General features: G+C 47.1%; 2 protein-coding genes across 5 annotated transcripts; one reads left to right on the top strand and one right to left on the bottom strand.

Moving 5' to 3' along the window:
* Positions 1-20,606: 20,606 nt before the first annotated feature.
* Positions 20,607-29,272, top strand: VSIG10L2 (V-set and immunoglobulin domain containing 10 like 2). The gene is given in 12 exon segments (XM_037038248.1): positions 20,607-20,714; positions 21,219-21,543; positions 21,797-22,072; positions 23,550-23,825; positions 24,373-24,621; positions 25,266-25,526; positions 26,775-27,065; positions 27,478-27,774; positions 28,366-28,488; positions 28,742-28,766; positions 28,879-28,931; positions 29,078-29,272. Coding segments are annotated over 12 exon segments (2,382 nt in total). The 3' UTR covers positions 29,176-29,272.
* A 2,041-nt stretch (positions 29,273-31,313) lies between these two features.
* CDON (cell adhesion associated, oncogene regulated) lies at positions 31,314-123,643 on the bottom strand. Of its 4 annotated transcripts, XM_037038295.1 has the most exons (21): positions 107,730-107,741; positions 90,340-90,344; positions 85,829-85,964; positions 83,763-84,035; positions 82,385-82,531; positions 81,405-81,548; positions 80,262-80,549; positions 78,786-79,055; positions 77,665-78,021; positions 72,328-72,617; positions 70,823-70,997; positions 68,943-69,071; positions 65,810-66,013; positions 62,400-62,581; positions 61,809-61,914; positions 57,262-57,384; positions 53,549-53,770; positions 51,265-51,545; positions 48,278-48,357; positions 34,618-34,892; positions 31,314-34,057 (listed from the first exon to the last, which is right to left on the bottom strand). In XM_037038295.1, the coding sequence occupies exons 3-21, from the start codon at positions 85,902-85,904 to the stop codon at positions 33,894-33,896; spliced, it is 3,786 nt and encodes a 1,261-aa protein (XP_036894190.1). In that variant the 5' UTR covers positions 85,905-85,964; positions 90,340-90,344; positions 107,730-107,741; the 3' UTR covers positions 31,314-33,893. The 4 variants fall into 4 exon arrangements, with proteins under 4 accessions (XP_036894190.1, XP_036894189.1, XP_036894192.1 ...); XM_037038294.1 differs by lacking the exons at positions 90,340-90,344; positions 107,730-107,741 and adding an exon at positions 123,411-123,643; XM_037038297.1 differs by lacking the exons at positions 90,340-90,344; positions 107,730-107,741 and adding an exon at positions 123,411-123,643 and having other exon boundaries at positions 77,665-78,018.
* Positions 123,644-124,827: the final 1,184 nt, after the last annotated feature.

The raw sequence follows: 124,827 nt of genomic DNA, 5'->3' as shown, positions 1-124,827 counted from the left end.
GCGCGTGCAAGTCCACACACTGATACCTTTGCAAAGTAAAACAGTTCAGAAGAGAGGGCGTTATGCTTTTACTGATGTTTCTGCCGACATAGAGAATTTTTAAAAGTTTTTTCTCTTTTGTTTCTTAATGTCTTCAGTTAGAGATTTACTCCATCGTGAGTTATGTAACAGGCTCTAAAAATACGGCTTTATCATGGTCATGTCTTAGAAACAGGCAGTGGGGGGATTTTTATTTAAGAAGCAACATTTCAGGGAGGCAGCGGTTTTGCTTTTAAGAACTTAAAGTTGCATCTGAGAATCCTGGACATTTCCCTGCAAGTACCAGTGAGATGCTGTTTATTGCTCACATTTACTGCTACAAAAATGAGCCCGTGCACCTGGGAAAACAGGGAGATCGGTGCTCTCCCAGGAGGCTTGAGCAGGTTCTGCTGCCCACGGCCAGAGCCTGCGCCCCAGCCTGTCACTTGGGCACCCCCAGCAGCCCAGCGAGCACCCGCCGTCCTGGATGGAAGGGTGTTCCTGCCATAGCTCTGTTGATACATTCCACATGCCCATCTTCCCACCTGTGTTTTAGCTCCACGAGCGGGGCTCAGGAATACATGGAAGTCACCCCGCACTCCCACAGCAGTGTTCATGGTGTCCCCACTGTGCCAAACCCCAGGGGAAGGGACACGGAGAGCTGCCCTCAAAATCCGAGTCCAACAGTGGAGGCTCCAACAAGCCAGTGTTCTAAAAGTCTGGGCTCCCGGAGGGCGTGTGGCCACCGGGGAGCACAGAGGGGCTCCTCCCACCCTCTGGGCCAGCTTCCCAGAGGACAAGGTCCTTTGCATCGCCTCTCACAAGAGAGAGAGGGGCTGAGTGGTGCCCAGTAGCTCCGTGCAGTCGTCCAGCATAGTCCACGGGGTCAGTGACCAGGTCCAGCTTGTGACTGGGTTTACCTGGACACCTTGGGGCAAAACAGACTCCTGACCCCATGCAGGAAAAGAACAGACTCCTGCGGGCAGAGCCCAGAAACACACCACTGTACCGGAGCTGCGGGCACAGGTAAAGCGGGGGTGATGGAGGGGGCACCAGGCAGAGGAGTCCCGGGGCTGTCTGCAAACGCAAGCTCCCGCCTCCGAACGTCCTCTTAGCCTGGAGTTACCCTGTGCCTGCCTTCCTCTCTGGTCTGTGCCCAGTCTCCTTGTCCACTCAGGACTCACCTCCAACCCAGTGCCCCACACGTAACAGGTTCAGCACTCAGTTCCGGGAACGTTTGTTCTTGTTGAGTAAGTATTCCTCTGCCATTTCGTCATCCACCAACCTTCTTCCCTGAGGTTTTCCGTCCTAGTTTTGAACTCCTAGGTGGGGCAGGATGAACAAAAGGGAGTGTGTCGAGATTTCCTGCCGTCTTAACCATAAGAGAATTAAGTTGGACTTTTCCTCCACACTCAGCACTGGGGGATGTGAGGGGAGTCTGAACAGAACTCTACCCCTTCCTTTCCACTCTACTGGTTCCCCTCACAGATGTCCCCAGCAGCTCCTGTGCGGCCGCTGCTCCCACGGGGTCTGCAGACAGTGGGTGTTCTCCCGCCTTGTCCTTTGCCCCCTCCTCCCGTCCCTTGGTCCCCACAGAGCCCTGTGCTCCGTGAGCCACAGCGGTCTGAGCACGGACCGCCCAGCTTGGCAAGTCCACACCCGAAGACCATGCTGCAGGGTGCAGCTTCCCCGTGGAGCTGCCAATGATCCTCAAAGTGTGTCCGTGGCCTGGCCACAGACCTCTCTCGGTGGGTGCCTGCCTCAGGAAAAAGGAGACCAGGCCGTGAACCGCTCGACGACCTCAGCGTGTCTGTGCGGCGGATTCGTCAGCTGTGCGCAACTTGGCACCCGACACTGCACCAAGCGAGCGAGGTTGGTCTTGGCCAGCGTGGCTCTGTCCGTATGCGGGCGTTCACAGCTACGTAGGGCAGGGCCGAGACTTGGAGTGGAAGTGGGCACCTTGCTGGGGCATGACCCAGGGTGATGTCAGGTGCTGGACCGGGCAGTAACTGCGAACTCTGGGAAAGGCCTCGCTGCCGGACGTCCCACGGCCCTTCCCAAGAGGCACTGCTGCTCTTGGTGGTGAGACGGTGTCGCTCCCCCTCTGCAAAGCTCCAGCCCCATGAAAGCCATGCAGTCTCCACATGTGGGCTGGACAGCAGGAAATCTTAGAGGGCCGGGGCTGGGGACACAGTGCTTCTCCAGACTCTTCGGGGAGAGGCCAGCTGTGGCCAGTCTTGGTTTTGCTGCCTCTCCTTCCCTTTGATTCAAGGAGGGGCCCAGATGGAAAGAGGACCCAGGTGGACGCAGCACGGCCGTGGGAATCGGAGCTGAAATGTGAGTCCGGAGCAGGGACCGCTCGCTCCACGGGCCTGCGCTTTGCCCTCTGAGACCAGGGCCTCTGTCCCCTCCCTCCTGAAGCTGTATAGACAGCCCACGCCTTTGGACCCAGAGGGCACTTGGGCCTCGGCAGGTGGGCACAACCAGTGTCACCAAGGGACTAGGGAGAGTGGGGTCCTCTTGGATTGCACTCACCTCAATCCACTTCTCCGGCACTTGGAGGGAACCACCAGGTGTACGTGCATTAAAGACCCTCCTGGCGCCAGATAGCCCCTGGCCTTGAGAAGCCACAGCCTTGCTACCTGCCGCAGGGAACACCGGCTTCTGCACTAGGAAGGGCCCGAAAAGAACGAACCCCTGCGTGCTCTGCCTGCTGTTGCTCCTGTGGCTGAGAGCGGCACAGCCGACTCCCTCTTCGACCGCGGGGTTGCTGCTCACTTCCCCAGCTGCCCCATGCCACCCCACCCCACCCCACACTGCCCACACCAGTGCCTTCATGTCTAGGTTCTGGGGGCTCTCCTGGGCCCCCTCTGTCTCAGGAGGGGTGGACAGACCAGACTCTGGCCTGTCCAGACATAACCCTCATCCCAAGTAGCTTTCCTTGCTGCTCCATGTCTCGGGCAGCTCCGGTCGAGGGGACAAAATCCCCCAGATCGGGCAGCTTCAACAACAAAGTTACTTCCTCATAGGTCTGGAGGCTGGAAAGTCTAAGATGAAAGTTTGTCAGGGTTCAGTTTCCGGTGAGGACTCTTCTTCCTGCCCACAGTGCCTTCAGCAGGCAGGGAGACGCACTGCCATCCGACACCGTAATCCCAGTGCCAACACACACCCCTGACAGCCTCCCCAAAGCCTCACCTTCGAACTCCTGCCCAGTGTGGGGTCAGGGCTTCAACATGTGCATTTAAGGTGGGTGGCCAACACTCTGCCCCACCCGCCAAACAGTACTTTGCAAACTGTCATTTTAACATGTGGGAGGGGGTTGAAGCACCAGTGTGCATTTTTAAGGTGGTTTTCTGCCCCACCTTTAAACGTGGCACTTTTAGACTCTTCTGTGTGAGGGACTACAGGAAGCAAGCTGACGCTGGGCGAGTCTCGGGTGTGAGGCCTGGTGGCGTGTCCTGACCTTGTCCTGACCGCCCGTGGAGGTGCCACGGCCCAGACTGAACCGCCAGCCCACCTTCACCCGCCCAGCAGCCTCTTGCTTCTGCTGAGGTCTGAGACCACCAGAAGCTCTAATGTGATAAGAAGGAGGAGCCCTGAAAAGATGGCTCTCTCCTCTTGTATTCAGAAAAACCGAAAGAATTTTCTAAATGAGAATCTTTACAGATCGGAAGTCTCTAGTCTTCAGAGAGAAGCGTGGGTGACTGTCTACGGCATTTCTCTTTGGGAATTCATATTTGCCTATAATATTTTTATCCTCACCAAAGGAAACTTTTCCATTACTTTGAGAGAGAGGAGAAGGGAAAGAGAAACATCGATGTGAGAGAGAAGATGCAAGAGAGAATCATCAATTGGTTGCCTCCTGTATGTGCCCAGACAGGGGATCAAACCCGAAACCTGGGTATGTGCCCTGACCAGGAATCGAACCCACAACGTTTTGATTCAGGTTGATGCTCCAACCAATGAGCCACACCAGCCAGGCCTGCCCATTGTTTTTTCAGTTCAGTATAATAGCCTACATAAAAATGAGTTTCTATATTCCTGTTTCTAGAATATTTTTTATGAATGGGGGCAGTCTCTTATTTTCAGCTTAATTATTATTTTTTTGTTAGGAAGAATAATGTGACCGCACTCCAGTCCCCTGCTTTGTGATCTGTTGCTTGGAAGGCAGGGCTCGGCCGGAAGCCCTCTCCGTGTGCACTGCAGAGGCTGGCTCAGGACGGGCTGCTCTGTGAGGCGCTGAGCTCCCGGGCTCCCGTCTGTGGGAATGTTCAGTTGTTGGAAGCATCCCGCACTTGGACTTGCAATGCATGCTGTAGCTCTTGGTCTTGAGTTAGCTGGGGGTTTGGAATGAAATGACCTAGGAGACTCAGCCCATTTGAAAGCACCATGTTTCCAAGACCCCGCACAGCGGAGCTGCACACACGGACGACACGGGCCGCAAGTGCTGTGCACACAGGAAGTTCATTGTCCGCAAGTGAGAAGAAAATGGAGCGATGAGCTCCTGACTGCACCATCCTAACTTTCAGATTCTCTGGCTTCTTCCCCCGCGTGACCCTCTCTTTACAAGTGTCTTCATCAGCTTATGCAGAATAGGCATTGTTTTTAATTTACTATGTATGTTATAAAAGTAATAGAACAACAAACGAATAACGTAGGGGGAAATTATCAGAAATCTCACTTCATTACAATTGTTTTCTTGACGTGGCCTTTTCATGGTAACAGGACAGGAACAGCCATTTGCATTGACGGCTGATGGACGATATTATGCCCTTTCATCCGAAACATTCCAGCGTTTTACGTGCTGCTGCGTAGTCTTTGGAATTATTACAATTGGAACCGATCAGATCACCCTACCCGGGTAAGTGTAACACAGTGCATCTCACTGTCTGTTGAACATTCATGGGGCGTTCAGCTTTCCAACATTACAAATATAAATAATTCTATAACAACTCTTCTTGCCCATTATTTTGAGTTATTTCTTAGAATTACAGACGTATAGTTTGAGTACTGGGTCCAAAAAAGTAGCGCCTTTGTGGGTTTTGATGGCTGCGCCGATGGCTTCGAAGGCTCTGACCGCACCGGTGCACGCTGCCCGCCAGTTTCGCCTCACCTGACCGCCAAGGGGTGTTTTTATTTTAAAGCTGCTGGGTAACTTTTTCTGGTTTACTTTTGTTTTGATATGAATAAGATTGAATTCTTTTTTTGTATATGGTTCATTTTTTGAATATGCCTATTTATCTTATGAGATCTTAATGTTGTCCTTATCAAGTTGTGTGAAACACATCTGTGAATTTATTTTTCCAAATAAAATAGATATATTAACTTTTTTTCCTGAAAGTGTCCGGTTTGCCTTTTTTATTTGTACTGTGGCTTTAACACACAAAGTTATCTAATTTTTGTAGCGAAATACGTTGATGTTGTGCGGGTTCTGTCCGCGTGTTCTAGAATGTTGGTACTGCCCTGCAACACGTTTAATTTTATTTCAAGTGATATGATTTTGTCTTTAAAAGGCTTTTTGATTTGGATCAATCTGAAATTTATTCTGGTGCGAGGTATATAAAATTGTTCATAGTTTTCTTTTTAAAAAGATTTTATTTATTTATCTTTAGAGGGGAAGGGAAGGAGAGAGGGAGAGAAACAACAATGTGTGGTTGCCTTTGGTGCGTCCCCTGCTGGGAACTGGCCTGCAACCCAGGCATGTGCCCTGACTGGGAATCGAACCGCGATCCTCTGGTTCGCAGCCCCGCGCTCAATCCACTGAGCTACACCAGCCAGGGCTCATAGTTTTCCTTTTAAATAGTGTTAATAGTTATAACACTATTTATTGAAAAATGTTTTCATTGTCTTCTAGTATCTCCTTCATCGTACTAAATCTCTACGCCCCTATACACAGATAACAGGATTCTGGGTATCTCCTTAATTCCAGAGCCACAGTTATAAGTACTTCTGTCGTGTGTATTGCGAGCTTGTTCCTCGTCTTGGCTACTTTAATTCTCTCTTGTTTTTTAAAACTATTATTACTAGTTTTCTTTTTCAGAGATTAATTTTAGATCCAGTTTGTCAACGTCCAAAAAACCCTCGGGATTTTTATTTGCATCCACTTGGCAGCAAGAAGTTACCCAGTCCGTGCAGTAATTGGTGGGGAACTGGTTTCTGGGCTGTGATCAGTCACGTGGCCGGTCTCTCCTGACTCGCAGAAGCCGCGAGGGGGGTGGGGGCAGAGATGCCGGAGTAGGCGCAGCTGGGCCAGGGGCTGCGGTTGCTGAGGGGGAGGTTCTGTGGTTGGGGGGTGGTCTCAGCTGCCGTATCGGGTGGGGCCCTGCAGGCCCAAGCGCTGACTCAGCTGCCGGAAGGAGGGCCGTGCTGTGTCTCGGAGGAGTCAGGAGACCAGGGTTCCAGCCCCACCTTGAGTGTAATTACTCTGCGCCAGGACAAAGTCAAGTCACCTGCCAGGGTCTTGTCCTCCTAGATCCCTTCTGGCTCTAAAATTCTCTCTTCTCTGCTTCATCTGGTAGAAGACACAGAATTCCACCTCTGGTGGACCTGGAGGCGGGAGGCAGAGACCTCTTCTGAGGGATCCTGCTCTCTGCCCGTCCCAGCACCCAGCCCCTGCCTAGGGCCTCAGGAAGGTGTTCCATGCCTTGGCTTGGCTGGGGGGCTCAGTTGGTTGGAGTGGCGTCACATACACCAAAAGGTTGTGGGTTCGATTCCTGATTAGGGTACACACCTATGTTGTGGGTTCAATCCCCAGTCAGGGTGTATACAGGAGGCAAACAATCAATGTTTCTCTTTCACAGTGATGTTTTTTTCTCTTTCTCTGTCTAAAATCAATAAAAATGTATCCTCAGGTGAAGATATTTTTTTAAAAAGGTCTCCTGTGCGCACGGGAAGAGGGAAGGAAGGAAGACATCGTGTACCCCAGGTTACGAAGGACGTGGGTCTCCGACTTCAGGGGAACAGAAACCACCTGGTGTTGAGTTACCTCGAAGCTTCGAGGGGCAGGTCTGTGAGGCCAGGAGGCTGGTGCCCCGCAGCCCGCCCTGGGTGTAGCGCAGTGTTCGGGGAGCCTTCCCAGCTGAAAAAAGGGAGGGGCAAAGGAGTCCTGGTCACAATGACAGATGAGACACTTGGAAGCACAAAGCCATTTGCTACCCTAGGGCAAGGTGGTGGGTGACTTGCTTCTACACGTTTGCTGCTTTACAGTGTTTGCAAAGAATAAACACTCTAAAAATCTCTTAGTGAAGGAAAACTGACACTGGTCTTCGTCTGGCGGCCACACTGGCCATGTTACCTGCTCACTGTCCCTTCTGAGTGACTCTGTAGTCTTTTGTTTTTAACCTCCCTTGAGGACCTGTGTATTGATTATAGGGAGAAGGGAAGGGAGAGAGAAGATCATTGATCGGTTGTCTCTGGCATGCACCCCAACTGTGGCTGAGTCTACAACCCAGGCTTGTGCCCTGATCTGGAATCAAACCTGCAACCTTTTGGTTTACAGGACAATGCTCCAACCAATGGAGTCACACTGGCCAGGGCAACTCTGCAGGCTTAGGCAAAGTTTTTCCCTGGCTGGGAAGTTTTCAAACAGCCTGCTGGGTTTGCTCTGGTTTAGAAGCATCTGAGGCTGTGTCCACAGCTCAGAGGGTGAAATGGGACCTGGGGCCCTGGCCTTTGGAGATGGGAGAAAACCCCTCGTTCCTCGTCCAGGGTCACCCACAGCCAGACCAGGTGATCAGGACGCCCTCTGCACCCCCTAAAAGCGCTAAGGAAAATCTCTGAGGTAAAGAGTTTGCCTTTCTTTACTGGAAGAATTTTTATTAGGCCAAAGCGTTGACAAGTTTGTCATTCTCAGAATCTGCGAACGCCCTCCCCCACTCACTTGGATTTTGAGTTCTTTTCCCCTCCTCATTTGCAGAGGGGGAGGGAAGACCGTCTTCAGCAGGCAGAAAGCTCTCTCCGAGATGTTTGGCAGCGACGCTGCGTGCTGGGAGAGATTTATGTCTCTGTTCTCTGGCACTGCCTAGCGTGAGCTCACTTAAAACAACCGAGTAAATGAGTTCACTTTATCCCGTCAGAACGGAGCCGAGGGCGGCACGGTACCCAGCTGGGCCCCACGGGGACCCTGAGGCAGAGTGCATGTCTCCGTCACTTGTGCCGAGCTCAGCCGATTTTATGTCTGTCTGAGGTCATTGAGACAGGAGGGCAGGGGGGCAGAGAAACTTGGGGTGAATGGTGCGGTGGGAGCTACCCTTGAGCCTGCAGGGCTCGGCTGAGAGTGTGGGTTTAGGGGCTCACCGAGAGGCAGCCCGTCCCCCAGGACCGGTCAGCCATGTGGACAAGAGCACAACCAGCTGATCCGACTTGGCCTCCATGGAGGGACTCTTCCAGACAGGTTTCTGCAAGCTCCTGGCCATGGAATATTTACCTTCCTCTCTCGTTAGTTACACTTTGTGTTCCCTGCTGCCCCATTACCCTAAAGACCAGGCCCCTGAAGACAGGGCCTTGCCCTGGCCAGGTAGCTCCACTGAGCTTCGTCCTGTGCACCAGAGTGGGCTGTGGGTCTGATGCCCCGTCAGGGCACGCACTTAGGTTTCGGGTTCGATTCCCGGTTGGGACACAGGCAGGAAGCAGTTGATTGCTGTTTCTCTCACATAGATGTGTCTCTCTCTCTCTCAAATCAATAAACATTTTTTTTTTCAAGGAAGAAGGGGAAAAGGGAAGAAAGAAAAGGCAGGAAGGCGATGCTCACAAGTCCTGGGAAAATCCCATGGAAACAAACCGTGAGGCCCGGTCACTGTGGGAGGGGCCCGGAGGAGGTGGTCCGTGGGTGCAGCAGAGCAGGGGCGGGGCTCTGGGTGTGCCTGCCAAGTCCTCCCTTCAGCAAAGACGGGGGAGCTGTTCACAGAGGAGCTGAAGTGTGGGCAGGACTGACGAAGGGGAAGGATGATCTTTGTCCTACGAATCCGTGTAAATACATCCTTAAGTCAGTTTGATTAAGAATGGAACTAGTTCGATGTGCTGGTTGTATTTCTTCAACATGCCCCAAAGCATAAACATCAGTAAGATACACAGGGTCATCTATGTATCACCCAAATGCGCCCACAGTGCTGCTGTCACCAGCGGTGTCACAGTGAGGTCCCCATGTCGGCAGTGTTCGCCTCTGCTGAGGTCACAGGGCTGTGAACTCTCGGGTCCTGCCACAGGCCTCCCAAACCAGAAACTCTGCAAATGGGGCTCAGGGAACTCTCTTCTCACCCCTCCAGGGGATTCTGATGCCTGCTGGGGTTTGGGTGCCCACGCACTGGGAGGTTGGGCCGTTCCACAGTGTCCTGCTGCTGTGTCACCTTTGCCCGGCGCGAGCCCTCGGCGTCCTCGTGAGCCCGGAGCAGATGAAAGCCGAGGGTGGAGCACCCCACGGAGGTTAGGGCAGACCCAGCTTTCACAGCTCAGCCAAGAACAACAAGGCGTGGGAAGCGAGTGAACATCCAGGAAAACACCTGAACTGTGCGTGTCCGCATGTGGGTGGGAGTCACCCCCAGCCGGAGCGCAGGCTCACTTCCGTGACTCCCCAGGTCTGAGTGCAGACTTGCAGCGAGGGCCTAGTGAGATGGCCAGTCCCCATGGCTTAGAGCAGCACCGTCTGACAGAACTTTCTGGAGCGATGGGAAAGTCCAGCAACTGCACTGTGCTAGGAGACCATTCTCTGTGGGTCTCTTGCATTTCTGCACATTTTTGAAGCAGAGGCACTGAACACCTTTTTTCTGGACACTTTTCCAGGATGCGTGTCTATCCAACAGCCTTGGGGGGTAAAGGCAGTGTCTTCCTCTAGAGCGTTCAGCAGCGGGCCTCCTGCCCATCACAAAGGAGCTGCACTCCCTAAACTCAGGGTTCCTCTCTTGTCCTGCAGCCCACTCCCTGGGCAGGTATCGTCCGGCCCTCTTCACATCGCCCTGTGGGTATTGGAGCTCGGGAAACTGGAGCAAGAAAATGCTGAGCCTCTGGCTGCTGATGCTGCCACACATAGTAGTGCCCTTTATTTCAGACCTGGGGGTTTTGGGTCTTTGGTCAGCATCCGTGAAACTGGCAGGCTAGTCCTTAGCTTACCACCAGGGTGACGTGTGAGGTCCTTTGCATTTCTTACACACACGTGGTTACTGAGCACTTGGTACGTGGCTACTATGACTCAGAACTGAATTTTTGCTTTAGTTAATTTTCCCCCAAGCTTCATTGAAGTATAATTGACAAATAAAATTGCATGTATTTGAAGTGTACAGTGTAGTGATCTGATATACGCCTACACAGTGAAGTTAACTAACATGCCCATCACTTTACATAGTTACCATTTTTTTAGTGAAGACTTCTAGTAGCTACTGGCAGCACACTTCAAGTGTACCGCACAGGATTATCACCGACCATCATTACCTACCCCCGCCTAACAGCATGACCACCGCCGTGCCGTGCATTTGATCCCCAGAGCTTGCTCCGCGTACAAGGGGAAGTGTCTACCCTTTGGCCACCAGCGCCCACTTCCTCCCCCCACCCAGCTCCCAGCAACCACAGTCCTGCTCTCTGTTCCTGGGAGTTTGATTTTCTTTATGTTTAAAAAAGTTTCGCTTATAGGTGATACCACGCGGTATTTGCATTTCAGGTAGCACGATGCCCTCTGGGTTCCTCCATGTTGTCCCAGTGGCCGGATCTCCTTGCACGGCCACGCAAGGTCCCACTGTCTGTTTATGCCACATCTTCCCTCTCCACTCATCCACTGTGGGTGCTTAGGTTGCTTCTATGTCTTGGCTGCTGTGAATAAAGGCCAGAGGATCACACATAGGCGTGTGGCTATATCTTCAAGGTACCAAGTTCATTTCTTCTGGATACACGGTCGACCCTCGAACAATGGAGTTTCACTGCATGGTCCCCATACGTGGGGGTGGTTTTCCACGGACCCTCACAGTCCAAACCCGCGTTGCTCAGTTGTCAACTGGCTGGTGGGAATCTGTGCAGGCAGAGGCCTGGCCAGTTATATGTGGGGTTTTGCCTGTGCAGGCGGTCAGCACCCCTGACCCATGTGCCATTCAAGGGCCAGCCGTATACCCAGATACAGTGGATTCACTTTCAAATAGCCCCATGTGGCCACGGGCTGCCATACTGGACCTCGTAGCTTAGAAGGTTACAGCATCCACCGTGCGCCTATTGGTCGGGGTGCTGTTGAGCGAGATTGTAGGCCGAGCATAAGTTGAGATTGAAGAGATCTCAGGTTTTCAGTATTTGAGTTTTCATGATTCTGTAACTCTAGGAACAGTGGAGTTGTGAAGATATATATATGTGTGTGTGTATATATATATATATATATATAATTATGTCCAGAGGGGTTTCCTGGTACAGCTGAGAAATTGAGGCTGAGTTTGGAGCTTGGGGGGAAGGTGTCCCCACCAGAGGGTATGCCTTAGGAAGAGCCTTGGAGACTGGAGAGAGAAGGTGTGGCCTGAGAAGAGGAGCAGACCCGTGGCCCTTTCTTTAAGAATTTGCTCAGCCCTGCCCTTCCCTTCCCCCCTCAGCTTGAGAATGCCCCCCATCTCCCCAGGCTTGATGAAGACTCCTCTGGGCCCTTCTCAGGCCCCCCAGGTTCCTGCTCCCCTCACTTTCCAGCTCAGAACAGCCTCTTCTTTCATATGTTTATTGATTTTAGAGAGAGGGGAAGGGAGAGAGAGAAACACTGATCGGCTGCCTCTCATATGCGCCCTGACCGGGAGCCCAACCAGGGACCTTTCAGTTTATGTGACGATACTCCAACTGAGCCACCCTGGCCGGGGCCAGAACGGTCTCTTCTTTGATTTCTTGTTCAGGCCCTGCTGACAGGTCAGCTCATACATGTCTGATGAGGAGGTGCTAGGGCCGGGGGTGATGAACAGGGCTTCTCACCAATGGTTTGTACAGAGTATTGGAAGGGGCTGGGGTTTGGCAGTGCCAGCGCCGGGGCCTGGTGTTTGGGGGAGGGGTGAGATGGGGGGCACCAGGGCAGGCGTCCGAAGGTGCTTTGCCACCCGAAGGCTGGGAAAGCCAGAGAGCTCAGTGCAGCGCCAGCTCCCACCTAAAACCCTGGGCCCTGAGGAGGTGGGGGTGGGGGACGCCCTGAAGTCCAAGGACTCGGGCCCTGGGCCGGAGAGGCCTGGACCAGCCAACAGGCCACTTATTTACATTTATTGTCATTGCTCCATGAACACCACACAGATTCCTTTGCAAGTTGCTTTCTCACTTTACGAGACAAGCCCCTGAATCTCTTCTTTGTCCTAAACAGAGGTAAAATACATACAGTGTAAAATTTGCCATCGTAACCTAAGTGTGCGGTTCAGGAGTGTTGCGCGTGTTCCCGTCACTGTGCACCCTGGCGCCGGAGCTCCCTGCATCTCGCCAGGTGGAGACCCGGCTCCCAGGGAGCAGCTCCGGGGTCCCTGCGGCCACAGCCCCAGGTGACCAGCGTCCTTTCTGTTTCGGTGGGTTTGGCGACTGTAGAGGTAGCCCCAGTGGAGTCCTGTAGCATTTGTCTTGTGGTAGTTCATTCTTGTTTACACTGTGTAACGTATCAGTGTATGGATACATGTCTACGAGGCAGCCATCGCTAGTATTTTTGCCACCACAAAAAAGGCTGTGCAATTTTTGGTATGCATATGTTTGCCCACTGGAGTTTGCTGCTGGGTTTGTTTGTTTGTTTTGTAGAATAAATGCCCAGGAATGACATAGCTGGGTTAAAGAGAGGACTATTCTTCATTTGTATTTATGTTTTTGGATCCCTTTCTCAAAAATCAGTGGCACCTTGTATTTCCACCAGTCGTGATAAAAAGTACTGTTTCCCCCTCCCGTTCTCCAGCCCTAGCTATTATTACTGTTTTAAAAAAAGATTTTATTCATCTGTTTATTTTTTAGAGAGGGGAAGGGAGGGAGGAAGAGGGACATCGATGAGTGGTTGCCTCTCGCAAGCCCCCTACTAGGGAGGGCCCAGGCCCACAACCCGAGCATGTGCCCTGGCCGGGAATCGAACTGGCGACCCTTTGGTTCACAGACTGGCACTCAATCCACTGAGCCACACCAGCCAGGGCTCGTCACTCTTTTTAAGTTTTGCTGTTCTGATCAATAAAAAGGGGCATTGCACTTAAAATTTACATTTCCTTGACAAATACTGAAGTCTGTCTTTCGGACAGAGTGTTGGCCATTCAGACTTTCTCCTGCGTGAGTCACCGATTCACAGGCTCGTCCATGTCCGACTCGATGACTTCAGGCCGTGGCGGCACCGAGCGGCTCTCCGTACGACAGGTGCTTACTCTTCATCAGCCGTGCGCACTGAAACGTGTTCTCCTGTCTACCGGTTTTCTTCCGACTTTGTAGATGCTGTCTTTCATCTTTCTCAAATTTAAACATTTTATGCCTAGCTTTTCCTCCAGAGCTTCTGGATTTTCTATTTTGTTTAGAAAAATCTCTTCAAACCTAGGTTGGAGGAGAATATTTTATAAATATTCTCCTAATTTTTTCATTAAATTATTTTAAATATTTAAATTGTTTTAAATATTGTTTAGAATGGTTTTAAATATTTTCTTATGAAATTGTTTAAATATAAAAACAATATTTAAATGGTCTCAAATATTTAAATGTAAATACATTAAATCTTTCATCTATTTGGAATGTGGTTTCCAGAACCTGTGAGGTTAGAGAGCTCACCCGAGTTTTCTCCGAGACAGAGCCAGTCGCTCCTATAGTTTGTTAGATAAACTGCCGGTTCCCGGCCGGCCTGAGACGCCACGTTTCGCGCGTGCGCACTGCCGTCCAACGTACTGGGGCGCGTTTCTGGGCTCGGTTCTTACTCTGTTCCATAAATGTATTCCTCTCGTCCTTTATCCTTAACGTATGATTTGATCGCAGTGATGTACAGTTCGCTCTCCTGAGGCCGCTCTTACCTAAACATGTCTTGGCTGCGGTTGTTTTCCTCTGCACCGTGATGCGAATTCCTTCCAGCTGTCAGATCCCAGGCATGTCAGGAATTCTGCCATTAAAGCCAGAGCAAGTTCCAGAAGGCCTGCCCACGCGCCCTTTCAGGAACCAACCAAGGCAGACAAGGTTATTAGACGAGCACCTACTGTGTGCTCAGCACTGCGCTTTCTACTGGAGCTGGGCTGGAAGATAGGGAGCAGTATTTTAAGGTTCTTGCTTCTCGGCTCCAGGCCTGTCCCCTCTGCACGGCCTAGTGATGCCGTGACCCCCATTTCTGCTCTGTCATCTGTTCCTTATTAGGTTTCCCAACTGGGGCCGCTGGAGGAGGCTGCAGGCTGGAGGAGGAAGGCTGGACGTGCTTTCTCCTGTTTGTCCTTGTGTTCCCTGTAGGCGACCGGCCCCCCCAGCGGGAGCAGGGCCACTCTAAAGCTGAATTCAATTTGCAGTTTTTTCAGCACCTCCCCACACCCCTGCCCTGGAGATTCCAGCTCTAGCTGCCAGGTACCGTGTCCTCAAAGGTCTGGGTGCCAGACTCTGGGTCCCCTCCTGGGAATGCCTACCTTTGAGTCCGTCCCTCCTCTGCAGCCCTGGGAGGGGGGCTGTGGCCTCCATTGCACCTAAGCATGGTGCACCTTTCGTCACCTAGTTATCAGCTCTTCATCATAAACTCTCCCTTTGCAAATGCCTGGTGTGGTGGCTGCCTCCGGATCAGCCTGGACTGACCCAGGTAATGAGGAACTGTGGGGGCTGTAGGCTGCTTCTCTTGGCCGCCCTGCCTGCAGCTCCCCTCCTGCCTCCATTCCCAGAATTATTTGGCTGCTAGTCGCCAAGGAGACGGCTGACAGTTTCCATTTGCCAAGCCTCCCCCTGGAGCCCTACAGAGACATTCCGGAAACTCCCTACTCCCTCCTGCTCCCCAGCCAGGGAACTTGGAGGATCTAGCCAGGTTGGGAGGGGGGAGGAGGGGGGAAACACTGGGAGTGGGGAGAGGGAAGCAGACCAGGATCGAGGGCAGAGAGAGAGAGAGAGACAAGAGGTTTCCTTGGGTCTGGCTTCCTCTGCAGCTCTCAAGGGCCTGGCCCGGTCCCGTCAGACCCGTGCAGACAGACAACCACTGGGCCCAGACCAGGGCTCAGTTCTCGGCCAGACCCTCCGCCCCAGAAAACCGTCCTGGCCCCGTCCCTGTGCACACGGCAGGAGCCCCACTGCCAGCGGGGAGCCGGGAGGAGCCTGGGACCTGTCCAGAGGGAGGGACCTGGGCCCGTGCCCAGCAGTCCGCTCACCCGAAGCAGCGTTCTGCACACACAGAGACCTGGTGCGGTGGCCCAAGCGCCAGCCCAACTCCCGATAGGAGTGAGAGCAATGCTAACGAAAATAACGGCACTGAGACTGGGGTGACTCTTACTCTGCTGACGGAAGCGCGTGCACCTATTCCTTTGCCTCCGTTACAAGTCGACGTTATGACCGGGGCCCCTGCCCTCCCAGGGTCCCACCAGAATCCAGGAGGCTTGCGAGGTGCCAGGCCCAGGGAGAAGCTCTGACCAGGCGTCCATCACGGCTGCTGCTGGCCTTCAGGCATCTCTGCCTCTCCGCACCTCGGGTGTGGGCCTGGTTGCTTGAGGGTCATCCTCTCCCAGGGACCCGGGGACCTCTAACTGTCCCCACGCTCAGGGAGCCTCTTCCTCTCCACTCTAGCCGCCCCCAAAGGCACCCTCCTTTGTCCTTCTCGCTCCTTCCACTGAGGACACCTCACACAACGGTTTCAGTGAATTCAGGCTTTTGACAAAAATAGGACATGGTGACGTGACTTGGGTTTTTCTTCTGTCCTGCATGATCGCGAGGCAGGTAAAACTAAGATCTGTCTAAAGCTCCATCAGTTTTATTTTTGAAGAAGTATTTTAAAGTAAACTAAAGACACTGTTACATGAGATGAGTTACATCTCATCCCTGAACATTGTCAAATACACTTTAAGAAAAAAATAGAAGCATTGTCTTACATAATCCCAAAACTATTGTCACACATAAAATGAACAGTTTCTAATATTGTCTGACAAACAGTGCCTCAGTTCAGAGGGAAAACACCGAGACTTGGGTGGGCAAGTCGCTTGCTTGGTGTTGCTCCTACTGAGCAGCAGAGCCAGGACCTGAGCCGATCTGGTCCTGAGGTGGGCGCCCCGGGCCCCCCACTTTTGTGCCCTGTCCTTGCCCTGGTCCACTGATGCAGCTCCCACAGGCACGTGGAGGAACGGCTGGGCAGGTTATTACCATCACGTTTTTAACCGATTGGGAAACAGAGACCCGGTGGGGTGTCCTGCCCACGGTGGCCCTGGCAGGACCGGCTGTGAAGGGACTCTCAGGACTGCAGAGGGCAGTTACCAGGCAGTGCTGATGCAGAAGCCGGGCCTCCTGAGGCCCTTTGGGGGGCTCTAGCTTGCCCCTTCGCCACAGCCTCCCCAGCCTCCCCTGCCCTTCCTTCCTCTCCTGATCTTTGGCCTCTCTTTCCTCACCTTCATTCTAGGGCCTCATTCATCCCCTCACTTCCTCCAAGGGACAGTTCACAAAGTGACTGAGCAGTGACCCCTGCCGGGCCCTCTGGCCTTCTGGCCCTCCTCCCTCCTCCTCTTAGCCACAAAGGCAGCAGGTGCTGTGTCACCTGGGCTGCTGAGCCTCTGGCCCATTTCCTCTCCAGCTCTGGGCTCATCTCCTGCTGGAGTTCGGGAGGGCCTATGGTTGGCCTCCAAAAAGGCACACGTGGACACACGTGGAAAAGCCATCTACTTCCAGGAGCATCTGTTTCCTCTGCTTCCTCCCTATCCTTTTGTGCTCTGCTCCTCCCTAAGCCCCGGGTTTCAGGACTCCACACTGTCACAGCAGGCTAGGTTGCAGCTGTGTTAAGCCCCACAGCCCAAATGGAGGGCCCTGTGGGTCAGCTCAGAGTGGCAGGGGTATGAGCGGCAGGGATGTGAGTGCAAGGCAGGAGGGGGCCAGGGACCAGTCATCTGGCCCTGAATCTGATACAGTCGGATGCACTGCTGCCCAAAGCCAAGCTGAAGGTTCGCAGAAACCTGGGCGCTTGTTGCAGCCACACCAACACCTGGTCAAAAGACCGGGGCTACCGTGGGGCCACCTTCCCGTCAGAACAGTAAGGTCTGCCCAGCCTCCTCGGGGGCCAAGTGAGGGCCCCAGAAAACCACAGAGAGGACACAGCCAGTGGCCAGGAAATACACGTTAGCCAGCTGGATACATAAAACCCTAACACTGAATGTGAGTGAGAAAGATGTGAGCCCCCTTGGCAGAGAGAAGGGGCCTGGCAGTCCCATAGGCTCCTGGCCAGCCCAGAGTGGACACAGCCTCAGGCGCATGGGGACAAGCTGGAGAGTGCCCGAAGGTGGGGGGCAACGCGGGGCCCAGGGAGTCAAGCCGTCAGGGGAGAGTGCAGAGACTCGGAGTCTACCCATGAGCTGCGGAGAGCTGTGCTGTCTCACCGAGGGTCGAAAACACCAGCACGCCCAGCACGTGGCTGTCAGCACACAGTCCATCACGATTATTTTGGTGGAGCAAAGAAGGGCTGTTCGAAATATGGGGTGACGTTTTTATTAAAGACTTGACTTACTGATTTTGGAGAGAGGAAGTGGAAGGGAGAGGGAGAGAAACACTGAGGTGAGAGAGAGACATGGAGTGACCAGTCAGGGTCAGAACCCACAACCCGGGCACGTGTCCTGACTGGGAATCGGACCGGCGGCCTTGCCCTTCGCAGGACGACACCCCGCCAGCTGAGCCACAGTGGTCGGGGCTGGGGTGACTCCCACTTGGAGGCGAGAGACGAAGAGTTTTGCAAAGTTTCAGTAGAATTCAACTGCAGGGGTAGGAGTGTTAGGGAAGCCGGTTCCAGTCCCACCAAACAGAGAGAGATCGCGCACCGTGTGCTAGGTGCCTGCAAGGCGCTTGACGCGTGTGGTCGCCCCCGCCTCTCCAGCAGCCTGACTGGGTGGCTGCTTTGCCCAGGTTCACCGATGTCGGTTGGAGAAAAGGCCGAAGGGCCCTCTTTCCGAAGGCCGCAGAGGGGCCTCCTGAAATTTCCCCACAAGGGGAATTCTGCAGACCCACTGAGATTCCTTAGCCTGGTTTTCCAAAATTTCACCTCATGCCACTCAAGACACTAGTTCCCCAAGTCCAGCCTTATAACCTCCTCTTTTCTGAGGTCAGCTGAGAGGCCACTCACCTCTGCGCTGGTTAATTTACGTGTCAACTTCACCAGGCCACAGTGCCGAATATTGGGCCAAACACGGTTCTGGGTGTGTCTTTGAAGGTATTTCTGGGGGAGATTAACATTCGATTCTGTGGACCGAGTAAAAGCAGAGGGCCCCCACCCCCTGGGGGTGGGCCTCATCCAATCAGTGGGAGGCGCGGATAGAACCCAAAGGTTGACCTTCCCCCCAACGAGAGGGAACTCCTTCGGCCTGGCTGCTTTGAGTGAGGACTAGGTGTCCTCCTGTCCCACATGCCCTGCCCCCCCCCACCCCCCTCTGGGCCAGAACTGAGATACCAGCTTTCCCAGAGTCTCAGGCTTGCCAGCTTTCACCAGGGAACTTCCCCCATTGCCCTCTTGGGGCGCCAGCGAGCTGACTGCAGCCCGTGGAAGTGCCGCTGCTACAGTCCAGTGAGTCGTTCCTCTGTTTTAATCCTCACCCAAGGGTGTGTTTACTGATTTTAGAGAAGGAGGAAGGGATTGAGAGAGAGAGACATCAGTGTGCGAGAGAAAGGTCTATCAGTTGCTTCCTGTGCATGCCCTGACCAGGGATTGAACTCACAACATTTTGGTGTGTGGGACGAGGCTCCAACTAAACAAGCCACCCAGCCAGGGTGATGGTTTCTTATATGTCTCTTTTTATGTATACACACATCCTATCAATTTTGTCTATGCAGAGAATCCTTTGGAATACACCTCCTTCCCAACTCTTCTTCCGGAGGTCTACCTTGCTAAGGAGGCACAGAGCGGGCTGAGAGCACCTCCCATCTGCCGTTGCCCTGGGGTCCTGGGGAAGAAGGGGCCCAGCCGCGCAAGCAGAACAGATGAGGGGCAGGACCAGCACCAACGCTCGCTGCAAGCTGGAGACCTCTTCAAGGGTTTCCTGAGTGACCCTCCTGGATTCTAACATCTGCCCTACGGTAGGGCTGCTGCCCACGCTGTGGCAGACGTCAGGGTCAAGTTCCCATTCTTTGCTCCCAAAGGAGCATCCAATGGAGTCCTGAAGATATTCCCAGTTTAGGGCAGAGGCAAAGTGCGTGGGCCCTCTGGCCTGGACAATAGGGTCAGTCAGACATGTGTCAGCCCCGCTTCGTGAAAGCCTGACTCCCAAGGACCCTCTGCCATTCTGCTTGAAGCCAAGCGGGGGCTCCAGACCCTAAGGAGGGCATGGAGGGTCCTCGGCCATGGGTTAAGGGGAGTGAGGCAGGGCTCTGTCCATGGTCTCAGGGCAAGTACGAGGCCAACAGGCCACAGTGAGCACCTCTGGACGAGGTGGGTTGGTGGGGGGGCGGGGGGTGCTGCCTGGTGCTCAGCTCTGAAATCTCCTGTCCCTGCTCAGCCCTCATGAACTTGACACCAGACATCAGATCCCCAGTGTTGCTGGGGTCGAGGTTTCTCACCCTCTCAACCTGTCACCAGGGGATGGAAACTCTGACCTCATGGGAAGACAGCCATAGGGCTACAGGACATGGAGAGAGAGAGGGAGGGAGAGAGAGGGAGGGAGAGAGCGGGCCCCCTGGGATTTAGACCACCCTGGTCAGGAGGGTCCCAACTCCAGGGCCCAGAACTTCGCAGGTCGATCCAGACAGGAGTGTGCCTGATGGTGCACCAGCTACGTGCCGGTGCTGTTCACACGTGTGTGTATTTTATCACTCACATACAAAAGTATGTAAAAAGGAAGGTACAGCTTGATGAACTGAACTGTAATTTCTACTCACGTCAGGAAACAGGACGTCACTGCGCCCAAGAACCCCCACACGCTAGTGCGAGTGTTTTCATTTGATGTTCACATCAGGCTTCTCCAGAAAGAAGAGGCTCAGAAATGTCCCCAAGCGTCACAGTTCCTCCTTCAAACCCACACCGGGGCTTTCTAATTCCAGAGCCCCTGCCACAGCTCCAGCTGCTTGTCCGAACAAACCGGGAAGACACAGCGGGCGCGGGGCCCTTCACAGGCCTGTCTGAGCCTCAGGGACCTTGTGGCCTGCGGGCTGCCCGCTGGGGTCCAGCATGGGGCGTGCATTGGACTCCGTGAGATGGGGGCCTTTTTCAACTCTGTCTCAGTAACATGTCATGAAATAAAAATGCAGGGAGCTGGGGGCCTCCCCCAGGTGCGCCCCAGCCGGGTCCTGCCTTCCTCAACTCTGCATTATGGATGGAGTGAATCATCTGGTAAATAATTCACTCATAATCAGGGCAGCGCAGGTAACAGGAGAGCAGGGTCAAAGGTGTTGGAAGGGTTGAGGTGGGCAACCTGAGCCGGAACCCCATCCTTCTAAGGCTGGGCTTTGCTCTGGGGAGATCGAGCCCGAGAGCCAGGCAGGTTCCATCTCGGACTCGAGGCCACCCAGGGGGTGGGGCCATGGTGAGCCCACGGGCCCTGGGTAGCCCACCCAGACTGCTGCTGCTGCTGTCCTTCTGCCTTCTGTATTTGGGGGCCTCCGGTGAGTGATACTCAACCCCTACCGCTGCCATGTAGCTCTTTCCCACTCATATTCCATTATCTCTTTCCTGTCTTCCTTTGGCACGCACATAGCCATTCAGTGAAGGCCGTGAACTTCAATGATCTGCTAGAAGTTAGCCAGCACACACTGAACAACCGCGACTTGCCAGGGTGGGGAGGCAGGGCCCGCACACAGCCCTCCGCATTACCGTAAACCTGGGGGTTGTCCCGAGCATGGACGTGATGCGGTCAGACCTGGTTCCATCGAGTTCCCTCCATGCCAGGTGGGCTTCATGCATCAGCAGCTGCTGGCATTGGAAGGAATCAGTTTCTGGGTTCTTGCCCTTCTCAATTCATTGAACATCCAAATTTTGCCTTTGGTCCCTCCTTCCACCCGTCCTTTCTTCTCTGTCTTACCAAACCTTGCCCTGTAGGCCCCAACTGCAGAACAGAACCTGAGGTTTTGGGAAAGGGGGGATAGAGAACCCAGGGCAGCTCAGGTGCCCTGTGCTGTCTCTGTCCCCAGGGCAGCCTGATGAGGAGGTGACGTCCATCCAGGGAGTGAGGGGTGGCTCTGTGGAGCTGACCTGTGGCTCCCCAGCTGCCCCCTTGGCGGTCTTCTGGAGCTTCACCCCCCTGGGATCGCTGATCCCCCGGCCTGTGGCCGTCACCAATGGAGCAGAGGTTAAGGTGGAGGCCGGGGCCTTGGTTCTGGGGACCGTGAGCCTGCGAAACAGCAACCTGGTGCTGGGGGAGCTGCGGGAGGAGGCCCGAGGCCACTTCCTGTGCCAGGCCCTGCAGGCGGCAGGCGGCCAACTGCACGCCGCCTACTCCCACTTCAGTCTGGCGGTGCTCGGTGAGCGGTCCAGCTCAGGACCCTGGCTTGAGCTGCCTTGCTTGCTGCGGTGCATCCCTTTGCATGTGCTTCCAGCTGTATTCTTCAGGGCTCCGGTTCTGCAAGGCCTGCCCCGAGGGGAGGGGGAGGCCTGGGGTGTTCAGGAACCCAGCGGGCAGGCCAGCCCCCAACTGTCAGGGGCCACGCCAGTGGATGCAGCGGGGCCCTGCCTGAACCTGCAATAACCAACACAGCCTCTTCCTTCTCTGGCCAGTGCCCGTATCGAAGCCTCAGGTAAGGCTGAGTGAGCCGTCCCCTGTGGAGGGGGCATCCGTGGCGGCCATGTGCGCAGTGCAGGAGGGCACGGAGCCCGTGATCTTTGCCTGGAAGCATCAGGCGCCCCGAAGCCCTGGGGAGGTCCTGCTGGGGGTCACGGAGCAGCTGCTACAGCTGGACCCAGTCAATCGGACGCACTTGGGCTGGTACATGTGCAGTGCCCGCAACGCAGTCAACCAGATGAGCAGTGACGAAACCTTCTTGGATGTCATCTGTGAGTCAGATTGGGGGTAAGGGGAGGTCTCCAGGGCTGGCACCACCCCCGGCCCACACTTGGCCCCCTGGCACACCTAAGACCCTCCAGGAGGGTCCCAGCCTGGGGCCCTGTGCCCACCAGGCCAGATGCGGCTCCAGTACAAGGGGTTTTAACCTGGTCGAAATCTCGGGCCCCTCTTCCCAGGAAAATGTGCATAGATGCCTGTCACAATTTACCCACAGGTCTTTGGGTTAGTCCTGAAGGACTCTCAGGGACCACCCGCACCTAGGAAAACAGGGAGCAGGCCTGTGGGAAGAGAGGGCCGCAAGTTGGTCCCAAGAGGGACTTCTGAGAGCAACAGAGGGTTATTTTCAGAACATGCAAAGAAACCCCAGACGGCCAGTGAGGAGGAAGCACAGGCCACACAGGAGTGGACAAAAGGCCAGAGCAGTTGTTTCCGTAAAAGGAGAACAGAGGATGCCGGTGAACTTCTGGACGAGATCAGAAGCTGTGTGAAGGGTGAAGACCAGCGTGGTCTAGAGCAGCCCTGGGTGGGACGGCAGCCCCTTGTGGGGCTTCGAGGGGCTGAGCCCGGTGGAGACATGCTCAGGGTGACTGACGTTCACACTGGACTTTGAGGCAGCAGTCTGAGGAAAGATTACAAAATAGCTCATCAGTAGTTTTTATATTGCTTGTAAGCTGAAAGGATAATATGTTGAATATATTTGGTTAAGTAAAAATTAGAAAGTTATTAAGACCCATTGACGGGTTGTGCTTGGTTGAGCAGGGTATTTTTTCTTTCGGGGATCTGGCTACTGGACTTTTCAACCACCCGTGGTTCGCCTGTATTTGTGGGGCAGGGGGGCCAGAGGAGTCAGGGAGCAGGGACTGACCGTGTCCTGTCGGCCTCGGAGGTGGCCAGTGGGCACTGTAAATCCAGGCGGTGGAGGAGACGGATGAGCAGTTCTCAGAAAAATGTGGGAGCAGAACGGAGGCAGGCAAAACAATTTGGTGCTCTCCAGGGGTCAGGGGGGAAGAGGACACGAGAGTGGGGAGGCGGGGACCCTGAGAAAGTGGACGGGGCTGGCTGCGGGGATTGCCCTGGGGGCATCGTCCCACCCTGCTCTCTCCCCTCTCCAGTTGAGAGGGACCAACCGAACCAAGAAAGCCCCCCATGCTAGGCAGTGGGAAAGGGCTGAGCGCCCCACTCCCCCTTCTCCTGGCCAACTCTGCCTGTGCTCCTGCCTCAGCCCAGTGCACTGGTCCCCCGGGGAAGCCTCGCAGTTCCCCTCTGGACTCCCACAGCCTGGGGGCTCACCTCCCAGGCCCTGATCTCCTGGACTCTGGGTTCCTTAGGGGCTTCACAGAGTGGCTGCCACAGCTGGTGACTAGTTCGCAGCTGCCTAGTGGAGAGCAAATTCAGTGATCATTACATGAGCGAGTAAAGGAACGAGGACTGGCCAGGGAGGCGTGACGAGCCTTCCTTGCCCTCCAGATGGTCCAGATGCCCCTGTGATCACCGTGGAGCCACCGGGCTTCACGGACGAGGGCTTCTGGGCGGGCGAGAAGGAGGAAGTAACTCTGAGCTGCCTGGCTGCGTCCAATCCGCCCAGTGGCTACGTGTGGCTGCGTGAGCATGCCCAGGTCCACGCTGGGTCCACCTACACCATCGTCAGCGCCAGCCGTGCCCACACCGGCCTGTACACCTGCCTGGCCCACAACAGCCGCTTGGACACCCGCACGCAGGCTGCCATCCGGCTGACCATCTACTGTGAGTGTGGGGGGAGGGGCCTCCCTCGGGAGCCTCTGCTTGTCAGAGCCACCGATGCCCCGTGGGAACCTGGTGGGAGTTGGGGGGAGGCAGGGCTGGGGGACCAAATGGAGATGCAGAGCAGGGGGAGAGGCTGAAAAACTAGGGAAGGGGCAGGCAGAGGGGCAGCCCCCGATCCCATACAGTCAGCCCCCTTCGAAGTGATCACCCCCACGGTCCCCGGACTGAGCTGAGGCACAGAGACCGGTAGAGTTTGAGGACAGTGAGGCAAAGTGCCCAGGGCAAGGGCGAGAATGGGGCACAGGACACTTCCCTGCTGGGGGCTTCCGTGGGAGCCTCTGGGGTTGCCCAGTGATTCTGCCCTCCTGCCCAACCCCCCAAACACTGCCCCTGCCCTGAGAACTAACTTCACCTTCTGCTCACCAGCCCCTCAGAGGCATCAGTCTCTCCCTGCTCCCCCACCTCTCCCGATGCCCCTACGTTGGCCCCTCTGGGTCACTGGCCTTGCAGCCTGGGCCAGCCCCATCCGAACCCCCTTCTTCCCCAGACCCCCCTGAGGGGCAGCCCTCCTGTACAGCGCTCCCCACCTCTGGGGCTGTGACTTTGGTCTGCGCCTGGCCTGGGGGGCTTCCGACTGCCCAGCTGCAGTGGGAAGGGCCCCAGGGGACTGGCCCAACCGCCCTTGGCAATGTCACCTGGAGGCACGCAGCGGCCCAGCTGCGGAACGGCAGCACCTTCACCTGCACTGGCCAGCACCCCGCCCGGGCACCACTCGCCCTCTGCAGGATCACACTCTGTGAGTGGACACAGCAGCACTTGGACATTCCAGGCCCAGGAGTGGGTAGGGTCAGGGGAGAGGAGGGAGGGGCCCTGGGGTCTCGGGGGAGCTCCAGGCCCCGCACTCCGGGACCTGCCATGTGACGAGGAGGTGGCAGCGCTCCGCTCAGGCCTGCCTCTCAGTGTCTGTCCACCAGCCCAGGTCTCCGTCTGCATGGTGGACCGTCCTCCTCATTCAGGCTTGGAGCCTGGGGACCCTCCTAACTGTCCCCCAGCCTCTAGGGTCCACAGGCTCTCGGCCCCTGCTGCTCTGCTTCTATTGTTCCCTGCGTGCTGGCCTAGGGCTGGGCCCGCACCTTACTCTCCACCTTGAAAACTCCTGTCTACAGGACCAAGTTCAAATGTCATCCTGTGTTCCAAGTTCGTCCTTCACTCTGCAGCCCCAGAGGGCTGTCTTTCTACCTGTAGTCCGGCACTCATCACACTGTGTTGTAACCATTAGCTCAGCGTTTGCTTCATTCTTTCTCTGGCACATGGCCAGCCTTCCGTAGGTGATGATTGAGAAAGTCCATGAGCTGACGGAGTAAATGCAGGAACGTGTGAGTGAGGCAGTAAGTGAAGGACGGAGGGACGGGGTGAGCTGCTGCCTTGTTCCCTATTCAGGGGAGCCCCTCCAGAGCCTTGCTTGCTGGACCACGGCCACAGCAGGGGACCAGTTCATCATGCTGAGCTGTGAGTGGGCTGGCGGCGAGCCCCCGGCCCTGCTGAGCTGGCTGGACGAACAGCGGCAGCCCCTGGGCAGCAACGGCTCCTCGCGGGCCATCCACCCCCTGAGGGCCCGGGAAGATCTGGCTGGCAGAGAGTTCATCTGCCAGGGCTCTCACCCACTCAGGGTCCCGGGCCCCCGCTGCCGGCTCCAGCTGGGTGAGTGGGGGCTAGTGGCTGCGTTGTGGGGCCGGGGTGGGAGGAGCAGCCCTTCAGAACCAGGATGAGGGGCTCTGGGGGGCGACCGGAATGCAAAGTGAGTCAAGAGACTGAGTCACCTCACCTCCCAGGGCCTCGAGTGTTTCTGATCCATAAAATCAGGAGGTTTAGTCTAGGTCTGCGTTGTCCAATGAAAATATAATGTAAGCCATGTGTTTAATTTTAAGTTTTCTTGTAGCCACATTTTAAAAAGCAAAAAGAAATAAGCAAAACACTTTCTTCAACTCAATGTATCCAGTATATGACCATTTCAAGGTGTAATAGAAAATTAGTAATGAGATACATTACATTGTTTTTTTCTTTCCCCATTGCCTTCAAAATCTGGTGTATTCACAAGGCACAGCCCATCTCCGGGCAGACAGGCCACATTTCAAGTGCTTAGTAGTCACAAGTGGCTGGGCAGGGCCCATCTAGCCAAAGAGGGTCTCTGACTGTCGGCCTCGTTTGCATCAATTTGCATGAGAAGGGCCTGATTATCTTCTTGACTTGAATTAATGCTCCAGGTGTCCGAGGCCTTTACCTCTCTCACTCCCTCTAGTCGTCTTTGGTCAGGTTTCTTCCAGCTGGTCCCACCTACTGTTGAGTCAAGGAAAAGAATTAAACGTGGAGGGAAAAAGGGGGGACGACCTAGCAGACGAGCCCTTGCGGGGGACGCTTCTCCAGCCCTGGTGACCAGCCTGTGCCCAGGGGCTCTGAGGAACTGCTCAGCCCAAAATGTTTTCCTCCCTTCTTAGTCTCAGGGCTGGACATTCCCTTAGAAGATCCCTGATGCCTGCAAGGGGGTCTTCAGGAGTCAGCCATAAACACCGGGCCCCGGTTGCGGGCCCAGCCCTGTGCCAGGCGAGAGGTGGTGGCTGCTGGGGGCAAGGAGGTGCTGTGCCAGGTGCTGAGGGGGAGGCGGTTAATGCCCAGGTGAATGCGGCAGGGCCCCGCTTGCAGGAGCCGAGCAGGGACCCCTCTGCCCGGCTTGCAGGGAAGAACACTGCTGTCAGCACTGTGCTTGGGGCAGACTGGGACAGGAACAGGGCAGGGAATGGAAGCCCGAGCGAGGGCAGGCTGGCCTAAGACAAGCTTCACTGCCCACTCCACAGCCCAGGGGTCCTCTCTCCACTCCTCACTCACCCCCAGGCCTTCCTGCTAGCCCAGATGCAGGGGCATCTCTCAGCCTCCTTCTCTCTGTCCCCTCAGAAGCCCCCCAGCTGGCAGTAGCTAAGCCCCAGGTGTCAGTCCTGGAGGGGGAAGAGGCCTGGCTGAGATGTACCCTCCAGGGGGGCACACCGCCTGCCCGCCTCCTCTGGCTGGGGCCCCAGGGAGAGCCACTGGAACAGGGCACCTCTGGATTCACGCTGCACCCGGAGGACGCCCAGCTCCACCTTAGCATCCGAGGCGCCAACCCAGGGCGACACAGGGGCACCTACCAGTGTGTGGCCCACAACGCCCTGGGCAGCTGCCGCCGCAGCACCCTGTTGGAGGTCCTGAGTGAGTGGGGGCGGTGTGTGTCTGTGTGGCAGCGGGGATGGGGACCCTCCGGCCCACAGGGCCCTGTAGGTGGAAAGCGCTGGGATCCCTACTACAGGATTTGGACCCGGAGCCCCCTCGAGCACAGGAGCCTGGCTGGGTGGTGCAAGGCGAAGCTCACACACTCTGGAGCATGGGCAGACAGAGCTCTGTCTCCTTGTGCTCAGTGTGGAGATGGGGAAACTGAGGCCTAGAAATGGAAGTCCAGGGTCACACAGACCCAAACCACGCAGAACTGATCCAGTCTGCACATCCCAGCTTAGGGCCTCTCCCAGCTCTCAACAAAGCTGCACAAATGTGGGCGCCCAAGCACCTCTGCACCCATGCCTGGCTGTGGGGGTGTGTGTGGCAGCACGGGTTCCCCTCCCCCCAGGGTACCCAGCTCCCCCCAACGTCACCATCAGCCGCCTGACCTATGAGCGGCACCGCAGGGAGGTGCAGCTGCAGTGGGCAACGGAGGGCCCTGGGAACCTGACCGGCTTCCTGGTCCAGTGGAGGTCCAGTGCTGCAGGCCTGGGTGCCGGAGCCTGGGAGACAGCAGCTGGCGACATCGGGCCTGAGAGCAGAACCTGGCGGCTGGGGGGCTTGGACCCAGGGGTGCTGTACGCCTTCCGCATGCTGGCGCTGAACCACCACACAGCTGGGCACCCCTCTGAGGTGAAGATACCAGGTGCCAGGGCGAGCGCCACAGCGAGGCTCAGCTTTCCCCGACAAAACCAACCCCTGGCTCCTCTTCCTCCATCCCTGCCTCTGTCCTCTCCTCCACCTTCTCCCCAGGAGCCCTCTCCACCGCCATCACCCACCCCTCCCCGGGAGGCCCTAGGCTGGGGGTGGCAGCCATAGTTCAGCTTGAGTCAGAAGAGGGAGGGGAGATTGAAGGACGGGACCCAACTCTGTGCCTCAGTCTCACCCTGGGGGCACACAGGTGGGCTCTCGGTTCCTGCTGCTTACTCTCCGTCCTGGAAACGCCCTCATTTTATGGTTCCCTTCCCTTCAGTCCCACTGCCTTCTGTGCCCAATTGAGACTTAGATGAGGATGCAAACCCCAGGAGCAGCAGGTGCACGGAGCACCTCCTCCCTGGGGAGAGACCTGGTCTCCAGAGGTCCTGGGTGCAGCCTTGCTCTTGATCTCCTGCCTCAGGGGGTGGGGTGGGAACTAGGTGAGCAGGGCACCGCCTGCTCCGGAGCCTGTAAGCCACTGTTGCCAAGGGCAGCCGAGGCTCTAAACCTGCCCCGTGTGACCAGCGCTCTCCCCTCCTAGCGGACCCCCCGCTCAGCACCTACCCAGCCATGCTGGGAGCCGCGGGCACAGGGATGGTGGTGGCAACAGTGGCCTCTTTGCTGGTGTTCCAGTACGCTGCCCGGCACCCAGAGACTTGCCCCCGTGAGTGGGAAACTGCAGGGGGCAGTTGCGTGGCCCTAGAAGGTGGCCAGACCTGCACCTGTCCTGGGGAGAGGCGGGACCCCCTGGAAAGGAAGTCTGGGCTCTCCTGTATGTGACATGTCCTCATGCACGTTGTCGGCTGGGGCTGCCCCGGTCCCTGGTCCCAGCACAGAGCCTGTGGGGAAGGGGGGTTGCCCGCTGCGATTTTGGCTGCATTGCTGGAGTAACGCACCTTTTCCTTTCCTTTCCGCAGGCCTGGGCCAGTTGCTTGTTCCCATGTGAGTGCGGAACCCGCAGGGCTGGGGGCCAGGCCTCTCCTCTCACTGGGAAGGAGCAGTGGGGAAGTGTGGATGTCACTAACTTCATCCTCCCCCTTCAACCTGTCTTCAGGGAGCAAAGTCAGCCACCCAGGGGCTCAACGGAAGACCCAGAGGCACAGGCAGGCAAGCACCCTCTGTCCCCAAGGTCACTCCCGTGTAAGGGAAGCAGTCCTGACTTGCACACGTGATGCTAGGTCTCTGTCGTCCTCCAAGAACGACCTGGGACACCCCCGAGGCATCTGTCTCCTCTGCTCATGTCTGTTCTTCAGGCACAGACACGCCCTGCGCTACACCCGGTTTGGACCCTGCTCCAGAACCCTCGGACGCTCCAGTCAATGTCACCATCACCGTGACCGCCACGCCCTGAGGCCCTGAGGATGGTGCTCAGGGGCACAGGTGGGGGAGGAAAGAGCCCCTCTGTCACACTTGGTCTTCAAAGCCAGAGAGCTGAGGCACAGCCTCCTCTTCCCCACTTCCACACCCATGCGTGGCCCAGCCGCATGGCATCCAAGAGGCTTGGTTAAAAGCAGAACCCTGGTCCAGCCGGACAAAGACAGAGGCGGAAGGACAAGGAAGACACAGCTGGAGAGCAGCCCAGCCCACTGTGCGAACGCCCATGCGAGCGTCGGTGCTGGAAGAAGTGCCTGGTGGGCAGCTGGCTGCTTCCAGAGCAATTCCTCAATAAACCACCCTCGGCGCCCTCACGAGTACGGGGTTATTTTAGCGGCAGCTCCCACAGGGCAAAGCTAACCCAGGCTCAGGCAGGTCCCAGGTTTTCCTACCGGGAGGAAGCTGGGACATGGGTAGGAATGTATTACCTTCATTCAGCTTACTGAGATGTGACCCTCTAGTTCTTTCCTTTCATCTCAAATCGCTTCCCTAGGACACAAGCTTCTACCATGGGGCCCGTTTACGGGTGCAGAATCATCACCATGTCTGCAGGGGTCAAAGGGTTGCAGCCACTAGACCCCAGGAGTCTGCGGTACCCACCCAGGGCAGAGGTGCTGCAGATGCAGCTTCCTGCTTCTAGGCCTGGGGAGCTGGCTGAGAGGGGACCCTGGCTGTTCCAAAGTCTCAGCCTGCTGGCTGCCAGCATGACTCACTGGCTCCGAGTGTGTGTGCCTGCAATGTGGGGGAGACACAAACGAATGCTTGTTCCCCTGGCCAGGAGGGAAGATGGCTCCGTGGGGGGGAAATGGAACCTAGCAGAGTCCCGCCAGGAACGAGGAAAGTGGCGCCTGAGAGGAGGGAAAAGTGACGGAAGCTGGAGTTGCTGCTTGGGTTCTCGCAGACTTAGACTTTATTAGAAAAGGGGTTTGGGCCCCTTGGTGCTCTCAGGGCTGGGGCTCAGGCTTAGGGACACCTTATTTAAACACAGAAAATAAGATACCACAAGACCTCACCCCATGCAAAAGGCCCTGTGGCTTTATGGTCAAAGCAGCCCAGACACTTTTTAATTTTTTTTAGGACAATAAAACAAAGCTGCTCCTTGAGGGTCAAAATTTTACCCTGGAGATCACAGAGATGTTGCTCCAGGTGACAGTAAAACACAGCCCATGTGGCCCTAGCCAGGTGGCTCAGCCGTTCGGAGCATTGTCCTGTACACCAGAAGGTTGGGAGTTCAATTCCTGGCCAGGGAATTGAACAGGAGGCAGCTGATCGGTTTCCCTCTCACATTGACATCTCTCTCTCAAATCAATACACATGTCCTCGGGCGAGGATTAAACAAAAGCCGAGATGGGTGAGGAGAGACCGCTCCTTCCCACTTTCCTCATTGTCCTCTCCCACTCCCCTCTTCCTTCCAAAGAAATACTGAGTCCCCCTGAGGGGGGCGTCTGCCTGCTCTGACACAGCTCCATGGTGCAGGTGTTTTCCTCCCCCCAAAAACCCGTGCTAGACCCTGTTGCCTCAGGGCCTGGCTCTCCGCAGTCAGAACAGTGGGACTGACTCACTGGGCTGGTGGAGTGGGTTTCCAGGGGGTGGGCGGCGGGCGGAGGCTCCAGTTTCTGAGGGAGATCCACGCCCATCCCAGCCACCAGCCACACGCAGCTTTTCACCAACAGGGGGCGTCTGAGAGCCCGTCTTCGTGGCCGCTCTCCAGGACAGCGGCATTCTCTTTTACTATAAAACTGTACCCACCAAATAAAATACGTACAATGTCCAACACACTATTACAACTTTAAGGAAAACAAAACAGACTTTTCAATATGATACAAAAACATGCATCTCATCATCACTGCTTTGAAAGAGAACAACGCAGGTGAAACCCAATCACAGAGTGAACTTCAGGGCAGTGCAGTAGCTGGAAAGAGAGTTGGGGCGCCGGCCCCCGAATGGGGACGCACCTGTCCTCAGACTCATAGGACAGAAATGAAACTGGGAGAAATGTTCTGAAAAACCACTTCAAAAGGCTTAAAACACTGCAATCTAACCGCATGCCACTGGATGGTCACCCATCGCCAGACTACCAGTGTGTAAAGGGAAAAAGAAGATAGTGGAATGATCCAATAGAAATGGGGAAGTAAATGTGAAAACAGAATCACAGAGAACTCTAAGGCAAAAGGGAACATGAAGGGGCCTGTCCAACTAGAGTATCACTAAGCCAAGTGAAGATCAGGTTCGGGTGGGGGTCGGGGTGTAGGAGCTTCAAAGGGAGAGATGGAACTCCGAGAGGACGACGAGCGAGCAGAGACGCCCACGCGCCCAGGGGCCGCCTCCCTCGTCGCAGAGTTGGAGCGTCAGAGGAGTCTCGCAGCAGGGGCGGGCGGAGCGCGCAGAGCTGGCCTGGTCCCATTCAACGAGGGAACCACATGCTTTTGGAGGGCAGCATGGAAAAACGGAAGGAGCTCAGATTACGGCTCCCCATCTGCTGAGTTCCAATCCCGGCTCTGCAGCTCACTGTGAGACTTGCAGACTTCAACACCTACTCTGTGGGTTTGTTAGATAGCTGTGACAAGCTCTGAGCCCGCTGCCTGGGACACAGCAGTCACCGCACCCACATTAGTGCCATCTCCCCCAGGGCACCACGGCCCTCGACTCCCCAGTGAAGTGACATCAGGCAGGACTAGTTCCGATGACTGGGCAGGGCGTGGAAGTTCAGAACAACTCATGATTAGGGGGAACTCATAACTCCTAAACATGAAGGCAATTATACATATATTTATACTTATATTTATATTTATATATCTCAATATATAAAGGCATTTTTATAAATAAAATATAATAAAAGGGATAACACTTAAAACAGCGTTACTAACAATATAAATAAAGCAGTCCACAATGAGACTGCCCCAAAGGTAGAGTCGTTTTCTCTGCCTGGTGGACAGATCCCACGTTCAAACTCATCTTTACAAGCAGTTTAGGACCCAGGCTCACACCGACACACCTGTTTCCTGAATTAGAACAGTGGCGACCAGCGTTCATGCCCCGGTTTTCTAAGACTTGCTTCGTGACCGCATTGTGGTCATGTGATTGGCCAATCCGGGGCATGCTTTGTGTTCTGTGTCCTAAGACTACGTCCTTTGCTAGTCACAAATGTCAGGGATGCAGCCACCCCCACTCCAAAGCTAACTGAATCTACGCAGCATGAAGAAATCCTGCACAGCACAGGCACGGACACCTGGGACGGAGAACTTGACCCTATAACATCCCTAATCCCTGCCCATGAAACCGCGCTCACGGCATTCTACCGCAAGGAGTTCTTGCATAGCGACTCAGCTTCAACAGCACACTTTGCTAACAGTTCTAGCTATAAAATATATAAACGTATGTAAGGGAATACTGATGCACTTATATAGAAAGATGAGTAACATAGTATTCTAGTCTATTTCACTGTCATTTCTGGGAAACTGTAAAATTTTTTCATCTATGCTGAAACTGCTGACTCTGAAGAGAGTCATTTTCAGTTTCTCTCCCCAAAGGGACACACCGCCCAAAAAGGAGCAATGATCCATTAAAGCTGGGCTCGAGCTATTCAACACACAGTGTTTTTGTGTTTTGCGGTTTTTTGTTTTTTTTTTAGAATCCAAGAAGAAAAGTCTTCCAAAGGCAGCTGCAAATACCCTGTCACTCCGAGGCAGCGTAACTGTGACTGATGGGCTCTGCTAACCAAAGCTTTTGGTGCCTGTTTACAATGACAACCTTCTGCAAAAAAAGCCAGGGAATTTCAAACCGCACCGTCCTCACCCTCCAAATGAATCTTTTCTGCCGTCCCATCCCCACATTGGAAGCTGGGCAAGGACGGTTTTGCGGGGGCAGGGGGGCGCCATCAGCACAGGCCCGTGATAATGAGAGCACTTCTGCCAGGCTGGGCTTCCTGCAAACCCCCCCCCACCCTTCTCCAAATGTAAATCCTTCTCTTCAAGGCATCAGTTTAAAGTCTTATCTCATCCCTACTCTTGGGAAGGGTTAAAAAGGGGCCCAAGTGACCACTGCATAAACACGTACAATTTCAAAGCCATAGGACTGGACGGCATTCTTCTTCCCTCTGGCCTTGGTTACCTTCCTGGGACCACACTGCCCGGACCCCACCTCCCGCCTGCGCCCAGCTGATGCCTGGAGAACAGATGGAACCGGGGCCCCCGTGGACAGTGAGTCGACGGGTCTGCTGCACTTCTGTGGAAGGCCGGATAAAATTCCTAAGGCCTGCTGTTAGAAACGGCAGGCTACAACTGTTTCAGAACGTCCTCAGCAAGCCGGGAGCATGAGACAGAAAGGCAGCCCTCCATCCGAAAACTCCGAATGGCCTGCACAGCGCCCTCCTGGCTGGACCGGCCACAGGCTGGTCTGCCACTGAGGTTCTTGGAAGACACGCAATGCTCTTGGATGATGTAAAACTATGCACAACTATGCAAAAACTAGGTTGTTACCTACTGTTGGGGGGAAGGGAAAGGGAAGAACAATTTTAAGGCATAAATAATATAAAAGGGCACACATTTTAAGATACATTCATATGACATTACTACTACAAAAATAAATAATGACTTTTCTCTGATTTGAATTAACGTCCTTCACGCAGTCCACCCCCAGGCCCGGTCTGTGCAGTGACTGGCTTGAAGCGGGAAGTGACTTGTCCTGTGCTTGTCTTCAGGTTTCCTGCGGCTGTTGAAGGACCCCTGAAGGGCTGTCTAAAGGAACGCCAGGAGGAGACCGTGTTGTCTTTCCAGCACGGTCATCTATATCAGGTGGCAAAATAAGAGGATCCCAACTTAAAATGTTGGTCTCTGTTTCTGAATGGATGTAGCTGTCTCCTGCAAAACACAGAGATTTGGGAGCATTACAAAGTCATAAAGGCTGATTTTCACAAAGCAGTCAAAACACATGACTTCGAGCAATAAAGACGGGGGTAATGAGTAGAAGTAGAGCCCAGTGATGCTTACTCTGAATTTGAAGGAGACAAAGGTATAAAAGGTTTAGAAGGAGGTTGAGCTCTCATGAAGTTATACAACTCCTCTGAGGGTTAAGGCAAACCCACGAAAGGCCCCAAACTAACCACCTTGAAGAAACAGGGGTCCGTGACCACATGAGACATTCTTCAAGCAGGTCTATGGATGGTCTAGGCGCAAACTGAATCAGGGCCTATTTGGATTTATTTTCTGAAGTGTGATGGGATTAACAGCCTGAGATGAAGGAGGTGAAGAATAACAGCACTTCAAATTTACCTAGTCACTTTTGAGTGAAGTATCCACCCCCCGCCGGTCTCTCGAGAAATGTGTGCCCTGATCACAGAGCAAACCCATCTGCCCCTTGCTCTCATGTCAGCTAAGTGAAGACTGTCTAGAAACTGGGGTTTCACCACATTTCCCAGTACCTCTGTCGGACTCGGCTGCACCTGCTGTGGTGTCAGAGTCGACCCCACGCCTGCTGTCGGGACAGCAGGCACGGTGAGCGGGTCCTGGCACCGCTTCGTCCTTGCTGCTCTCCTCCGGTGACGGGCCACAGGCCGGGGCTGGTGAAGCTGGACGCACAGGTGTCGTCGTGTGACTGAGGGGCTTCATTTCCAAGCCATCCTGGGGACAAGGTGTGGCCAGAGGCACCACAGAAAGGGGGTTGCTGCTGAAAGTGCCGTTCGTTTTGGTGAAACACCTACAAAGTGCCGACCAAAAGAAACAGGTTTGTCAGAGGGGTCAATAACTAAAAGACTTACTTTGAACTATCACCTGGTATTTTGTATCACAGATTTTTAACAGCGTCAGGTGCTTAAAAATAAACGCTCCACTATGATCTGATATATCAAGAACTCCAACACTACGGTTAAAGTGGAATACGACAGGAAAATAAATCAAAAGGCAAACCGCCTAAGAATACCACCTTACATGACACCCTATGCCCTTATACGATGCCTTAGGCCACTGTCAAAAGTTGTCTCCTAGTTCGCAATCAGCTGGCTCCTGAGCACAGCACACAGAAGGAAAAGGCCATTAGACACTGGGAGAAATGCAGGAAAAAAACAGAACATGAAGCTAAGACACAGATGTCCACGTTCAGAGAAATGACCTTATAAAAACCAAGGAAAATAAACTACTTTGAGATCCGATACAAAGGTCCCTCTCACCCTTGGAAGAAACCAGGATTAGACATTTGAAATTTAGGTCTGGGTTCTTTCACAAATTTTTTATTTCAAGAATGAACTGCTGATACTAGTACTGAGCATTCACTTCAACTCTGCCATACTTTTATTTCTTGTCTTCACACAAGATACATGTTTTGTTTTTCTTCCCATTCTTCAGACAGCACAATTTCTACTGATCTTCCAGTTCACTGGCGCTTTCCTCTGCTGTCTCCAGTCTGGGGTCACACCCATCCAGTATATTTTCCATTCCAGTTATTGTAGTTTCCAGCTTCGGAATTTCCATTTGGTCCTTTTTCCCCCAGTTTTTATTTCTCAGCTGAAATTCCCCATATGTGAATTCACTGTGTGTTTATCTTCCTTCAAATCCTTGGACACATTTTTAAGAGCAGCTTTGAAGTCATGGTCTGCTAATTGTGACATCTGAGTTACCTCGGGGTCTGTTTCTACTGACTTTTTTTTCCCCTCAAGGAAGTATCTCATTTTTCCTGTTTCTTTAGGTGTAATATTTTTTACTGGATTTTTTGCCTTTAATTTTCTAGTTCCTCTGTTGGCCTTGAACTCCATCTTCTGACACCTTCTGCTTGGGTTTATGACCCGAGACTGAAAAATACACTCAGAAAAAAGCCGTAAATAACTGTCATCCATCATCTTTCAAGGTTAGGCTTATTCTGTTCCTGCCTGCTTTTGGCTACTATCCAGTACTTTGATATTGCCCAGACTCATCATTACTGCCTGTAGGTAACCAAGCTATTCCGCCATTAACAGAAACTGAAATTTCAGAAACATATTTTTTATTGGTAAGATTGGGAGTAAGGAAAAGTTTGGAGAAGTCATTGTATTTGGCTTTGAGCTGGGCATGCGGGGTAGGAAACACAGAGGTGAGCGGTAGTGAAGTGAGCTGCAGGGGACAGTGTCAGGGGATGACCATAACAACTCTTTGGATTTCCACCCTTTCACCATGGGGTGGTGTGACCCTGGGGCACAGGAGGATCTGTAAAAGGAAGTTAAGGTGACTATTACTAACAGCTCTGTTGGTGCAAGTTCCTGCAAATATCAAATGTGAAGCATGAAGAAAGATCTGAACCTGGAAGAGAGTGAGGTATCTGTCAGTTAAGTCATTAATTTAAAGAAGTCCAACTGTAATCACACAGAGAAATACACTCACTCCACATTTAGTGGAGTTCAGATACCAGTCATCTGGAATGAAAGCATTGGAGGTCAGGCATTCGTTTGTACGGAATAATTTGACTACATTATTATCTAACAGAAGTATATCTTAACCTTTAATAATAGAACAAAAATACTTGTATGTACCGGATTTAAATAAAACCTAAGTTTTCCATGCATGTCTTTTTAAAAGAACATTTTTAAAACATTTTATTTGTCTTTAGAGGGGAAGGGAAGGAGAGAGAGAGAGAAATATCAATGTACAGTTGCCTCTCGTGAGTCCCCTGCTGGGAACTGGCCTGCAACCCAGGCATGTGCTCTGACTGGGAATTGAACCGCAATCCTTTGGTTTGCAGGCCCATGCTCAATCCACTGAGCTACACCAGCCAGTGCTCCATACATGTCTTAAGCCCATAAAATAAAGGAAGCACTGGTATGGAAGGAAGTTTGTTGGAGGCAGATCCAGAGCCCTGGGCTAGATGCAGCATGATTCCAGGAGAGTACGGCATTCCATTTGTTTTTTGTCCCACCATTTCACTCAACTCTGAGCTTTAAATTCAGAGATCTGGGGTACTGGCAAGGCTGAGTACCAGTCTCCTGACAGCCATTTTTAAATGTCCACGTCACCCTTCTGACACTTTACCAACAGTCTCTTCCACTATCTCAATAACCAGAGAACCTCCAACCCCTCTGTATGCACTCCATGCATGGGAATCCACAGACTAAATATGGTACTCCTCCAAAATGTGGGCAGAGTCAGGGTGGGAGAAAACCTTTTTGAATTCAAACTACTGCTAAAGAGAATTTAAAGGATATTATCCATCTACCTAACAGCAACCTTACCTGGAAGAGGTCTTTATTCCACAAACTTTTGCTAAGTACCTTCTAAATGCTAGACACTGATCATATGATGGTGAACAGGTCAGAGGTCCAGGCCCCAGCCCAGCAGAGGAGATGGGGAGGTAAAGCAGCGGCCACAATATAACGCAGTGTGTGTTACAGGAGAAGCTAAGAAGGGCACTGGGCGCCCTCAGCATGAACTGCAGACGTGCAGCTTCCCACAGCACTGACTAGAGAGCAGGGCATATTCTTCTATTTCAGACTCAATTGTCTTAATCTAGGAAGTTACTCTAGCTAGCAATTATGGAATTAGAGAACAAGAAGGATTCTGATTTTTAAAAACCAGAAACCTCTCTCTGGTCAGGGGAATCTATATGGCTACTCTGATTTCCTGGAAGTAAAGCTTAAAAATTAAATTCCTAGCTTCTGTTTATGACTGATTAGTTTGTGTCAGAATAACTCTCCTACCAAAAACAACTAAAACAGAGAAATTTCATTTTAAATCTGTCGAACTCATCAAAGAGCTACCAAAACACTCGAGTGGCTGAGATTCCAGAGAGAAGAAAAATGTAACTCTGAGTTTTGGCACCATTTTCTTTCCTGAGGCATTTGCCCAATTCCACCCAGGAGAGATGAAAGCAGAAAGTGGTAGGAAAGAGGCTGAGCAACATTTTTGGCAGTTTTGTGGGGCTGGGAAGGGAGAAACTGGAATTCGGAGCCCCCAAGGAGAGAAGGCCCAGCACACACCCAGCACTTTTAACTGGGACCCTTACAGGGTTACAGCTGTAAAGGTAATGGTGAAACAAGGAAGACTGAACCGGCATTTAATCACCTCAATTCCCGACTGGACTATCTGCCCCTTACCTAACTGCCTGCCAAAAGCAAAAGTCAATTCTTTCTGTAGGAAGAAAACATCTTCCAGAGCCCGTATCGGTTTGTATACAATGTCCAGAATATAATAAAAATTACCAGACAGGAACAAGAGGAAAACCTAGTGATATAGTAATTGAGTTAGGAGAATCACACTAGAAAAGAACAGCATGAATATCCTCAAGAAAACAGATGGAAAGATAAAGAATTTTAACAGAGAACAAGAATCTGATAATAATAACTTTTAATTTCTGCACTAAAAACAGAATAACTGAAATTAAGAACTCGTTACATGGTGTTAAGAGCAAGGTGGGCACAATGGAAGAGAGGTTTAGCCAACAAACACGAAGCAGGACACTGCCACATACTATGAGGCTCAGAGTCGACAGGATGGAAAATGCATTTTAAAAGCTAAGAGACATATGAAACACAGTGAAAAGTTCACAAATATGTGTAACTAGAGTCTCCCTGAAGGAGGGAAAGGAGAATGGGACAGAACCACGCGGGGAGAGAAAAAGGCTGAGAATTTTATAAAAATGACAATAACTGAAGCCACAGATTCAAGAAGTTTGATGAACCCCAGAAAGAATAAATACAAAAAAATCACACTTTTGAATGTGAATAATTAATCCACTGGAAAGAAAATACAAAGTGAAAATCATTAACAACCAGCAGATGATTTGTGAACAGAAACAATGGAAGCAATAAAACAATGGAACAACATTCTTAAAGTATAAAAAGAAAGTAAATGCCAACCTAGAATTCCATAAACAGTAATAAATATCCTTCAAAAAGGAAGCTAAATTAAAGAGATTTTCAGACTGAAGCCTGGGAGAATTTGCCATCCTACGAACTGCGCTAGACGGAATACTAAAGAGAAGTCAAATTGAAGAAAAATGAATGGCAGACGGGAGAAAGCACAGAAAGAAGCTGCAACAAAAAGGTAATGCCAGGAATTCTGAATAAATGCTGAGCAGCAGTAAGTGTCATTGAGGGTCTCGAATATCTGTAGGTTAAAACATATGACAAAGACAACACAAAACAACGGAGAAGAAAATGGAGGTAACCTGTTCTAAAGTATGTTATTGTCTAGGAAGTCGTAAAAGCACTAATGTACACTGGACTCTAACTAAAGGCAGAACACCCAGCACTAAGTGCATAGTCAAAGGCATAAATGTTAAGTAAGCAATAAATGTCAGAACATCAGACATTTTTATAGCCTTTGTTATAAGCGAGTACATTTACTACTAGAGAGCAGCAATTAAGCTAATTATTGAAAATGCCTTCTAACAGACATGTCTATTAAAGTGAGAATGAACAACTTAACCTTTTAGATTTTTGCATTACAATACACGATAGTAAGTATCTCTGTTCTGATTCAATACGAGCTCTGGTGTCTACTTTTCCCTCCACCTGCTGCCTTCCGCATTATCTGACGTGACCTTCAATCTCCCAGAGGACAGGCAGTGACTGTCCTCAGTGTCACAGAACCAAGGCAGGCACTTAATAAAATCCCCATGGTGATGTTGTAAAACAAATGAAGGGAGCTTCTGGCTTCATGTCCCGTTTCTCTGTAAGAATCTGGAGTGATACAAAGGTGTACAAAACCTAAAAGCAAAGAGTATCAGGTCAGAAAGAGGCGTTTTCATTTAAAAGAAGTGAATTTAATCTGTAGGAAAAAAAACATACTTGCTGCAATTTGAAAAATCAGGGCAGTTCCCCCAAAAGAAAATATTATAAATTAATAATTTGTTCATATAAGTCTCGCGTGAATGAATTGGCATAATGTTGACATGAAACAACGAAGACTCACCAGATACTAAGATGCTTTAAATTCTTCTTTTTCTTTCCTTTAGGTTTCTTTTTCCCTGCTTACTTCCTCCATTGAAAGCACAGATGAGCGTTTTAAATGAAGTCTCAGGGTGCTCTCACAGGTTGAGTGCAAGGCGCCTTTGTGCTAGGAACAGGGAGGGAGCGCGACCTGGTTGGGGAGGACTGAGGAGTGGTCGGGGCAGAGGGTCAGCGACACTGACGCTGACCAAGTGCTGATGGGGTCACCTGGCTTCAGGGCTGGGAGTAACTGAGTAGAGTGACTACAAACGAATGTGCTTCAAAAGAAATTAAAGGTATTGAGCAAGAGAAAAGCACAATTTCCTACTACCTGTCCATTAGCTTCTATTTTTCTGATTAGTGAAACATAAAATCACAGCAGATTTAAAAAAAATTTTTTTTTATTTTTTCTTGGAGGGGGAGGGAGGGACAAAGAGAGAAACATTGATCAGTTGCCTCTTGTATGCATCTCATCTGGAGATCGAACCCACAACCCAAGCACGTATGTGCCCTGACTGGGAATCAAACTGGTGACCTTTCACTCCACAGGAAGATGATGCTCAACCCTCAGAGCCAAACCGGTTGGGGCTCACAGCACTTACTGACGCTCCGACTCTGACTCTCACCTAACAGAGTGGTGCTGGTAGTGAGATCGTAATCTGAGTTAGATTGCTGAAGTAGTTAGAAACCGAATTTCAACATACTAAACCAAACTAATTAAAAAATGTCTACTACTCCAAATCCTAACTCATAATCAACAGTAATTAACCACTTAGATAACCAAATATAAATAATTAGGCCACACGACTCTTAGTTCAGTTCAGAGGTCTACTTGTGTCGGCAGAAAAATGACTGTGACTTGAGGGTCACACGCTAAGAAACAAGCAGAGAGAAAGAGTCTATACAGGAGGAATATAATACCTGTCCAGCATATAGTTAGGTATATAGCACGTAAAATAATTTTACTGATGATGCTTTACCTGAAATTTCTGAAGCAATCAGATAATCACAAAAACACCTGTACCTATGTGAACTTCAGAGACACACATCTGCAAGTAGAGACAACAAGAGGATGGCGTCTTTGTCAGCAAATATGTAAAATTCATTAAGATGCTCTTGTGATGCACATTACACAGTTTATTCACCACAGAGTCGATCGTTTCACCAGCTCAGGCTTTTCAAAGAATGTCCCAAGTGCAGCTATTGTTGACTTCGGCTGGAGTGAAAGCGTTCACTGTGCTGTCTCTGGCTCAATGGAACTACTTTTCTTTCTTTTTTAAAAAAGATTTTTATGTATTTATCTTTAGAGGGGAAGGAAAGGAGAGAAGGAGAGAAATATCAATGTATGGTTGCCTCTGGTGTGTCCCCTGCTGGGAACTGGCCTGCAACCCAGGCATGTGCCCTGACTGGGAATCGAACTGTGATACTCTGGTTCACAGTCCCACACTCAATCCACTGAGCTACACCAGCCAGGGTGGAACTACTTTTCTTAATCCTAAGTTTAAAAAACATCAAGTGAATAGAACTCTGTGCATCTTGCCACAGACAAATATCGTAGTGTTCTGCAAGAATTCAGGGTGTCTGGGGCCTACTGGTCTACCAAGGTCTTATGCTATGCAGGAGGGACTTGCCTGACCAACCTGTGAGACAGGAAAATGACGACGACAGTGCCGTGGAGTTTTCAAAAGATTCTTTAGCCAACACCCTGAATCGCACAGACTAGGAAACAGATTGGCACAGCAGCACAGGATTAAGTTTGGAAGAACATGCTGCTTTAGTATTTGACTAAACATGTTTTGGATTTTCCGGTGAAACTAGGCAGCACCTCTGAAATATTTTCTGGAGAAGTGTTCCATTTATGATCACACAGTTGAACATGCATTATGCAGGAGTATATATGGAATTCCTCTGATGAGACGATCATAGGAATTCTGCATTATCTCCTCTTTCGATTATCCCTGGAGGACAAGGACTAACTGTCCACAGATTGCTTGGGCGTCAGATACTCAGATTCACGAGTATGTTGAGACTTCGGAAGCCGTCACATCTTGGTAGTCGTCTATTTTTCTTCAGCAGCTCTCAGTAAGAGGTTCCTCTTACTGCTACATCTGAGTTTGGCCGACTTGTCCTTTCTCTGGGAGAGTTCATCAGTTACTATGCGCTAAGGGCACATACTCCTCCAGGGCCAGGCTGCCCGCCACTGTCCTTGTCCGCTCTTTGTCGGGGGCTGCAATGACCCCAGCCTCAGAGTGGGAACTTCCTATGGGCAGCTGGTTGACTGGTGACAGTAAGCGACTAAGCACGTTACTGAACATGGCACGCTCACACAGCACACTTGGGCACGACCTTACAGATAAAAGACTAAAAGCACCATCCGAACCCTGGCCCCCTGATGACAGGCCCTCGCTCTCCCTGTCAGGAAGAGGAGAAACAGAACAGCCCCAAAGGAAGGTACTGATCAGTCTACAAAACTAGACACAGTGCTTGAATTTTGTTCCTGGGGAATTACAGAGACCACCATACGTGGAAGAGAAACCAAATCTTAGGTTTTGTGTGTTTTGTTCCTTTGTTCCAAAGTAGTTAGCAATCAGGGATAGGAGAGGGACCGAATCTTAACAAATCAGCTCGCCAGAGCAAAGAACTCAGGTGTGTGCCAGACACGGAACTGTTTTCACCCTCAGCAAACCAACCGGAAGGTCAAAGCCCAGGCCTGAGAGAACGGCTACTATCATAAAATGTTTCACACTCATCTCTGCATGCCACTGTTACCTGAGTGGAGCTGACATCGGTGGAAGGTTCCTGCTGGTGACAGTGCATCCCCAACCCGACGATACCGTTTTTACATGGTGATGATGATCATCTGTAATAGCCGGTTTCCTAAAGCACTGTTCCCAAAAGCCACACCTCCCCTTGACTACCGACCAGCTGTGCGCAGCTGGTACCTTTTCCCAGACGAATTACACACATTTTTCCAAGACGATTTTTACTTGGCTGCTCCCTCCCCAGTTGCAACCTCTCTTGGACCCTTGAAGTTAATTTCTCGTTCCTTCTGATGGGACCTCTCAGTTCATCCATCTGCAAACTCCATCAGCGTCCTCTCTACTCTTTGCAAATTACCGGTGAGTGTCCAGATTCAACGTCAATCCCTTCCGGCTGAACTTGCCAAGCAACTGACAAGACCCCCTTGATCACATATCCAGAACTGCACTCCGCCTTCTGAATTAAGCAGAGGAGAAAAGGGTAGAAAGCAGTCGATTTATTTGATTACATCCATTTAACTCTTGAAATGCCCACACTGCACAAGGTTTTCTCAACTAAGTCTTTCATGTCGGGGACTGGACACATGAAAAGATGATTAGGTATGCTTCTCTCTAGCTGTTCACAGTGAGCTATCATATATTACTGTTAAAACCCGAAAGGGGTTCAAATTTACTGAACAGAGTGGGGCGGTCGACGACAATGGGCCAGGAGGCCCCAGCATCAGATGAAACTCTACTGATTGCCCCAGGGTACTTTCCCTCTTCCTGTTCTGAAATTTTCACGTCAATACCCCAGTGGAGACAATAAAGGCAACGCTTTCTCTCCAGATACTTCATTATTAAAACAGAGGGACGATAAGGGGGTGGAAGGCTGGCAACGTCTTATTTCTTGAAAGTCCACTCTAAGAAGTCCTCTTTAGGTATTTAAGCCTAAACCGAAGAAGGCAGAGAAGAGTGTGGAGGGCCAGACACAGGGCACGTAAGGTCCACGTGGAAAAGGCCGCAGCAAGACTCCACCAGTCCTCAGGCATCTGCAGACTAGGGGCTGCTCTGGACAAAGGCGAGTGTGATGAGCGTGACGGGATCTAAGAGGATGATCCCAAAGGCACGCTGAGGGGTAAGTCTCCCCTAGCTCAGTGACCGCATCATCATTACCCGGGCACCATCTTGACACTCTCTCAGCCTGCCTCACCAATCAGTTAGTCCTGTGTGTTTGTAATGCACCTCCTAAATCTCTCAAACCCATCGACCTCCCTCCACATCTACTACAGCTGTCCTAGCGGCCCCCTTCTCGCCCGGACGGCAGCAGCCGCCACCCCACTGGTCCCCTGAATCCTCGCTCGCTCCATCCAATGTATCCTCCTAACTCTATCCATGGGGTTTTATCACAATGTTGTCCTGCTCCAAACCTCTCACTGGCTCGCCATGGTTCTGTGTTATCTGATTCCCCTTCTACCTCTGGCCCCTTTGCTTACTACCTTCCTGCTACATCATCCTTCCCGAGGTTCTGTGAGGATCCTGGCACCCAGGTCCCGAGATTCTGCACAGGTGGTCCCTTAGCTTTGCCCGGAGAGCTTCTGAACTATAACCTCTTTGACCTGGATTTTAAATTCTTCAGGGCTCCAGAGCAAAATGCTACCTGCTTAGGAGCAGTTCTTTCCTTTCTAAGGCAGTCTTTACTTTTCTTCTAAAGCACCCAGTTTTAATGAGATATTCATTTTGTGATTTTAAAAAAGACCCGCTTCTCACACACAAGCTCGGTGAAGCGGGGGCCGCACCTGCGCCACCCACCCTGTATCTGCACCACCCGGCCGTGTGCTGGGCCCACTGAGAACCTCAGTAAGCATTTGCCGAGCAGATAAATGAATTGAATTCTTTTTCCTTCTCACTCCCTTTATTTTATCACACATCTTTCCTCATCTCTCTGAAGATATATCAAGGCAGTAAACAGAGAAATAATAAAAAAACAGACTGTGCTGTGAAAATGTCTAATCACTGTAAATACTTAAGAAATAAAGCAAGCAAACACCTTAAATAATTAAATATAGAAAAATATTCAGCCAAGCCTACTGGGTCCCTTCTGTCTGGCTTGGCGACTCCACCCACTTCTAAGCTCTATCGCTTTGATACAAATGCCTCTTAAACAGGTATTGGACGTCCAGCCTCCCCCCTGAACCCGTGGCCAGCGTTTCCACCTGCCTCCTTGGCCTGGCTATCCCAATGACACTTGAAACTCTAGGTGCCCCAAACCAAATTCATCATCTCTCCTCAATATAGCATCGTATCAAGTTTCTTATTTCTATGACAACCACCATGGCAATTACCAGGTCGTCCATGTTTGACGCTCTCTGAGCCTTCTTTTCTAGGTCCCTATCAGTCAGTGGCCGAACTCGAAAGATTTCAGCTCTAGAACCACTTCTCTCCTGCCTTCTCCCTCCACCCCTTGCACGGAGACTGAGGTCTTCATTCCGGAAATGCCAGTCTCCTCCACTGGCCCCACCCGTGTGCCCTCCCGCCATTCATGGAGCCTCAGCGCATCTCTGAGTGGGTCACTCCCCTCCTGAAAAGCCTTGGAAAGAATTAGGATGCCACTAGCCCAGTGCTTCTCAACATTTAACTCATATCCCCCGCCCGTTTTGATTCAAGTAAAAATCTCATATCCCTCTGTACTTTATATTACAGAAACAACAAGGTTTATTCCCATTCCTTAAATATAAAGCCGTGTAAGACTCAATGAGCTTCTTCAAACTCTACTCACTAGACTTCAAGCTCACTAATAGATTACCGGCTTTCTGGAGTAGCTGGGAGGCACTCAATAAACGTGTATTAAATAAGCTGCCACACCCTGACATTCAGGGTTGCTCAGCCGGTTTTCTGGTTTTGTATCCTTCACCAGCCAAATTATTTCAGTGGTTTCCAAAGCCTGGTCCCAGGACCAGCAGCAGCGGGGATCACTGGGAACTCATTAGAAATGCAAATTCTCAGGCCCCGCCCTAGACCAACTGAATCAGAAACTCCAGGTGTAGAGCCTTGTAATTGTGTTTTTTACAAGTGCTCCAAGTGACCTGAGAGCACGCTCAAGTTTGAGAACCACGGACTTAGACTAGTTGCTGTAGTGTAAACATTATCCTTCCTACCCACACGACTCGCAATTCCTTCTTCCAGGGAAACACCTCAGACCCCATCCCAGTGCCCGGCAAGTGCTCAGTGTCTTTTTATGACCCAACAGCCAAATGCTCTTCTTGTGCACACACCATTTTGTTATCATTAGAAAATGCAAATTTATTCTTAGCAATAACGTTGATATTCCAAAATAGTAAACTGATTAACATTGAGCATATTTTGGGAGTAAATCATGTATCATCTACCTCTCCCCATTTGAAACTCAGTACAAGTTTTTCTATTTTGGGGGCTCTTAAGCGGAGATCATTTGTTTCAAATGCAAAGTTGAAAGAGTTAGAAGCTTTGAATTTAATGGTTTCAATTTTCCAGAGCTGAAGGGAAGTATTTATTAATATTTATCTGGCCAGTTACTTAGTGTCCATATCACATGTGGCTCCTGGGAGCCAAATGGGACCCTGGCTCACCTTCGAAGCAACTCGGGCAAGCAGGGTCATGCCCCAGCAGGTGCGCCCTCACAGGGGAGGAGGATTTAAGCCAGGAAGAAACAGAATTGCTTTTTTCAGGCTGAAGAGAATTCATCTTGTTCCCCCCCAAAACAAATGTAAAACCCCAAAACATGAAATGCAGTAAGTCATTGATTTCAAAATGGAAATACAATTGAGCAATGTCTAGAGGAAAAAACTACGTAAAACCCCCAAATACAACACACACACACTCACACACACTCATACACAAACAGCCATGAATGCAAGATAACAGAAGTTATTCCTAAGTTCTTTCAAGGATGTGGGATGTACTGTTGGTACTAGCATGACAGCTCATCACAGATGCGTGTTGGGCAGCAAACCGCCCAAATCCACAGCCAGAGCACGTGTCAGGCAGCTGTGCATTACCGAGGCCAAGCTTCCATTTTTCAGAGAAGAAACAGTCCCGATGGACTGCATACCTTGCCCAAGACCACAGACTGAAGCAGCAGCAAAGCCTACACCTGCTCATTCTTAGACGGGAGGTCCCCTCATAACATCACTCTGTGGCCTGCCCAGAGCCGAGACTGCTGGCCGGTCACGGGAGCCACGGAGGAAAACGGTGTGTGTGCCGGCGACACCATTTGTTCTCATCGATCCATCTCATTAGCTACCAGGTATACGAAATACCGTTACTGGCTCTCTGGCACATCACTAACAAACTGTGAGAAAGCCTACGGCAAGCTCAGGGCAAAAACACAGCTTCGAAGTCACGGTCATCTTCCCACTGAGCTAGGGGCAGAGAGAACTTAAAAATGTAACGAGCAGAACTTAGTACACAAAATAGAAGGGTGGTTCCTATAACACACAGGCCCTAAGAGGGGTTAAGTGAAAGATAAAGAAAAATCTCCAGGAAGCTTTATTGCTTTCGCTTTGCAACTCTTAAAACACATGTTGAAGCAATAAACGTTTAACTCTATGGTCAGCAGGATCCTCCTTTCAGTTCTGGTTTTGGTAACTCCCAGACACAACACTTAACCTTACAATTTGTTTTTAAAATATGAGTCAAGTGCCATTTTAATGAAGTATCCAAAACCCCAGTGAGATAATTTTTAAACTGTAGAGTTTTAGAGATTGGAAAACCTTCTGAAACCACGTAAACCAATGCTATCATTATATAAAAGAAAGAACTAAGATTTCTGACAGATACAACTTTAACACAACAAAAAAATTAATATTCCTTGAATTTCACAGGCAGCACAAAAGCTTTCTGAATACTGTTACAATTTAAACACATGACCTATTTCTGTCTTGCTTGAAATACTGTTATACATTCTACTTTTAATATTTTTTGAACAGCAAATTAAAACAAAGCAAGATTTCATTGCTTAATTATCTTAAGGGTTCAAGAATTTTAAAAAATTGAATAATTGGGCAAGAAAGTTTCAGTAATATAACTATGAAAAAACATTACTGTGCACACAGGGGCGCCCCCTAATATTCCAGCACGCCCTCCTCCATAACACAGAGTAGAAAGCATGCCATAACATAGAGGAGACAGTAACAGGCGAGAAAAGATAAGTCCGTACAGAGAATGACCCTAATTTAAGGATTTCAAAAACATCGACCCTTTGATAGCTTAGAAACAAAGTCTCTAATATTGTCAATATCGCCAAAGAAACCAAAGCACAGAAAGATAAAAATTGTAAAGCAGGGGCCTCCTTTATTCGGATCTCTATTTCTTTCTCCGGTAAAATTTGAGGAACTCCCTTTACTGAAGGGGAGAAAAATAAAAGGGGTCACACACCTGTTCACAACAACCTGTGTGAAGACAGGCGAACATACCTGTTGTTGTTCCAACAGTTCCGACAGGCGGCGCACTCGGTGGGGTCCGTCTGCGGGACTGCGGTGTACCTGCCGCCGCCCTGGTCAGAGGGAAGCACAGGAGAAAAGAGGAGAAGAGAGAGGGCTGAAGGTGCCGTGGACCACTAACCTGACTCTCCACAACACAGAAGCCATCCCGCAATAAAAGGGTACACGGTGTGTTGTAACCCGCCCCCTGAGCAATGCTACACTTCTCATGATTCGCCTATGTTCACAACGGGGTTCGCACACTGTTACAGCTGTACTCCAAAGAGGCAACCGCCATGTTGCCCGTGTATTTTTGTAGTGTCAGGAGGCAAAGAAACGGAGAAGGTTAGTCATTTCCCTTCAGGGTTCCAAGCCTGATGGGCCCGGCATGCGCTGTATATCATAACTGCCTATTCGTCTTTGCTTTCCTAGCAGTCACGGAAGAATTTTATGCGATGCCAGTTGGAGAAACAGGGTGGAAATGTCTGGATGATGTCATAAGTTAAACCCATCTTCATCTTCCTGTAATTACTTCGAATGGGTCTGTTCGCTTGACTATACTAAGTTTTAAAACACGTTATATTTTTCCAGATGGAGTAGGTTCTCAGCCAGCAATGACTGGGAGGGAGTATTAATATTTTGGTGTTGCTTTTGGCGGAAACTGCCCAGCAATTAAGAAAAATGCCCAGATTAACACATACCTCACTGTAAAATGTTCACATGACATTGCAACGGCAAGAGTTCTTACAAACTGAAGGTAACACTGGACCCAGCCGTAAGGTCAGGGCTGAAATTCTGCTCTCAGGTGAAGAACAGTAGAAGTGAACTTGATAAGGCTGGGCGGGGTGGCGGGGGTGGGGGCTGTCACACTGCACCCAAATTCAGGGCAGGCCCTCAAGGTTAGGAAAAGTTCAGGCAATTGTTTTTTCCAAAATACTTTCCATTGCCATTCATCTCAGACCAACAGCCAGAATCTAAGCAAACCAAAAACACTGCAAATTTCTCTCAACATTCTTAATCCAACTAGCAGCAGGAATTTTTAAGAAAACACTGAGAGAAAGAATATTCTTAAGGCTATATTTGGCCCATGGCGGGTAAACTCGAGAGCTTCAGAAAATCACATTAACAGCTACAGGGTAATAAGCTTATTTGAATCATTAACCATATTAAAGTTAATTAATGATTTTTATGATGACCATCATTTTTTAAATTTCCAGATTTCCTCCCACCCAGAAGAGTAGAGTAAGAAAACTAATGAGTTAATTTAGAGGTGATAGCCTCTAAAATTTTACACCTCATGGGTGACTATTACTTAAATAGCAATTCATTGTTCGCAGAACCAAAGCACCATGTTCAAACACTGGAGCAAACGTCAGGCTTATTTTTTCCTTCTCATGGAAACATAATGTGCTATTCAGACTCGAATGCCCTCCCCTCCAGTTTCTTGGACAATGTTAGCAGTTTGGACTAGGAACGGTGACAAAAAAGTTCAGGGGGCCTGAACATAAGCCTCGTCTTTCCACACAAAAATGATGAAATCATCATTCTCTTTTGGTAATGAGATGCAGTAAAGCAAACTAAATATTTTTTATGTAACATACTAAAGCTAGGCCATACTAAAGCCATTAGATTTCTAGCTTTAAGATGCAAATGCATATATTATCATTTTGTTCTCCAAATATCTAATAAATCTTCATTAAAGTCAAAGATAAAAAGAAAACTAAACTTCTTCAAATTTTAGCACATTGTGGGTTATGGCAAATTTATCTGTAATCAGAACAATGACAAAAAATAACATTGGATCAACTAAAATGATCTATTTGGTTAAAAAAGAATGCGGATGTGTCTCCAAACCATGTCATAAGTCAAACTCCCTGGTGCAGAGAACCTCTTAAAGCAAAATAAATTTAAAATAATGCTTCTCATTCTGTTACACTGTGCCAGTGAGTGATTCTTGAATTAGAACGGCTTTAAAGGCTTCTCACCTCTTGCGGCAAAGATATTTTTTTAAAGATTTTATTTATTTATCTTTAGAATGGAAGGAGAGAAGTATCAATGTATGATTGCCTCTTGTGAGTCCCCTGCTGGGAACTGGCCTGCAACCCAGGCATGTGCCCTGACTGGGAATCGAACCGTGATCGTGTGGTTCGCAGACCTGCGCTCAATCCACTGAGCTACGCCAGCCAGGGCCGAAGATACTAATACTGTAAAACACAAAAGCCTTCCAGGCAAGCACGACAGCACACGCTGGGAAAACGAACTGAAGCAACTCACAGTGTGTTAGGAGTTGGTCTGGCGGCCTGCAGACGCTGTCTGCGTGGTGTACGCAGTGATATCAAGAACCGGCATGAGTTTCCAAAACTCACGAGTTGTAAAAAACCTGGCAGTTTCATCTACATTTACAGATGTTTTGGAAGAGCGGGTAGTCCGGACAAACTGGGCCCCACATGCCCACATCAGGAGCTGAACCACGGAGGCTGCTCTCGCACCGCGCACCTGCTCTCTGGGGGGGGGGGGGGGGGGGGGGGGGGGGNCGGGGGGGGGGGGGGAGCTGGTGCCTCCACGGCTCCTGCCTCCTTCCCGCCTGCTTCTCTCAGGGTCACGATCTGCCTGACTCCTCTAGCAACAGGAGTGTTCAGACCTTGTTCTAAATAAATCGAATTTTAAGTATCTGGTCCAGGCTTCACCCAATGGTATTTCCATTTCACTTTAAGAATAAGTTCCAGTGTGTTTGCTACATGTTCTACTTGCAGTGCTTAATAATTTAAAAATATATACCAAATTGAAGAATGTATCTGTTATCAGCTAACGGAAATCTTACAAAGATTACTGTGGGTCAAGGGGTTGCCAGGGACACAGACCTACCCCATTCCAGTGAACCAGAGAGGTTCCCGTACCGATAAAGCCCAGCCTGCCCACCTGCTCTCGTGCCTTGGCACCGTGAGGCACAGGGATGGTTTCATTTAAAAGGGGTCTCTTACATTCACCAGATGACGAGGGTGTTCAAAGTCCGCATGTGTCCTGGTTAGAGAGCTCGAGTGCCCAGGGTAAAGCCCTCCATTGAGGCTCCCATTCCCAATCCCAGTGACTCCGTTCGGGACCTTATGGTAGAGATGGGAGCAGCCGTTGCTGAGCCCACCATTGCTCAGGAAGCTGCCGTGCACACTGCCGTTCATCCGCTTCGAGCCAGGCAGAGCCGCGCACTCCACCACCTGCCCAGTGATATCCGGGCCTTGGCAGAGGTACCCTGGGGGGTCGTATTCTGTTCAGAGAGAACAACAACAACAAAAAGATACTAAAAAGGACAGTCTTCTTGCTTAGGAACTTTTATTAATAGAACCACTAAGAAAATACAAACACACTAAAATCAAACATTCTAAAAGTGTTCAAAGGTGAAAGCCTGCTCGTGAGCGATGCTTTAATAAAGTTACGGCTGTTGTTTCCTTTACCGTGTGGAGGTATCTAGGAACTATGAGTTAATTATGACCCTGTTAATGAGAAGAGAAATTAACCAGAGAGCAATTACTCAAAAGAGAATTAATAAATTGTGCAAGCTGAAACTATTGAAGCACTGGCAACACAAAGTGTTTCAACTGCCACACACTTCAAAGTAATGAAAGAAATGGTATAAAACACTGAAACACTAACTATAGGCAGGATATTTCAAATGGCAGTAAGTAACGCTTACAAGGAAAAGGATGGAGCTGCACATACGTCGACTGACTATTCACGGCTCCTTGGTTACCAGAGCCCCTTTGGAAGTTGGGAGGGACTAAAGCCAAAGGGCTAATTCTTCCGTTTTCTCATATTAAAACCCCTTAAACAACTGCCTCAAAATTCTGATTTCCAGAGGTATATTTAGAAAAAGTAAAATGTCCCTTAGAAAGGGCAGTGTCTAAGTTGTACAGGATTAGTCATCGGAGTTCTGACAAATTCTTCCACTGTAGCAGAGTGTACCCAGACTGGACTCAGGCGCCCCGCCCCCCCCTCCCCGAGGCTGCACCTCCGGGCGGGCCATCAGTCCGCCTGCTCATCTCCTCCCTGGTCTACACACTGAGAGGGCAGGGGCCACGTTGACCTCGTTTACCTTCATGTTGCCACTGCTGACCCTGTGCCAGGCACACACAAGATGGGCAATGCAGACCTTCTGAATGAATGGCTGAATGAACATTGCTAGTTTAAATTTCCACCTTTCAACATATTATTAGGTCAACAAATGACGACTTTAACCAGATTGATCATGCTCAGGCAACCAAATCATTACTTCCCTTTTGATAATTCAGCACACATTCACCCAATTAAAGCCAATGACATTAAAAACATTTAGAAAAAGCCCCAATAAAATGACCCCCAGCCCGTGCAGCCTCGCACCCAGAGGCTCTCCCCACCACCACATTGCCTCTCCCCCTACTGCCTCCTGGATGGCACCACGTCAACAAGATCACTCGATTTATAAACTACAAAGAGGCCGTGTGTGAGAACTGGCTGACAGATGCTGAAGCGCCCGGTATTGCTGGTGTCTTCCTTTGCTTTGCTTTCGTTCTCTTATTCTGGGCCAAAGGGAACCCCCAAAACTTCCTTCCATCGAAGACAAAAGCCTCTGGTTGATCCGTGGACCCTACTGTGTAACAGCTGGGGGAACAGGACGGTAGGAAGGTGGGAGGAAGAGAGCTGGGCAAAGAAAGGGCGAAAATGCCGACATGGTTTTAGCACAGAGCTGGCTCCAACCCCAGCTCTCTGGTCACTACGTGCATTTAGGGGGAGGGATGGCCACAGGGATAGCTTGTGTCCATTTCAGTACCACAATGGAACCGTGCTACCTAATTTGTGTCATTTGGGGACAGTGACTTCACTTAGAAAGCCTTCTCTGCCTTCCTTTCCAGCCTGCCTGGCCTGTTCCCCGCTGACAAGCTGTGTACAGTGTGAAGGTGTCCCTGCGGCGACAGCGGAGCCCGCCATGCAGGGATCATCCCCTTTGGGGGTCTGACGGAGCCAGAGTTTCCCAGCACGAAGCCAGCTATTCACTCAGAGGCCGGCTTCGCTTTGGCTTTGTTGTTTATTCCCACTGGGCCATTGACTCCAATGTTCCACTTTGGTTGACAGCAGAAACGGTTTTAAAGTCACCTCCTCTGAATGAAGAGCAGCTCATGTGTTTAATGCCATGACACTACTACACAGAGTGACTGGAAATCAATATTTACTCCGACAAGATCTGCCTAGGCATCATTTTGAAAGAAGAGAAGGAAATGTTTAGGAACGCCTTACTCTGGATGGTACTCTGCTGGCGGTTCTTCCACAGGCACATGGCAATGAAGACCATGAGAATGAGCACCATCACCCCCAGCACGCAGCCCACTATCAGGTACAGCATGTCACTGCTTCTGGTGGGGCTGGTCGCAGGCCCCACATGGCCCCCACCTCCAGAAGAACTGGGCGGGGTGCTCAGGTCTTTGACAGGATACTCGGAAGCTCCGGGGACACGTTTCACTAGTTGAAATATAAAGGAAAATATGATGTCAGAGTGCACACAGACTCCGTGAAATGGTTTACTCTCTGAAGGAGGTCTGGTTGGGGATGTAAGCCAGTCTGTTTATGCTTGTTACTGAGACGATCTGACCACCAATGAGTCACAAGGAGGGCTCAGAAGTTTCAAAATCTGACGTGCCAAAGTTGTAGCCGACAAATTCTGGAGAAAGCGCAACATCAGAAAAACACGTGCACTTGGCTAGCCCTCACTGCTGACGGTCTGCTCAACTGTACTTGTGGGACACGGCCAGGGAACTGAAACAAAAGCGTTTTGACTTTCGAGTGGGACAAACGCTGCTTTCTATCTGACACACTTGGAGCTGAAGAAGATTCAGAATGACAAGTTTTATGCCTTCACCGTGTGACTAATATTAGTAGATGTGACTTTGGACTATTAGAACCATTATATACAATCCCCCAAAACCTCACACAAAAATACTAAGCATTCCAACACCAACAAGTTTCGGAGTTCGCGGAAATGCGGTGCTTTGCCCCATTTCACTGATTCAGAGTGATGACAAAAGCTAACAACAGGGGAACTCAAACCCCCTTTTGCTCTGTCCCCAAACAAGATGCTCTTTGTGCCTTAAGTGTCGTAAAAAAGCAGCAGGGCAGAGGGGAGACAGCCTGGCCTCTGGGAGCAGACCGCCCAGGCCTTTGCCCGGCCCCACCACGTATCCACGGCTGTCTGACTTCCACCTCCACGCACAGTCTCTGCATGTGGAAAATGGGGTAATGAGAGCAGCCCCATCACAAGGTTGTAACGAAGAGGAAACGAGTTCATCCGTGTAAAGCACCGAGACTAGAGCCCCACACAAGGCAGTGTTCCGCTCTGTTAGGACGGTGACTCATTACACTGTATTTCACGTTACGGCACCTAAGGACCCACATGAGTGGAGTGGGCTTTTAAAGAATTGCCTCCAACATCATACCCGAGTTCCATTTTCTAGCAACTGGAACCAGACAGAGCAGAGCTGGGACCTGCACAGGAGAGGCCGCCTTTCCGAGCAAAGAGCTCTGCGGCCCTGAGAGCTGCACGAGGACTTGGCCGAGCCTCTAAAGGAAATTATGGTATGTTGGATTAAACAATCCTCAGGTCCCTGCCAATGCTAAAGAAAACAAACACGTTTCTGAGGCAAAATGGATGTGAGAGATTATGCATTAGAGACCATGATGACTCATAGGCAAGTCCTTCGATTTCTTCACTCTTTATTTACCCTTAATTTGTTCAAAAATTCTACCAAGCTTGACGATCTGGTTGCTAACCTCCGGCTAAAGTTAAAAACTTTTGCAGTGATGAGGCAGACATGCCCATTAGCATCAGTAAAAGACAGCTCGGAGTGTGAGATAAGAAAGGTGTCACGAGCCCTGGCTGGTGTAGCTCAGTGGATTGAGCGTGGGCCTTCGAACCACATGATCGAGGTTCGATTCCCAGTCAGGGCACACGCCTGGGTTGCAGGCCAGTTCCCGGCGGGGGACACATGAGAGGCAACCATACATTGATGTTTCTCTCTCTCTCTCTCTCCTTCCCTTCCCCTCTAAAGATAAATAAATAAAATCTTTAAAAAAAAAAGAAAGATGTCATGAGAAACATAAAGGTAGAGGAACGCAGTCTCACATACACATGGACTGACACCGAAAAACTTGGAGAGAAGTAAAGAAAATCTTGACAGTCTATGATCTTTGGGGTGGGGGAGGCAAGGATGGGCCTTCAGCACCTCGGGCATCCCCCAAACCTTCCTGAATTACTGAAGATGAGACAATCATTGTTCATGAGAACCTCAAGTCACTTCTTTCAAAGGTGTATTTCTATCTAATATGATCTATTTAAACATGCTAGGAGCTGTGTAAAGTCATTAGACACACTAAAAAGTCATTCAACACAAACGGTTAACATTTACAGAAGGTTTTCATGTTGCACTGATCTGAGCATCTGTGGGTATGACCTCTGAGTCCCCAGCAAGGTCAATGTGTGAAGCAGGCTATGACAGACCCGGCTCTGCTGTAATATTATTTAAACACAGCTATTTATTTCACTGTTATCTGTATTTTATGTTTTGCATGGCTAGATTCTTAAATGTTTGGTGGACAGAAATGATAAATTTCAGGAAAATAAGAAATCCCCATTAACACAGCAAAGTGTCTGATACAAGAAGGCACTTCAAAATGTGCTAACCAAATACAGTACAAAGTAAGTCTAGAGGTCTACGTGTATGTATAGGCTTAAATGTTGATGTAATGTGTGGGTCTACAGCAAGAAGACCCATAATTTAGAACCAAAAGACAGAACTAAGTCTTGGCTTAATAGTTCAACCTTTTGGACCCTCAGTTTCCTCATTTTTAATCAGGATACTAAAGTCACCTGTGGCAGATGCCAAAGGCTGTCCAATCTGTCCAACAGCCTCATTCTCCCACGCTCTCAGGCCCCCCAATTTTGTTTAGGTGTCCACTGAACCCCACGGAATCTGGAGTAGTTCCTGATCCGTCATCCACACCGGGAATAGGCTGGGAGGCACGTGACTGAGTTTTGGCCAATGAGACACTGGGGGAGCTGGGGCATCTACTAGAGGACTCTGGGAAATTTACCCTGGTTCTTAAAAATAGACATAAAGGAAAATGTCTCTTCTTCGGTCAGATTAATTGAGATTGATCACAAGTGCCTCTGATTTGTATCCACGTTGGCCATTTCTAGCATATCTTCCATTTTTTTTTATACATTAATTTCTTTTCTTTTTTTTAAATATTTTATTTATTTATTTATTTTTAGAGGGGAAGGAGAGAGGGAGAGAAACATCAATGTACGGTTGCCTTTTGTGCGTCTCCTGCTGGTAGTTAGCCTGCAAGGAACCGGCCTGCAACCCAGGCATGTGCCCTGACTGGGAATCGAACCGCGATCCTCTGGTTCGCAGGCCCGCGCTCAATCCACTGAGCTACGCCAGCCAGGGCTAGCATATCTTCCATTTTTAAAGATGGTAGTATATCAGCTCATCTGTGTGTATAGGCAGGTTGAGAATTTCAACTGAGAATTAGCGACTGCTGATTCTGAACTTCAGGACTACCCTGAATTACACGAGCTGTGTTATATGTATCTGCCACTCCAGAAACCACTTTAAACATAATGTTGCACTATCCTTAAAACTCTTACAGATTTTGTGTAGCATCCTAATTCTCACGGCAGTCTCAGGCACAGTCAGCAGACATCTCTGGTCTCCCGATGGGGAAAAGTGGAAGGGAAGCGGCTCACTCAGAGTGACAATTTAAATAAAGTGATCGATGCCTCTGCAAACTCCTTTTTGGACACGTGCTTTGGCCAACAGGTCCTACTTTTGTTTGGACAGTCTACACGTACACAGTGGGGAAAAGGCCCAGCATCACGGTTCCTGAGGAGTGATCCAGGGCTTGGAATCCCAGCCCTGTCCAGGGGGAGGGCACTAATCCCTGCCCCCGCTTACCTTTCGTCTCACAGATCATCACGTTACTAAAGTCGCTTTCGCCCCCTTCGTTGAAGCACTGCATTTTAATGTCATAGGAGGTCTCCGGCTGCAGGTGTCCGATCATGTGCCACTGCTTCGAGCCTAGACAGGAAAATACAAGATGAGCTGCACGTATCACGCAGCCTAAATGAGGCCGTCAGTATAATGAATGGCTTGATGATTTCAAACTGCGGTTGGAGCAGCGCCCACGACCAGAGTCAGTGTGTGTATACAAACATACTTAATGCAAGTATTTCAGTAACGCACCGCAGATACACCGTATTTCTATTACGTGGCATGAAAAAGAATGATAAAGAGATACACTGAATTAAAGCTACACCTGTGTGTTGAAAGTAAAACTTTGTTTCCTTACAAATAATTACTGGGGAGCCTTTTGCAAAATACATATTAACATTTTACAAAGGTAAAAAGAACCCCCAGGTACCCCGATCCTCTATTTCGGCCCTCTATCCATTCTGTCCACCTAGTGGGAAGCACTGTGATATGTGAGATCGGCCCATGGTGCCTTTCCCAGAACATGTGACCATTTACAAGACAGGCCTTAGCCACACTCTCCATTCCACTGTAGTGAACTCGACATGAACTGACATACAAACAAAGGCCTGAATGGTTCAGAATAACCAAAAAGCAAAATCCACCACGGAAGCTCTTGGCTCCTGCTCCTGCTGCTTCTTTTCTCTCGGGTCCCCAAACCACACGAGTCTCTCTAACAGAGCGATTCTGTGATTCACGGCGCTCGGCCAGCGTTTCATTTAGAAACGCCCCTCAGCTGAATGCTCGGTACAAATCACTCTCCATTTTACTTCCATGGGCCCGTGACAAACTTTAATAAATAGGACACTACTGCCAAATTTAATGAACTCTTCAAGCACCTTCCACCCCCCTTAGAAAATACCTCTTCAAACTGTTTCCACTATGCCTTGGAAACTCAACTATACCACCAACTGACTTTTTTTATTTTTTTAGATTTTATTTATTTATCTTTAGAGGGGAAGGAAAGGAGAGAAGGGGAGAAAGATCAATGTATGGTTGTCTGTCATGAGTCCCCTACTAGGAACTGGCCTGCAACCCAGGCATGTGCCTTCACTGGGAATCGAACCGCGATCGTGTGGTTCGCAGGCCCATGCTCAACCCACTGAGCTACACCAACCAGGGCTCTACCAAGTGATTTAAGAATTAATTAAAGGGGCAGAAAAAAAATCCCCACATTCATAGGCCAGATCTATTTGGCTGATGGGACGATAGCACCAGGCTCCTTTCCAATTCAACACAGACAAAAATATTCCTATCTGGAAACACAGCCCCTGCCCCAGGCCACCGACACAAACCCCCTCCCTCATGAAAACCCACATTTTATAAGATAAGCACCTGTTTGTTGGAGGATCAAGGGACTCCACAACAGGTTTCCAAGTGAGGACATCTGTGCCCCATTTATAAATGTAAAGAGAACCTTAAAAGAAATTTGACTCAAAATCTGCTTGTGACTAGAACAGACCTATTTCTAAATTCCAGAATCTTTCTTAAAAACTTCTATTTTTTTCTTTACCCTTAGGTCTTACCTAGTTCAGCCCTACACTTACCTAATTATAAACATTCTCTTAAACATTTACTACACTAGATTTAACATTTTCCTTTCACAGCAGTTGTAAAAATGGAATTATACTAAGCTTCTGGTATGTTACTAATAAGAGAAATGTTAAAATAATAGATTAATATTCCATTGCATTATTAGGTTGAAAATCAAAAGGCAATTTTCTCCTCAAAGGACATTTTACAAAAGTCGAAAAACCAAAAGCACACACTTACAGATCAACCAGCTGATTACTCTGATTTATTTGGAACTCCACTTTGTAAGATAAAAATATCCAGAAATAAAGCATTAGGATGTTACAAACATTTACAGTTGGTTTAAATGTGGAACTTAATTCAGAAATAGGATAACTTGATATAATTGTCCTCTTACTGTATTCTTTAACAATGTGAGTTCCACTTTTTTTTCAAAAGCTTAAACAATTTTGAGTGAGTACACATAAGTAATCTAAACCTTTCCTTTAAAGACAGCTTTACATTCAAAGGATAAACACTTTTGTTCCTTGGTTTGGGAGAACAGGCCGATAGTTGCTCACTGCCACAAAAAGAATTCCAAACGCATAAACTTGAAAATAAGAAATAAGCAAATTACACAGCACAGCGAAGCCCACTTAAACATCTGACTGCTCCATCTATTCCGTTTGTAAACAAGCTCTCGGGGAACCGCCAGGCTGAACGCACATTCACAGACTTGACTACTGGGCACAAAAGCTCCTCTGAAGTCAATTCCCAGTTCCACACTCAATACTCACGTCACACCGGCTTGTAAAAGTTCACAGGTCTAACTGCAGAATAGAGCTGAAAACTGTTCATCAGTGGCTCTAGAGAGAACCAGGAGGGGTGGGGAGACAGCGGGAGACAGAGAGGGGTTTACATTTGCCTTGTTTAAAACTATTCGAGCAAATGTTTAATCTCTGTCCAAAGATTTTAAAAGTAAAAACCGGAGACAGCCCTGCTCTCCCACTCCAGCTAAACTAAAATGAGGGCTTCACTAGAACTAAACTGAATGAACAATTCTTTCCATTTGTCTTTTGAAATAGCTTTTTGGGGAAGTCAAATATGTAAGGAGAAGTGCCCAGCACTGTACAGCTCACTGGATGGCCACAAACTGGTCGCGCTGCCTGTGTCGTCAGCACCTGAGGAGGGCCCTTCGCCTGCTTCCTCCAGGCCCGCCTCCCTCGAGGCGGCTCCTATGTCGACTTCACAGATTGTTTTGCTACTAACAATTATCTTTCTACGTTTCCCCAATTCCTTATGTTTAAAGCAAATTTTAGAGACTGATTTCTAATTTTTGGATCAAGAGGAACAATTTCATTCAACAAATATTTACTGAGCACCTACTACGTGCCAGGAATGAAAACTCAGATGATACATTTTTCACTATATTACAAAAGTAATTCCATTGGATAAACACCAAGAGGAAAGCTACAATATTTAAAGAAACATGATATGTAGAGCATATTCCAAGTAATTTATTATAAAACTACTTATAACAAAAACTATATGCAGTATTAATTGTCAGGAGGGCATACGAAAATAAGCTTGGCCAGGGCAATTTTTCTGACATGGTCCATTAGGACACTAATATTTCAAATAATCAGAATCTTGGAGTGAAAAAAAAAACCTTGAAAGAAGCCTTCCTCCCAAAGCAAGAATCCCTTCCAAGATACTACTGAGAGCACTTCCAAAACTAGGGGATTGATTATTTTATGAGAAAACCTGTGTTAGAAATGCTAGGTGAGACGGTTCTTCCTTTGTTCTCTTTCATCTCAACTGCCTCTCTTCCAAACGCCTGAGTTCTTCTCCCACCTGGCTGTCTATGAATATCTGAAGACACCTCTCATGTTGCTTGGTAGTCGGCTTTTTCCCAGCCTGATCGCCCCAGACATTCCATTGTTTTTTCGGACTCCATTCATTCACTCATTCATTCATTCACTAGTAAACCCTTCACCATCGTATGGGATGGGGACACAGCACTGGGAGAAAGGCCCCTTGCCCACAGGAGGTTAACATTCAGTAGCGGACAAACTTTAAGCAAATAATTTCATACACACATACACACATACATAATTCCATACACACATACACACATACATAATTTCACACACACATACATACATCTATGATAAATTCCTATGAAATATAGAACACGTGATTAGAAATTAAGTGGGAGGAGGGTGTCTGAGAGAGAAATATTTGAGCACACAACAGAGAAAACTACAGTCTCAAGATAAGGCCTCAGGAGACGAGCAGGGATGGCCTCCTGCCACGGTCCTGAGGCAAGAAAGCTCTTGGTGCAACACAGGAGACGGAAACAAGGCCAAGTGTGAGAGAAGACAGAGTGAGGAAGGAGGAGGTGTGTGAGACAGGGCTGCGGGTGTGGCGGGGCCGGCCAGACCACCTGGGGCCTTCGGACCACAAGCAGAGTTCTGGGTTATATTGTACACACAGAAGAAAGGCAGTTTCAATGCCGTTCCCCAGAATGGTGGTTTTCCTCTGCGTACATTCCGATTTCTCGGCATCTCTAGGAGGACAACACGCTCAAGACGCCATCTTTCTCGTACAAACTCCAGTGGAACCGGAGACGGAGACATCACCTTTTTAAATACAGCTAGAAGTCGCAGCTGATTTCCATACACAGGTGACCATTCATTTAAACAAAAACTATTTGCCGATGAACTACTGACACATCCTATCTCCCCCACACTTTGTAGCTGACAATTCTCAAAAGCAAAATGTAAGCTGCTATATATATTAAGGTGAAAAATTACTGTTCTTTAGAAAACATTACAAGTAATAGTACACGTACTGTTTAATGTTACTGTACCTTAACCTAAGACTGTGTTTTTCGTATTTATAAGCCCCCTCCCTCCAAAGCTCCTCCACAGGGACCCCAGCTTGCCAGTGGGTCTTACCTTCGACAATGTCCCTCTTGTAATCACTGTCATTGTCACTATCTGTTGGCCGGTAATAAATATAAAATCCTTGAATGGGGGTGTCATTGTTAATTGATGGAATGTACTAAAAGAGAGAAGCAAAAGCTTGTCAAAGACAAACATAAATTAAACTTTCAAGTCCATTAGGGTTTATTTATGTGTGTGGTAATATTTCTCTAGACTCATTTTGCAAATATCTTTGATGGCCATTTTAAATTTAATTCAAGAGTACTCAAAAGGTATTAAAGACATTAGGTTTACTGCAGGGCTCATAAAAATACAGTAGTATATTTCACAAGGTTCAAAGGCGTAAAAACACATTTGTTTCAGAATGAATAAATTATGAAATGGCAATTAATTTAACCCTCGGAGGAGAGCAGAGGTACAATAATTTTATTTTTAACCCGCCCCATTTATAATATGTGCTTTTTAGACAGATATGTGTATCCTTCAATTCCCTCACTTTAAAGTACAAAACTTCACTGTTCACGGTATCATGTGACAAGAATGTGAAACTGTCAACAAGGCCGAACCAGAGAACTTGTGCGTCAGGGAGATCATTTCACTCACCGTCCACTTGAGCATGATCTGAGTGTCGCTGACGGCCTCTGTGTACACAATGTGAGGGCCGGCCACAGGGCGGCGGGAGTAGCGGTTGGGGAACCCCGCCACCTGGTAAGGACGGGATGCCGAGCTCCGAAAACTCTCACCATAATGGTTGATAGCAATGACTCTGAATTTGTATGTGGAACCTTTGGAGGAGACAAAAACACCCAGAATTTTAAATAGCTGTGATAAGACGACTGAAGGTACAATACTCAAAATGAGGCAACTGTGCTGTACCAGTGACATCCTCTGAAGCCTGTATGGTTAATAGATTTCAACCCACTTGCCAACTTCTACCGACTGGTGGTAGGTACTCAACAGATTGTGTTCAAAGTTCCAAACCTAAATACCATGAGAGACTAATGATGTCTGTCAGGGAAGGGGGCGGGCAGAGAACAGGAAAGAGAACATTTGCTCCTTTACCATCCAGTTCTTACACCCATCAAATACAGTATTAGCTGAAGTACCTGTGAGCAAAACCAGGTGTTTTTTTTTCCCCTCTGAAAGAAACAACTGAAGCAAGTTTAATATAGTGAATCCATTTATAAAAAGGTGCTGTTTGGGTTATGTCACTGATTTCACCAGTAACAAGATGAGAGGGAGCAGATTTAAACTACAACAGAAGATACTTATTTGTATTGGACTTAAGAACTTAAAAAAAAAACCACTAAGGGTGGTGAGTTTCTAAAAATCTGGAGTCTAAAAAATAAAGTAGGCCCCTAAAGCAAGTTTCATAATAGCTCAAAGATAACCACTGGACTTCTGGAGACCATGGTTTCCATCTGAAAAATATCACTTAGCTTCACACACATTTAAAACCGTCACCTTCTTGATGGGCTTTGAGTGGAGATGATGAAGTAGGTAAACGCTGTACTGGCGTCCTCCCATGGCCACATCAAAATGACAACTACACAACAGAAAAACCATCATTGAGAACAGCCTAAAATCTAACTGAACAGAAGTTCCACAGCTAAGGATACACAGAAGAAGCCGCACTGAGACTGGTAGGGGGAGCAGAGGCACAGAACAGGCTGGACCCACATCCACACATGGCGGTTAAACATCAGGAGGGATATCTCAGCTGCAGAGACAACATAACGCATATCAACACCTGCATTATGAGGGTACCTAAAGGAGAAGGCAGAGAGCAAGGGGTTGAGAACCTAGTTGAAAAAATAATGACTAAAAACTTCCCTAACCTGGTGAAAGAAAAAGACACACAAGTCCAAGAAGTGCAGAGAATCCCAAACAAGATTAACCCAAAGAGGTTCACGCCAAGACACATTATAATTAAAATGTCAAAGGTTAAAGACAAAAAGAACCTTAAAAGCAGCATGAGGAAAGCAGGTAGTTACCTACAAGGGAGCTCCCATAAGACCAGCAGCTGATATCTCAACAGAAACTGCAGGCTAGTAGGGATTGGCATGAAACATTCAAAGCGAGGAAAAGCAAAGACCTACAACCAAGTCTACTCAGCCCAGAAACCTATGATTTACAACTGAAGTCAGAGGAAGAGCTTCCCACACAAGAAATAGCTATTACAAGAAATGTTAAAGGGCCTTTTTAAGAAGATAAATAATATAAACAATAAAATTGCAATAAATATGTATCGGTCAACAGTTACTTTTAATGCAAATGGATTAAATACTCCAATCAAAAGACACAGGGTGGCTGAAGGGATAAGAAAACAAGACCCTAACACACAGGCTGTCTACAAGAGACCCACCTCAGAGCAAATGACACACACAGACAAAAAGTAAAGGAATGAAAAAGATATTTCATGAAAATGGAAACAAAATTAGAAAGGTGGAGTAGCAATACTTATTCCAGACAAAACAGATTTTAAAACAAAGGCTATAACAAGACACAAAAAAGGACCCAGCAATCCCACTTCTGGGTTTTTGCACAAAGAAACCCAAAACACTAAACCAGAAGGACATATGTGGCCTCATGTTCACTACAGCATTATTTACAATGGCCAAGATATCTCTAGGACGGTTCTCATCTGTCAAGAGATGAGTGGAGGAAGAAGGGGTGCAGACGCACAACGGAATATGACTCAGCCACAAAACGGAATGAGAACGTGCACTGCAACAACATGGATGGACTCAGAGGGCACCGTGCTGAGTGAAGGAAGTCAGACAGAGACAGACACATACCATATGATTTCACTTATATGTGGAATCTAAAAAAAAAATACATGGACAAGAATAGAAACAGACTCACTGAAACAGAGAACATTTTGGCAGCTGCCAAACGGGATGGGGATTGAGGGGATGGGTGAAAGAGGTGAAGGGACTGAGAAGCAGAGATGGGTAGTCACAGAACAGTCATGGGGATGTGACGTGCAGCACATGGAACACGGTCAATAATGTCATGGTAACGACGTGTGGTGTCAGGCGGGTCGTAGGCTTATTAGGACGATCATTTCGTGAGATAAATATCTACTCACTGGGTGTTACCCCTTAAATTAATACCATATTGTATATTAACTGTATTTAAAAAAAATTTACTTTTTAAAAAACCCTGCTGCCTTCTCCCAACTACACCTACATCATGTCTGTAGGTTCTTATGTTGCCTGTTTAGACAAACACAGGTGTTTGCTACTGAAGTATATGTAAAGGTCCATAAACAAAAGTGGTCATGAGATGTAGACGGATAAAATGTGTTTGTCTTTTGCAGTTTAATTTTTCCACAAAGCCTCAAGATACTGGGGGTGGGGAGCACTGCTCTGCTGGAGCAAGACTTAGAGGGTAGGGTGTTCGGTGCTGCCTCACTTCCATGAGAATAAGCACCAAGTGTACCTAGTACTTGGTACCTACTAGGTACCAAGTGTACCTAGGCTGAGACGCATCAGCAGATCACACAACTGTCACCAGATAGCAACTCTCCTCTTAAAATACTTATTCATATCAAATCGCATACACAACTGCAAAGATGCCACCCACAACACTGCTTCTACTCATCTGCAGTTAGAAATCATCTGAAACCCAGAAATAAAAAATGGGTTAAGTGAATTATGATATACTTATTTGGCAGATACACAGTTATTAAAAGTTGAGTTTTTAAAGAATATTTAATGATAGTGAGTGATGCATATATGATATAATATGGGGAAAACTGATCAAGCAATGTTTATGGCATGATCCTAGTTTATATTAAAAAGAAAAAAAGACACATACCCAAATATAAACAATGATTATATTTGGATAGGTGGGTTTCAGGTGACTTGCTCTCCTCTTCATATTTTATTTTCAAAGTTTTATGCAATAAGTTTGCATTATTTTAACAAGTAAAACTATACAGTTATTGAAAATATGCAGCAAAAGTCAGCACTGATGATTTAAAAAAGAAAATGTTTCAATATCACTACCTGGTTCTAAAGTTCGAACTTCCACGGAGAGTCTGGAGGGAGAGATATCTTCAGCTGCCACGAGCCAATCACTCGTCCCCATCCGTTTATACTCCACCTTGAAGGCAGTGATTGGAGAACCCCCATTGGCCCGAGGGATCCAAGTGACGTAGACGGACGTCTCAGATGCAGTGGAGATGGTAGGCCGATCAGGGGCCTCCGGAACTGAAAGTGGAAACATTCACTTCAATAACCCACAGTGTCAAAGACAAGAAAACTCAAACCAAAGGGACAAGTGCCCAACATCATTTAATTGAAAGTTCTTCAAACTTTGCCAGAGTTAATAATGTATCTTCCTGTCCTCTGTTAAAAGGCCATGAAATAGACAAAGACAGGAAATACAAGAAAGAAAAGGAAAAATAACCTACAAACTTGATGACTGTCTCTGAAAAACTGAATGTTAATGAGTATGATCATTGTGACCACGCTACTTTGGATTTGTGGCTGAAACTGTGTCTAAGTAATTATTATTGGGTGCTTCAAGTCTGATTGTGGTTATAATTTACAGTAAATTTTCAAAATTATGTGTTATCTTACGTAAATATTTTGTTCAGCCATCCAAGCTGTACAGAACACCTTCACCAAACAATCTACAGATTATGATATTAGTTGTTACTGTCCCTCAAGCCTGCGGGACTGCTACTCCGGAACACAGACTGCAGGCAGTAAACAGGTCAGACCCGACCCATGGGATCAATACTGACAATAATGGAGAGAACGCTGCTCAGGACAAAAGTGGGAAGACAGGACTCATAGTCAGAGAAAACTGCTAACAGACGACCCACAGGGTCATCCACATGAACGTGTAGGAAAAGGGGGTCAAAGGCCCATGTCCAGCAGTTTCCAGTTTGAGCTGCCACAGGGAGGGGAGGGGATGGCCTGACCCACGGATCAGGTGGTCTGGGGCTGCGGCCCATGGAAAGGCCAGCCACTGGGGCCAGGTGCCTAACTCTTCCTGCTGACCAAGCGACTCTGTGCTCCTAACTGGCTTCCCACCTCGTTCTTATGAGAAAAGGATGCTGTTAGGAACAACCTGGTCTATGTGACAGTCACATCACAAGTTAGTACACTGCCCCTCAACTGTGAACTTTGTAACAACGGGCTCTCCTTTGGTGCGCTGAGAATCAGGTTTCTGGAGCTGGAACAGGAAGGACCCCCTGGGGCCCTGGTGACATTTCTTGGGTGGAGTCACCAGGTGGCCCTGTCTCTGTCTAGCCCGTGCCACGCTTGTGAAGCAGCACCCTCTGTCTCAACACCTCTCCAACCCAGACACAAATACAGAACAAAATTACGCTGCCTATGTTACTTGTATGGAGAAAAGTGTGGCATTTAGACATGAATTGCTTAATGATAAAAGGAGGAATATATTCAAAGCAGGCAGCGTTCAGAGGTACTTACTGTAGTCCTTCAAGTCAGAAAGCAATGGAAACAGAACGAATAGAACGGTGTTAGTAAATGTCTTTTAAAATACTATGTTCACCACACAACTTCCTTATGCTGATTTATATGGGGTTAAAACTCATTAAAGAACACTGCAGTTTGAATAGGAAAAAAGTTATTAGGTGAAAAAAATCTCCACAAACAAGAATATCTTCAATATCTAAAAGAACTGGCACGGGCAGCCTGCATTTGAAGCGCAGGCCTTCCAGGTTCTGGATGCTTTCAGACAGGCGGCGGTGACCGTGCTGAGTCTCAGTTTCCGACTTGGTGAAACAGAGAACGCCGCCTTCTCCATGAGCTTGTCATGGTGATTAGTAAATCACTTCTCACGGTTATCTCTGCTGGACAACGCCAGACTCACGATTTCCACCGCTGCCTCCGTCATCTTCACCTGGAAACTCTCACGGCCTCTCTCGGCGAACGGGCCCTCGCTGCCCGAGCCCAAGCACCGCATCTCTCCCCCTCATTCAGTGTGGACCGGACCGCCTCAATCTGCCATCCTCCTCTGTGTCCTCGTTGGACACGGAAGGATCTCCATTCACACTGTCACTGTCCTCATTCCTTCTCCAGCCTCATTGTTGGCCGTTCCTCCTGTCTCCCTCTTTAAAATACTTCAGAGTTCTTTCCAGCTTTCAGGGAAAGATTACGTTTTTAAGTACATGACACAAGGCACCCGCCCATCTCCCCCACTCTACCATCATTCCACACAGCAACCAGTCACACTAATGCAATCTCCTACCTCTAATCTCTGAATGAAATGGGACATGTCATTCACACGCCATTCACACGTCTCTTTGCACAAAGAGCTGCCTTTGCCTAGAACCTCTCTTTCTGTCTCTCCATCAGCTACACAGTCTTTGAGGCTCGGCCCAGGGGGGCTCTCTCACCAACACGTGGCCTCCTCTCTACCAAATGGGTGATTCCGACAGTTCTCTTGTGAGCTCAGAACACCAAGTGCAGAATCTCAGACACAATGAGTCCACATCACTGTCAGGGGTTCCTTTGTCCACATTATCCACGACATGGCTACTGGTTCAGTTGCCGGTATCAGCTGTAAACTTCTCATAGGCGAAATTTATTTTATCTCTGTTGCTCCAGCATTTAGGACAGACAGGGTCTGCCACTGTAACTGTAGAATTGATAACTGTGAAATTTATACACTAAAAAGACATCTTCCAGAGATTTTACTGCAACAGTATTTAAAAACCATAAGATTGGCAAGCGAGAGCAATAAAACTGAGTGTGACCTATAATCATTCGATTAAAAAAAACCCTCTAAATCTTACTGTAGGTACTACCATATATTTTAATAAGTCATCAGAAAAAAGGCAGGCTTACAGAATTCAAAATACAAATTTGGTCTCCTTGCTAGAGAGGAGACAGCAACATCCTTTTTGTGAGTTATAACCACTTATCACCAGGTGTTTTTCATCCGAGTGTACTATCTTAAATACCAAGCATGACAAGGGGTTGCCAGGATTTGAATATGACAGGACATTGAAGAAAAGGGTGGAAATAGGACCTAGAGGAGCTACAGGCAGAACAGAATCTGAACGATAAACCAACACCTGGTCCCACTCGGATCCCCAGAGAATCTGAACCAGGTGGCAACATAGACAGACAAACAGAAGGAGCACGTGAAGGCCCCCCTCACCTCCACTGTGCCTCGACGGGTCAGTCAGGACCGCCCCAAAGTGCTCCGCTGCCTCTGAGACCACCGGGCGCCGAGGGACGCCCGCAGGGGGAGAGGATGCCTGGGCACTCTTCGATGAGGCCGTTTTCTCTGGAAAGTTTTAAAAAACACACTGTCACATACGCCTCTATGTACTTGCGAAGTAAGAAATGCTCCCGTGAAATTCAACTGGCAGGTAGAGGTAGATAAACGAACTTAGCTGTTACAGTGTCCAAACTGAAGACCTACAGGGCAAATACTTAGCTACTCTGAGGCACTGACTTTAAAAACTACTTGTCTTTTTCCAGTACCTTAAAGGGAAAAGTAAAATGTGTCTTTCTTCACAGGCTAACTTTAATTTACACATAGAAAAATCAACACATGAAAAAGTCAAGTGACTAGGGGAGAAGTTTTTAAACTACTTGTCCATTTTTCTTTCCACTGGACATACTTCTTAATTCTAAAACATAAAATTCATTATTACGGGGCTTCTGGTTAGTTTCTTCACAGGAAAACTGTTGTGTTAAGTTTTAAAATTTCAAGAGGCAAACAGTGAAACTGGGTGGTTATTTTAAAGCTGAAATACATGATGATTTGGTAATTATAGGTCAGCCTCTATAAATAATTAAGAGTGATAAAAACTAACTCAAAATACGTTTCAAATAAATAGTCATTATTCTTCTGGCCAGTTGCAGAAACTAGAGGAAAGGGTCTTTTTCAAAAGCCAGTTGGTAATGTCTTCTCAACCCTCACACTGCCTGTTCTCACTGGGCCAAGAGGAATCACTCCTCCGCCCAATCCCCGTCCCTGCTCACTGAAGTCTTCTTCTTGACCACCTACGGGCAAGCTACGAGGGCCTCCTCCATCAGGCCTCCCCACAGAGAGACTGTCCTGTCTCTGAGCACCGCTGGCACTTTCTCTGTCACTCTTTCCTAGCGCTTACCACTCCCGGCCCCTGCCTAGGCCCTCGCCTCCTCCTTGCCCTGCAGCCCAAAGTGTCTGCTGGAACACACCGCAGGTGGTGCTACAACTCTGCTCAAATTCCTGCCCCATTTCTGACAAGGTGCCCTGTTTCTGACGAGGTGACGAGGGCCACTCTGTCACCTACCTGAGTGTTCTCCTCACTTACTTTGCTCCCATCACGGTGGCCCCCTCAGTGTCCCAAGGGCACACCAAGCACAGCCCACCCCAGGGCCTTTGCACTTGCTAGTCTTGCTGCTGGGATGCCCTCCCCGAGATGGCCACGTGGCTTTCCACGTCGTCACCTTAATGTTCTGCTCTGCTGTCGACGGCTACCTCCGTTGACTTCTCCAGCTACCTCCCTAAGCGATGACCCCTGCTACGCCACCCACTTCCTATATCCACCCCCTAATTCATTTTTCTCATTAACATTCACCACCTTCTCACATACTTATAACTTAGGCATGCATCTCTCCCAACTAGAAGGTAAGCTCCATGAGAACAAGTTTTGCCTGTTTTGTCTATTGCCAGGCAGGCACATGGAAGCCATTCAGTAAACATTAGCTGAACTGAAATTCTGCTTTGTAGTTGGTACTCACGCACAGGTCTCAACTTTCTTAGCAAAGTAAACGCTCCAGAAGGATGGATTGTTTTGCTCATCTTTGTTCTCCCTGCGTCACCTACCCTAAGGCCTTATCCACCATAAGCTCTCAAAAACATTTGTGGAATATTGGGTGAAATGGAAAAATACAACCACCCAATGTGGCCCCAAAAGGCACCGTAATAGGCTTATCTAATGAATTTATACATAAGAATCTCTACTCCCCAAAAGGATACTTAGTAATGGCGTGGCATGAAGACAGCCGGCTCACTCCCTCTTAAGAAAGATGACACTCACTCACCTTTGCTAGTTCGGAAGGTGAGCATGGCAGGCTGCCCCTCACCCGCTGCGCTTCTCGCCACCATCAACACTTCGTAGAGGCTGGACGGCTCCAGCTCCGTCAGACGGAGCTCGTTTTCACTTCCTGGGACTCGCACGGTGTGCCAGCTCCCCGCCACGCCAACACCGTCGTCCAGCTGCTCGAGGGAAAACCGGCCATTGGGGAAAAGGAGACGGGAGGCAGAAAACACTCCCATTCAAATCTGATAAAAACTAGAAGTCATTCAGATCCAGCTGAATTTTGGGAAGTGATGTACCATTTGAAATATGAGGTGCAATATTTCTTCATACTCAGAAACAGAAAGAGGCCTGCAGCAAGGACTCAGGAATTCTCCCTGCGGAGACTCCCGGCTCTGCTCCTCACCACTAACTTAGGGCCTCCGGCAAGTCCTTTGGTCTCCCCGAGTTTGTCCCCTTTGCTTGTAATGGAAACAACACTCCTTCCTCACTGGGCAAATGGGAGAATACACGAAGTATATAACAATGTGTATTAGTGACAGTCTATAAGGTATATAATAAACCAGAATACGTATGTTTGTGCGTATATGGATTATAAAGCTATGTACTATAGATTTCTACCACTCTTGCTTCACTCCTTGCCACTGTTCAATGTGTGTTGCATGAACTGGATTTAAAAGAGATCCAATCCATTGTGTCTCTGTTCACGGAACCCCGAGACCACATTATATGGAAGTTTTCATGCGGCTAAGAACGCCAGAGAAACTTCCTTCATCTAAAATCAGGTTAGAAACGATAAACAAACTTTCAAATCTTATGATGTTGATTTTTCCAGATATTACAACTATTATTATCAAGTAATGGATACCCAAATGTCTTGAACAAAGAAAATTATTTTTCAATTAGTACATCTCTTTCTGTTTCATTTGCCCGCTAGTCTTATCAAACAGGGGAGAGTTTCACAGTTTGCTTTAATACGCACCTCTGGAGGGAAAACATCTGAAAAATTGGCCATGGGGACCAAAGTTCACCGTAATAAAGAACCAAACAATGTAAGATTCTAATACAATTGAGAAGACAACTTGAAATGCAAAGAACTGTCAGAAATCATACCAGAGGACTTGTTCAAAAAGTTGTTTTCAGTAAGAAAATGCTTTATTTGGTAAATAAACTGTATACTCCTATGGCAGAGGGGCGACTGACTTTTTTGAAGTGGTTTATACAGTTTTATACCCAAGGGATTAAATAAAATGTCTGATTAAAAAATGTGGAGAAGTTACCAGGTTCTTAGAATCCCAACTTGGGGGAACGCTGTTTATATTTCATTCTTAATACTTTTCTAAGCTGGCAAATCCAGCTGGGACATTTCTCCCAAACTCACTCTCCCGGACACCTTGCTCTCTTTCCTGCCACTCCCGCAAAGGAAAACGGAGTAAGTATGTGGTGCACACGGGGAGGGCGTGAGGAAAATAAGTAAGAAGTAAGAAGTACTAAGTAAGAAGACATTACCTTTCGATACTTCACAAAATAGGCGTTGATGGGCAACCCACCATCCTTCCCCGCCCTCCAGACCAGGCTGTACGTGTCTGGTGTGGGGGTCTGTGGGGGGCTCAGAATGATGGGGGCATCGGGGACTGAGGCACCACTAGCGTTTTTCTCTGACGGTGGTCCCACTGCCCTGGAAGGTTCCTGCACTGGAAGTGAGCTCCGTAATTCAGGTGCTGAACCACCTCTTTTAGCATTCTGAGTGGCATCAGAAGGCGAGACTATTCCTGGTTTTGTATTTGTTTCAGAAGGAACTGCAGAGGGAGGGGGACGGGGCGGGGGGAGAGAGAGAGGAGACGGCTTGAGAAATGCATTATTTCAGTGTCTTCCATACAGAGGTCTAACTGCCTGCCCTCACTGATACAATTCGAGCCCTAGACATTAAAGCTGCTAACATTTCTGTGTATAATTCACGGAAACTTCCTGCCTCCAGCGACTGCCTCCTATTCAAGAAGGAGCAAATTAACTGTGTACAAAATCAATTACGTGATACAGCAGTTTAGTGGTTTAAAGGATACTATTTCTTCCTTGCTCTACACTAGCATTCCCACCTGTTACAACTACTTGCTAGCTCAGCTTCTGAAGATGTTAAGTGGAGAACATGGTGCTTGAACTCTGTTGGTATATGAAACACAAGGAGCTGCAATCCCGTGGGAACAAGGAAGGGGTCAGGTGGTAAGCTATGGCCGGCCTACCGTGTCGCAGGTCTCCAGGGACACCTCTCATTATGCACTCCCCTGGGCAGTGTCCCCCGCACCCCGATGCTGAAGGTGGGCTGGCCCTGTGACTGGCCTCAACCAGCGGAAGGGAGAGGTGAGGCTGCGCCCTCCCAGGCACAGCATGAAGAAGACCTGGCACTTCTGGCTTTGTGCTGCCTCATACAGACGTCCCAGGCACCCCTGTGGAGAGACCCACTACATGCAGAGAGACAGCGAGGGCAGTCGGGATGGCTTTGGTCCTTGCAAAGGTGCTGCACACGGGAGTGGAGCCGCTTTGAACGTCCCAGCCCTGGTGCCATCTGATTACAATGGCGTGAGAGACCCCAAGTAAGGCCAGCAGAGCGCCCGGCTGCACCTGGATGACCCACGGGACTGGAAGGGAGAATAAAGCAGCTGCTGTTCTGCATCTTTAGTCTTTGGGGGCGGTTACTCGGCGACAGATAACTAACGTGCCCATCATACACACGGAGACCAATCAATCTCCACTCAAGAAGAGGGGAGAGGTGAGACGAAACTGGCAGAGAAAAAGGAGTTCACTTATTTCCAAACAAGCCCTGCACCTGGAGAAAACTGAAGGAGGTTAAAAAACACTGCCAATCTAAAGAGAAAATGCAGACGGCCTCGATACTTACTACTAGAAGCATGCGGAATACACAGAGGAAGGTAAAAATAATTTATCTGCACTGAAACACCTAATAGGTTGTGTACATCAAAAATTACTGGGTGCCTATGCACCAGGCATTGTGTTAGATATTAATAAACATGTAGTCTCACTGAATCCTCAAAACAGCATTCTTAGAGAGTAACAGCACTCCCACGTCACAGCAAGAAATTAGGGTTCTGGCGGTGAGGTGGCTACGGCTCGCAGAACGCCAGCAGTGCCGCTGTGGGACAGCAGGGAGCAGTCCGTGAGGGCAGGCGTTTGTCACCAGGGTCAGACTTCAGGACAGACAGCCTGGGTTCTCTAAAGCACTATCAGTGCTGACAAAACGTCTCCTTTTCCGACTCCTTTCAGGGAGGAAGGGAGCACAGGAAGCGACGCTAGTGTTTCTTTTCCCCAATGAAGTCAGATTTCTGGTAAAAGGAGGGTGTGTTTTGGGGAGAACTACTGCAGTTCAGTCAAAACCCAACAAAACACAGGGCTAACAGTATCAGGTCAGCTCTCTGTTTGTTCAAAAGAAAGAAAAGTTGTCCCAGATGCCTCTTCCATCAAAGAAGATAAGAAGCTGGTGGAAAAATAATATAGGAAAACGAATTAGGTTCACTGAGACTTCAAAACATTGCTCCTGGAACAGCCCTGTTTACCTAGTGAGTCAGAATGTGGGCTGAGGTCAAGGGTGGGCGCTGGCGCCTGCCGGGCCAAGGACGCACTCGAGCAGGTGCAGCTCACCGGCTGCGCTCAGGGTAGTGGAGAAGGACCCTCTTCTCTACCGTAGTCGCAGGTCCTCTGGGCAGGTTACCCCTGGAAGCGGCATCTGGCTGTACAAGAGTTTAAAGCCACATGCCTCAGTTTCTAGGTTAGGTAGGGTGTGGGCGATGGGATACTATCCAGAAACATGATATTCACCAAGATGCAGAACCCTGAGGGGCAGACTTGGAAGGCCCAAGAGGATCCAATCTAAACAAGATAGTTCACATGTCTTCCAGGGGCCTCAGGTCATAGTTAAAGTGAGGCAACTGGACAAAACATCTGGCTGCCTCAGCTATGACCATGACCTACCTCTACAGCTCCCTCTACCCTCCATTCACACGAAAGAATCCCTTCCGCGATGTGCTACCCAAACAGCGCCTGCATCACACCTGTCTTAGCGAACGATTTTGTGTAGAGCCGCTCTTACCTCTGCTTAGCAGAACAGATATATACACACATACGCATGCATATTCATACATATGTATAAACTTACACAATACTCAACCACCTTTTTTGAGGATTCTTAAGGTTTCTAAAATCAGTAACTATTTCTCCCTTCATCGCCACATGGATAATTATAATTTAACCTAGTACTTAGTATTTATTGAAGGGTTTCTGTTGCTAGACGCCACTCTAAGCACTTTACATGTATGAACTCCTCGAGTTCTCCCATCAGCCCCAGGAGTGGGGCCCCTCCACTGCACCTGTTTCGAAGAGGAGACAACAAGCACAGGTGTGTTTAGTGGCCCGCCCTGGTACACGAAGCCCCTGAGTGGCAGAGCCGCATCTAAACACAGCCTGTGGGCTCCGACTCCATGTCACACCCAGCCCTGGCATTCATGGAGTAAGTAGCACAGGCGTGTAAATGGAGTGCCCAGTCCTTCCCTCTCTGCCTCCCTTCAGCCTTGTCCATCGCTAGGGTCCTTGTGTGCATGGAAACGGAAAGAGCAGCATGCACACCCACCCTCTGCCCACTTCCCTGTCGCCCCTCTGCAACGACAGAGCGCTGTGGCCCCTCCTTGGATTGAGGGTGCCTGTGCACCAGTGGTGTGGCCCACACGCTGCAGGCTGGACCAGGGAGAAGGCCTGAGTGGGTCAGGCTGTGAACTAACTAAAGCAGGGGGCTCTGAAGCCCTGGTCCTGGGGTACAGGAGGAGGAATGTGGGCACCGGTCACTGGGTAAGCACAGCCCCGTGACCCCTCGGACCTGTGGGACCAGAGGACTCAGGCAGAAAGGGCCCCACAAAGCCCTTGGAGGCAGAGGCCCAGAGCAGGAACCTCCGTTGCTGAGTGGAAGGGCAGCACCGCTCTGTGACACTTTTACTCTCACGTGACAGTCCGGTGACAATCTCCACTCCAGCAACTACTTGCTGGGAAAGCTTCTCTAAGTCCCACTGATGTGCAGTTTGAATCTGAATTTCATCAAGTTTGAATTGATTCTGGTAATATCGATATTCTATTACTGGTACTTCAAAAACCATATAACATCTTTAAGTCATCATCACCAAAACGGTGCATAAAATATAAAGAATTACTGTCTGCACCCCTTTAGAAAAACGCCCGAGCAGGACAGGGAGACACACACTGGTGCCATCTCTCAGTGCTGCGATGCCACACTCTTTCTGAAAGCCAGCCCTTCAGACTGCGGACGCTGTGCCCACTGAGGGCTGGCTCGCCTTAAAGACGTCTGCAGCAACACTTCCATAGCTTTGAAAACCCAAGCGTTCAACCCAAAGGGCGGTCTGTGGGCGTCCAGGATGAGTCACCGGAAGACATGCCTCCGAGGACTGTTGGGAGCTCAAGGCAGCTTCAGCTGCAGGCTCAAGAGAAACGGCTACCCCTGACCTTAACTTCCTAGAAGAACTTGAATTAGAGGCCTTGCCCAAAGAGACCACCAGAGATAACTCCTTCTGACCAGCCCAGAGGGCGGGGCACACTTCTGTGTACTGGGTTGGCCAAAAAGGTCCTTATGTTTTTCTATATGATGGCTGTAGTAGTGCTTAGTGGTTTTTAACTTCACTTGAAACAATCTTGTTGGATTGTACTGTGACAGCTATCACGTCAGTGTGCATTTAAAAAAAACTTACCAAAATTGGTGAAGTTTTGTGCAGCCATTTTAATATTGAAGATGGAAAAAGATACACAATATTTTCAGTGTACTGTGCCTTATTATTTCAAGACAGGTAAAAGTGCAACTGAAATGTAACAACAACAACAGATCCGTGCAGTGTATGGAGAAGGTGCTCTGACTTATCGGACATGTCACAAGTGGTTTGCGAAGCTTCTTGGCACTACTGACATTCTGGCCAAACAACCCTTTGCTGTGGGGCTGTTGTGCACTGGAAGACGGTTAGCAGCACCCTGGCCTCGACCCACTAGAAGCCAACAGCAGGAGAAAGCCAACATACTCGAAACATCTAAATCAATAAAGTTATTGGTGAAAATAAAATATGTGTCTTTTGAAAAATTTTAAAAGATTTTATTTATTTAATTTTAGAGAGGGGGAGGGAGAGAGAAAGAGAGGGAGAGAAACATCAATGTGTGGTTGCCTCTCACATGCTCCCTTACTGGGGACCTGGCCTGCAACCCAGGCATGTGCCCTAGACTGGGAATTGAACAGGCAGCCTTTTGGTTCGCAGGCCCAGGCTCAATCACGTCTGTTATTTTATGGAAAAAACATAACAGATTCTTTAGCCAATCTAATACTAAAGGTCTGCTCTTCTCATCCTGCAGTGACTCTCTGAAGCCCCCCAGGCATCTCACCTCATCCCCAGCTCAGGATGCTTTATATACCCACGTTCCCTTCTATCTCTGAACCTCTCCTGCACTCGTGGTCTCTGACTCGCTCATGTGCGAGGGGTTCCCACACAGGTACGTATTAAATGTGGTTATTTTCTCCTGTCTCATGTCTATTTGATTATCAGGCCAGCCAGAAGAACCTGGAGGGGACGGGAAAGTTAGTGCCTCCCCACACGTCCTACCTTGGGCTTCCCAACCATGAGCTCCTGTAGGACAACTACAATCTCAGCAAACACATCAGAAATGGAGACCAAGGGAAAAAAATACATCTTTAGAGATTGCTGGATTCATCAAAATAATACTGTAAAGCACTTCATCCCCTGTGATCACAGAGAACTATTTACCTGGGGAAAAAAACTAATGGCAACTCACCCACTGTGAGCACAGCCTCAGACTGTGCGGTGCCATGCTCATTTGCAGCTTCGCAGGTGTACTTCCCAGCATGCTCCTGGGTGACGGCCTGGATGGACAGAGAGCTTGAGCCAGCTCGGGACACAATGAAGTAGACAGGCTCCAGGTCAAAGCCCCCAGGTCTTGGCGAGTGTGATTTTCTGGATTTAGATCTAAGGACTTGAGACGGATGGCTGGTGATCAAACCGTGCCTGTGGTACCAACGGATGACAGGAACCGGCACTCCAGTGGCATTGCAGGACAAAGTCAGGAAGTCTCCGTCCACCACCTGGGTACTCGCCGGTGCTGTAACTATAACTGGCTCGAGTCCACCGTCTGTTAAGAAGGCATTCACATACAAAGAGTTAAGAACATTATGGTGTCTACGATGCAAAATAATTTCGCCCTCGTGTGCAAATGTTCCTGATTTGGGCAGAAGTCGCAGTCAGAAACATCTTTCACACATGTGTTTCCACGTAAGTGTTTTACATGCAGGACAGTGTGGGGAACACGATCATTCCCTGAAATGCACTGTTGGTGATGTCACGTGCAAGGAGTGACATAGTTGTGACAGTGATGACTGCAGCATCCCAGCCCCTCCTTGTCAGCCCTCAACTCGTACCAGGTGACGCTGTTTAAGGCTGTTTCTTCATGAAATGAGAAACTTTTACCATACTACCTTTTTAATATACAGTATATTGAAAAATGTTTTTAAAATTTTTTAAATAAGCTTAATTAAATAAGGCTGTTTCTGCATCTAGAAAGGACCAGGGAACATGAAGACTGTTCTGTTATGGTAACAGAATCATTCCCTTCAGCTACATTTTTAAAAACCCTTTATTTATTTATCTTTAGAGGGGAAAGGAATGAGAAAGGGAAATATCAATGTACGGTGGCCTCTTGTACATCCCTTGCTGGGAACTGGCCTGCAACCCAGGCATGTACCCTGACCGGGAATTGAACTGCGATCCCTTGGTTCACAGGCCCATGCTCAATCCACTGAGCTACACCAGCCAGGGCCCCTTCAGCTACATTTTAACCACAACTAAAGCCTATCTGTAAAGCAAAATTTCCTACCGTTAATCACATGATCTAAAGACTACCTTTTTCAATTTCAAGCCTCCCAGTAGACTGCGTGAATCCAATTCCATTATCTGCTACACACTGATACAGGCCAGAGTCTTCCACGGTGACATCACTGATCTTCAATCTGCTTTCTGTGGTGAGATGCCGTGGGGAAGGGCGGACAGGCTGTGCGTTATGAAGCCAGGTGCGGTTGGGGGGCGGGTTCCCATGAACCTCACACATGAACTGCACGGTTGCTCCCAGAGACACTGTCTGGTCCTGCAGTCCTTTAGAAATGGAAGCCTGTTCTGAAAACAAACCACAAATTGCCACTCGAGTCATATAAAATCTTCTCTATCTACCAATAACGAGTTAAAACCAAAGTGTATTGTTTACTCGCATTCTCCCATCTGCTGTGGTCAAGAAAAAAAATTAGAAGTGTATTTTAACTTTCCTTTAATATGACAAACCACATGTTACTAATATGTTATAACCCCTTTTCATAGAACTCTCCGCCCACTTAATTCCCTTAACACACACAAATACACACACAGAGTTTCTAACTCGGGGTTTTTCTTAGCATTGGTTTCAGGTGATTTGTTTGAAACAAAGTAATAGTTTCCCTGGATTTTACACTAAACAAGAGCCAAGACAGAAGAAAACCTTACTCAAAAGTTAAGTTCTTTTACAGTCAATTCAGCTTTGAGGTCAGGTGGGCACTGGGCAAAAACACTTCTGTTATACCCCAAAAGTGGGCTTTTTACCTAGACAAAGTAAATTATTTATTTACATTGCAACATATGCCCAAATTAAACAGTTATTCATATTACTCCAGTCCTAATGATCGTTACACGCTAAAGCCCATTGCCAAACGCTTACACTGATTCCAGTATAACCTACATCAGGCCATTGTTGCAATTAAACATGTGTAGATTTACAAAAACCTTACTACCCATACTTGCTGGTTTCCATGAAAGCCTGTTTGGATGAGGAAAAACGTTTTCCACAACAACATATGAGAGTGAGATAGGCAGCCGGAAGAAAGGAATAGCATAAAAAGCAGATACAGAAATGCGGGTGAAAAAATAATGCAAATTTTACGAGTCAGATATAGTGACAGCTTTCCCGAAGGGAAAATGAAATGAAACAGATGTCTTTGTGAGATGACATTTTCTGGTCAGGACTCTGCCCTGGTCACTACGGCTGGAGACCACGCCTGACCACAGCCCAGAGCCTTCCATCCTATGGAGTTCCAGTTTCCTCCCTCCAGGTCCTCATGAAAAACAAGCTCCGTACCACGTGACCAGGCTGGGGTGAGGCTCCCAAGAACAGTGAGCTGTTCCGTGGCACCCAGAACCACTGCCGGGTTCAGCGGTCCGTGAGGGACGCAAAGCTCGTTCTGCCTGCTGGTACGGCTGCTTCTTCACAGTCCTCATCTCCCTGAGCTCACAAACAGACCTCCCACTCAAACATCAGTCAGACCACTTGAAAACACTTACTGAGCAACATCTTACCGAGCACGCTAACCATGTAAGTCACGTGTTTCATGTCTCCAGACGTGCTTCCCACCATACAGGAATAATTCCCAGCATCCGCGGGGTCAATGCTATCCGTAGTAAGGTGAGAGTACAACCTCTTCCAATTGCTTCCCGCCACGGCATCCTGACCGTCCTTCAGCCAGTGCACTTGCGAAGTGGGGACTCCGCTCACCACACACTCCAGGGTCACAGGACTATGAGAAAGCACAGCTAGCGCCTGCGAAAGGGTGGGATGGAGAATGTGAAAACCATCTGAAGAAGGGCCTAGAAAAAGAAGAGAAAGCAAAAAATTATGATCACGTCCAATCTCCTCCTTAGCAAATCTATGAGCTTCCCCACGTTCCCATTTATTCTTCTTTACACTACCAGGTCCTGTTGGGTAGCTAAATCATTTTAAATGGAGAATTAAAATTAAGAGGATTTGCAATACTTCAGGGCTACTTCTGAATGAGCAGTTTAGAAATGTAGAATTCTGGACAAGGACAGGAACCACCGCTTCACCAAGCTTTAGCTACCGGTGCCACCTCTGCTGAACTACCATAACTTAAAAATCAGGCATGAAAAGGAACAGAGATATGTATTTTCATAATTCACAGTTAGCCACAAACTTGACTACCACTCATACCAAGTTATATTTTTTCTATCGTTTACCTTTTTTTTTAAAAGATTTTATTTATCTTTAGAGAGGGAGAGAAACATCAACGTATGGTTGCCTCTAGTGTGTCCCCTGCTGGGAACTGGCCTGCAGGGAACTGGCCTGCAACCCATGCATGTGCCCTGACTGGGAATCAAACTGTGATCCTCCGGTTCGCAGACCTGCGCTCAATCCACTGAGCTACACCAGCCAGGGCTATCGTTTACTTTTATTTGAGCAAAGGGCAAAGTTCTCCACATGCGTATCTCTCTGTCATCTTGACCCAAATTCTCCTCTGGCAAATCATTACATTTTTAAAGCATGTATAGTAGCATTCTATAGGACATTACGCATTTAATTTTGTAAGACTTTCTTATGATGAAGAAATATGATCAAGAAGAAAAATGAACTCTCATTTTTCAACTTGTTATGAGGAATGCTTCTGAGGTCTCTCCCTAGTTACCATTATTCTCCCAAATACTTACGACTCACAAGGAGCTTTCGGCCAGTGGGTTCGACTTTTAACTCATGTGTGACAGGATTAAAAGCTGCGCATTTATACGATCCCTTGTCCTCCATGGACACATTCAAAATGTGAAGATTTCCCGATGGGAGGATTAAGTAATTCTCTGAGGAAGGAAGGGAAGGCAGTGAGGCCTCTCTTTACAAAGGACACCAATGAAAACTGATCAATTTTGGTAGTTATGCTTTAAATTTAGACATCAGACTAGCAGCAAATGAGCAATGGAGGGAAAATCGCTGAATGAAGGAAAGGGGAGGTCGAGGCAACAAAGAAGCCGGTGGTACCAGGGTAACAGAATCCAGCCCGCTGGAAACACCTGGCCGCAGGTCGCTGGCTGAGAGCCGACGGCAGGCCGGGCCGAGTCAGACAAAGACACAGTGACCCACACCCGTCGCGCTCGTCCATCACCCAGCATTCAGTCTTGTCTAGCTATTCACTTTTTTCTCAACAAATATGTTCCCAGGGCCTATTTTCTTCCAACGATGGCCCAGGCACAAGCAGCACAGCAATGGAGAACGCAGACGAAGGTACTGCTGATGCTCCAGCCGGCAATGGGGGTGGCAGAGAAATAACGGCAAACCGGCAAACAGAAACCTGTCTAGCACAGTGCTGGGGGGGAAGTGAAGCTAAAGACAGAGGACAGCGGGCAGCAGGTGGATTAGGTTAGCAAGGGCCTGAGGGCCATCTCCTCAGAGCAGAGTCTGTCTGAGCAGGGACCCAGTGAGTTGAGAGGGTGAGCACTGGAGTGTGGACTGAAATCATTTCTGTAACGTAGCCACAACTTCTGGTCTCCTGCCCTGGATTTCTGAGAGCGAGTAAGAGGTGTCTTGCGTATTTTGGTATCTGCAATCCCCAGTACACAGAGCTGTGTACAGTACGTAGTAGGCCCTTATACGGACCTCTGACCTGTGGGTGCCATTGGCTTCTCCTAAAAGCTCTCACCTGTGGAATGTCTCAGCCATTTCCCCCGAACTCTGTAGCGCACCTCGGCTTTGGGGTTGCTGGCTGGCACCTGGCAGCCAATGAAAGCGGTCCTTTTTTCTTCCGCTGTAACAACGTGCTTTGTGGATGAATCAAAATCACCAAGAACTAAAATAAATAAACAGAGCAATACACAGATGTAAATTCGAGCTCTCTTTCCTGAAAGAATTTTAAAAACGAGAAACAGCATCTGCAACTTGGCCGTCTGCGGCAGCCAACCCCACTTCCCAGGCCGGGGACTTCTTATCTCAAAAGGCGGTCTCGGGAGGGGTGCGTGGTTTAGGGTGGGAGCTAAGTCATGGCACCCTTCTCCGGGAGACCTTGAGAAAAGCCAACTGCTCTTCACACATGAGGGGGAATTATAAAGCATAACTTCCCATCCTGTCAAGACCAGCGCTTTTCGACCCGGCCCTTCATCAGCACTGACTCCCCCTTTGCATCCCTGTTCTGTCTGAACTCAGGTTCAATACGATGGTTTTTGAGGACGAACCCAGGACATCGAAAACAAAGCTGTATGTCACTGGATCACCTGCATACACTAACTCGGTCTCCAGTCTCCTTGGGTTAAGTCCCCTGCAGACGAGCCTGTGCGGAAGGGCTCTATCGTCTCCAGGGCCGACAGCAGCCTGCCGCCAGAATCCAGCCCTCCTGCACGTGTCTTGGAGTGGTCCATGGGTCACAGCTCTACAAAAACATTTACTCTTCTCAGTTATGACAGACTCGCCACTCCTGGGGAAGCCAGGCCTGTTCTGTCAATAAGGGCGCCCTTATGAAGGCGTTTCCAGGGCTGGAAGCCGTCACCGTCTGAAAGGCAGATGGCTCAAACGCACTGAGAAAACCACGAGTCCAGATTCCCCCCAAGCTCGATACTCCACATTCCTTTCGTTACAGTCAGTTATTATTTTCCTGTTTCTTTAGCCTGGTTTCAATTATACAGATTAAAAGCACTCAGTAATCAGGCAAATAAAACAATTAGATGTGAAAGAAAGATAAAGGACTGCATAAAATAACTGAGTGTCAAAGGAGACAATAGCTTTTTTGTTGCTGTTCCTATTAGGGACTTTCAAATGCTAACCAAAAAAAATTCAGAATTCCCTTTAGAAAACTGTCGTGTGTAAAAAAATCACTTCCACCCTCGTTGCAGATGAAGACAACTAGGCCGGGCTCACGGAGGTTCAAGTACACTTCCCCAAGTTAAACACAGAGCAAAAGTCAAGGCTGGGATGAGAACTCCCGTGTGTCTTCCTCCAGAACCCACACTCTTCCAACTACCCAAAATGCAAGTACTAACAGTAACTCCAGGAAACCCCATACGTAACAGGGACAAAATTAAACTCACCTGCAATGGACACTGTGGCAGGGCCACTCACAACCGCGCCGACGCTATTGTTGGCAACGCACTGATAGTCACCCAAGAGGGAGGGGCTGAGAGAAAGAATAGTCAGAGTCCCCTGATGAATCTTAATCTGTTCCAAGTTTCTCTCCAACCTTTTCCCATTACGCCGCCACGTGATATGAGCAGTCACAGGTTTAGCGGAACAATGCAGAACTACAGGTCCACCAAGTTTCTGGACGGCAGACAGTGGCTCAGAGACGAAGTAAGGTGCCAAGTCTAGAAGGGAACATTCCCCATGTGCAAAAGGAAGAGGAGAATGAGAAAGGAAATACATTAAACATGTTTCATCTCAGTCTGTGTAACTGCAGACAATCCCTCATCTATACATGTATCTATACTGTATCTATACATGTTACGGTTCTTTTTTTTAAATATTTTATTTACTTATCTTTAGAGGGGAAGGGAAGGAGAGAGGGAGAGAAATATCAATGTATGGTTGCCTTTTGTGCATCCCCTGCTGGGAGTTGGCCTGCAGGGAACTGGCCTGCAGCCCAGGTATGTGCCCTGACTGGGAATCGAACTGCGATAGTGTGGTTCGCAGGCCCGCGCTCAATCCACTGAGCTACGCCAGGCAGGGCTACATGTTACAGTTCTTAATGCTTGTGTAAGTTCTAGGAAGTCTTAAAAATCAATTTTTGGAAAAAAAAGAGGCAACAAACAAAAACCTAGGACTTAACAATTAGGGTAGAACAGATAAGAATCCTTATGACACAAATGAGAAATGGTGAATTGCTCATTTAAGGAAGTGGCTTTTAAGAAAGAAAGTTAAGAATCTGACTAAGTGGAGATGACTTTCAAGCTACAAATAATTCCCCCCTTATAACCAACAGGGTTTGACTTTTAAGAGCAAATTATTTCATAAAGAAGGCTATGGTATTTCTTTACCACTTCCCTCTAACACAAAATAATGTTCAACTTTTAAGAAAGCAGAAGTAGAAAGTTAGGAAGCCACATTGACCTACAAAGTCTATCCTTATTCTGGGGTAGAAGGCTCAATAGGGTATCAACGCAATGAACTTTATTTGATATTTGGAAGTTTCATTTGTTATGTCTATTCCTCTAGGAACTTGGTGGGGGGCAGAGGAGTCTTGCACTTAAGTATCAAAACGGAGCCCTCTCTTCCACCCAAAATAGAGGACAAGAATGCTGTTATTCTGGCATAATGAAATTCCTTTTTAAAGAAATCAACAAATCATTGATTCTACTTTTACAGGATATGTGATCAGAAATGAAGGTTCAGGAAAGTGCCTCTCCTGAGTAAATCTGAGGTTGCTGTTTAGCATAAATAAATAAATAAATAAATAAATAAATAAAACCACATCAATTTTCCCTTACTAACTATAACATAGTTGTATAGTATATTTAACAGAGGAAAATAGATATTACCTAGTGAACAAACATCAATGCACATGTGTATAACAGATAAACCTTTACAAAAACCTAAAAGAAAAAGAAAAGCACGCAGGCCATCCTGAGGCTCGGCCTTACCACACACTTAACAAGAGACCCGTTTCGGCTTTTTGGCAACTCAGAGAGGCAGATAATGCCTTAGCCAAGGTCACCAGAGTCCTGCACTTGAACCCAACTCCTCCAGTCCAAGTTGAATACGATCACAAGCTGATTCTAAAATCGCTTTTTGGTGGTATGCAGTCAGCATTTTATTCCCGTTTTAATTTCCCAAATCAGAAATTTGAAACCTATGTTCTTACGGGAAAAGGCACAATTGGAAAATACTTATTTTTAAGGCAATAGAAGGAGTAAGTCTCAAGGACACTGATGGGGAGGCTGACTGATGTCCAAGCGGCACTACTAAGAGACCCTTAAACTGTCAAATTAACCAAAGTTTTAAAATCATTCAGCTGGTCGAACAAACTTTACGAGTGTCTTTACGATCCATTACCACCAGTGAAATACTGAAGTCGAGGTTTTTGTTTATTTGTTTGTTTGTTTGTTTTAGATTAAGATGAGGAACATCTCCAGCTAAAACACTACCATTCCTCTACTCTTACCGGAACTCACGGAGGAGCACAGAGTCAGAAGAACACCAGAGAGCAGGGTGTGGAAGGTTCCGGGATCCGAATGCATAGCGCCAGGTTACAGAAGCGGGTGGACAGATTTCCGCAGCAAAATCCAGGTCCTGGCTCACTGAGAAGCAATGAAAGACAAGAACTCTAAACCACAAGAACAGCCGAACTCATTCATCTGAATAGTCAGTAGGGTTGTGAGCCTAATCCCTCATCTCCCCAACTCGCAAACTAATCTCCAGATGCTAAATTACAATGAGAAGTTCTGCTCATGCTTCCAAGGTGTTAGGGTACCTCTTATCACGCAGAAGCCATCATTCCAAAGGAATACATTCAACAGCCTGTAGTGCATTTGCTTCATGTCTCACAAGCATCTACAACTCAACACAATCAAAATGCAGTCCTCTACATTACTTAAAACAGAAATTTTTAAAAAATAGCTAACATTCACATAATGCTTAGAATGTGCCAGACTCCATTTTACTTCATCTTCACAGCAACCCTATGAAATAGGAACTCCTGGTTTTCTTCCCCTTTTTCAGATGCAGGGCTCGGACCCGTGGATGTTCAAACAGAGAACACCAAGTGCAGGCCCGTGTGGGGGATGCAGGTTATTTAGCACGTTTGCAGAGCCTCCGAAGACCTGGGTGGCGAGAGCTGGGTGAGCCAGGAAAAGAGCACAGAAAGGAAGCTGGGCCAGATCCTATCCAGCTTTGAAAGACATGGTAAAGGTTTTGAAACTGAGTGAAAAACATGAAAGGGATTAAGAAGTACAAATTGCTGGTTATAAAAACAGTCACAGAGATGTAAAGTACAGCATAGGGAATATTGTAAAAAAATACTGTAATAACTATGTATGCTGTCAGATGGGTACTAGGTAGGGTGATCACTTTGTAGGGTACATAAAGTGTCTAGTCACTATGTTGTATACTTAAAACTAATCTACTATTGTATGTCAACTGTAATTGAAAAATAAATTTAAAAAACTTTGGAGTATTCTCAAGGTGGTGGCAAGCCCTGGAAGGACTTAGGACGGGGTGTGACGGCATCTCATTTATGCTCAACAGAGATCACTGGCTGGAAGGGACCAGACTGAAATGGGGCAGGAATGAAGAGGGACAGCAAGTACAGTAATGTAATCCCTCAGGAGAGAGAGAAGAATGTGGTGGGTTAGACTGGGAGTCAACTGTGGGGGTGGTGAAAAGTAATTGGACTCAAAACATTTTGCTAAAGATAGAGCCAAGAACATTTGCTCAAGCCTTGGGTATAGAATGTGAGATAAAGAGATGTGCTAATAGTTTTGGCTTAAAAATAATAGCTGTTTACCAAAATGGGGGAGACTGGCGGCCATGGAGAGGGGGTTAGTCAACCGTGCTGCTCTAGCCAAGTTCAGTCTAAGACACCTGTTAAACAGTCCCGTCCTACTGTCGATTGACAATGACACAGTGGAGCCTGGGGCTGTGCAGTAAGTCGGAGCTGGAAATGCAGACGTTAGACCTCTAAAACCCACGGCACTGAATGAGCTCTCTCTAAGGGAAATGAGAGAAGAGGAGAGACCCGCTGGGAGCCTTGGGACATTCCAGCCTTCGTAGACTGAACAGCGGGGAAGAAAGGAGCAATGGAGACTGAGAAGTCATCGATAAAATTGGAAAAAATCTGGGAGAATGTTGTGCCAAGGAGAAAAACATTTAAAAAATATTTCTAGAAGAGTCACGAACTCTCTCAATCACTTCTGAGAGGCAGAGTCAGACGAGACACCACGGGGAAGACATAAGGGAGGTCACTGGCGACGCTGATGAGGGGTTTCGATGGAGGCGCGAGGGAAGCCTGGCAGCGGGTTCACAGTGGAACAGGAGGGGAGGGAACCAAGAAAGCGGGCACAGACAACTCAAGGCTTTCGCCACAAACGGGCAGCAGAAGAATGGGGAAGGATAGGGAGAACTGATGGAGATGAACGGCGGCCAAGGGAAGGCTTGTTTGCGTGGGGGGGTTTAGTACAGAGGTAGTCCAGCAATTCGGCAAAGCTGGAAGTGCTTCCTTCTCTGTGCCACACACTCCAACATCTACGGGTAGCGAATTCCACCTCAGCCCGCTCACGAACTATCAGTTCAGGCACTGCCTTTTCAATTTTTTCTTGCTGACCTCTTCTGGAAAACGAGGGAGGATATTTTGGTTACCACTTGTGGGAAGAAAGGGCCATCTGTGTGAAAGGTTTTTTTTTTGGTTTATTTGAATTCATATTTGCGTCAAGGGTAAGAACTGACACACCACTGCTCAGCAGTCAAGCAAAGTAAACATTCAAATAACTTGCTAACAGGAGCCACTTTCCTGAGAGAATGAGGACAAGTAGGAGTGTTTCTTCCTTTTGCCAAATCTTTCCTCAAGTATTTATTTATTGAAGAGCAGGAGGAAAAATTCCGGAGTCAACTTTAACCCCAGCACGGGATTGACTGAGTTTACTCCACAGCCATCCTTTACAATGTCACAGCTCCTTATTGCTACCTAAGTATCAGCACAAGGGATGTATTTTATTAATTCTATTAGGTTTCTCATAACACACTGCCCATTTTTAACTTCACGTTTATTTTTCTATTACAGTTGATGTATATTATATTAGTTTCCGGCATACAACATAGTAATTAGACATTATGTAACTTACTAAGTGATCACCCCGGTAAGTCTAGTACCCATATGGCACCATAACATAGTTTTAAAATTTTTGTGGACTATATTCCCTAGGCTGTGCTTTCCACCCCCATGACTATTCTGTGCCTACCAATTTGTCCCCCTGGATCCCCTCACCTTTTCACCCAGAGCCCTAACTGCCCTCCCATCCAGCAACCGTCAAAATGTTCTCTATCGAGTCTGTTTCTGTTCTGTGTTCATTCATTTTGTTGCACAGATTCCACGTACAGCATCATCTGGTATTTACCATTCTCCGTCTTATTTCACAGACTCTATGCCCATCCCTGTCATTACAGATGCAAGATGTCATTCTTTTTTATGGCTGAGTCATACGTCACTGTGTATAGGCACTGCTTCGACTTTCTCCATCCTTCTACCGGTGGACACTTAGGTTGCTTCCATATCTTGGCTATTGTAAATAATGCTGCAATGAATGTAAGACATATTTTTTCCAAATGAGTGTTTTGGGTTTCTTCAGTTAGATATGCAGGACTGAAATTACTGGGTCCTTCTTTGTCTCTTGTTATAGCCTTTGTTTTAAAATCTGGTTTTTGCCTAGTATAAATATCGCTACCCCACCTTTTAAAATTATTTGGTTTTCATTTTCATGAAGTATCTTTTTCTATCCCTTTACTTTCAGTCTGTGCATGTATTTTGATCTGAGGTGGGTGTCTTGTAGGCAGCATAAGGGTCTTGTTTTCTTATCCCTTCAACCACTCTGTGTGTTCAAACTGGAGTATTTGATCCATTTGAATTAAAAGTAATTGTTCATTGACACCTATTTATTGCCATTTTATTATATTTTTTATCTTTTTCTTCTTCTCCTTCTTCTTCAAAAAGACCCTTTAACATTGCTGGGAATGCTGGTTTTGTGGGGGTGAACTCCTTTAGGGGTTTCTTGTCTGGGAAGCTCTTCATCTGTCCTTCAGTTGAAAATCCTGGCTTTGCTGGGTAGAGAAGACTTGGCTGTGGGTCCTTGCTCTTTATCACTTTGAACATTTCATACCAATGTCTTCTGGCCTGCAGAATTTCTGTTGAAATCAGCTGACAGTCTTATGAGAGCTCCCCTGTCAGTACCTGCTTTTCTCTCGCTGTTTTTAAGATTCTTTGTCTTTAACATTTGGCATTTTAATTATGATGTGTCTTGGTGTGGGCCTCATTGGGTTCATTTTGTTTGGGACTTTCCGTGCTTTCCTGAGCTTGTGGGTCTATTTCCTTCACCAGGTTAGAGAGGCTTTCTGTCATTATTTTGTCAACCAGGTGTTCAACTCCTTGCTCTCTCTCTTCTCCAGCACTCCCGTGATGAGAATGCTGGCATACTTGAAGTTGTCTTTAAAATATCCTTATTTTTCGTAGGTTCTTTTTTTCTTTTTGCTGCTCTGGTTGGCTGTTTTCTGCTTCCTTCACTTCAAATTCACTGAGTTGATCCTGTTTCATCTACTCTACTGTAATTCCTGTATTCTTTTCTGTTACTACATTCTTCCATTTCTGACTGGTTCTCTTTTATGTTTTCCAACTCCATTTTTGTTTCCTACCTCTTTGTTAAAGTTCTCACTGAGGTCATTGGGCATCCTTATCACTGATGTTTTGAACTGGGCATTTGGTAGATTGCTTGTCTCTGTTTTGTCTAGTTCTTTCTCTGGACTTTTGTTTTGTTCATTCATTTGGGACACGTCTCTTTGTCTCCTCATTTGGCTGTCTCCCTGTGTTTGTTGCTATAAATTAGAGCTGCTATGTCCCTCAGTCTTATAGAATGGCCTGACGTAGTAGGTGTGTCCTGTAGGGCCCAGAGGCACAGCCTTCCGAGTTACCCAGTCTGGGCACTCCAAGTGCATCCCCCGTTTAAGCTGTGTCCACATTCCTGTTATGGTTGAGCTTTGATTGCTCTTGGTACCCCAATGGGAGGCACTAAACCCCAGGTCAATGGGCTGAGAGAAGTAGCTGCAGCCCTAACAGAGGAGCTGCTGTACATCCCCCAGAGCAGGAGTTACTTCAGCAGGGCCCTCGTGCCCAATGGGCCTGCCCCTTAAGTGTGTCTCTGCTGGAGGTGGTAGATGGTGCTCTGGTGTGGTCTCAAGCTGGCAAGATCAGCTGCTACCTGAGCCCTGTCCAAGGTCACCTGGCATGAGCTACAAAGCAATATGCAGATGGTTGGTTCTTGTGCTAGGTTGAAGGTGCCCAGGAGAGGCCAAGCTATGAACTGAGGCTGACTACTACTAGTGCTAGGCCTGGGGCCATTTAGCAAGAGATACAGGGCACACTGAGGCCAGCTGCTGCTTATTTGGAATTTGTGAACCTTTGATTGAAAGATTTTAGGAAAGTCTAAAGAATGGGCCAAGACAGGCTGTTTGCATGGAAGAGCCACTGGAAATCACTTGCATGGGCCTGTAAGTTGGGTGGGTCTGGGTCTCAGGAAGTCACCAGGGCAGAACAAACAGCATTAGCCAGGTTGATGCAGACTCAGATATGGTGCCTATATGCCAGCAACATGGGGGGTGGTTTAGCAAAGCAACAATGGCCTCTGCCAACATTTGTCTGGGAAAAAGCTGGCCCTCCAGCCCTCACTCCAAAGCCGGATATTTCAGTCCCTCCCCAAATGTCCCTGATGTGCTTGTCATGCTGCTGCCCTAGCACTGGAGCTCCCCAGTGAACGAGTCCAAGTAAGTCTGTGCACGGGCCCTTTAGAGGAATCCCTGGGACTCCAGAAAACTCTGTCTCACTCAGCCGCAATCTCCACTGGTTTTCATAGCCAGAAGTTATGGGAACTTCTTTCCCTGGTACTGAAACCCTGGGCTGGTACCTCTCACTCCTCGGGAGGATTTCCACAGCTGAGATATCCCTCCCAAATTTTAACCGCCACATGTGGGTGTGGGACCAGCCCGTTCTGCATCTTTACCCCTCCTACTGGCCTCATTGTGGCTTCTCCTTTATAGCCTTAGTTGTAGGACTTCCATTCAGCTAGATCTCAGGTGGTTCTCAATGATAGCTGTTCTACAATTCTGATGTGACTGTGGGACGTTTACCCATCCACCACCTTGATGGGAACTCCAACATGCTACCTGTTGGTTTGGGGGGTTGGAAAGAACTTAAGACCATAGCAGTCATTTACTAAATATTTGTTGACTGGGTTTATAATTATATTTATCCATGGCAAGCTTGCTCCATTTGTTCCAGAACTATGACAATGAGCACAAGGCCATGGGTTCTATTACTATATGGGCCAGACAGCTTGAAATTGCCACCAGTGGCAACCTAGGTGAACTTCCCAAATAAACACCACTGACCATGAGGAGGGTTAGATGGTGTAAAAATTGGGGTATACCCATTAACACTACTGGAAAACTGCTCAATGCTATGTCATTTTTAAAAGTATTCTTTGTTGAAAAAGGAAACTCAGTAATATTAGTGTTAATGCTATTTGATTAGCAAGTTATTAGAAAACATATATATATATAAAACACCTATATATAATTACACAAAAAGCATATAATATGTGGATTTTATTTTTTAAGATTTTATTTATTTATTTTTGGAGAGGGGAAGGGAGGGAGAAAAACATCAATGTGTGGTTGCCTCTTATGCGCCCCCTGCTGGGGATCTGGCCCACAACCTAGGCATGTGCCCTGACTGGGAATCAAACTGGTGACCCTTTGGTTTGCAGGCTGGCACTCAATCCACCGAGCCACACAAGCCAGTGAAATATGTTCATTTTATATATGTGTGTGTGTGTGTGTGTGTGTGTGTGTGTGTGTGTCCTGCATTGCTCTACCAAATGAACAATTTGTTTGGCCAAGTTTACTATACAACTAAACAAGGCTCCTGCCTTTTGCTTACACACACACCAGTGGCCTTAACAGGTATGTCACCTTTCTTACCCATAAAAAAGCACTTTGACAAGGGAAACAACAGCCCTAATTTCCTCTGCACAAAAGTTATCCCCTCTTCCTCTTACCCGCTTTTCTGATTAGGAAACTGGCCAGCAGAGAAAAGGTTTCCGGTAAGAGCACCCCAGCCCACCCCACCACTCATCACTTTGGCACATAAGTTGCTGTTTGACCTCTGTCCCAGTGCATATAACACTCAAATAGTCACATGCAAAAATTAAACACAGAATTCTGCTTTCAACCATACGGAAGAGAATTCTGATTTAAATCACAGTGTCATTTTTTTTTTAGACATCTGTGTTTTTCTCACTTAGAATTTTTTTAGAGTACTCAATGTAATTAACATAACGCTGGGTGATATTTCAAACAAAATATTCAAGTTTTTCCACACATTCTATGTTTAATATGTTATTTTATAAGTAGAAAGTTGTTCATATATTTCCACAAATGCTGACAAAATAAAACATTCAGCATTGAAAATGTGGAATATACAAAAAAAGTAAACATGACAATTCCATCACCTAATGATAATACATCAATATTTTGAAGCTGTTCCTCCTAATTCTTTCCATATGTGTATCTTCACATAATTGCAACCAAAACATGTATGCAATAGTTTTAACTCCTGTTTCATTTATTTATCTGATTAATTTTACTTATTATAAACATTCATAAACATAATTTGTAATAGCTATAGATATTTAGCCAATCCCTTTCGGGTAGTTAGGCTGTATTTATATATGCATGTGTGTGTGTACATATATATACATGTATATATATGGTCTGTCCAGAAAGTATCTAACCATGTATTATGAAAAATAGAGACATTTATTAAAGAAAATACAAGAAACATTAAACACAGGACAATGACACCTCAGTCCCCTTCAAAGTAGGCACCTTGGGACCTCACAGTTCTAGTCACCATCAGCTGCCCCATCATATTTTCCTGAATCTCATCAAAGGTCTGAAATTTCTTCTCCTTCAAAGGTGATTTTAGTTTGGGGAAAAGCCAGAAGTTACACAGTGACAAACCTGGCTACACAGGTCCTCAGTCACCTGGGTGTTTTGATGTTTCATCAAAAAACTCTGCATGAGACGTGATGCATGAGCAGGCATGCTGTCATGATGAAGCTGCCAATCACCAGTTGCTCATTGCTGCAGCCTTCTGAATCATCTGAATAGTTTCCATGGAGGGATGTTCAAGCTTAACACACAATTTGATGCAGATTCGTTGCTCTGCTCACTCAGTCATTTTGAACGCGACAACCACATAGTACACACGCTCACTCAACCGCATCTACCACCACCACTGACTAGTACAGCGAAGTTGTCATTGTTCACACATGCACATCCCAGGCCACGCTCCTTGGCTGCCAGGTTACATCCATGTTGCACAAAGCATTCTTGCCATATACTAACCACATACTAACCATATATTAAACCATATATTAACAACGGTTGGATTTTTCCAGACAGACCTCATATGTATACGTTTTATGTTATTACAAATAATGTTGCTATGGGCATCTTTGTCCATAAATCTTTAACCACTCTAATTATGTCCTTAGGAGAGCTTTTTTAAATAGAATTATTGGGTCAAGGAGTACAAACATTTTTAAGACTCTTTAAAAATATATAGTCAAATTCTTTTCCAAAAAGAAAAAGATGGCAAATATCTCCAGCCCCACGCTTGACAACCACCATCAGCACAGTGTGAGTAACTCCCACTCACCAGCGTAAGTTCTTGGTCTAGACCCTCACACTGGCTTAGATCTTGGTTTAAATCCTCACGCTGTGCTAAGCTGAATGACTATAAAACACACAATTTGATGCAGATTTGTTGCTCTGCTCACTCAGTCATTTTGAGTGCGACAACCACACAGTACACATGCTCACTCAACCGCATCTACCACCACCACTGACTAGTACAGTGAAGTTGTCATTGTTCACACATGCAAAACATGAATTTGAGCAATTAATTTAAATATCTGATTAGTCATAAAGGAACATTCACTGTCTAATCTAGCAAGGCTTTTTCTAACAACATTCTAAGTTCACATAAAAGTAACTCAGAAGAATGAAAGACTCAGCTCTGTCCGTGCCACGCTTATCAAACCTCATCCATCTGAACAGTCAATTACAAAAAAGCACAATGGACACCAAAATCTCTGCTTCTTACCCAAAATTTATTTTAAAGTAAGATAACAGATAACTGTTATACTGTGTGATTTTAATTTATATTATGTATTTCTCTTTAAAAATTTTGTATGCAAAAACTGATGACACTTGTGGCAATATTTGTTGGCATTCAAAATGGTAAATTACCAATCACTTCAATTGTATTCTCCCTTCATTAATGCTTTTGTCCATAAAACACACACACACACACCTCTACATCCCTAAGCTACTGGAGACAGTAAAATAACTCCAGGAGTTGGATTTTAAAGTGCTTTGGCCTTGCCTTACTGGTGGACTTTGGCAAAGACCTAATCAATTCCCCACGTGAAAGCCAGGACTGTCATGGCTTATCCAACTCACTGGCCTCAGAAGAAATTAACATGACCTCAAGGAAGTTCCACCTCCCTCGTACCTTCAGAGAAAGTTAATAGCCAACAAGATCCTCTTATTTTCACTGCAGCTCTGAGTAGTTGATTTAAGTGTCTGAGAAGATGCTTAGTGGTCACTTTGCTCTCAAGAAAGTATCTGGTAGTTCAGTCTCTCCAGAAGAAAGACTAGGGTGAAAAAAGTAAAAATGAAATAGAACAGCTAAGCCTAACACCTGAAGAAACCTACAAGTCAGGGAACAACTCCTCCAAGCTGTAAAAATTTCTGGAGGGTTCCCTACTTTCACATGCCCCCGATACTGCTCCTGGAGTCCTGGCCTGAAGTTCTTTGAGAAGAGCTGGCATTTCCTAAATGACAGGGCTTTCTTTAAGTCTTCCCTTCACATCCACACAGACGGCAATTTGTCTTCTCTAACAAACTGCATCTTTACACCATTCCAGGCTCAGAAGCCCTTGTGCTGGCAAACAGAAGCTCAAGGTAATAAGAGAGGAAATACTTCCCTAACATTTACTTAACTTATTGTTCAGGTGGTGAACTTAATGCTTTTATAACCCCTTTTCAACGTGCTGCCAGAATAACCCTCTGGGGAAAGTCTTTCCTGGATTTCCAGATCTGATTTCCTTGCTTTTGAAGCAATACCTCTTGGTCCCTAAGGATGATCGAAGCTGTGTCTCCGAGTTACCCACTCCAGACCCTCCTAGATCAAACTTTCTCAGAGGTCTCTTTCAGGCTTAGGGAATAACTGTGACTAATTTGTAAACAAAGACTCAGCTCTGGGGTTGGTATTGTTCTTCAAAGTAGTTCTAGTTTCCTTTTGTAAAGTAAAGGCAACGTACTCCTCATGAAATGGTCATTTCCTTCTTTAAAAGAACTGCCCCTTATTTTCAATCTATTTCATAATATGCTGAGAAAAAATGTGTTCTGTAGTCGCTACAAAAGAAAAAATAAAACAATTTCTACTTGACCATTTCTGATTAAGTACAGATTAATTCAGCGTGACTTCAATGAGGGAAGTCAAACATGCAACACGTCTTTTTTTACCCCGCTGAACTACCCTGACCTTAATTACATCCAACTTTAAATCTCCTGTCGAAGTTTCCTTCATTCTGAATGTCTGAACAATTTAGCAAAGCAGCTAATACTCCCTGCAGACTTTGAAGAATCCTAATTTTCCCAGGAAATATTCATTCAATTGATAAATGCCCTACAAGAGGGCATCAACTTTGGGTAAGATCCTGGGAGGGGCACAAAGATAAGGAAGATGAAGAAACCATAATTCCTGAATTCAAGGTTACTGAAGCCTAATCGAGAGAAGAGGGTGTGAACATAATTAACTTTGGAATAAAGAAGAGTGTCCTGCATAGTAAGTGCAAACGAGAGGGTAAAAAGTATTAAAAGTTTGAAGCAGAGAAATTCACCTTTTATTCCACACACTGTGCTTAGTGCATGCCTACTATGTGTCAGGCACTGTGCTATGCTGGGAACTCAGCCACGAACAGATCAGAGGGGACATCTGCCTTCCCCAGGCTTATAGTCACGTCAGGGAAGGTGACATTCACACAGTTATCCCTCAGAGCTACACATCTTGCCCCAGGGCTCCTGCAAAATTATTCCTCTTTCTGGATGGCTTCTTTTCACCTAGTATCACAACTGTTCCAATCAGAAACTAAGAAGTGGTACTTTGATATTACACCTTCAGGCAAAGATACACCCACCAGTGTACACGACATTGTGGTATTTGGTCAGAAAATACAAAAGAATTTGAATGGCCTGCTCTGTTTGGCTGAGCCCCAAACACGGGGCTTTGCGTATAGATGCCGAGCGAGGCGGGCAGTGGGCATTTCCTCCGCCCTTGGCTGCCTCTCGCATTGAGGTGCACGTGCAGCACTGCCTGGCTGCCTCTCGCATTGAGGTGCACGTGCAGCACTGCCCCCAGATCGGAAGCACTCCCAGGGGCAAGCCTTCGTCCCGCCACACAGGTGTCTTCTGTACCATAACCGTGTTTTTAAGGGGGGTGTGAATGCACGATAACTATGTTTCCCAGGAGGACTTCCTGTTTGAAAGTTGATTCTCTGCCTCTCCATCGCCTTGGAAGGACTTCCTTACCAGCCCTGCTTCACCCCCAAGTCTCCTGCTCCTTGGCCTAGCACGATAAATTCATTGCAAGATATTCAGGAACAAACTGCATTTATTTACTTTGAAAATATTGCTTATCGCCTACACAAATTGGCTTTTCGTGCTTAGTTGATGTATTTTTCTATGAGAGTGTTTCATGTTCTTGGATTGGGGCCCACACAACATGCCTCCATCAAAATCAGTGGAAATGGTTTTTGCTAAGAGGCAATGCTTTTAGAAAATAAAGGTTTTCTGGAATCAAAGTAGTTAAGTGGAGGAGGGATAGGAGAGCAACAGAATAAGGCAAGTACAGGTGCTACAGGAAAAACAGAGAGGTCACTTACCACAGATTTGGAGGACAGAAGGCTTCTCAAAGGAGACATTTAGGTGACTCAAATGGATAAGTTTGGGGGCCGGGTGGGGGGAGTGATGAAAAGCAAGGGGAGCCACGGGGTATTGCCAGTAGAAGGAATGGTGTGTGTGCAGAATCAGGGGCAGACAGCAAGGAAATGTGGGCTGGAAAGTAGAGCAAGAACAGGACTGTAAGCAGTGAGAGTTCAGGTCACAGAGGTGGGTGAAAGCCTAAGTATAAAGTCAGGTTGTGGGGTTTGGTTTTTATCCTCATGGGAGTATTGATGGCTTTTAAGGAGGCAAGACACAAGATCAGACTTGTGCCTTTCAAACAGCGGGGATGCAGCAATGTGGAGAGGGGCTGGGGAGGGGACGAGGGGTTCGAAGGCTGTGGGGAGAGAGGACGGGGACTTGTACTAGAGAACCATCCGGGAGACATTTACATGATTAAAGAATATTTTTAAAGACAAGGACATATTTTAAAAAGAACTAGAACTTGGACAGTGAACGACTTGGACTGGGGAAGAATACATCTCTTAGACGTCTCTGGAATCCATCATCTGTCCACTTCTCTGTTTCCCTGCTGCTTTTGCCATTAATAAAGGAACTGAGGCTGCTGCCCAGATTTCTGACTTGGGCACACGAGTGAGTGAATGACGCGCGTTTCCCAAGACAGGAAATACACACGAAGCAGCAGGGTTTTCCATGGTTTGTTGTTGCTGTTGTGAGGGGGGCGAGCAGTGGAGAGAGTGTGTCCCACGGTGTGGAGCTGAAGAGTTGGGTGGGACACCTAGGGGGCAGCAATGAAGAAGCCTGAATTGCTGAAGAGGGATCTGGGAGGCAACTGCAGACAGAACTGACACCCCCTACCGAGGAGAAAGCCTCAGGCTGACTTCTAAAACACACCACCTTTGAGGGTGTGGCAATTTTTCATTCGAAATAATTCGCATTGTCAATACTACTAAAATATATTTAAAAATTAGATTTTATTTGTTTATTTTTTTAGAGAGAGGGGAAGGGAGAAAAAGAGGGAGAGAAACATTGATGTGAGACAGAAACATCAATTGGTTGCCTCTTGCACGCCCCCGATCTGGAACCAAACCCACAACCCATGCATGTACCCTGACCAGCGACCTTTTGCTCCGCAGGCCGATGCTCAACCCGCTGAGCCACAAGGGTCAGAGCAAAAAAAAATTTAAACACAAAAGGAAAAGACAAAAAATAGTATTCCGGGGATGGAATCAAACAGACTTTTTTAAAAATGAGTTTCAAAATGTCACTGCATTTCCCACACACATATCTTTCCAAAGTACTACAGTTTGGGGTCATCAGACACATTCCTCAACGGCTGACTCCTTCGTGACCACTGAAGCCTTTGATCGGAGGCAGTCTTCGTGCTGTCCGCAGGGGGGCTTGAAAAATGAGAGGAACAGCTGGCCACCATCCTTCAGCAATTCTACTGGTCGAGTGGGTAGGGGAGGAGGAGGGTGAGGAAAGGCGAGGCAAAGCGAGTGCCACCGTAAATCTAGTCGCAACATATATACCATCCAACAGGTAGCAACCATGCTCATCTGGGGTTATTCCCCGTTCTTTCAGAAGCTGAGGATTCCCTCGCAGCAGTCACGTGCAACCGACAGCGAGGCATTCTCGGTGTGCTCTCGTAGCTCCCAGGCAGTAGGAGGCGCGTCTAGAAGTAGAGCGGCTGGACGTCACACAGCCAGACCCAGGTCAGTAGGCTGTGATGCTCTCTTCTTACCAGATCTCAGAGCCCTCACTGTGCAGTGGAGAGCTCTTCACAGTGATGCAACCGTCCAGACCGACTTCTTAAAAGCGTTGTCACAGCCCTTCCCCCACCTCTGGGCGGTCGGGCCTACAGACTGTTCCCGCTGCCTGCAAAAGCACTTCCCTTCTCTGCAGAGCGTCAACAGTGGAGGAGAAAATGGAAGCGACTGGGAGTTATGGCACCAAAAAGGCCAAGTGAGCAGAGAAATAATCAACTCCACATGAGCCACTTTGGCTCCAGCACAATGAAGGGCCTAGGACTAACCCCAGGAAAGGTCACTGAGAGCAAAGGTCACGAGCAGAAAAAGGCAATAGTGAAGAGCTGCCAGCTACGGAGAGAGCCAACGTGGTCCTAATTACACAGCAGAAGAGCCGGAAGGGGCCTGGGCAAGAGCGGAGTTCGGTTCCAGCCCCAGTGTCTGTGTGTCTCACAAAAGAAGTCAAGTGTTCCAGTTCACTCTCTCTCAAAGAGATTACTTCCCTCTCTTCTGGAGCACAGGAAACCGAGAACGGTGGACACAGACGATTCTGATTCTGGCCTCTACAGTGAGTCGTCCGGGAGCATTGCAAATGTTTCAAAGCGCAGCTGCACACAAGTAGTGAACTTCTAAAGTGATTTGGGAGCAAGTATTAAAAACACAAAATACAGCAAGTTTCAAGGGGATTACTTTGCAAGCATCACAGAACCAACACACGACAGGAATCCAACACTCCTCAGATTTTCCAGTTTGTCACTGGAGTTGCTTTCATGGGAAAAAATAATAGTGTTATGGTAACCACAAAACAAATGCTAAAAGCAAAATTTTAAAGTTTGCTGAGAACTTGCTAAGCTTGAGCAGACATATAACGGTGCAGACAGACATTTGGCGCTACTTCTTTGGTGGAGAATGAAAAGAAGGAAGAAAAAGAGCTCTAGATAAATGGTAGGTTATGAAATTAATATAGTTGCTAACAAGTCCAGTGCTTTGCTTAGACCAAGTGGAACCCATTTCCCCCGGCGAAGACAAAAGACTCACCTCCTGGAGTTTGGTTTAGATTTCATTTTAGTGACAAGGAAATAAAACCTCATAGAGAAACTCATTTCCACAAAGTATATCCTAATATATATAGTCAAACTTTTAGGGAAAAGTGAAAAATGAGAAGTTTAAGAAGAAAATCTCTGCTGCAGATAAACTTTAATCAATTCTGGTTGGGCACTGGGCCCCGTCACAATGAATTTCATGTCACCTGCTGGGTCACAGGCGTCCCCGGGACCTGAAACCTAGTGGCCAAGTACCTTATTCCATCTCTAAACCTGGCTGCATGGAAATAACTGCAGAAATCCAGATTTCATAGGAGTCCCTGCTCTGCACAAACTGGTGGTGGGTGCTGAGTCAGACAGGGCTTCCCGGAGGGGCTGCAGCACCATGAACAGGGGCCTGCACTGATAATGGGGCTCCCCTCCTCCAAGCATGTGGATAAGTTGACATACAAATTGATCACAGATTACTATACAGTCAGTTCCTAATCCACAAATGGATGAGTAAGTCTAAAAATAAGTAAAAACATACACTGGCCTGTATGCAGAAAATCTGCACCCCAGGAAACTTTGATAGGCAATTAAAATCAAAGAAATGATCAAGATACAATGGTCTGAAGAACTAGAAAATAGAAAAAAAATCAATTAAGATCACAGTACCTTCATAAACAGCACAATATAGCACGAGGCTTTAGTCCAATTGGAAAGGCCTGAGAAGCAGTTTTAGCCTTAGGCCCCCTGGCCCAGAATTCAAGCAAAGCTCACTGGAACAACTCTGCTGGCAGCAGTGGCCCAAAACAGCAGCTGCTGCATTGTGACATTACGCTGGACCACAGTACACAGGACGGCCAAAAGAATAGGACATACGGATGCAGGAGACATGCATGCACACACACCATGTATACACACATGTACACCATGTACACACGCACACACCACATATACACACACACCATGTATACATTCACAGACATCATGTATACATTCACACACACCATGTATACATACACCTGCACCATGTATATGTACACACACCATGTATATGTGCATACACACACTGTGGGAAAACCATAGGAGCACAGGAAACCGAGAACTTGCTAAGCTTGAGCAGACATATAACGGTGCAGACAGACATTTGGCACTACTTCTTTGGTACATACACTGTGGGAAAACCATAGCAGCCAACACCCCCAGCCCAGAAGAGGTTCATTATTCCACTGATGCTCTGTGCAAACCTTTTCTGCGAAATCCTTTATAAATTATTTTCTAGGCCAATGTATAATCCAGGCCTAAAAATCATTCTCATTATGTTCTGATAGCAGCTGATTTTTATTTGTTTTTTTTCCATCACTATATAACCTCCATACCCTCTTCCACCCCATATAGTTAGTCTTAACTCCAACATTACCACCTAATTTATTCATTAATAGCTATTTCCAAAAAAATCAAGAGCATAAAAAAATTTTAAGTGCCATAAGATAACCCCAAAAGAATTCCAAATTTCTTAGCACAATAACAGCAATTGTTGTGAGATTAATAATTAACCATAAAACAAGATGAACCGTACAGCATCCCAATGTTGACAGACTTCTTGAAGGACACAGTTGTCATTTAGGTATTTAAGTCCTCATATATTTCTTAAATCTTTCATATTGCACTATACTCATATTTCCTGTGTACAAAACACTAGCCGCACCTTCCATCTGGATATCCACTGTCAGAAGGCGCTACCCCCACACGCCCTCATAACCAAACCGTTCTTTCAAGGACTTGCCACCAATGGCTTCCATGTGCAATATGAGAGCGCCTTGTTTCATTTTTTGGTGAGATTTGAAGGGAGCTGTAACTTTATTCTTTGCACAACGTCATAAAATTGGGGTCTTAAGAATTATAAGGATGCTCTGGGTTGGACCCTTTGCTTAATTTTCTAAGGTCTCTTCTTCCATCCCATTTTCTCAGATACATTATGAGTAGAGTTGGAATCTGCAGCCTAATAACACAAAAAGCAGTTCTTTATGCACTTCTACAACACAATGTGTTGAGTATTTATATCCAAGGTCATGGGGGAGAGAAAAGTAAAATAACAAAGACCTTGATTTCATTTCGTAAATCTCTGACGTCTTTAACTCTTGGATTAAATACATACAGCAGAATTTCAAACTTTTTTGAGGTATAAAAAAGTTTCAGGAAATGATAGGGATCCTAATTTTTTAAATATTTTAAAGTCTTTTATTTAAATATATTAAGTAATTAAAATTTAAATATATTTAATAATTAAATACATGTAAAATATCTTTTTAAAAATTAGTAGTTGGTGGTCTAAATTTTTTTTGGTAGTCTAAATTGACGTATTTCTTTTTTCTACAGAATGTCATGTTGAACATTGACTAATTTAGCGTGGCTTACGTTCTGTCTACAAGGGGGGAAGAAAAACTCCACAATTTTTTCCAACTTGAGACTTCTATGACAAACATTTTACAAGTGCTGTGTTTAAATGAAAACAACAACACTTAGAATCATCCTGCACCTCTCACTCTAGCTTTGCCTCATCTCTGGCAGGCTCTGAAAACGACTGACTTTACTAATGAAGGAGGAAGGGGTGGGGGGACCCAGCAGAGGCATCCAAAAGCAACAAAATTTCAGCCCTAAAAATTAAGTCAAAAGCACAGAGTTCAGCACTTCAGTTTGAAAGAAATAAAAAAGTGTTTGTGTTTACTCAAAACAAACAAACAAAAAGAAGCCAAGTTGCAAAGGAAAAACAGTAGGGGACTAGTTTACAACTTCATTGGAAGAAGGTGGAGAGGCGGCCCCGTCATTCACTGGAGAAACCTCCCTGGCAAACTTTCTTGCTTTGTGAAAGCTATCATCCAAGTACCTGTAGGATACTCCCAGCATTCTGGAAACACTGTTCAAAACATAAAACATGGGAAAAGAGATGTCTTCTCATGACAACTCAATACTTACCATAAAAAAGAACCATTGCTTATGAAGAACACGGTACTGTCAATCTGAAAACTAGATATTGGGCTTTCCAAGAATTTATGTCTAAAACATTTCTTAACTGCACACAATCATCTCCCTTTTCTCTCCCTAGCCACCCTGCCAATGTAAGCGCGGACCCCTCAGGCAACGGTCCCGGTGACAGGTGTGGGTATTCCAAAACATCACGTGTTATTTTGTCTAACTGAACTACATCCTCTGCTTGAACAACCGTGGGTGCAAGTAACACATACTACTAATCGAAATAGCCAACAGCAGTACTAATAAAACATCTAAAAGCTTTTCTACGGAGAGAAGGTGCATTGAAACTAAGCGAGGCATTTTCGTTTTTGCTGGAAAAGATGAGAAGCTATCTCAGTCCGTGGAAGAGAGTGAACCCTACCTGATACGGACGCACCATAAACCTTACTGGTGGAGACACATCTAGCATGAGAAATAGCAAAGAGGCCATACGCCAATATGGATATCGGTATACTACTAATTTACTAAATTTAATGTCCTAGATTTGGGATTGCAATAATCAGTAATATTTTAAAACAAAGCGAAATGCCTGTATGGCCCATTTAAGACTGCCAACAATGTGCCGAGTGAGAATATGTGTTAACAACAACAAAAACAAAATAAGAACTGCCAACTTACTACTGTTGTTTCCCTGGGACAGAACAAAACAGCAGGCACAAAAATGGTATTAGAGTAAGTTTAGCTTTAGGAAACAATCACTCCATGCCTTTGGGTTGGCAGTTTCTCATTTTACTGCAGACAAATATAAAGTCTTCATTATAGACCTTGCTAATCTAAAATCACTGTTGAGAAACTGAGAAACAACTCATCTAAAGGCTTATTTCACTGTCTTAAGGTTATAACCACTCCATACCAATATCTGGCTATAAAACATGCTGAACCGTGCGTCCCCTACTGGAGAACTAAACATAGATATCTCCTGGCCTTTCTTGGGTCCCGAAGGTCAACCAACAAATTGCCCTAAAGCAGCATCTTCCCTCTTCTTAGTACAGTGGGTTTCTGCCACTCAGAAGGGCACAGCTGGACCCTGAGGGTCATCCCTGCTCCTCATTATCAACGCTCCCCGCAAGGAGCAAAACTTTCAGACCTTTTGGCAAACTAGTGTTTCAGAGGTAGGAACCTCGTCGTCTATATTCCTACAATCAACTCAAAAAACTCCCATTACTCCGTGCTCTCTCTGCACGCCACCCTAAAACTTCATGTTTTAAAACTCCTTTCCTTCTTTGGCAATAGCCTTAACTTGCATTTTAATCTGATTTCCTGTAAGTGGAAAATGTAGTCATGAAGGCGAAGTGCAGGATTTAACTTTCCCTGACTCGTCATACAGTAAAAGAAGAGCTAGGCTAGATGCTTAGAGGTCACCTAAGTGTAAAAAAATTCTCCCTGATCTGGATCAACCTCTAGCTTGTGGGAAGGGAGGGAAACCAGGTTTATTTAATACAGCAAATACCTGGGAAGTATCTTGCACAAGATAAGTGCTTAATACATGTTGGTAAGTGAATAAATGTACACAGAGAAGCCCAGCAACGTTTTCTAGGAATCATGAAGTTATTCGACAAACTATGAATTTAATAAGCTTAAAAACACTGTAGTAAGCCAAAAGAAAAATTATAAGAATAAGCTAACACTATTCGACAGCTGTTCTGTCAGGGAATCAGCACTAATGCCTTGTAACATATTCACCGAGTTTATTTGGTCTTCTAGGAACGGTAACACCCATACTTACTTATTTTTTATGATGTCAATTAAAAAAATCAATAGCTAATAATTATATGGCATATAGTTTGCTAAGTTCTGAAGGCAAGTGACTATCAAAGTACATGATGCAGCTTACAGAAAAACTAGAGGCAAAAGTGAAGGAGTTTAAAATAACAGACATTATCAAAAAGTCCTTTTAAACTGAAGGAGAAAAAGTGCAGACGACACCAGAAGCACTATTCCTTTGCTAAGAGAAACGACTCAGTAGTCTGCAGACCACTCACCATGATCTGTGGGCACGGGAGCAACAGTGCACAAATGGAAATCTCCACTTTCAAGATTATTGTAAAGATTTGTGGCTGAAACAAATAACACAGACTCCCTTCAGACACTTATGACAAAGAGATCGGCATTACAGACTAAAAAATATCAGGGTTTTTTTATAACGACTTGATACCCACAATTTATAAAGAACTTACAAAACTCAACACCAAAAAAACCAAACAACCCAATTAGAAATGGGCAAAGAACCTGAACAGACACTTCTCTAAAGAGGACATTACAGATGGTCAATACACATGTGAAAAGTCACTGGTCACCAAAGAGATGCAAATTAAAACCACAATAAGATATCACCTCACACCTGTCAGGATGGTTATCGTCAACAGATCAACAAACAAGCGCTGGCGAGGATCTGAGAAAAGGGGACCCTTGTGCACTGTTGGTGGGAATGCAGACTGGTGCAGCCACTGTGGAAAGCAGTATGGAGTCACCTCAAAAAATTAAAAATGGAACTGCCTTGTGACACAGCAATTCCACTTCTGGGAATACATCCAAAGAAGCCCAAAACACTGATATGAAAGAACATACGGACCCCTATGTTCACTGCAGCATCATTTACAACAGCCAAGATTTGGAAGGGCCAAGTGCCCATCAGTAGAGGAGTGGGTCAAAAGCTGTGATACATTTACACAGTGGAATACTGCTTGGTCATAAAAAAAAGAAGAAGAAAGTCTCACCCTTCACAACAGTATGGATGGGCCTGTATTATGCTAAGTGAAATAATAAGCAAGCCAGGGAAAGACAAGTACCATATGATCTTACTCGTGTGTGGAATCTAATGAACAAAATAAACAACACAGAAACAGACTCAAACATGGAGAACAGACAGCTCTCAGAGGGGAGGGGGTCTGGGGAGCTGAGTGACAAAGGGGAGGCGATTAAGCCAAAAACCTCAAGACACAGTATGGTGATTACCAGGGGGAAAGGGGTGGGGGATGCAGGAGAGGGTAAAGGGGGGATAAACGCTGGTGGAAGGAGACGTGACTTGGAGTGGTGGACACACAGTACGATATACAGATGATGTGTTATAGAGCCATACCCCTAAAACCTCTATAATTTTATTAAGCAATGTCACCCCAATAAACTCAATTTAAAAAGAAAAAATAATAAAATATCAGGGTTTTTTATTGTATGTAGTCAGGTTTCCTACAACACAATATAACTTTTGCATAGTCAAAACCATGTCATAGGAAGCCATGTTAAAGCCAAATTCTACCACATAATGCTATTATTAAGTGGGAAGATAACTCTCTAGAAGGAATTTTAAATATCCATAAAGAATATTGGCCAAATTAACTGGTAAATAGTTTTATAAATTTCCTTAAAACTATCAAGGAATCTGTCCCACCTCTTGACAACACTTTTTTCTAAGTTCTGAATTTGGTAAATAAATACCTAACAAAAATCAAGCACATTTTTTAAATGATCTCCCACAATGCTCCTTTAATTCATACATACATGTGAGGTGAATCAGTCACTTTCTGTCAATATTAGGCAATACAAATTTGCTAATTATGTGGGTAAATAAGTAAGTTCAACTTTATAATAAGTAATTATAAAATTAAAATCTTAAAGTAGTATACAAGGATTTAAACCAGAGCTACCAGAGAAAGACTCCAATGTTTTGGTCCGTCCACCTCAGTCATTTTCCTGCCTCCAGGAAGTGACACTCCAGGAAGTGAGAGAGAAGTGACAATCCCCCCTCACCCCCCAACTCCCTCCACCCTCACTGGACCCCTGGCAACCAAGGGCCACTTGGAGCTCAGTGGAGGGCACAGGACTCCGCACACAGCAAGGAAAACCTCACCAGATAGCCCTGACTCTCTACTCCACCCTGGCCTCTTGCTTCCACTAAATGGGGAATAATTGGCTCGGGTGGAAATCTAAATCCATTTTACCAAACATCTGTTTCATGAGATTAATTATTCCAAAGAATGGCAATAGCTATCAATTACTGAATGATGGGTGAAAGATTTTACATGTACTATCGCCAATCCTCGCAACCTTCCAGACATCATTCCCGCTGCACAAACGAGGAAACGGAAGTGCAGAAGTGTCTGGCAGCCCTTCCCCACGACACAGCTCACAGGTGACAACCTGGAACGTGCACATGGACGATCTCCTTCCTCTCCATGCACAGCTGCCAGAAGACACGGCCTCTGCGGCCGTTTGCAGGTGTGTTTCTTCGTGCATGCACTTCAGTGCGAGTCCGTAACCACTTCTCACTCGGAAAAGACTCTCAAGCCTACAGGAATTTTGTTCTTCTTCCCTATTATAGTCTGCAGATGGATTTTTGGAGGTATCAAAGTCATGTTTTAAAAATTCCATCATATTTCTGCACTGCTGAACTCGGGTTATTGTCAGCTCACTCTGACCTGCAACCAGAATTCAGGGCCTGAGCTGCATGTGTGCTTCTGGGTCACACCTGCAACATGTGACGGTCTAGTGATGTTACAGAAAACCGTACAAAGAAAGCTGTGGAACACACAGAAAGAAAAGTCGGGGATGTGAGTCACCTCCTAGCTCATGGTGGCACAAGCGCGCCAGATCTGAGAGGCACGTGACATGGTGGATGGTGTAACGCAACACCAAGAACGCACGCACGGCCGAGACCCCATGCCTCTGTGGCTCACTGACTATAAGTAAATATTATTAGTACGTACATATGCTTCATGGCATGGCTTTACTTTTTCAGCATTTTACACTGGGTGTGCTTTCTAAAGCGACTAGCCCACAAAATATTGGACCAGCAGTTAAAAACAAGTTCACTATTAAAAAGAAAAAATGTTAAAACCTGCTTAAAATCAAAAGAGTCAGAGCGGACAACTGAAATATAAAATAAGCAAAAGTATCTTCCTACTGTGAGATTCAACATTGACAATCTCAACTTTGTTAAGGTTATTCAAAGTTTGCATCTAGTTCATTTTGTACATAATTAGATAAGATAAATAATAAAACTTATTTAATCAACAATAGGAGTTTATAAAAGGGTTTCCCTCTGAAAAAAGTCACATATACTCAAGTTTGAGTGCTAACCCCCTATTGGCAAAACACAGGACGCTGTCCTCTCGGGTCAGACATCACATTAATGAAACACAGCTATTTCCTTGATCACACGTAATTGCCAACTGAGAATAATGGGTGGGGGTGATAAGACAAAAATTCCAGTTTCAAATCCAAGATTCCCATTCCCCCAAAATCAAAAAGGTGGAGCCACAGCCACCAAGACCACGACCATACGGAAACTAAAAATGCAACACAACCAAGCTTCATCCACTATGTCACAGGCTCCAGATGGAATATCTCACACATCTGTGCCTCTGCTGAGTTGTGGGACCAAGTTTCTCCTGCAGAATGCTCAGCATTGACACCAAATTGACCGCATTTCCCTGAGAACCTGGGTTCCAATAACAAAATGCAATGATTAGGCCAACCCAGTGGACAGAAGGATGGAATTCTTAACACTTAGCTAAAAGATTTTCTTAAACAAGAAAAAACGCACAACAAGCCTTTCCTTCCTGAAGTGTGGCCGGTCCCACTGCAGAGGACAGAGGGAAACCACGGGACAAAGAGGCAAGGGTGCTGAGAACGGGCGACCACGGCCCTCCACCCGCCATGTCCTGGACCCACCCCCCCAGCTCCAGTTCTCTGGATCCCCTCCACCACCAACTCTCAATCTCCGACAGTCTCTGGGTGGGGCTAGGTGGGGTGAGGCGGGGGCAAGGGGGTCACTTATTCTTGCCCTGGCCAGTCAGAAGCCAAACAGGGTAGTGGCTGGGGTGGGGCTGACAGTACACACAGCCGGTCTACGTCCAAGTCAGACATTCACATCTGACGAGCCCATATCCATCCTGCAGGGGTGGGCAAAGGCAGGCTTAGGGTTGTAAGCACACGAAACACAGAGCTAATCAGGTTGTTGTAATGATCATAACCTCCATGTCTTTCAGCGAGAACAACTCTAAACACCTACTTTTTCCCACCCCACATTTTGGTTTTTGAAACAACTTGGGGGCGGCACTTTTCTGGTGGTCTTTCATGCCACCAACCCCAGTAAGGGTCTTCATGCTCCAGCCCCATGTAAGCTCCCACCGCTGCACAGGAGGGGATTTGAAAGACTAACACAAGAATCACAGGTTATTTAGTACACATACAAGAATTCCAGAAAGCACCGGGATTTCCATAGATAAGAACACTTGCATGTGGTTTTGGTGGGAAAATTGCCAACAGGAAAGTGAGCAAAGGGCTCCAACATCAGTCGTCCCTTGCTTTTGAGAACATGTCAAATAGGGTGAGGTAGGAAATACATTTCTTATCAATTAAATTTTATTTTCCTGGTGTTAAACTACAGTATGTTTATATTGAGTTTGGGGAGATGAGAGGGAAAAAGGGGAGATGTCAAAGTAACAAAATTGAAATTTTGTGCAAGAAAAGTTGAGATGGTATCCAGTTGTTTGGGGGTACGAGAATTTATTCAGAAGTTCGCCGTCAGCTGTTCCGCACAGCACTCAGCCTAACTGCTCGCTAGGACCCATGTCCTGACCAAGAGCAAAAACATAATCGGTTCTAGCTTACTCCCACATTTATAGCTCCCCGCAAGTTTAAGCCCTACTCACTTTGACTGGGCAGTCTCTACTCCGCTGTATCACAGTGATATTTGGTCCACACCTGCCACCTCGTAGCCAGCAGTAACAACAGGAACAGGAAGTGCTCACCTTGAAGAAGCGCCTACCAAGAGTCAGTCACTCTACCTGCACCGACTAAGAGAGATGACCCACCAGCCAGCTGGGTCAGCAACCCCAATAGAGACGTGGAAACTAAAGGGCGGAGAAGCTGCATCACTAGAATATGACGGGCTCTGGACGAGGCCCCAGGCCTCTGACTCCAAAATTACCCCCGCCCCAGGCTAACAAAATTCCATTCACAGAAAACTCATTCCTTCCCAATTCAATCACTTCATTAACTGGGAGGGGTGGGGTGGTCTTCCAGTCCTATACCCACTTCTACTAAGCAGCATATGAGTCATACAAAACAAGGAATGGTCTTCTTCGGCTGGGCTCGGCCCTATATGTGGATTACTGGTTTGAAGTGTAGACCAGGACATGTGGCACATTACAGTCACACACAGCGTCCGTCTAGGAGGACAAGAGACACGGTGATGCTTGATGGCCAAAGTGCGCTGTTACAACGGTCCAAATCATTCTCATATAGTTAGAAAACAAGGGGTTAAAACTGCCTCAAATGAAAGCCAAGGCTTCCAAATAACTCAATTTCATTAGAGAATGAAGAGGAAAATTCTTTATAGGTTAAAATCTCCACTATACTAAACACAGAACATCAGAGAAAACCAAGTTAAGAAAGATATTAAAATATGACAAGATCTCTAAAATTTCAAAAAAATTAATCATGTAACAGTGAAATTAACCTGCTGACACGGAAATATTATTTTAAAGCCATTTCACTGTAGCCTAAAAATCAGCATACAAATTAATGCATATTAATCACTATAGATAAAACATTACATTACAGACTCTGTTTATACTTGGCAATTAGAGATCTGAACAAGGACTCATTCTTGTTCAGTTTTTCTCTTTTCAAATTAAAAAAAAAAATGTCCAGACAAGGCTCATGAATCATTAGGAGGCCCGGTCCTGATATTATACGAGCTCTGTCAACCTTAATCAAATTGCCTGCCAGATCGTAGATAAGTAATGATTTGCTTGGGGTTCGCGAGGCCAGGGCCTTCCTTCTGTAGTATACACAGCTCCGGAGTGAAAATAAACAGCCTCGCACCTCTTACTGGGAGCTGGACTCTGTTGCTATCACCACCCCGTCTCCACTCCGGCAGAAGAGGAGGAGCAAAACTGGCCTTTAAAAATATCTATTTTTCTTTCTTTCCTTTGCAATCTGGCCGTCAAACCGGTCATGAAACCATTTTTAAACTCTTTCATTAAACAGTTAATAACAGTTGTAATCAACGCTGAAATAACAAATGAGCTGTCATTAAATGCTTTAGAATTGGCTTTTGTTTTATCCAACACTACACAGTGACATAAGACAAAAGAGAAGTAGCTGGCAATTGACAAAAGCAATACAAAAAGAATCACCTAAAACTGTAAAGCTCGTATTCATTGTCTAGCACCCCCAAGAAATGAGAAACCAGATTACGTTTCAACATCATCTGTCAGGCCCTGGCCACAGGGGTTCCACGGAACAACTGTTAAGACAAAGAGCAGATCAATTCCAATTCAGATTTCATATTCATTCCAGTACTAAAGACACAAATGTAAAAGATTTATTTCTAAAAAGCCACCTTGGCTATCCTTACTTTACGTAGAACTGGAAAAGGATTTCAAACTTCATTTTCAGCTCGAATATACTGCTACAGAATTTCTAAGCATCCAAGTACCTGCTGTAAAGAACTGTGTGAGAAAGCAAGGATTCCTGCGGCTGGGCAGGGAGATGAAACGACCTCTTGAGAGGAAAGAGGTTTAAAGTCCAAGACACCAAGGGGTCAATTTTACCTTAGGCAAAATTCACTTCAACATCTTCCATGGGGTCAAGAGCACCTAGAATGCAGCTGTGGTTTACAAATGTCAAGGACAAAAAAACAACTTAGAATTTAACTATTTTATTCTAAGTACAGATAAATGTGTAATTATAACCTAAATTAAGTTTAAAAAGAACAGAGCTTCCTTTTCCAATCTTAGAGAGATTTTGAAGATTACCTACCTTTGAACTTCATTAAAACACTTGTGTCTGATTCCAATGCTCAATCACTGATCATCTTCAAGATTTTCATTTTCATGCAAATTTTATTATTTCATTCATTTATGGTAAATAGCAAAAAAAAAAAAAAAGAGACAGAGAGAAACCCTGTAAAACACTCTGCAATGTACAATGGACTCTACAAAGGTTATTAAGAAATGATCACCACCAGAAACAGGAGGAGGAGAAAATTATTCTGTATATGGAACAAAAAGAATCACGAGACAGATGTCACTGAACTCATAACAATCCTTCAGCGTGGAGCTACACGCACCCAAGGAGTATCTCGGGTCCTCCAATGCCTGTCTGTTCATGCTATGCAGACCGGGGCACCATTCTGCAAGTCCGAAGGGCCCCCCAACAGACAGGGCCCTGCTCTGCAAAAACAAGAAACACTCATTCCTTTGTCACCAGGTTATGTATTTATTAAGTTGTCCACAGATCCCAACAGTATGGTCACTGCAGGTGCGAGCACCAGGCACAAAAGATGCTGGTATTTCTCAGGGAGTCAGAAAGAACTTTTATGAGCAAATGGGGACTTTGCCTACAAAATGTCACATGAGAGATTGTTTTTCCAGGAAACTCACATTTCAACACAATGGGGTAAAAATCCTTAATTGCACAGATAAAAAAAATTCAAAATTCAGTTTCTCATTTTGGTTGTTGAAGTCCTCAGGAACGGGATAGGTGGCAGCTGCCATCTACAACCACAGCTAATTAAGCATTCCGTACATTGGTCCCCTAGCTAAGAACACACAAGTCCGACCCAGCACTAAGGTCTTTGCTCCACAGGGCTAATCATTTCCTTACCTTTTCCCTAATAATCTACTTACCTGGAAGAGAAATCCCAAAACAAGTGAAACATTGACAATTTTTCATTATTTTATTTTATTACTATTATGTTTTTTACTATACAAACTCATTTAATGATGGAACTTGAAAAAGTCAAACCCATAAAAGCAAAGAGTAGTGGCACAGCTGCCAGAAGCCGAAGACAGGGGGAAGGCACTGAGTTTCCAACAGGCAGGAGGAGTAACTTTGTTTCTCCCGCTGTTTTCACGTGGGGCGGGAGACAGCCTCGGCTTACAAGGTTCGCATGTGGGAACCTACCTTGGGACTTAGCTACGAGACTCCTGCTAACAGCAGTAAGATTTATGTAGTCAAATCTCTGAGCTAAAATTTATTTAGGGCCACAAAACACCGATATTGAATCTTTGCACAAGCTGTATTGTACGATGAAAAATCCCAGTGTGGCTGCTGTCATAGTAACAAATGTGAAATTATTTTAAGACCTAACCACTATGACAATAGCTCTTTTAGAATGCCTCCTCAAACACAAAAGAAATAACAAATAATGACAAGCGTGCTTGCCAGCCTAATAATAGGAGACCACAGTTAACAACCCGTCACGTTATATAATAACTCAAAATCGGCTTCCGTTAACCATGGTGTGAAAAAAGCTTCAGCTCCGTGCTACCGGGTGAAAACCCTGGAAGACCTTATGCAGCTCTGCAGATGAAACACAAGTACCGCCATGTCTCTGAAGAGACAGATCCAACTAAAATACACAATCACTTAAACCGTGAGGACCCCAGCTTGGGATCGGGAACTCAGCACAGACGTCTGATCTGTGTTTGTTTTAATTTTGAAAAGGGCTTGGCCATAAAAAAGAAAGTATGCCCAATTTTCAATAAATAGGAAACAAAAGACCCGATTAAGAGATCAGAACGGTCCAATCAGATTACGACTTGAAATGTGTCCTGAAGCAGAAGAAGTACTATTTCGAGTTAGGTTTGCGATAATCCTGCTTACTGCGGAACACAAGCTGTGGTTTCGTCCTGGATGTACATACACGATTTAATCGGAGGAAACCATCCAACGACCTTGTTCAAGAAGGTGAGCGCAGGAAGACAGACACCCGAGGTAAATCGTGAATGCGATGTAGCAGTGGGAATGTAGTCCAGTTCTGCTCAGGAATTTAGTGATCTACTAAGAATTACAACATTTCTTCTTGGTCTTCCACAGTCCTGGGAACTGCTGCTCAGGTGTTTGGACACAAACTGGGATCCCAGTACGAGAGTTGTCACTAATCATGCTAACCGCTACACATCTAACTTCACAGCAAGAGTGAACGGTAATTTGATTGGCCATATGAGGCTATTTTACTGGTGTTTATAAAGAGGAATAAATAGCACCTGTCCCACAAAAACATACCGTCACATTCATAATGGCATTCACACATGCTCCCTCGCACGGCCATCTTATAAGCCAATCATCACACTTTTTCCATACACTACAACCTATGTAGTATGGCCAAATAATGAAGCTTAACTCCGTTTTACAGAAAAGGATTCTTTATATCCACTCGTATACTCTCATAGTCAACAACTGAGAGAAACAGTTCAAATTACTGACACAGACGTAAGTGATACACAGTACGTCCACCCCCCTGAAAATGTTCGCTCTCTAATTCTCATTGCCTGGTATTCCCTGAGTTGTTATTTTGTTATACACACGCCCTGAGGCAAAGCCATGAAAATAAGCCAAAAGAAATGGGCAGGAAAATGCCTTATCCCTAGCTTATGATGCTATTTTTCTTTTTATTGGAATAAAAGAGGCTGCCAAGTTCTGATGTCACCACAGAAATTTTATGGCCTGATAAAAGTAGTCTTTTATCCATTAAACACTCGTCCCTCTTGCCAACTTTACCTCCAACCAGGTGGTGTGTGCGATTACTCACTAAACAGATATCATGTTATAGTAAAACAGAGAATACTAATTACTTTTACTCCAATACCATAAAGAGCCAGTAACTGTCAGAAATCTCCCTGACAAGAGACAGAAGCCAGAATGTACTTTTCAGTGCCTTTATATCCAGAACTCCTGTAACACTTAGGGTTTGAAAACAAGCACGCGAAACATGACATCAGCTCTCTAGAGACATTTAACGTTTCACGGAACAAAAATACACATTTTAAATATATAAAATTGTTGAAATATTAGACAAGTGTCCCAGCAACAATGTGACAGTCGATGTCCAAATATCGTCAACAGTTAACTGTCTTTTCTTTATCTATACAACTTTCTTTATTATTTGAAGCTGTGGTACACCTGAACTTGAGAGAGACACTGATTTCACTGGATTTTTAAGGACCAAATTGGGTGTTCAAATCATCCCTGGACCTCAAGGACACAATTAAGCATCTTGCTACTCAGTGTGGTCTACCCAGAGTCATCAACATCACCCGAAACTTTTGAGGAAGGGAGAACCTTGGGACTCACCCTCCTCCCAAACAGGCATCCGCACCTGAACATCTCCCGCGACATTCCACTGCCCCTGAAAGTTTGCAAAGCTTCAGCACTGAGGCCTTGCCAGGCACAGTGTGAGGAAGAGGTGAGAGGAATGATCGCATAAGGGGGAGATCACATTGTCCTTCAGGAGTAAGATAAGGCCCAGACGGACAGCACACCTGCAGGAGAGAGGAACGCGCGGCAGCTGAGGACGGCAGAAGCACCAGGTGGGTGAGGCGCCCTATGTGCCCCACTGAAGGCCCGGGCTTCCATCAGCGAACAAGTCAGGGCCTTGGGGGTGGGGTTATAAGAGCAGTCACATGGTCAGACTTATGCTTTAGGAAGATCATCACCAGGGCAAAATGCAAAAAAATGGGTGATTTGGGCAGAGAAAACCCAGACTAGAGACAGGAAAATGCGCTAGTAGCAATTTCAGCAGGAGTTACAGTGATTGCTCCACCTGGCGTTCTGAGTGTCCTCTCATCCCTCCCCCAGAGGGGCACGATGTGGGAAGAGACGAACATGCTTAGGGGTTACACGGAGGGTGCAGACGTTACATGTGTAGACAGAATCACAAAACAGTAAAAACTCAGTTTACTCTTCTCCTGTAAATGATAGAGAAAATATTATTTCAGCCCTGGATGGTGTGGCTCAGTGGACTGAGTGTCAGCCTGTGAACCGAAGGGTCACTGGTTCAGTTTCCAGCTGGAGCACATGCCTGGGCTGTGGGCCGGGTCCCCAGCTGGGGGTGTGCAAGAGGCAACTGATGGATGTTTCTATTGCACATCGATGTTTCTCTCCCTCTCTCTCTTTCCCTTCCCTCTCTCTCAAAATAAAGACTTAAAAAAAAAAGAAAATGTTATTTCAGTGCTTTGGGATTCCATACTCTTTTCAATCATTCTAAATATAAATTATGAACATAAATTATTAATGTATATTTACAGATACAAAATGTGCACACGGTTAGGTTAAATAACCATGGTCCCAGATACAGTCTCACTGCTTGGATACGTCGCCGGTATAGGCCTCTCTGCCCCCATCTGAGTTACTTCTCGTTCAAAGTGTAGAAAAGTTTGGATGGAGGAAAAAAGGTGGGGAGACAAGAGGTACATTTATCCATTCTTATTCTGTGTCTAATTTGTTGTAGGGGTAAATAAATAACTGGGCCAACAGACAGCTTCAAGTACATTCTCAGACATGCACCTACATAGACAGGGGGCAAACACTACACCTGTAAAGTGTTTTCATTTCTGATACCATATACTTAGAATACTGGAAAAAGACAAAGTCTGACGTTTTCTTATGAGTGAAAAGACAACTTACATTAAAGTTAAGAAAGAACCAGCAAGTGGAAGCAGTCCTCAACTTCATACTAGGGTTGGGCTGAGAACATTTATCTATCCAATGGCTGTTTAAAACTTTTTAAAGCATTTTCTCCCTCTGAAGTCATGCACATGGTGGCTGTGCAGATTCCTGCAAAGACTATTGCGGGCCATCCCAGTGTTGTGAAGGCCCTGGCAGGTCACGTGGTCACTCGGTCACCCACGGAAGCGAGCCCGTCCACAGTACCTGTGCAAACGCCGCTTGAACATGTCTGGTAATAAGGGGCTCACGCTGCTACAAAAGAGCGTTTCCCATCATGAGGCAGCTCTATTTATCAGACAGCTCTTCCTTCTTTTGAAACAAAGGCTGCATCTTTTGAGGGCCCTATGGAACAAGAGCTGCCACATACCTCACTACCTCAAGTCCCCCCACCCCCACTGAAATCTGGGCCACTGGTGATCTGATTTGGTAAGAAAAGGGGACAACCTGCCCCTCTGGAGTGCAGGCGAACCCATCCCTGTGCAGGGCTGGACATGAAGAATGGCCTGTGTCAAGGAGTTATGAATAATAGATTTAATAAGATCACAAATGCTGAAAACGCAGCGTCTCCTGAGAGTGAAGTGGCTTGTGTTCAAGCAGAACATCCAGAAAACCCTTCATCAATATTTCCAAGAACAGAACTATTAGTAACCTTGACCACAGTTCCCTCCAAAGTGTAAATAAAAACAAGAACTTCTGATTCACCAGCATCACCTTGCATTCTGGACTCGCTGTTTGGGGAAATAAATTTTGCTTGGCAGACGAGGGCATTCCGACACGACCAGCAGAAATCCCACACACGGAGGAGGCACCGCCTGCCGGCCAGGTCTGGCTGTGCCCCGACCGAGGTGAGCAGGCCTGGCCTTCAGGATTTTCCTGCAGCCCAGCAACATCCTAGCTACGTTTTCTTCCATTTTGGGTGGACTTATTTTTCAAAAGAACGTAGTGGTTTTCGTTTTCTTCTGAAAGAATATTACCCTAATGCTGGGGTAATGATTACTTCCGTACAACGCTAAGAGTTGATTACCGCATTGAATGCCAGAAATGAAGGACCTGAGATAACTCAGATGGTCCTTCTCTATTTTGAGGTTCCCTCTATTCCCTTCCAGAAACAAAAAAATAAAATAAATGCAGTTATCAGAGAATTTGACTTATGGAATGGCAACTGTAGGTGATTATGTCACCTTCAACCCATTTTTCTGTATCAAATAAGGTCATGGCTATTTTCCTAAGCTAGCCACTGGGATCTGATTTTCTAACAGTTTAGAAAAAAGTGTCATTATTTTTTTCCCCAATGACCACATACCTACCCAATGTGCCAATCAAATGAACTATGAATCTCAAAACACACAAAAGATGCTACAACCATTTACAATGCATGTATGATTCCCATACAAGATAACAGACGCATCTCACAGATGTAACGAGCGGTGCAAGGAACCAGGGATGAGTCCATTTTTACCAAGTTCAAGAACAGGCAAAACTGATGTACCCTGGAAACTAATGGCTAGTCAGAAGGGTTTCTCTCGCTGGGGGTCGGGCAGGGCCACCAGGGAGCCATCCGAGATAAAGGAAAGGGTCCACGACTTGACCCCAGGTATGTGCAGATGTACACATGTAAAGCTTCATCTAGCTGTTCACTCAGTGTACGTTAAATGCATGCCTGTGTACATTTTTATATTACACCTCAACTGGAAAAAGGCAACACATTGTTTCCAAGTGCCTTTCAAGTTTCGATTGCAAAATAAAACTGTAGCGTTCAAAGTACAGCAGTTACACGTGCCACACTATTACTAACTTCTGAGAGTTCCTCATTATGTAGTACTTCAAAGAAATCACTTCTGGGTCAAAGTAATAGACTAATATACAGGAGGAATTACTGGAAACACCAGCAGCTAACACTCACGGAGGTTTTCCCGTTTGCCCAGCACTTTCCTTTCATTATCTCCTGTAATCCCCACAGCAGCCGTAAGAGATACTATTGTTATCACCCCCATTTTGTAGAGCGGAAGACCAAAGCTGAGGTCAAGACCGCGGCGCAGGCTCACACACATAAAGAGGTGAGCCAGTCTGTAACAGAATAGCTGAGGAGCAAGCTAAGTGTCCGCTTCTCAGCTCTGTTCGCATTAGGGTAATATAAAAATAAGATTGAACACACAGTTCCAAGCACCGAAACAAGAGCAGAATATATAACCTAGGTTCAGTAACAGAACTGTATATATTTTTCCTCTCAAGTAAGGTGTGACGAGCTTCACAGTTCCTACATTCTATGATTTAAGACAGATCACTGGCTCTTAGGAACTGAACTTTCTACTCACATTTCAACTGACATGGAGGAAAAAATATTCTTTGGGGTAGTTTTTTCATTATCTTTGCCTATCAAAATACATCACACAGCAAAGGGGCTGAACCACTACAAACCAAGACAAGCATCGTGCTAACTTCAGTGTTTACTCCAGGTCATTCCCAAGTCCTTTCAATGTGACCATACTAGTAGAAGGCATGCCCAGGATTAAGGTAGAAAAAAAAAATGACAACATATTCTCTCAAAGGTTCCGTTATTGTCTAAACACTGCATGGTGAGGGGAATTTGGTAGGACTACCTGGTAATAGAGGGGGAAGATCTGTGACATACAACGTGATTTTAATCAGGAACAAAGTATCAAATTAACAATCCAATGAGCTACTGCATTCTTCTGCATTACTTGAAAGCTACAAGCACTGGAATTCAGGCACATGTTTAACTATTCTCAGAAGATGAAAAGCAACGAACTACACCGTCCAAGATTCAGGACTGCCCTTCCTTGAAAAGTACACAAGAAACAAACTGGGCTAATGCTCTGCAAAATGTAGCTAGAAATTATTTGGGTTAGGATAGGAGGGGCTGAGGGAGGAAGATCCACAAATATTTCTCAAAAACTTGGCTTCAAAAGTTTTTACAGAATACTTTTAGTAGATAGATATTCATTTACTTGTGGCTCCTAGCAAATCTGCAAAGCAATTCCTTAAAAAAAATACTAGAAATCAGAAAGAATTCTTTAAAACACAACAGAAGAGAGACATACCCTAAATGCATTTAAATTCTACAATAACATAACAAAAACACAGTAAAATCATGCAAAAACAGGAGAGCAAACTAAAATACACCTATTCAAACATGCACTTCACCGCTGCAAAATGATTTGCTTCACCTAAAGGTCAGGTTTGGCTCTCAGTTTAAAAAGTTATTAAGACAATGCATCCACCCTTACAGGCAAGACCACACTGTAACACAATTTTACATATTTACCAACTCATCCTTGAGAGAGAACTTACCAAATCTGCAACGTGTGTATGCTTGTGCTTCGGAGGGAAAGCAGAGAAGGGACGTTCTGCACTTAGCAGTGGCGTTCACTTCAGGGCCACCAGCACACAGCCCTGCCAGCAGGGAAGTCCTGACTAGCAGTCTGCCTCTGGGCTGGGCTCTTCTCGAAGGAGATAAGCTGTTAAGTCATGCCTCGATTTTAGGTCTGCTAACATACGGAGTCTTCTAATGCAGTTCCTCTCCCCACCCCTCCCTCCACTCCCCCCTCCCCGCTCCGCTCCCCTCCCTCTGCGCACACACACACATACACACACACAAAAAAGGCACTGCAGGGCAGAAATTCCTCAGGTGCTCGCTAATGGAATTCCCAGGGTCTCGGAGCCGCTTCGGGGATCAAGAGATCTCATAGCCCCTGCTGGGGTAAGGAGCAGCGAGTCTGTTCCATTTAATCAAATACAGAATGAATTTTCAGCTCTATTCACTAGCTTGTCTCCAGGGCTCTCAAAAGGCACCAGGCAGCTAGGCTCACACACATGTGGCTCTTTTAGGCAAGTATAATTAGTTTGATTTTAAAAAGCCACATTAATAATATCACCTCAGGACCATTATTCAGGGGACAGATGACAATGATACTGTATGTTTTAAGCCTGACAATGGGGGAAAGAGCACAAACAATGAGGGAGAACTTGAAGGATTAAAAAAAAACCCCAACAAACCCGTTTTTCATTTCATCGTAATCCCATATTTTTAAAGTGACATTAAGTATATTCCACACACTTAATTTTAATAGAAAAGAACTGAGTAAAGCCCTCCTCCCAATTCTCTTGAAAGTGAATTAGTAAAACTTATAAATGAAATGTTTATAAATAAATGGGATGTTTACACACAATATAAAATTTGAAATAAAAACAACAAACCAGTCTCTAATTGAATCCAAGTTAACAGAATTTCTTAGGAAAAGGCACCAATCAGAAACTGTAAATCAAGTTCTTCAAAGCAATCTATTTAGCAACCATGCTGCAAATTCCCTTTCCAGTCTAATTAGTTGCTATTAAGCGGTATGATCATCTATCTAAATGCTACCTGGTGGACAAATCTCTTCTGATGTATTGTCTCACCTACACTTCTACAAATACTAATAACAAGTACAAATGCTAATAACAAGGTGACAGCTAATGCAATTAAGTGTCATAAATAACAATTTTTTAAAGTAGTTACGTTTAGTTTCCCACCCCCAGCCTGATTGCACTAAGATAATGCTGAATTCCTGAAGTCATTTCCCTGAAAATTTTACTTAGACGCCATCACTGAATTTTAGTCTACATGTTTGCCAAAGAAACATTTCTTCAGAAGGAAAATTTTACTTCAACTTTTATTTTGACAAAACCAGACATGAAATCGTCCAGAAAGCCATGAAAGCGAAAGGGCAAAGTGGAAAAACACAAGAGGGAAGCAGGAAAACGAGTCCACAAATATTACCTGACCTCTGTAGGGCCCTAGAACAGAGCTCCCATTCCCATGCAAAGCCCTGCCTCACGTACACCTTGCAGACACCAGGTGAGGGTCCTATCTTAAAATGAGCTTTACGCCTTTCATGCGGTCAAACCACCTGCAAAGATGGCAAAACGTGATGCAGAGCCCAGCATAGACAGGCCAGATCAGCGTGCTCCAAGCCCTGAGACTTCCCTGTAGCTCCTGACGTGAGAGTGGAAATGCTGAAGTGCTCTCCACGGAAGAGAAGGCCGACGAGAACCACAGGCGTCCGCCACGGCATCCCACGTGAGTTACTGCACAAACAGGACCTCGAGTCCCTGATTTTCCTGGTTGACTACACTATTCAAACAAAGACAGATTTCCTAAATACTACATCTGAGTTTTTGCATGGAAGTTAAACAATACCCAGTTGTGTGTATATTTTTCATAGAAATATAAATGTTTCTGCTCTGTACACTGCCAGGCACACACCCCAGACAGGTCTTCACAAAATGAAACAGGTTTTCGCTACATTCTCCTCATGGAACTTAAACGTATGAGGCAGCTTATTTCAACATGTGCTTAACAGAAACTATAGTATTTGGTGCTCTCTGGGTCCCTACGAATGCTTTCCAGTTGTGTACTAATTTAAAATTTCCAGAAATTTTCTGAAGTTTCTTTCATCTTGTCCTGTAAGTTGAACTACTGCCTCCCTTCTCCACATCCCACCCCCCCCCTCCCCATTTACAACATGAGCTCTGCCCTGGCCACCGCTGTCTGCCAAGGCTGCAGGTTTGATCCCTGGTCGGGACACATGCCTAGGTTGGGGGTTTGATCCCTGGTCAGGGCAAATACAGGAATCAACCAATGAATACTTACATGGGTGGGACAACAAATCAATGTTTCTCACCCCTCTGCTCTTCTCCCTAAAATCAGTATTTTAAAAAGAGCTCTAAAGTGTAATAGAGTGTTTAGAATTACACTAAGAACAAACCCATTTCATTCCCAACCCCCTCCAACAGCCTCCTCCCAGACACTGCCCCATTAGGTAATGCCCATCGTCAGCTGAGAGGCTGAGGGCTATGGCATCAGTGAGGCATGGAATCAGAACTGGCCTCTTTCATCTTCACTGTCCATTAGGATGAGAATAAATCTCATGTTCCCTTTTAGTCCAACATTCTGTTTCCCAAGGTGTCTGATTTAGGGCACAGAGGCTGCCATTCTGTTAATGAGGTTCTCTAAATTCCAGATCTCGGCTGGAAAGCAGCCTGCCCTTAAAGCACCTGCCACCGTCTTCAGTCCCGGCCAGGAAAGACAAGCATTCTGCAGAAGAACTCCTTTTGGTGAGCCTTCCACCTGACTTGGTGGGGTTCGGAGGAACAATGAAGGGAAGACAGACAGAGTCCCTCTACCCCCCTCAGTGATTTATGACTGAAATTCCTAGATGCAGAGAGAAAGCAATAAAAGGTCTGGAGGCTGCAGGCTGAAATCAATAGCGAGCTGCAATGTATTTAGAAATGATAATGCAACCCACAGAAAGCTTACGGAGAAGGAAAATGAACTCCCTGGGGCTGGGAAGTCAGTGCGTCTGTGACGGCAGAGAAAGATACATTGTGCAGGACGTTTCTTCTGCTCACCCCACATAAATCACCGTCCCGCGGGCGCCCCGCGGGTGGAAGCTGAGGGGCGGGGACCCCGCTCTCTGCGGACGGGTGGGCGACCCTGCTCTCCGACAAGCTCGTCCCACCTGCACGGCGCGTCCCTGTCACTGACACCCCGCCTTCCACCGGGTGGGGGGGGCGGCCCAGTGTCCCCGGACTGCGCCCGATCTCCGGACCCCGCGCCCCGGGGCCCGCCTGCAGCCCGCCTGGATCGCCCGTCTCCCGACCCCGCGGTGGGACCACCTCGCACCTCTCGGCGGGCCGGCGGAGCCCCCAGACCTCTTGCGGCAGCCAGCTCCCACAGCCGTCCCAGGTCATCCCGCGCGGACGGCTACCGCGGCGACAGCAATCCGAGCGGCCTCCACGCGCCGGGCGGGGGCGGGGCGGAGACGCGGGTCCCCGCTCTCCTAGCGCGGAGCCGCGCACCCTGGACTCAGGTCAGGGGCGGGGCGGAAGATCGGAGCGCGCCCCCGCAGCCGCGTCTGCCCTCCCAGGCCTAGGCGCGCGGGCGCGTGACCCGGCAGCGCGGGCGCGCGCCACGAGGCCGCCCCGCCCCCGCCGGAGGGTGCGCGCGCAGCCGCCAGATTGAAGGTGGGGGTCGGGACGTACCAATCTCCGCGGGGGTCGGGGGAGGCACCGTGTGCAGGAGGTCTCCAGTCCCCTTCCTGCTTGCCTGCAAGAACACCATTCCGGAAAAACCGAGTGGAGTTTCTGCTTTGGTGTATGGTAGGTGAGGAGGAGCTGCCTCAGCGATGCTCGGAGGTTGCCACAAGACCTGCACTCACTCTCACTCTCCCCTCCCCTTAACTTCCCCTGAGAGGCGACAGTCCTAGCAGTCCACAAAGGTCCGCACGTCCGCGGGTGTCTCGCAGGCTGTTCGTTCTCTCTCCTCTTACGTGGAGTGTGTCTCTTGGTTCCATCTTCTTGGCGCTGTGGTTCCTTCGCTTTTTTACTATTTTGAGTGTTCTGTTTCTCCTGCGGTTTCACCTGGCTTTCCAAGCTGCCCTCCTACCCTCGCAGTCACGCGAGCAAGCGACAAAACTTCGTATACCGAGAGAGAGTCTCTGTCCTGGTGAAGCCAGCGTGGCCTTTGGTCCCAGCGTCTAACCAACTTGTCGTTGGACCCGCCCCAAGTCAATTGATCTCACTGAACTTCAGTTCAAACAGAAAAAGGAGAAAAATAACTTTTATTTAAAAGATTGTCGTGAAGCATAAATACACTGTGGGAAGGGGCGCAAAAGAAAACAACAGAATCTTGCTTCCCACCTTCTAAGTTCTCCCACCTGAGCTAATGAAATTAACAGAGACAGTAACAGGAGACAATGTCCAAAGTTTATTAGGGATGTGCATGCGGGGGTGCCGTGAGATGTGAGCCTCGAAGACACACTAGGAAACGGAGATTTATGTGTCGTTTTGAACAAAATAGAAGGTGGGAGTGAGGCGGGAGCCTGGGATTTCAAAAGGAAAACTGGTAATTCACAGGTGGACAACATGTGGTAAATAAATTCTTCCTGGACAACCCAGAACAATGAGATACAGAAGGAAGTTCAACAAACAGGCTTTGCTAGCTTTCTTCCTACCCACCACATTTAATTCCTAGGTGGGAAGGCAAATCTGCTAAGGTGCCCTTGCTCACTGTTCCCTTCCTAAAGCAGGTTGTTCTATCT

This window comes from Sturnira hondurensis, unplaced genomic scaffold (genome assembly GCF_014824575.4).
Source record: "Sturnira hondurensis isolate 20B ecotype Veracruz unplaced genomic scaffold, ASM1482457v3 Scaffold0024152, whole genome shotgun sequence".
In the NCBI taxonomy this organism is placed as follows: Eukaryota; Metazoa; Chordata; class Mammalia; order Chiroptera; family Phyllostomidae; genus Sturnira; species Sturnira hondurensis.
Note: the sequence above shows the minus strand (reverse complement) of the source record. Positions and strands in the feature narration are given on the sequence as shown.

Bases quoted from the DNA above. Each gene is read 5' to 3' on its own strand.
- CDON (XM_037038294.1), bottom strand. From the start codon at position 85,904: ATGCATTCGGATCCCGGAACCTTCCACACCCTGCTCTCTGGTGTTCTT. The intron at 80,550-81,404 runs GTAAGTATTTGG...TTCTTTTTCTAG, and splicing joins CCGAAAGCTCCTTGTGAGTC to GCCCTTCTTCAGATGGTTTT. The intron at 34,058-34,617 runs GTACTGGGAAAT...TGTGTTTTGCAG, and splicing joins TGCAGCCGAGTCCGACAGAG to GAGACAGCTACATCCATTCA.